Raw genomic sequence first — 137,612 nt, forward strand, 5'->3', positions numbered from 1 at the left:
CAATGGCGGAGATTTGTAACTTTTGTATTTGTATATTTAATGTATGGCTCAAAGACAAGTCTTCCACCATCCAGTGTGGGACAGAGAAACCAAAAGTCCGGCCTTAGTATGAAATCACCACTAGATGGAGTTCTAGGGTTTCCTTAGATCGAAAAGGACCAGGCAGTGCCCGACTGGGTTTGTCTTTTCTCTCAGTCCTCTCCCAGTTTGGACCCTTCGGCTGGCTCGTGAGGTCATCAAAGACCTTGATGTACACATATATTAAAGCAGTCAAAGGATTCTAGGGCTCCTGAATCTAGTTTCTGAACTTTTTGCCCAGTATCCGGAGGGGTTTGGCTTATAAATGCCTCAGTCAAGAATGGCTTGGTACCCTCAGGCGCTCAGGATCCAGGTACGTATATTTGGGTGTGGTAACAGCTAGCCTAGATTGAAAGACAGCAGGGTTTTCAGTGTCTTAGTAAAATTAAGGAGTTTTATAATGACTTTTTCCATTCTATCCAGGAGACAGACAATTACATAGTTTTGGTTGGATCTTCCCTGATCATTTTTTTTATGTAAGTGGCCTAGTAAGACCAGCAGGGTTCCACGTCGGGCTAGACACTGGAGTTAGCCAGGCTCTAACTGAGAAATTCAGCCTCATCAGCTCACACTGAAGATCAGACATGCATGCAGCAAGCCGTTGGGGGATATATATATTCTGCCAGGTCAAATCAAAGTGTGCTTGGAATCAAGGAATCATAGCTAAATCAGCCTAGTTGTGGTTGTTTGGGACAGTTCAGACATAGGCAAGAAGACATGTATCAAATGGTGCCACGTAGTGAGGAAAATGATATCTACTGCAGAAGAGGTGATGCCTTAATCTGACTTTACAAACAAAACAGAGAGAGGGACTCACCCCCTCGAAAAAAGCAAAATGTTAGCTACCTGGAGGTCTCTTGGATCAGGTGTCACAGAAGGCAGAGACAACCTGTCAGTCACATACTCAGCTTGTTACTGGAGTTCTCAGGGTCAAAGCCTGAGGCCAGCAACCCTAACCAGCTAGGCTCAGCCATCCATCTTCAACAGACCATTAAAGAAGTAAGCAATAGTGCAAAGGAGAAAATAGAGATTTATTCTACATGGCTACTAAGAATAGGAACAAAGAGGCTGGTGTAGGAGGTCCTTCTTTCTATGTGTTGCTTGTATTGGTTAATGAATAAAGAAACTGCCTTGGTCTGATAGGCCAGAACTTAGGTAGGTGGAGAAAACAGAACTGAATTCTGGGAGGAAGAAAGCAGAGTCAGGGAGAAGCCATGGATTCTCCTCCTGAGAGGGACACCGGTTAGAATCTTTCCTAGTAAGCCACTACCACGTGGCTGTATACAGATTAATAGAAATGGGTTAAATTAAGATATAAGACGTAGCAAATAAGAAACTAGAGCTAATGTATTAATGAATACAATTTCTGTGTGGTTATTTTGGGGCTAAGCTAGCAGGGCGGCCGGGATGAACAAGCAGCTTTTCCCTACAAGAGGTCCATTTAACTACACAGGGTTTTCCAGAGGAACAGAACCCATAGTTATAATGGAATTTATTTCATTGGTTTGCACAACAGAACCTGTCATCCAAAGATTGTTGTCTATGCACTGAGAACCTAGTAGCTGTTCAGCCCATGAGGCTAGTTACTTCAACAGTCCCAAGATGACACTGAGAGCCTCAAAAATCCCTGGAGAATCCTGGGATGTCAGTTAGGGATAAGTGCACTCAAGCAAGCACACTGCCTTTTCCTTGGACCTCTTTACTTCTGGGGTGCTGTGGAAAGTGCCCCCCCAGTCTGAGGAGCAGTCTTCTCCCCTCACTTAATTCTTCCTGGGAATGTTCTCCAAGATCTGTTCAGAGGTGTCGTTCAGTTGATTCCAGAGCCAAGCAAACTGGCAATCAAGATCAACCATCATAATGGCTCAGCAGGTAAGAGCACTGGCAACTTTTCCAGAGGACCAGATTCGATTCTCAGCAACCACATGATGATTTACAAAAATCTGCAGCTCCAGTTTCAGGGGATCTTCTGACCTCTGCTTGCACCAGGCACACATATGGTGTCCCTACATACATGTAGGATAAACACTCACACATAAAAATAAATAAATACTTAAATCAGAATCACATTATCCATTGTCCCCTTGAATCCATCTTTGGGGTACTGATGTAAGGTCAGAGTTTGGGGGTGTCATTTAATTATTTTTTAGGCATTTTAGAGACAGTTTTACTATCTAAACCTGGCTGCATTTCTGTGGAAGCATGAGGACCTGAGTTTGATCTCTAGCAGCAAGTAAACGCTGGCATTCTGGTGGCACACTTTTAATCCCAGGACTGGGGAGGGGTGGGACAGAATAGCCCTAGCCTAGCAGAGGTCAATGCATTCCAAGTTCATTGTTCATTGAAAAACCTGTCTCAAAAAGTAGTGTGGGGCATGATTGAGGAAGACCCTCAACATTGACCTCTGGCTGTATGTGAACATGCACCTGCACTCACACACAAAAGAAGAAAAGAATATTCCTAAAAACAAAAGCAAAGTTAACTGTTAATTTTTCTTGAAGGGATCCGCCTCCACTCTGAGCACATAGCTCTGGCAGGCCTTGCCCTTCTCCCCAATTCCCTCCACCTTGCTAAAACCTGTTAGATTACTTTCCTCCCTCCGGTCCCCCCAAGTCTATTCCCTTATTTGGGCACTTCCTCCTCCTGAGGCTGATTACCAAGGTCCAGATATTAAAGTTCTGAAGTACAGCAATTGGAAGCCCACTTTGGCTCACCTAATTTACACACCCAATTAAAATTAAATACCCTGCCCTCTGTCCCCCTGGGGCAAACAAATCTCCTTTGTTCTGAGAACTTGGTCTTGGGGGTACTGAGCCAATACTTCTTTCAGAATGCAGGAAATTAGCAGTTAACTGTTGAACTTGGGTCCAAAGAAGAACTGGCTATTCAAGGATTTAATTTTAGCCAGAACTAATAAAAATATTAACTAATTTTCAACTTCCTTCCTGATGGAAAGATTTGTGCCTAGTTCTGCTAAATATTAATGTGGGAAGTGGCAAATATCTGTCACATTAAAATGTTAATCCTGGAAACCAAGACTAAAAATTCCTTTAGATTATTGCTATGTTTTTTATGGTTATAAAATTACAATAGGTATGTCCTCAACATCTTTGTTTCTCTGTGTTCTCTGTGTTTAGATCCAATGAATTAAAAGCAAATGCTCTTGTAGAAGACCTGGGTTTGGTTCCCAGCACCTACTGTAGGTGGCTCACAACTGGCTGTAACTTCAGTGCCAGCAGATCTAACTCCCTCTTTTTGGCCACTGCAGGTAGCTACACAAACACGGTGAACACAAAGTCATACAGGCACACATGCACACATTAAAAAAAACTTTAATGATATAAACACTGCTTAACTAAATAAGGGCAGAAATGTAAAATGTTGTTACCAGTAGCTATTCCTTAAAAGGATAAATAGAATTGCCAGATGACTCAACAATTCCATTCCTAGGTGTATATACAAAAGACTATATACAAAGGTATACACAAAAGGACTAAATGCAGGAACTCAGGCAGGTAAGCATACATCAATAGTCAACATAGAGTTATTCAAAATAAGCATCTTGTGTTTGGATAAACAAAACATATATACATATATTCATATTCATCTATATAAAAGAATGAAATTCTGGTATTCACAAATCATGGATGAATTTTGGCAACTGGATTATCAAGGTTAATAAGCCAAGTGAAAATACCACACTTATATGAAAAAGAATATACAAGCCATTGGAAACAGAAAGTAGACCAGAAGTCACCAGGTGTGATGCTAGATTTTAATTATCAACTTGATACAATCACTTGGGTAGACAGTCTTAGTGAGGGATTGCCTACATCAGATTGGTTTGTCTGTGGGAAATTGTCTTGATTGTCTTAATTAATGCAGATAAACCCAGCCTGAATGCAGGCAACCATATTCTCCTTAGAAAGACAGAGAAAACTTGCTATGCAGTAAGTGTAAACATGCATCCCTCTCTGTTCTTGACCATGATGTAATATGGCTATCTATCACAGAAAAGAAACTAGAACACCAAGAGGATTAAAGGAAGGAAGGATTGGGAGTTTTTACTTAATGCTGTATGACAGAAAATCTGAGATAACTCAACTTAAAGGTACAAAGAGGTCCACTTGGCTGGTGGTTTTGGAGGATTGAGCTCAAGATTAGCTGTGTCTGCTGATTTCTAGCCTGCGGAAAGGCTGATTATCTTAGCAGAGAGTGTGAGGGGAGCAGCCTGATTCACCTCATAGAGGCAAGGAACCAAAGAGAGAGGAGAGAGTCCAGGGTACCCACATCCTTTCAGTGGTATATCCCCAATGGTCCAACTTCTTCCCACAGGCACTTCCTACAGCTTCCAGCACTTTCCAAAAGTGTTATGGCCGGGAGACTAAGCTCTCAGTACATGGACCTCTAGGGACATTCAAGATACAAACTGTGGAATGGAAAAAGAGTTTCTGTTTGGAGTTCTGCAAAGGTTTTGGAAATTGGTAATAATAAAAAGATTGCAAATGTAACTAAAGTCACTTAATTTGACACATAAATCACACACACAAACACATATGATTGTTACTAGGAAGTGTCTGTTTCTCAAAGGAAAAGAAAAACTTTTAGCAGAAGAGAAAGAACTATTAAATAAAGCCCAAACAACAACTGTCAAAGGCAACCTGACTACTGCGATCACCTTTAAAAAGGGACCTTTAAAAGTCACTTTAAAGTGGCTGCATAGTGTTCAGTTTTATTCTGAAATAAAATATGAGGAGGAGGCAGAGAGGCAGGTTCTGACAGGATTGCTTGCCTCCTTGCCTGCTATACCTAATTCTTCTGGTACATTTCTTCAACATTAAAGCGATACAAGCAATAAACTGGATGCCCCTTGAAGCAACGTTTATTATCAGTGCTATTTTATCTCATTTTGAGAAGATGACCTGCACCTGGAACTCAACATACAATGTCAATCTTCTTTGTACCAGATCAGCAGAAAGCTGTTATTCCATTTAAGATTGTGCTCCTAGTGAACTGCCCTACTGTTCAACGCAGCTTACCCCATGATAAACACCAGAGAATACCATTCAGCTTCTGGTCCCCAGTGGAGAGCAGCTTGCCTAGCCTGTTCTTGTCAAGGATGCTGTGTACTCCAGTCATGCATGTATCCACAGGTTCTGAGGCGCCCTATACCTGCAAGTCTATTACAGGTGACGACTATGTCCAGGTCAGAGTTCACGGGTAGCCCTGGCTTTGCTGGGGAGTGAAGTAAAAATGCCATTACCCATCTCTGAATACAAGGAAAATGGTAACAGAGAGATCAACCACACTATCACTCCCTGAATCGGTAAGATGTCATTGTGAGTAGGAAGCCAGAAGGTCAACACCAACATACACACCTAACAAACAAAATCCCAAACCCAAAACTTTTTTCTATGTTGTTATTTTTGGTTTTGTTTATTTGTTTGTTTGGGGAAACAAGGTCTCTTTAGTACAGGCTGGTCTTGAACTTGTAATCCTCCTGTTTCAGGCTTCTAGTACACCTGGGATGACAGGTTAGCACCGTCATGTGCAATTTCTGATCTATCTGAAGAGGGCTACTGCAGGACACGTAGACATTAAGCCAAGAGCTTGTGAAGGGGTCTTGGGGAAGTCGAAATGACAGAGGGGTTGCCAGTGGCACAGACCACAGCAGCCTGAAAACGGACAATTCACCTAAAGCGCCCAACAGCTCCCTTTTCTAGCTGTGCCAGCAAGACTTTCCTTCTAAGGGAGGTCCTTGGCCTTGTAACATTTTGTTTTAATAAGCTATTTTATTTGGACCTATATATCCTTTTCACAGTTTCCCCCACTGGTGACATCTGGCAAGTGTGTTACCACGGAGCTCGCCCCTCAACACAAAAGTTCTTTTTATAGTCACAGCCATTTCCCCTCTAGAATCTTCCAACCACTACTCTGATTCTCCATTCCTGTTAAATTGCTCTTCTGAGAAACAGAATCAGGAAACACATAATTTGGGGGGATGAGTTGCCCCTACTCTGGGAAACTCCCTGCGGACTGGAGCTGGGTATATTCACAACTCATTCCTTTTTTGATTGCCTAGTAGCACACTGTGGGAGTTTTGTTCTGTTTTACCTGTATATGTTCAGAGGCTGTGTGCGTGATAAAGTACGAAGCAGGAGGACGCCTCTACCCTTCTCCCAGTACAGTCTTCCTGACAGTCTTCAGCAAAGAGCTAAACTGGTCCTGCCCACAACCACTGGAGCCCAGCCCGGGGGCTGGGGGGTGAAGGAGACTTGGGGAGGTAAGACTGAAGCCCAGTGATACGGCACTGTGGGTGGGTTACAGTACACAGGCGGCCAGAGGACACTGTGGGGGCGGAGCGAGGGGCGGAGCCCAGTGGGGGAAGTGGGCCCTGAATCCCACTGCGCAGCCGCAGCTGTGGTGCCTGCTGGCTTTAGGCATTTCTGCCCTGTAATCCGGTGGTGTCTGCAGTGTGCGCCGTACTCCCCACTGAAGACTGAGGTGAGAGTGTCTGTTCACTGCTTCCCCCGGGCGCGCACGTCTTTCCAGCAAGCGACCTTGGGGCTAGGAGGAATGCTGGACCGACGATACCCCTTCTATTTTTTTAGCTTGCGAATTAGATCTTGTGTCCCTGAGGTTCCTCGCACCTCGCACCTCAGTAGACTTACCACATCAGGCCCAGGTCCTGCTTAAGACGAACGGTTGCATTCTGTCAGCCCACTTCTGGATAGAGAGCAGCTGTGGGTCACTGCATATTTACCAACAAAGGATAAAAGTCAAAGTTGAGCCCAGAGCTAAGTTTGTATATGGTGTCTTCTCTTCCCTGGCGCCTTCAAGCAGCTGCTGTTCACACTGCCTTTAAGGACTCTGGCTCAAAAGAAATATCAGCTTCTGTAACTATTAATGTGAAATTATCAGTTTCAGTAATCTCCAATCTCTGGAAATCTCAGTCAGAGGAATACAGAAAACTGAATTTGTGTGAATGATAGAAACTTCTAGTAGCATGACGTATAGCGAGGGATGGTCGGTATTTTGGGAGGACATAACCTAAGTGAGCACAGAAGGCAGGCACACAATGATATCACTACAGGATGACACGTTAGCTCCTAGAATGGCCACCATGGAGCCTGCCTGTAAATGATACAGTGAAAACATCAAAATAGCTGCTGGGTGTTAAGACAAAATTACATTTATCTCTAAGTATCAGAGCTCATTTCATGTGGCTTGTTGGTTAACAACCACAGCCTCCCACCAAAAACAAAACAACAGCAGCAGAAACAAAACTAAACACCTGGGAAATGTGCAGTTCCCACCCAAGGAGAGCTCTTAATGCACCTCTGTACCTGAGGGCGAAGAGCCTGTGTCAGGAGATGGCTGTGTTCCTTCCCATTTCTTCTGCTAGGAGAGTAGGAGAGTTGAGTAAGAGGAAATTCAACTCTGATGCACACTCCCACGCTCCAGCTCCATTTCCTGTAAATGTGTAAACTGGGCTGAGCAGGCAGCTAGGGTGGTGAAGCAAGGAGAGGCTTAAGAGAGTCTAGTGTGCCTAAGGCGCTGCAGTGAAAGCCCCAACTAAAGAGGCTCTGGTCTCTCACTCGGGAAATCTCAAGATGTACTTTGTTCATCTGCAGTGCTCTGGGAACCTCTGCCTAAGGTCTGCTGTTACTCCTAGGGTAAAATCTTGACTCTGCCCTATTTACTTGGTCGTTCCCCATCCAGCTCCCAGACTGCATTCCCGACCACTCACTTCAGATCACAGCCCAATTAAATAACCTTTCTTGCTGTTTCTGGAACTTTCCAAATCAGTTCCCACCAGGTCCTTACTTGATTGCCTGCCCTGCCTACCCTGCCCGCCTTCCTTCCCTGCCCTGCCTGCCTTCCTTCCCTGCCCTGCCCTGCCCTGCCCACCTGCCCTGCCTGGACTTCTCTCTTGCTCCAGGTTTTTTCATGGCTGGCTCTATTCACTGTCTCTATTCTAACACCCCTTCTGTAATGGAGCAGAAACAGGAAATGTGGATTTGTGGTGTCTACATAATGTTTACTGACTCTGAGATATGGGAAAGTCATCTGATTAGTGCTCTGCCAGAGATGAAGCTTTAGATCTGCCCTATAAACATGCAGTGTAAACTGTGGGAAGAACTCTGACCTCCATCTCTAACCCTTCTCCTAGACTTAAGGTACGCCCATTTCCACAAGGCATTATAAAGAGGTGCATGGATTTAACTTGCAAATAGCATTCATCAGAAAAGAAAATTCTTGGCACTGAATTCCCAAGAGGTCAAGGTCACTTCTGACTTTTAAAAGGTGAGACTGTACCCTGGGGAAGATTTCACCCAGCAGGGAGCTTTCCACCTGTTGACTCAGCATAACCTTTGGCGTCTTTCCAAAGCCCTTAGCCCCTAGCTCGGCACCACTATCACCAAATGAAAGTTTAAAACTGAAAAAAATCACCTCTGTTTTCTTCAAGACTATCCTTAAATAAATAAATCCATTTCCTCCCACCAGTCCTATACAAGCAGCATGTACTGTACTATGAGCATGGTAACATGGATTGGTTTTCTATTTAGTGTGACAAACATCTTTCATTCCAATACAGTATGTCTTCAGGGTGTCACTGCTGCCATCGTCACCAGCACTTTCCACTGTCTAAGAGCTGATGGCTTTGCCTGCTTGTTGACTGTTCACTGTCTCTCCAGTACCAAAGGGCATATATAAAGCTCAGTTCCTGTTTGTTTGCTCACTTCTGTGTCTCACCACCTCGTTCAGTACTGCACCAGATAGCTGCTTACAACACGTGGTTGTTGTGAATAAAGCTATGGACATGGGTAAACAAACGGGTCGAGGAAGAGACCTGCTCAGTCGTCCTCATCAACTTAGACCATGAAACCTGATGTGGACTATTCAACAGAACTGCCATATACAGGCTGCCCCTTCATGCTTCAGCATTGCCAGGGTACAAATTTCAATTTGTTTCAAACAAGTGGGTCAGTCTCAAAATCATGTGACCCAAGAGCTTCAAAACCTTGTAGGTAAGTAGTCAAGGATGATCTTGAACTCCCAATCCAGGATTACTAACATATCCTACCATACCTCAAATCCTGTTCAGATCCTTCTTTTGATTCTTTTGAGCAGATAATCAAGTGAAACTTGATCAACAGAAGAACATAATGATTCCCTGTTTAATTTTTAAGGAGCCTCTCAGTTGCCTTCCATAGAAGCTGCACCATTTTATACCTCACCAACATTGAACTAGTCTCTTTACCTGCCACCAACTCTTGCCACTCTGATTTTAACCATAGTAGTTCGTAATGATTAGCATGCCTTTCCGCATGCTTATTGAGCTCATTTGTGTAAGTTTGGGGGAAAGTAGGTAAAGTCTACCCATTTCTGAGTTGGACTGTTTGGTTTTTCACTTTTATCTGAGTGTTTTGTGTTTTCCTGGAAATAGCAGGAAGTACTGTATATTACTTACTTTGCTGTTGCCGTGATAAAATGTCATGGCCAATGGTGACTTGTAGAACAACAAGTCTATTTTGGCTTATGGTTCCAGAGAAAATAAGAATCTACCATGACAAGGAAGCATATGGCAGCAAACAGCAGGCATGATGACAGGAGCAGGGACCTGAGAGTTCACATCTTCAATCACAGAAGTGGGCAAGGCTACATAATCTCAAAGCCTACCCCCAGTGTTATACTCCTCCAGCAAGGCTGCACCTCCCCATAACCTCTCCAAATAGCATCACCAAATGGAAACCAAATATTCAAATACCAGATACTAAGGGGGTACATTTCTCATTCAAACCAATACATCCTGCTTCCAGAAAGTTGTTCTGGAGATGGTCAGCCAAGAGAATGATGACACAAGCCTCCTTGTCTTTGGAGTCCATTATGAAGAACATTTTAACCCAAAATCTTTTACTGAAGGGGAGGATGCTAGAGATTAAACTCCAGACCTTGCACATGATAAGTACATGTTGTACCACTGATCTCCACCCAAGGTCCCCTAGAATCATATATTATACCCACTATATATATACACACACGTGTGTGTGTGTGTGCCATCTTTCTTTCTTTATTACTTTTCTGAGCCAACCTGTGCCTCTAGTTGGAAGACTGAGGTACCCAACTGGCCTTATTTATAGTTGAGAAAATTGCAGTGATGCAGTGACATCCCCTTGAATTCCCCAGTGCCCTTCATCTTATCAGCCTCACTGGCTAAAAAGGAAATCTTGGTATGCAGGAAGGCTAGCTGAGGAGGCACCACTCAAATTTTTCTCTATGGTTCCTTTTCCAGGAGTTCTTCTATAGCTGCCTACATGGAAAGTTCAAGTCGTTCCAGAAAACGGAAAAAAAAAAAAAAAAAAAAAGCGCTGGTTTGGCATTGTGTGTGGTTTATACCAGAAAGCCTACTTCTCCAGAAATTGGCTCACCCTCTGAGAAGCTGTTGTTCAGATGTGTTTGTGAAGCGCACTGAGGCCTACAGTTGGTATCCTAACCTCAGCTCTATCTTCCATTCCTCCCCTAGCTTTTTCTCTTCCAGAGTCTTACAATCACCAAGAAGAGTGACAGTACCTGAAATTCCAGTCTACTATATCAAATCAGAGAACCCATCTCTTCCAACATGGCAGGTAATAACCCGTTATGGTGTGTTAGACATTTAGCCAGAAATTGTATCATTTGTTATTAAAAGTTCCAAGCAACATAGATGCATATATGAACCCTCCTGGTTTATGACATGGATCATTGTGTGTAATTATTTTCTTTTGTATTTTTTACTTTGCCCATTTCAACCTCCTCCTGAAAAAGTGGGGCATATGCCTATCCTGCCTTTGTCAAAAACCATGCATGGGACAAAAAATTCTCAAAAAAGGGGGAACTGAGGAAATTGGCTTTTTAGACCAACCTTTGATTCCATCTTTACCTTTCCCCTCCTTTTGCAGTACTGGCACCACATGCCCCAGAAGCACATGTCCCACGACTGTGTCACACCTCCAGTGCTTCTGTGTCTGCTTATTACATATATGCACACAGCAGGGACACATACCTAATTTTACAACTCACTTTTTTTACACAGTAATATGTAACGTAATTGTTTCACTTTAAACATGCAGAGTTACCTCATTTTACACGTTATAGTGTAGATTTGGGGTTTTCCTTTGCTTTTGCAATATTTATTTATTTATACATGCCAGAAAAGGACTCTGCTAAGCTTTATTTTGTCATTTTGTCCCTCGTACCTATCTTTGGATTTTTCACCCCTGGTACTACTGATATTTGAGACCAGATCTGTTGTGAGGGTGCCATCTTATAGCATTTTTTAGCACACTGTCTCTGGGCTGTACCCATTAGATGCTAGATGCACTCCATCCACCGCCAGTGATGATAATTAGAAATATCCCCATCTTTGACAGCTGTGCCTGTGACTGGTAACTTTGCCCCTAATTGAGAAACACTGATGTAGGTATTTCATTTATATTCATTCTTTTGGCAAGCCCTTCAAGTACAGTTCCTTTATAACACTGGAGCATTAGAAAGTGAAATAAAACCTAATAATTAATCCAACCCATGGAATTCAACCTTTACATTCAGATGGATGCCCTGAAATTGTTTGCTTCATGCTAACATTGTTTTCTGTTCAGGGTCCTAGACTAGAAAGTTCAAATCAAGAGTTTAACATCTTAGTGGCAGAGAAATTGTCAGTAAAGTGCCCGCCAAATGCACACGAGACCTGAGTTCAGATTTATAGCGCCCACACAAAAGCCAGGTAGAGGATCACTCATCTGTAACCCCGGCACGCAGAAAGAGGTATCCCTAGAGCTCTCTGTCCTGCCATTCTAGCCAAATAGTTCAATGAGTGACTATCTCAAAAAAATAAGGTAGAAAGCCACTGAAAAGGACACCTGACACAGACCTTTGCACAGACCTCTAGCCTATATACACATGTGCACATAGGTGTACTCATATTCCAAGACTTTTACTGTATATGTGTGTGTATGTATGTGTGCACATATGCAGGTGCACTTGTATGTGTGGCCATGAGAAGGCCAAAGGTTGATACTGGATATCTTCCTCACTCATTCTCCATCTGATTTTTAAAAGTTATTTTATTATGTATATGAGTGTGTGTCTATGTGTCTATGTACTGCATGCATGTCTTGTACCCACAGAAGTCAGAAAACGGCATTGGATTTCCTGGAACTACATTACAAATGATTGTGAATGGAACCCAGGACCTCTGGAAGTGCAGCCACTATTCCATCTTTCCAGTCCCCTCAACCTTATTTTTTAAATACAGGGTCTGTAATGGAATCTGCAGCACACTGATTCACCTAGAGTGGTTAGCCACCGAGCTCCTGGTATATATGGACATAAGCTGACACTGTTGGCTTTTTGGCTGGGTACTAGAATCCAAATTCAGATCCTCAGGCTTATTCGTGATAGAAGCAGTGTCTTCATGGCCGGCTCTTAGAATCTTCTTGTCTCAGTGTCACCGCCAAAAGATAGGTTCTACATGGTTCTGTCTCCCTCAAGAGACTGGTCCATCCTATTTTATTTAAGGGTCAGGTGTCCATGTACCTGAGAAGATGAAAGTAGAATACACCAGTCTGAAAGTTGCCATTATTGCTGCCTACCCATGTAGGCACAAGATATTAATTCCTTTTAATTTTGTTTTATTTTCTGTTATAGAGAAAGACTAAAATTTGTCATAGAGGCTATCAAAACTGAAGCAGGCTTTTAAAAGATTTTAGTTGTATGTTTTTTAAGGTAAAGGCTGACTATCTCAATCCAAAGATACAGTTCTGAGCACATGATTACCAAATCTCCAGAATCAAAAAAAGTGGGTTCTTGAGCATTTATAATTTTGAATTTTAAAGTTTGAGGTGTTTGACTATAAAGTCTATACAAATATTTCAAAGTCTGAAAAAAAGCCAAATTCCAAATCATTTCTGGTCCCAAGTATTTAAAAAATAAGAGCTACTCAATTTGTATTAGTAAGCCCAAGTTATAGCATACTCTAATAGCACTAAAATATGCATTATTTTATCATCCATTAAAAAATTGCTGATTCTCTTGGTTCAGTGCAGTTATGTTCCTATACATCACTTTTGCCCTAGCCATCATCAAGTTTTAACAGAAAGATGTGCTCTTCAAAGAAAACATTTCTTCCCTTGATACAGGGAAGAAAGTGCTCATCATCTATGCACACCAAGAACCCATGTCCCTCAATGGGTCCCTGAAGAATGTGGCTGTTGAAGAACTGAGCAAGCAAGGATGCACAGTTACTGTGTCTGACTTATATGCCATGAACTTTGAGCCGAGGGCCACAAGAAATGATATCACTGGTGAGTCCATGGGGTAAATCATCTGTCTTAAAATTTTCTGTGTTTTGTCCGGGTGATGGTGGTGCACGCCTTTAACCCCAGCACGCAGGAGGCAGAGGCAGGCGGATCTCTGTGAGTTTGAGGCCAGCCTGGTCTACAGGAGCTAGTTCCAGGACAGGTTCCAAAGCTACAGAGAAACCCTGTATTGAAAAAAACTGTTAACAATATCTAACTGCTGCCTCATGACCTCAAGTCTCAGGTCAAAGAGTCCTGATGCCAGTCTCTGTCATCTCTGTCCCCCAGCACCCAATTCTTCTGCTCCCAAGGTAGTGAGGTTTCTTTTTTGTTGTTGTTTTTGTTTGTTTGTTTTGCCCCACAGGTTTCTTTTAATGGAAAGATTAATCTATTTTTATTATCTGCATGTCGATGTGAGAGTAGTGCATAGGGATGTGGTTGTCTGCAGAGGCCAGAACTGAGCATTGGATACTCTGGAGCTAGAGTTACAGGCAGCTGTGAGCCTCTGGACATTTGTGATAGGACCCGAATCTGGGTCATCTACAAAAACAAGTATGTGTTACCTCTCCAGCCCCATTTTCTGTATTTTCAGAGATATCTGTGCTATGTAGGCAAGTATGAGGGTAGCATTAGTCTGCTTCCTCATCTCTCACAGAACACTTAACCAGCTTGAGGAGAGATTTTTTTTCTGGGCTTGTAGTTCTAGGACAGTGGCTGGATCATTGCTATAGTAGCTTGTAAGTACTTGAGCACAATGAAACTAATTCTGGGGAAACAGCTTCTTATCATTTGAACATTTCCATAAGATCAAGCTGTAGGCAAGCCAGTAGGGCATTGTCTTAATTAGCAACTGGGGTGGGGGGCAACACGTGTGGGTTGGTCCACCCCTGTGCTGCTGGTCCTGTGTTTTATAAGAAAACAAGCCAAGCAAGCTATAAGTAGGAAGCCAGTGATCAGCATCAGCTCCTGACTCTAGGTTCCTGCCGTTTGAATTCCTGTCCTGACTTCCTCCAGTGATGAACAGTGATATGGAAATATAAGTCATATAAACCCTTTCTTCCCAAAGTTGATTTGCTTTTGATGTTTCATCACAGCAGTAGTAAACCTAACTATGATAGAATTTGGTACCAGGAGTGGGGTGCCATGTTGTTTTAAAGAGGATTGTGGAAGGACTTTGGAACTCTGGGTGAAAAAAAGCCACTGAATGTTCAAAGCTTGGTGAGCTCTTGTGTCGAAGTCTGGAAGAAAAAAGTGTTGACAGAAATGCAGACAATGGAGACCTGGGTTGGGAAGTTCCAGAGGGAAGTTTGAGTGTTACTTAGACTATTGGGGCCATCATTATGTATTTACTATTTTGAATTAAGATTCCGTAGTTTTGGCCAGCTGGGGCTGAAGAGTCAGCCATGATTAACAAGAGACCAGTACCATTGAAGTAAAACTTTTATTTTACAGGATGTCTTAGTCACTGCTCTGTTGCTGTGAAGAGACACCACAGGCAACCCTTATTTTTAAAAAAAGCATTTAATTCTGGCCTTGCCTACAGTTTCAGAGGGTTAGTCCTTTATTGCCATGGCAGGGAGCATGATGGCATGCAGGCAGGCATGGTACTAGAGAAGTAGCTCAGGGCTACATTCTGATCTGTAAAGTGAGATACCAGATCTGTTGTGAGCTTGTGAAAGCTCAAAATCCACTCCCAGTGACACACTTTCTCCAACAAGGCCCATCTCTTAATCTTTCCCAGTCTACCAACTGATGACTAAGCACTCATATATATGAGTCTTTGGTGACCCAATCTCTTTCAAATCACCACACTGGAACAATTTATGCTGCTCAGCTAGAGCTGAGAAATTAGCAGTAATTAAGAAACCAACATCTTTGAGGTGAAATCTTGAAAATGTTTCCTAAGAGTCAGCATAAAGAATAATATGTATCTATATCTATCTATATCTATAATTTAATATTCTGATCAAACTAGGTCAATATCACTTCCTAGTTTTTGTAATTGTTTTTAGTTTAGTTTTCCATAAAATCTTTTAAGTCAGTATTCCATATAAAAAAAGAAATCTGCTGATATTTCTGCTAAAGTTCCATTAAGTATATAGGTGAACTTAGGAAGAATTCACCTTTTGTGATGCTGTCTCTTGCTTCCCAAGAATGATGTGACCTTTTATTTGCTCTGCATTCTCTCCCTCTCTCCCTTCCCTCCCCTTTTATTCCTTAGGTTTATTGAGGTGTTTTATCATATGGATTTTGATAGGTATATACTCAGCCAACCCTAACCTTTTTTTTCATTTTACTTTCATTTTTGTTGTTTGTTTTGAGATAGGACTTCACTGTGTAACAGCCTTGGCTGTACTGGAACTTTGTTCTGTAAACCAGATTGGCCTTGAACTCAGAGATCCACCTGCTTCTGTCTGTCAAGTGCTGGGCTCAAAGATGTACACTACCACAGTCAGCTCTAACTATCTATTCTGCGGGGCTCTTCAGACATGTGAACAACTATTAGCAAATAATAATTTCACCTCATTTTTCCAGTATTTACTACCCCTAATTTGAAGGTGCTTATTGTCTATGCACTTGGAGTTGTGTAGAGTACAACTCAGATACAGCCTGTAATATTCATCATGATCTTTCTCCTTTTTTATTTATGTGCTCGCCTATATGCATGCACATGCATACAGGTGCCTGAGGAGGCTGGAAGAGGGTATCAGAACTCCTAGAATTGGAGTTACAGGAGGTTATGACCTGGGTGCTGGAAACCAAATCCTGATCCTCTTCAAGAGTACCGAGTGCGCTCAACGACTGAGCCATCTCTCCAGCACACCCTTTTTTAATACATAGTTCAGGCTGGGGATATATCAAAATAATCAAATACTTGATAAGCATGTGCAAAGCTAGTACTATTATCTCTTAATAAACAGCAGCACAGGGACTAAGAAAATAGAAAGTAGGATATGGAATCATAATTTTTAAGCTAGTAAAATAATACATACCTCATGTCAAAAATACAGATGATAAGATGGAAAGTGTCAGCAAATACTATACCATTTAAATCCATCCACCAATTTTATTGTGTGCAGGAAGTGTCAGAACCAGTTCCCTTGGATACTGAAGGACACTGTAAGTGCAAAGAACCTAGGTGGATTTGGGCTGCATGTAATGTGGTGGCCACACCCCATCTGATAAGCTCTCCAGTACATCCTTGCCTCTTCCCTATGGTAGTTACAGCCTAAGGGTAAAACAGAATGCAAAGAAATGCTCAGCTTTTTTCAGCTATGAAAATACTGAAGGACTGATCCACTTTCCATTCAGATTCTTGCATCTCAGAGGTCTTGAGTTTGCACCCTCTAGTTTTGATCCTATACAATTGGGGTCACATCTGAGTCTTAGGCCACATTACCTGCAGGCCACTTCTGCTACTTGGGACTCATACGGCACTAAGTACCTAGCCTTTCACAAGTCTTGGCTTCCTCTCTACTAAGTCAGGAATTACAGTGATCTCATGGTTGTTAGGAAGAGAGGAAAAGCTCCTGGTAGATGGGAAGTACTTCTCCCAGCCTTCTCTATCCTTAGCCTGGTCTCAAACCTGATCAGGTCACAGCAAATCCCCAAGGCTTTCAGGAGGCCAGACCATACAGCAGTTTTTGGAAGGCTGGGACAAGCTTAACACTCACCTAGGATTGAGAAATTGACCTCTTCCTTCCTAGGTGCCCTCTCTAATCCTGAAGTCTTCAGATATGGGATAGAAATCTATGAAGCCTACAAGAAGACAGCTCTGCCCAGTGACATACTTGAGGAGCAGAGAAAGGTGAAAGAAGCTGATCTAGTGATATTTCAGGTTTGTTTTTTCCTTATATTAATGGATTAGATTCATCCTATGAACAAACACTTGAACATTACATTTGGAACTAGTGTTTTTTAACTATGTTTGCAGTTATTTGAAATACCTTTCCTGTTACAAGTCTAATTAGAATACTTTCCTACTTTGATAAAGAGATTTTTTAAAAATATTTATTTATTTATTATGTATACAATATTCTGTCTGTGTGTATGCCTGTAGGCCAGAAGAGGGCACCAGACCTCATTACAGATGGTTGTGAGCCACCATGTGGTTGCTGGGAAGTGAACTCAAGACCTTTGGAAGAGTAGGCAATGCTCTTACCCTCTGAGCCATCTCTCCAGCCCCGATAAAGAGATTCTTATAATCAGTGTTACTCACAACCCTAAGTCAGTATCAATCAAAAATGTACTCATTGGCCCAGTGGTCCCAGAAGCATCAGAATCATGGCAGTCTTTCTGCTTTCAACCTCCCAAGGCCCCTGTCCCAGATATGCCAGCTAGCTGGGAAGCAGATTTCTCTGCACAATAGTTTATCAAGGCAGTTTAGGCCAACTCTTGCATTAAATTCCTTACCATTAACAGCACAACCTTGTTTCCATCCTCTAATTAGCTACTACATACATACTAATGAGCACACACACACACACACACACACCACAGATTGGAATATATATCTGCTACAGAAGGAACTAGGCCTATAGACTGACTTCCAGAAGCACTAACTCAATCTGGCCACTCCAACCAGCACTGGACAGGGTACAGTTAACATATATTCATAATCTAGGCAGTCAGGTAAGTGTGTGATTCCAAAGAATTGTTGCACTGTTGGAAATCCAAGTCAACTCAACAGGAAGAGGGGCTAAGTATATAAGGGCTCTGCTCACTTGAGTCCTCTGAGCAAGAATAGCCATGGCAGCACTTCTGGAGTGTTTTTGCTTTCCCCAGATTTCCATCATGCAAGGACTTCACTAACCAAAAGTCTGTTTTCTTGCCTATCTTAGTTTGGGTTACTATTGCTGTGATGAAACACCATGACCAAAAGCCAGGTTGGGAAGGAAAGGGTTTATTTGGCTTACACTTCCACATTCATAGTCCACCACAGAAGGAAGCCAGGATAGGAACTCAAACAGGGTGAGAACCTGGAGGCAGATGATGATGCAGAGGCCATGGAGTATTGCTTCTTGGCTTGCTCAGTCTTTCTTACAGAATCCAGGATTACCAGCCCACAGTGGCATCACCTACAATGGGCTGAGACCTCTACATCAATTGCTAATTAAGAAAATGCCCCACAGGCTTGCCTGCAGCATGATCATATGGAAGCATTTTCTTAATTAGGCTCCCTCCTCTCAGATGACTTTAGCTGTGTCAAGTTGGCATAAAACTTCCTCACTGCCTACTCTGTGGCTAGCATAAGGAACTGTCATCAGGAGACAGTCACCAGACTAGCAACTCAACCATAGTCAGCTCTACCCTTCATCCCACTGTACCCATGTTGTGCCCTACCTTTGCCTGTTGGATGTCCTGGGAGAAGAGGTCAGTGGGACTAAAGTATGAATCCCGAGACAGAGCAGTTTCTGCTTGTTGTTCCATCCCCAGTTCCCACTATACTGGTTCAGCGTTCCAGCAATCCTAAAAGGCTGGATGGACAGGGTGCTGTGCCAAGGGTTTGCCTTCGACATTCCAGGCTTTTATGACTCCGGTTTTCTCAAGGTATGTTCTCTGGGGATAAGGATCAGTATGAATCCTTCCAGGGGGAGGAAGGTGAGGGCATCTATCAACTTATATTTCTAGTTTGCATATTTGTATAAGGTAAGTAAATATTTATTAAGCACTTAATGTATGCACAGCACACTTCATGGATGATAAGTACACCCTTTTTTAAACTCAGGGCTTTTTGATAGCGAGGGATATGCATCTACACTAATCTTCACACAGGCAAAAGAAGTATGGGGCTGGGTACTGCGCAAGCGTGAAATGGGTAATGGCATGGACGGTACTGTTTTCAGCCCCAGCCTTGGCTGGTCTTATACTAGTTTACACTTTTGGGATCCACATGCCCACACTGATTTGGGGGATAATCACACACCTCCTGTATTTTAGAAGAGGGAGTGAGAAACCTGCTAGGTACCATGCATAGCATCTGCAAATGTCTTACTGAGAGAACTTCCTACTAAGAAAATGGCTTTAAATCCTAAAAACTTCAAAACTTAAGTGTTTATGAGGAAAATGACTCAAGTAACCAAGATACTGGCCATCATTGCATGATCATCCTGTGTGAGATTCACTCACTTTCCCATCAGCCCTGAGGTCAGTATCTCAGTTCTCTTGGGGTCTCTGCAACCTAGTTTCCTCCAGAAGTCTTACATGTTAGAAGTTTGATATTCACTTATCCCTTTGCTGCCTGCTCTGTCCCCATCCCTGTTAGGGAATTAGCTATCACCTTTAGATGGGTGTGTGGGACATGGGGGGATTATATTTGTCTACCTGGAATGAACCTGACTTTAGGCTCCCTTCTAACCACCATAAACTCCTGTATAACATCAAAGGAGCACTGTTTTCTATTCTGGCAACCACATGATGCATTTACTTTCTTCCCTGCCTGCAGGGTAAATTAGCCCTCCTTTCCTTGACCACTGGAGGTACAGCTGAGATGTACACAAAAGCAGGTGTCAGTGGAGATTTCCGGTACTTCCTATGGCCACTCCAGGTAAACAGGCCCTGTGGGCCTTCTCTGCTTTCCTCACACGCTGAACTCTCCCCATCTCCACTGCACCTTACACACACATACACCATGTAAGCTTGACACTCCATTTGACTCCCAGCTAGATAGAGAAAATAATAACATTTTATCCTTATTTTTTTAAATCAGTAGTAGTTTAAAGGCTGGCTAAGAAGACAGACAAACAATTTTGATAATGCTTGACCCAAAGTAAAGCCAAACCTGGTTATCCTGTTGTATGCTTTATGAGGATTGTAATAGCCCTGAAGTAGAACCAGGTATGTGGGTATAAATGATGAGCAACACCAAGGCCTGGAGAGCCCTCCCCAGACTTACAATACTCTATGAAGCTAGCACCACCATTAGCCTTGGTTAGAGGTACTGTAGACCCCGCGATCTGAACGGCTTCACTTGGGCCTCTAACACCCTAGACAGAAGAGTGACTAAAGAACAGCCATCTACTAAGAAGGGCGATGGCAGAGTGAGTTCCAGCAGGCTAGGATATTCATATGCATGGAACTCCCCAGTGAGGGAAAGAGAACAAGAGGCAGACTTCAGCGCCAAGACTCCTAGGAGACCTGGGAAGCTAAATGGATGTGCTCTTCCATATGATGAGGAGAGATACCTGTCTAGGTGTGAGGAAGGCTGGTACCTAATAGCTGGAGTGATTGCTTTGGTGAATGTAGACATTATGGACACAAGATGCAGGTTCTGTGGTAGAACAAGTGCTGAGTGTACACAAAGCCTTGAGTTTGAGCTCCAGCTCCCCATAAGCTAGTTGTGGTAGTGCATACCCATAATCACCACTTGGGAGATGGAGGCAGGAGGACCAGAAGTTCAGGGTCATCCTCAGCTACACAAGTTTGAGGCCCACCTGAGATATAAGAGTCCTTGTCTCAAAATAATAAATAAAAATGAGGAATTGTCCCTTTTCTTTCTAGGTTCAGAATCTTACTCCCTGTTTCTATTGAGATGTTAGCATTTTTAACTGATTTGTCAGCTCTCTGTGTTAGTGAATTATCCTATTATATGTTTGCAAAAGAGTTTCTTTTATATGGATATAGTTAAGTTCACTCCTTGTCTTTGTTGTTTGCTCTCGAGTGAGTTACAGATGTGTATATGTATGTGCGAATGCACTTGCCCATGCATATGTGAATGCTACAGGTCAATTTCAAGTATCTTCCTTGATCACTTTCCACCTTATATTTTGAGATTACATCTCTCACTGTTCCTGGTGCTTGCTGATTTGGCTAGCCTGGGTGCCCAGTGAGCCCTGGGATCTGCCTGTCTTTGTCCCTCTCCCCACATATACTGGGGTTACAGATCCATGCTGATTGCTAGGGTTCAGAACTCAGGGCCTTATCCTTGCACAGCAAGCATTTAACCATCTGCACCGTCTCCCTAGCCCACTGTTACCCTTTTAAATTCAGTCACCTAAAAGTTCCTTTTGTATTTGTGACAGCTACTGTTCTCTCCCTGCCCTGCTTCCACCTAGTCCATTTGTTGAGTTCTTCTACTGATATAATTGATGTTTTAAAATTTAATTTATTTTTTAAATTACACTATTTGTTGTAGCAGAGGAGAGATGTCCATGCCACAGCATCCCATGGAGATCAGAGGACAATTTTCAGGAGTTGGTTATCTTCTTCTACCATGTAGGTCCTGAGGATCAAACTTAGGTCATCACAGACTTGGCAGCCTGTACCCTTAGCCACTGAAACATTTTACCAACCCCATAAATTATTTTTATAAAAATTTATTTTATGTGTTTTATGTATTTAGTTTTATGTGTGTTTTGCCTGCAAGCATGTGTGCACATCACATGTGTGCAGTGCCCACTGAGAACAGAAGGGAGTATTTGAACCTCTGGGACTGGAGTTACAGAGAGGTGTGAACCACATGTGGGTCCAGTAACCAAACTCTGGTTACCAACAAGAGTAGAAAGTGCTCTTAACTGTTGGGCTATTTCTCCAGCCTCCAATAGTGTATTTGAAAGAGCTGATTTCCAATAAATGAAATCATGTTATCTGAAGGAAGTAATGTAAAAACATGTATGTAGGTTTTTGTCCTCTAACTCCACCTCTAAGTAATGCTTGGATAAGGATGTAAGTTTTGAAGAGCATCATGCAGAAGACAAAGTGTGACATTTCCAGGGAGAAGTTGGGCTCTTTTCGGAAGATGATTACGATTGGTGGATTAGTGCTGCTACATTAAGGGCAATTGCAAGCTGTGAGCATCCTTCTCTGAAGGCTAGCCATTCTCATACATATCACTGACTAAAAATATGTACTTTACCCCAGTTTACAACAACATGTAGTAGAAGAAAATGTAAATAATATAAAATATTTTTAAAGTCCACTTAATCTACACCTCCAGAAAGAATTACTTGTAATTTATTTCCTAGTGGCCTAGATAGATCCTTAAATAAAAATATTTACCACTTGTTTATTATTGTTGTACATAAACGGTATACAAGAAATAGTGCTTAAAATTTGTTTCAATTAACAAGTAGGATCAACAACTTTCTACAGCAGTACATCATAGCTAAAATAACCTCTTGGTACATAGCATTCAAAGTATCAGAATTTGACAAATCCATCAAAACTGTAATGTTTAGTGATGGACTCATTAGTTAAGATCTGTCTTAAATTTCAGCTGCCAGGTCTTCTGTTTATAAGGCACTCTGTCCTGCAACTATCCAGTAATGGGTTGTTTTCAGTTACTTTGTAGCATCTATTTCATGATTTTTGAAGGCTTCTTCACATCATTTCCTCTGTTTAGTAATTTAACTGAGTGTACATAAAGAACGTGGTTATGATCAGTTCTTTCCTTTCTGTCTTCAGCATGGTATACTGCACTTCTGTGGATTTAAAGTCCTTGCCCCACAGATCAGTTTTGGTATTGACATTTCATCAGAAGAAGAAAGAAAAGTGATGGTGGAATCATGGGCCCAGCGGCTGAAGAACATCTGGAAAGAAGAGCCTATCCACTGCACACCACCTTGGTACTTCCAAGAGTAACATTTTGTGCTCTGAGTACAGCTAACAAGCAGCACAGTGAGAGACCTAAAGCATGAGCAAAGAGAGGTGGTGCGGTGTCCAGAGATATAGTTACCAGTGCCCACCAATGAGTGTCCTCAGTTACATGCAATTAAATCAGATATTTCAATAATCAGCTTGATGCACTGTATTCATTCTGCCTGGTCATTATTCACTCATTCTTCATTTCTTTAATATTTCCCTAAAATCTCTCATTATTCTCAACCTTCATATATAGTTTTCTAAACATGGAGGTAGATTTGTTTGTTGTTTCATTTTGTTTAACTTGACTGTTTCCCCCCACACACAAGAAAGATGAGCCCATTTATAGCTAATGTTTTAGTGCTAAATTTTTAAATTTTTTTTACCTCTGTCTCTTTTTTGTCTTGGGGGTTATTATGATGTTTTAATTGAGTAGCAGTCTAATTTTTTATTATTAAATATATACAGTAAGAGTTTTTTATCATTTAGTACATCAAAGCCTTTATAGTATTCTACCACTGTTCACAGAGTGTTATATGAATAACAGTTAATAGTGACCCTGAAAAGTAGGCATAAATATATGAAGACATTTCCTACCCCTCATTGTCATCACTACTGAAGATAAATTAAAAGGACTGAAAAAGTAGGTAGTCTGATCTAGACCTTAAGAGAAAAATGAAGATATTTCAAAAATTAAAAAATATAGTTTTCAATGACTATACATTAATAAAGGAATTTCTTTAAATTATTTATCTTTTTAGAAGGACAATAATGCAAGAAAAAAGAAAGGCCAAAATGCAGTGGACATGGGGAACAAGGACAGTGGGGAAAATGCTGGCTCTAAGCAAATGATGAGTATGAAATAATAATCTGGTCCAATTCAGTGTGGCGGCTGGAGAGGACAAAGAGTTTATTTTAGCTTATGGCTCCAGAGAGAGGAAAAAGAGTCTATAATGGCAAGAAAGGCCGGAATGCCTGAAGGAGATGGTTAATCACATACACATGCAGGAAGTAAAGAAAGCAAGCAGAAAGGGGACAAGACTATAAACCCTCATGGAAAGTTTGAACCTACAAAGATTCCATAACTTTCCAAACAGTACCACCAACTGGGGAGCAAGTTTTCAAATATATGAGCCCATGGGGAGATTTCACATCCAAACCACCACACCCATCAGAATACAATAAGTGGCTACCATAAAGACCATGAAGTGTGACTTCTTTTCCTTTTAAGTTTATTCAACACAAAGCAATCTCCAGCTTCACTGAGGTAGCTGGGGATGTCCATGAACAAAGCTGCCTCTAAACTGGAATTCATTTGCTGAGCCAGCCCCAGCCTCAGTTTTCTTGTCAGCCCCAGAGGGTACAGCACTCCTGTAAGTGCTTCTGTCTGTCTCCTCTCCTGTGAATCTTGAAGGTTGCTTACTCTCTAGAGTCTAGAGAACCCTGTAGTTCTCAAACTTTGGCAAACCTCTATCTAGGAAAATATTTACATTATAATTCATAACAGTAACAAAAGTATAGTTATAAAGTAGCAATGAATATATTTTACAGTTGGGGGCCATGAGAGCCATGTGGACATATGCAGTCTGTACCACTCCCTGATGCCTTGGTGATGTCCTTGGACTTTGTTGCCTCAGGACACCATGCTGATGTAAGGGACACTGAGGACCATGAGTGGTCAGTGGTCCTAAAAAAGTCAAGGACCGTGTTGATGTCTATGGTCCATTTTACCACTGAAGCTCACGTGGATGCCCATGGTTTGAGCTGCTGCCTGCAAGTCATGCTAACATTTATGTGTGCAGAAGGCCTGGCCCCATCACTCAATAGCACATCTGCACTCACACATGTTTATACATACATACATACATGCTAAATAAATAAAATAAACCCCAGTTCTGCTTCAGACTGGCCAGTCCTGAAATTATATTTTTGTGTCAAAGCCATAAATCCTAGTTTGGCCTGATTTGAGATCCCTTGAAAGATTAGGGAAACTCCTTGGACAGTAGACTAATGCAATAGAACAGAAGATCCAGAAATAAGCCCAAGCAACTACAACCACTTGATCCTGGACAAAGAAAAAGAGGGAAATTCAGCCTCTGATAGCCACATGTAGAAAAAAAAACTGTATCTTCATCTATCACCATGCAACTTAAATTGTATTAAAGACCTGAAACTATGGAACTATTAAGAGAAACTATCAAGATAAAGGCATAGAGGCTGGAGAGATGGTTCAGCAGTTTGGGGCTAGTACTGCTCTTAGGGAGGACCCAAGCTCACTTCCTAGCACCCATTTGGGCAGGTCACAGCCACCTATAAACCACTGTACCTTCTGCTCCAGGAGATCCAACACCTCTGCCCTCCACAGACACCTGCACACATACTCACACTTTAACTCTTAAAGAATTTAGACATAATAGCTTTCTGAATAAGATTCCAACAGCTCCAGAAATGACAAGATGTGGATTTCAAAAACCAGACTTGTGCCATTTATCTGATAAGGCCACTTGGTCCATGATGTGCCTTGGGCTACAAAAGAGCTCCCCAGAGCAAACAAGTGTGACTGACATTCCTAAAGACTTGGGGCTGTGCATCTGCTGCCCTCTGGTGTCTGTCTGAAGGGAGCCTCAGGTTCATCTACTATGGGCTAAAGAGGGCACAGCAGGGCTACAAAGCCCAGCTCCCCATAGGATAACTCTTACTTCCTGAGGCACCTGTACACATTTGAGTAATGGGTTTCCTTTTTGCAGCTGTATGTCCTGGCATTCAATCTTTCCTCTACCTCTGAGACAGCAACCACAACTGGGCCTTTGGTGATCAATGATATTTATTAAAAGCTAGTTCTAATCAGAGAAATGAAACCAAAACTGAAAATAAGATGATGCCCCCAAAATAATCAAAATCCACACCTCAGAAAAAAATTAATAGCTACCTGATAGTGCCTTCTAAGGAGATGCTCCAAAATTTGACCAATTGAATCCTTTTGGATAGAGCCAAAGGCAAGCCTTGTGCACAGTTCCCTATGTCAAATGACACCTAGGTAAGTGGTTCTCAACCCTTTATGAGGGTCAAACAACCCTTTTTACCAGGATTACCTAAGATAACTAGAAAACACAGATATCTACATTACAATCCATAACAGTAGCAAAATCACAGTTAGGAAGTAGAAATGAATTTTATGGTTGGGGATCACTACAACATGAGGAACCATGTTAAAAGGTTGCAGCATTAGGAAAGTTGAGAACCACTGCCCTAAGCAATTTCGTGAGAAACACTGAGTCCAACATCAGACCCTAAACAAAGTACAGCTAAAGGATAGGGAACACAGGTGGGAAAAAAAACACTGATTGATCCAGGAAGAAAATCTGTTCTATTTAGAGGATGAAATTGAAGATATTCTGGAGAATTGAGAAGCATCAGACTTTCACCACAAGAAACATCCTCCTCAAATTTTCTACCACAATAAAAAATCAGAAACTTTAGGTATTGAATTACAGGGAAAACATATTCCGTATATTTTGTCCTTACACTGAGAAGAGATTCCTTTTTAGTAACTGGTACTTAATTTTCTCTCAAGAACATTTAAAGTACTATTTACCCATGGGGGTAATTTCTAACCAATTCTTTCCTACCTTTGTTACTTCCAGAGGAAGCTGTAAGTTCAGCATGGGACTCAGGCCAGTCCAAGAATGCCGTACTTCTGTGACTCTAGCTTCTGAAGCTGCATCATAACAAAGGAAAAAGCAATAGTATCAGGGTGAGACCAGAGAATAGCTGATTTGTGCACATCTCACATTCCATATTTGTGTTAATGCAGATATGTATGTTACCTTTAAAAGTTTGTGTGTCTTCAGAAAAAAAAAGGACCAATCATCAATGAAGACAAGTAGTCCAGGTGATCCTGTCTCTCAGAATACCTCTGTTGCAGTTTCCTCAAAAATCTGCATCCAGAACAACTTCAAAGCTGCTAAACAAGATGGTCCAGTCTCATAGGCTACTCCACCCAGGACTTCAGATAATCTTTGCACTTTCCCATCACACCAAGACTGGACAACAGCTAGCTCTCCTAGGACATGACCATTACCTCAATTTTCTCAGAGCCACTTAAAGATGCCATCACCCTGAGACAACAGGAAGTAATTTTAAGAATATAACATCACATTCCCAAGAGGTGGGATGGGTGATTTGGGCTGTTCAATCGGTTATGGGTATTTATAACTATTTTTTTTTTTTGGTTTTTTTTCGAGACAGGGTTTCTCTGTGGTTTTGGAGCCTGTCCTGGAACTAGCTCTTGTAGACCAGGCTGGTCTCGAACTCACAGAGATCCGCCTGCCTCTGCCTCCCAAGTGCTGGGATTAAAGGCGTGCGCCACCACCGCCCGGCTATTTATAACTATTTATGGGGTTTGTTTGTAAGTTGTTATTTGTCATAGTCAGGGAGGAAACAAAGTAAAGAAGGCAAAATTCAGGGATCTTTTTCTAAAAATATTTTAAAGATGGGAAATATGGGAATAAGAGGATAAATGGGTAGATTATTGAATCTACTTTTAAACTAAAAAGTAACTATCTCAAATATTTTATGTTGATATGGATTTTTATATATTGATACAAACTTAAGGTTATTTTTGTTAGAACATACTGTATATATGTTTTTACTCTTAAGGTACTGTACCTTTGTAACAGCTCATTAAAAAATATAATGTAAAGTTCTAGTTCTTGAAAGCTCTTATTATAAACTATTTAGGATAATTAAAAAATGCAGGTTAGTAGTTAGTCCTCTATAATAATCAAACTTGTAGTCATGTTTTTAAGGTTAAACAGATATATTTTAGGTAGATAGGTGGTCTTCAAACACTTCAGAGATCTACAGAATATGGCATTTAAGATGTTATAATAACATAAGACTTTCCATTACAGTGAGACATGTCTACTCCTGACAGCACCAATCTACTTCCAAGATGATGATGGGTATCAAAGAACCTCCATATGGAGTTTGCTCCATTGGACAAGAAACTACCTTTACCTCAACTCCTGACGGTATGCTGTCTAAACTGGACAAGCAGGATACAAAAGAAAGGGACTGCCAAACTTTGTCAAGACAAGGTAGGACAGTCCTTCAAAATTCCTGCTTCACAGAAAAGTCAGGTATTCTAGACCCATAGGCCAAAGATGGATGCCCTGTTGTGGGATATTTGATCATACTGTGTGAAAATGTGTCTACGTTTTATTCTGATTGGTTTAATAAAGAGCTGAACAACCAAGAGATAGAAATGAGGAAATGAATCTAGGATGTGAGAGGCACCAGTGAGACACAGAGGAAGTCAGATATACAGAATGGAGGAGACCATGTGGCAGAACTTAGATGAATAGAAATAGATTAATTTAAGTTATAAGAGCTAGTTGGGAACAACACCAGGCTAAAGGCTAAGCTTTCATAATTAACAATATGTCTCCATGCCATTATTTTGGGGCAGTGGTCCAAAGAAAAATCCACAACTACTCCTTCCTTCTTTCCTTTACTTATTTTTTGTCAGATATTTTGTCACAGCAATGAAAAAAAGCATTACAACCTACGAAGAGCTCATACAGAAGCCCAGGTGACATGTGAGACTGTCTTTTCCAGCAATGTAAAAACTAGGCAAAGAACATAAAAGTTGAATAGAAAGAAAGAAACAAATATAAAAATAAGTTTGCTAGTGTGACAAAATGTTCTATAGTCTCTGTCTTAATCTCTTTTTTATTATTATAACAAAATATATGTAGCCGAGTACTTTATAAAGAAAAGTTGGTTTTTTTCTTTAGCTCTTTGTTTGGGAGGCTGAAAGTTCAATATTGGTTGGCCCATGTGTTTAACTTCCAGAAAATGCTTCCAAGTAAATGGTGTTATTATGGTGAGAACATGCGAGGAAGAGATAATATGGCAAAGCAAAAGTCAGAAAAGCTTGGGTGTCAGGCTCACTCATTTATTTGATAAGCAGGTATTTTTATTCCTACAAAAGAAGGATAGGAGTAGGTGTGAGAATTTCATGCATTACTATGTGTATAAAGCACTACAGCGCTCATTTTGTGGTGTCAGGTTTTGTTCCAGTTAAACATGCTGTTTTCTAAGACTATACTTTTTTCCCAGCCTACTGCTTTTCCTAATTCCTAGAAAATGCCAATTGAAGAATTCCTTATGTAAGTCTTCTCTAAAGACGACTGCAGCCGGGCGGTGGTGGCGCACGCCTTTAATCCCAGCACTCGGGAGGCAGAGGCAGGTGGATCTCTGTGAGTTCGAGGCCAGCCTGGTCTACAAGAGCTAGTTCCAGAACAGGAACCAAAAAAAAAAAAAAAGATGACTGCATTCATCTCTCTCTCTCTCTCTCTCTCTCTCTCTCACACACACACACATACACACACACACACACATATGTGCCCCACTATATATTTTCAGCAACACTATCCATAGCAAAGGTGCTTTGTACACCTAATCATATGCCACAACTACACAGTAAGTCCTGCCAACATCCCATTTGATAGGTGCAGAGTGCTTGTTTAGCCATGTGCAAGGATTTAGATTCCAGCCTTAGCACAGAGACAGGCAGAGGGAAGGACATACAGAGAGAGTGAGGAGGGGGCACAGAAAAGCTAAGTGGTTTGTCTTCAGAAATGAACCCAGCAATAGGCCTCTGGCCCTCATATGGTCACCTCCACCCCACTCTCACTCTTACATTGCTTGCATACTCTTATCAAAGCAGTAGGATTTGCTGAAATGGCCTGAATGTGGATCAACCTCTTCCATCAGGCAGTTGACTATTGAGGCCTGAGCAGCTTGTGATTCAAGTCTGTGTTCCAGCATGTAGCTGGGTCAGAGTACTGTGAAAGTCATACATTGTCACTCTTAATGCTTGCTGAGTATGAGGCTATGTGAACCAAGATATGTAACCTCGGTCTAACCCATTCAGTGCTAGACTCCTCTACCATGCCTACACACATCGTTTGAGGAAGCAATGCTACCACCAACAGCAAGAACCAAATGACAAACAAGACATCCAACTTAATGCTGGAGTCTATGAGATTAGAGTACCACTTTCAGTTTGTTCTCTCTTTTCCCAGGCAAGCCATCCTCCAAGCAGCAGAGTTTCTTTTATTTTCCTTTTCCCCCATGGAAATTTAAAATTGTCTCCAAATATTTTTGATGGTTACAACTTTGGATAAAAAAAGGGTTCTATTGGCATCTAGAGAATGGAGGTCAGAAACAATTAAACAACATATAAGATGCCCCATCACAACTCAGCCCACTAAGAATCACCTTACCTTTTGGGCTGATAGTTAAGGAACCTAGTACCATGGTGAACAGCCTCTGAAACAGAGAACTTAGTTTACCCATACTGCTTCAAAAGAGTAGAGCCAAACTACTAGCAATTGAAGCCGGGATGAGGATAGAAGTCTGGCAATTCAAATCCCCTTTCTCTTGTAGGCCAAATTCCTTTCTGTAAGATGACTGGATTGGACACCAGTACAGGCTACAAACTCTACATGTTCCCTACTTTGCCCCACACATTTTCTGAACAGACCAATTACATACTAACCTAGCTGTGCCTAAAGAAAAATTACATGGATGTTTTAGTCACCAACAAGGATTTAATGGGAGGGTGATCAAAAGGCATGGCAGTTGATAGGCAAGCTCAAGTAAGTTAGCAGTACAGTCAATAAGACAGCAAGAACTTGGTTTTGTTGATTTGTTAATGAGATGTATAAATTCCTTGCAAGTCATGGCAGAGCTGTTTCTTTTCCCCTAAGTGACTGATATCATGGTAAACCACACTGATTCAGCTAATGCAAGTTCCAGATAGTCCCTCTCAATTCTCTCAGAGCTTTTATCAGACAGCTGACATAAAACTGTACACGGACATTTTGCTCTCTTTCTACAGTGGATCTTGGCTTTTTCAATTGTCCTCTTCAACTTGTTCATGTAAGATTTGATGTGGGGCAGTGGGGGGGGGGGTCTTGGAAGTTCCCTAATGCTATTCGTTCTCACCTAAAAAAAATGATGGTGATGGCAACTTTCTGCCTCCTAACCACGGCTAGATTAGAACGAAAGGTTTCTTTTTAATAATAATATATATATATATATATATATATATATATATATATATATATATATATTATACAGTGTTCTGTCTGCATGTATGCCTACAGGCCAGAAGAGGGCACCAGATCTCAGATGGTTGTGAGCTACCATGCGGAAAGGTTCCTTTGGTCACCATTGACTATATGGAATGATGCCATTTTCCAAACTTTTCTGACTTTGAAGTCAATGCTGTTGATAACTGCTTAAAAGAGGATACTGAATAGCTTAGAGATGGGAAGGATATAATTAAAAGGGTGCTTAGTGGAGCTGATGGAGCAATGCCACTGTCCCTGTCTTCATTCTACCCTCTGTTTGGCATACCAAATGGTGTGCTACAATACCCAAATCATTCTAACTTGCGTTCAGTTTTCCAAAAGGAGGATCTTGGTCTATGGAGTCAAAGCAGTTTTGCAAATTATTTGTACTTCTGCAGTCTTCAGGTCCTGCCCTAGTGCTAAAAAGGGGGAAAGTGCATTCCTAAGTCTTAGGCTGACAAATAAAGCTTGCTGCCTGGCTTCCTCACTGCCTTACTGAGGCTCACACTCAATCTCTCCCTCTCCCTTTTTATTTCCCTGCCCTTGACCCACCCTTCGCCCCCCCCCAAAAAAAAAACTGTGAAGGTGAGTTCTCCTGATAATTAAATTAAACCCTTCTTCAGGCAATATCTCCAGTGATCTGATCACACAAAATATACAAAAAGAAAAATCTGAGACAATATGAAAAAAACAAATCTAAGATTAATAGGACTAGAAGAGGGAAAAGAATCCCAGCTCAAAGGCCCAGGAAATATTTTCAACAAAATCACAGAATTTTTTCCTGACCTAAAGAAGGAGATGCCTATGAAGGTATAAGAAGCATACAGAATACCAAATAAATTGGACCAGAAAAGAAAGTCCCCTCACCACATGATAATCAAAACACTAAAAATGTAGAACAAAGAAATAATATTAAAAGCTACAAGGGGGAAAAAAGCAAATAACATATAAAGGTTATCTATTAGAATTACACTCAGCTTAGGAATGGAGACTCTAAAACCCAAAAGGACATGGGCAGATGCCCTGCAGACTCTAAGAGACTGCAAATGGCAGCCCAAACTACTATACCCAACAAAACTTTGAATCATCATAAATGGGGAAAACAAGATATTTCATGAAAAAGCCAAATGAAAACAATATCTATCTATAAATCCAGCCCAACAGAAGATACTAAAAACAAACTAAAACCCAAGGAGATTAACTATACCCATGAAAAATGGAGAAAATAATCACATCAACACAATCAAAAGGAAGGCACACACACAGTACCATACATGCATGTACATACACACACAAACATACATGAATGCAACATTCTAATTTCCCTTTTTTTTTTTTTTTTTTTTGAGACAGGGTTTCTCCGTGTAGCTTTGGAGCCTACTCTGGCACTAGCTCTTGTAGACCAACTGGCCTCGAACTCACTGAGATTCGCCTGTCTCTGCCTCCCTACTGCTGAGTTAAAGGCATGCACCACCACTGCCTGGCTAATTACCCATAAAAAAAAAAACAAAAAAAAAAAAAACCAAAAAACACACTAACAGAAAAGAATGTGAAAATAGGATATATCCTTCTGCTGCATACAAGAAACACATCTCACCATCAAAGATAGTCATCACCTCAGAGCAAAGGGTTGGAAAAAGAGCTTCCAAGCAGATGGATCTAGGGAGAAAGCTGCTATATCCTTCTATAATACCAAACAAAATAGATTTCAAACCTAAATTAATCAAAAGAGACAGGGAAGGATTCTTCGTACTCATCAAAGGAAAAATCCACCAAGATGATGTTTCAAATCTTAACATCTATGCCCAAATGCAAGGACAGATATGTTTGTAAAAAAAAAAATTACTAAAGCTTAAATCACACACTGACCCTTAAAATTTGAGTGGGAGACTTCAATGCCCCAATCTCACCAACGGACAGATCATTCAAATAAAAACTAAACAGAGAAATACTGGAGCTAATAGATGTTGTAAACTAAATGAATCTAACATATATCTACAAAACATTTCACCTAAACACGAAAGAATATACACTCTTCTGAGCACCTCACGGAACTTTCTCCAAAATTGATCATATAGACATTCACAAAGCAAACCTCAACAGAAACAAGTTTGTAGCACTACATGCCTACATAAAAAAATTAAGAGCTATATCATGCTAGCAACTTAACAGCACACCTGAAAGCTCTGGAACAAAAAGAAGCAAGCACACCCAAAAGGAGTAGACAACAGGAAATAATCAAACTGAGGGCTAAAATCAATAAAATAGAAATAAGGAAAATACAAGGAATTAATGAAACAAAGAGTTATTTTTTTTTAAGAAAATCAGCAAGATAGACAAACCCTAATCCAAACTAACAAAAGGCAGAGAGAGAATATCCAAATTAACAAAATCAGAAATGAAAAGGGGGGCATAAAACAGACACCAAGGAAACCCAAAGAAACATTAGTTCATACTTTAAAAACATGTATGTAAAAAATTGGAAAACCTAAAAGAAATAGATAATTTCTCAATAGATACCACTTGCCAAAATTAGATCAAGAACAGACAAACAAATATACATATAACCTCTAAAGAAATTGACATAGTCAATAAACATCTCTCAACCAAAATGAGTCCAGGGGCGAGAAAGTTTTAGTGCAGAATTCTACCAGACTTTCAAAGAAGAGTTAATACCAATACTCCTTATATTATTACACAAAATAAGAACAGAAGGAGCACTACCAAATACATTTTATGAGGCCACAGTCACCCTGATACCCAAACCATACAAAGATTCAACAAAGAAAGAGAATTAAAACCAATTTCCCTAACAAGCATAGATGCAAAAATACTCAACAAAATATTTGAAAACCAAATTCAAGATCATCCACCATAATTAAGACATCTTCATCCATAGATACAGGAATAGTTCAACATATGAAAATCAGTCAATGTAATTCACCATATAAACAAATTGAAAGAAAAAAAAAACATGATCATTTCATTGGATGCCGAAAAAGTCTTTGACAAAATACAACACCCATTCATGATAAAAGTCTTGGAGAAATTAGGGGCATATGGGACATAAGAGATATACCTAAATATAATAAAGGTAATTTTCAGCAAACCTATAGACAACATCAAATTAAATGGAAGGAAAATCAAAGCAATGCCACTAAAATCAGGAATAAAACAAGGCTGTCTAGTCTCTCCATATCTACTCAATATAGTACTTGAAGTTCTAGCTAGAGCAATAAGACAACTGAAATTGGAAAGAAGAAAAGTATCATTATGTGCCAATGATATAATAGTAAACATAAGTGACTCCGAAAATTCTACCAGGGAACTCCTCCAGCCAGCGAAAGACTTGTATAACAAAAACTTCAAGGCTCTGAAGGAAGAAATTGAAGAAGATATCAGAAAATAGAAAGATCTCCTATGGTCGTGATTCTGTAGAATTAATGTAGTAAAAATGGCCATCCTATCAAAAGAAATCTACAGATTCAATGCAATCCCCAACAAAATTACAGCACAGTTCTTTAAAGAACTTGAAAGAGCAATATCCAGGAAAAGTCCAAAAAAAAAAAAAAACCCAGGATAGCAAAAACAATCTTGAACAATAAAAGAACTGTTTAAAGTATCAACACCCCTGATTTAAAGCTGTACTACAGAGCTATAGTAATAAAACCCACATGTTATTAGTATAAAAACAGACATGCTGATCAGTGGAACTGAATCAAAGATCCAGACACCAGACATAAATCCACACACATATGGACACCTGATTTTTGATTTAAAAAAAAAAAAACAGAAATACACAATGGGGGGGCGTATCTTCAACAAATGATGCTGGTCTAACTGGATGTCTGCAGGTAGAAGAATATAAATAGATACTTATCACCTGCAAAAACTCAACTCCAAATGGATCAAAGACCTCAATATAAAACCAGGTACATTGAACCTGATAGAAGAGAAAGTAGGGAATAGCCTTGAACATATTGGTACAGGAGAGAACTTTCTAACCAGAACATGTATAGTATATGCAGAATAACCAACAATAATATATAGAACCTCATGAAACTGAAAAGCTTCTGTAAGGCAAAGGACACCATCAATAAAACAAAGGGGTAACTTACAGAATAGAAAAAATATTTTCACCAACTATATCTGACAGACAACTAACATCCAAAAAATATTAAGAGCTCAAGAAACTAAACACTGACAAACTAAATAATCCAATTTTTAAAAATGGGGTACAGATCTAAAAATTCTCAATAGAGGAATCCCAAATAACTGAGAAATACTTAAAGAAATGGGCAACATCCTCAGCCATCAGGGAAATGCAAATCAAAACACTTTGTGATTCCATCTTATACCTGTCAGAATTGCTGTAGGTTTGCTTTCCATTCTTGTCTATTTTTCAAAGGAAGCGCAGTCTCAAAGAGTAAACTGGAGTCCCTGGAGTCCCACAACAGCATCTAGTCTTTCTTTCTATAAACTCTAGATTAGCTGGATTAAGAACCAAATAAATTGTTCCTTGGATTTTCTTTCAATCACCAGTTGTGGTTTAAATGAAAATGGTCCCCAGAAGCCCTTAAGGAGTAGCACTATTAGGAGGTGTGGCCTTGTTGGAGGAAGTAAGTCACTGAGAATGGGCTTTGATGTTTCAGAAGGTCAAGCCAGTCCCAGTGTCTCTCTTCCTGCTACCTGACAATTCAGATGTAGAACTCTTAGCTACCTCTCCAGCTCAGTGTCTGCCTGCATACTGTTATGCTTCCCACCGTGATGATAATGTAAGCCAAACCCAAATATTTTTCCTTATAAGAGCTGCCATGGTCATGACTATAGAAATTCTGTAGTCACAAATGGAGTCCACAAAAACTGAAACCTTGAAGACGTAAAACTTTTCAATTTGACAAGGGCTTGAACCAAATCTTCCTGCTTTCCTCTTTCTTCCTCTATCTTAGCTCCAAACAGGGTAAACTTATGGAAGCAAGTGACAGTAGGCAGCAAAAGCCCCAGTTTTCTGCATGCAGATTGGAAATATAAGTCTCCTAGAAGCAGAAAGTACTAGGTAGACCACCAGGAGGAAGAAAAACAAGCAGAGGAAAGCAGCACTATAAAGTTTATATTGATATCTAGGATCGTTTCAGAGCTTCATCTGTATGGAACTGACCTAAATCAGCATGCCACTGAGAACTAAAAAAAAAAAAAAAAAAAGTATTTGGGCTACTGAATAAATATGCTCATGGAAAACAAAGATCAAACCTGTGTGGCCTGACACTCATCATGTTGGTAGCTAGATAAACAAAACTAACAGCATTCCTCATAGATATTGACTAGCACCCAGCCCTACCTAACAACCAAAAGAATCCATAATGAAATCCAAAATCATTTGGCTTTCAAAGTGCCAGTAAGTCTCAACCTGCATGGAAAGGAACAAATCAAAGATTCTAACCCAGATATTAAGTATATATTACTCATCTCTGAACAGTAGTTTTGGGTCTTCTTTTCTGATATTTGTACAGAAGAGTATACTCACATGATAGACTTTAAAACAAAAACTTTACAATATATTCATTGTAGCAGTTATAAAAGTGCGACAATAAAAGATCTTTGTCCTTGTAAAATGTGACTTAAACAATAGCTTAGCAAAATGTGTGAAGATGAATGGTATAGGAGGTCCTTCTTTGTGTTGCATTGATTGGTTAATAAACTGCTTTGGGCCTGTTAGGGCAGAACTTAGGTAGGCAGAGAAAACAGAACTGAATTCTGGGAGGCAGAAAGGCAGATAGGGGAGAACCACCATGGAGCCACCAGAGTCAGACATGCTGAATCTTTCCCACGAGGTGATATATAGATTAATAGAAATGGGTTAAATCAAGATATGAGAGTGAGCCAATAAAAGGCTAGAGATAATGGGCCAAGCAGTGATTTAATTAATACAATTTCTGTGTGGTTATTTTGGGGCTAAGCTAGCCAGGCACCGGGAAGAACAAGCAGCCCCTCCCTACAACAGATAAAGCGTAAGATAAAGACAACATGAGCATAGCAAAATGTCCACAACTTTGAGCAGGGTATTTATTAACCGTACTATTTCTGAAACCAGCCTTAGGAAGTTCTCCACAATTTTATGGTCTCTCTTTTCATTCCAGTCCCGGGTTACCATAGATCTTTCTGTAATGCCCAATAAATAAAATATTAATACTATACAATTTTCCATATTTTTGGTCTGGCTTCTTTTGGTTAGCAGAGTGCTCCTGAGAGTCATCCATGTCAAATGTATTAGTGGAATCAATAAGTTTGAAAATGTTGGAATTTTAAACATAAAATTATTGAAAAATATCATGAGCCAACTGGATCCAATTGACAGTTATGGAGCATTCTACCCAGCAAAACAGAATTACCCAGTTCCCAGGTACATGTGCACCATTCATCCTGAGTCACAGCCAACTAAAATTGGAATAACACAAAATATGTTCTACTTTAATACAAAACTAAACTAGAAACCAATGAAAAGAGAATGGAAGCCTGAATAGTGGTGCACATCTTTAATCTCAGAACCCAGGAGGCAGAGGCAGGTAAATCTCTGAGTTCAAGGTCAACCAGGTTTACTTTGTGAGACCCTGTCTCAAAAGAAAAAAAAAAAACACTAAATACTAGGAAAGTAAATAATATCAATGAATTATGGGTCAGAAAAAGTCTTAATACTATTTTAATTGAGTAAATGTAGAAATTAAACATATGAAAACATCTGAGATGTGAGTAAAAAAGACTAAAGGAAGTTACAGCATTAAAATGTGTTTATTAGAAAAAGAAGTCTTAAAACAACAAACTCTACTAAGACACTAACAAATAAGGAAAAGGACAGGGACACCACAAGCAGAAGAAAATAATAAAGATAGTAGAAATCAGCTGGGCAGTGATGGTACAAGCCTATAATCCCAGCACTTGGGAGACAGGCAGCCTGCTCTACAGAGCTAGTTCCAGGACAGCCAGGGCTACACAAAGAAACCCTGACTCAAAAAGCAAAAACAAGCAAACAAAAACAAAACAAATAAAAAGATAGTAGAAGTCAATGAACCTGAAAATAGAATATGAAATACTAACTTTTTAAGAGATCAGAAGTTTTGATAAATCCCTAGAAAGACAAAGCAAATGAGAGAGAGAGAGAGAGAGAGAGAGAGAGAGAGAGAGAGAGAGAGAGAGAGAGAGAGAGAAATAGGGATTATCAATATAATAGTACCTCCTTATTCATGGGGTATATATCTCAAGTAGCCTAGTTAATGCTTCAGGTAGTAGAGAACTACTCGCTCTCTCTTTCTCTCTCAAGTTAACTTATAATTTGTGAAGTTAGGTCTAGTAAGATGTTCACAGTAATAAAACCTAACAACACACATAAAGGCACATCATCAGCTTCCCTAATTCTGAGATCTCAAGCCTAAGAATGAACCATTACCAGCAACATGAGGTCTTCAGCTTATAGACCCACACCAGACTTTTCAATCTCTCTAATTTTAATCCAGTTACCCTTTTCTTAAAAAAAAAAAAAAAAAAAAAAAAAAAAAAAAAAAAAAAAAATTCTATCCCCATCCTCCTATTTGGTTCTGCCTCTCTGGAGTGCCCAGACCAATGTATGCCATGACAGGCATCCATGTAGTCAGATGAAATGGTTTCAGTCTGTTAAGAAAAAAAAAAATCCCCTGTGCTTTACTTATATATCCCTCTTCATTGTAAATTCTTGGCAGCCACTGGCCTTACAGAATCTCCATAGCTTTCCTCATTGAGGATGTCATATTTGCAATCATATTGTGTAGGTTTTTTTTTAAAGACTGACTTCTCTTACTTAGAGATATACAAAAAACACCCCAAATTCTTTAATTCTAGAATTCATTGTAGTGCCAAGCAGTATTACATTTACCATAGCTATTGAAAAGTAACTCATTTGCTTCCAAGTTTGGGCAATTATGAAAAGCTGCTGCAAAAATTCAGATACAGGGCTGGGAGAGATGGTTCAGAGGTTGTTCTTGCAAAGGACTTGGGTTACAGTCTCAGCAGTCACACAGTGACTTAAGTCATCCATAACTCCAGTTCCAGGAGATCCGATGCCCTCCTCTGACCTGCATGGGCACCAGGCACTAAAGCAATGCACAAACATGCCATCAAAACACTCATATATATAAAATAAACCTTTAAAAATTAATTCAGATACAGGGGCTGGAGATATGAGTCAGATGCTAAAAATCACTACTGCTCTTAAGGAGGACCCGCTTCGTTCGCAGACCTACATTGGACAGCTCACCTCTAACTTCAGCTCCAGGGGACCTGTTGCCTTTCTATGGCCTCCGGGGGAATCTACACTCACGTATACATACTCAAAAAAAAAAAAAAAAAAACTGAAAAGAAAAACCAAACCACAACTTCGGTACAGGGATCTGGGGAATACAGTTCCTTCAGCAAGCATGCAAACATAATGAACCTGAAATTAATTCCCAGAACCCGTGTAAGAAACCTGACCATGGCAACATTCCTGAAGCCAATGCCGGAGATGCAAAAACACGCAGGTTTCCGGACTCACTAGTCAGCTAGCTTAGCCTACTCTACAAGCTAAAAGTGAGACCTTATCTGCTTTAAAAAAAAAAAAAAAAAAAAAAAAAAGCGCATGGTAGAGAGCTAATGAAGTGGACTTACGACTTTCACATGTGTGCAGCTTTGCGTGCGCGCACACCCTCAAATAAACAAAAAAAAAATAAAAACAACTTAGGTCCATGTGTCTGCATATTAGACTTATGTTCACGTGGGTACTACCAGTATGTGTATGCAGTAACTATAAAGATAATGTTTTGCATTCCTTCCATTTGTGAATGTTGGGAATTCTGGACATTTTATAAGTATTTTACATCAAAGCTGAGTTTCCCAAAATGTCCTATGACATTGAGTATCTTCTTAATGTTTATCTGCATGGCGAGGTATCTGTTAAAAGGGCTGTGATTTTCTTAAGGTGGTGATTGTGTATGCTTCAGTAAGACTTCTTTGTGTCTTTTGTAATCCTCTCTCGACTAATTATCTTTTGACAATAAGTGATCGTTGTATTGTCGTGCAACCGCTTAATGACACCATTAGTGACGCTGTTTTTTTCTTGAGATTTCACAATAACCATTTTAGAGGGCTACAAAAATAATCACATTTCTTTCTCGACAGCCCGCCGTGGCAGAGGAACGATACTGCCAGCTCTCGGTCGCCGAGGTCGCACACGGTTTCTGCGGGCCAGGCTGACTCCGCCCTGACAGCAGCTATGGACACCTCTTGACAGGCTCTCTCAGAATCACCCGGAAAGCAAGGCGAATCCAGGATCGTCCTGCGAAGGCGGCCAGTTCCCGCTCACGTTCACCGCCCCGGGGCGTGAGCAGAGGCGGAGACAGAGGCCGACACAGCCTAGCGCCGCCCAGTGTAAGGAGCGCCGGTCGAGGAGGACGCGCAGCCCCCGGAGCAGCCTCGGGAGCGCAGGTGTCGGGAGCGCGGGTGGGTGTCGGTGCCGCTCACCTCCCGGGGGTCGAACCGCCGTGCGGAGCCTCGGAGGAGCGCAGTGTTCGCGGCGCCAGGCCGCCGGGAGCCCGGGCGTGGCTGGGCGCCGCTGCAGCGCCGAACTCGGTCGCATCCTCGGCGGGGCCCGGCACCGTCCTGGTCCGGCAGCCACGGCGAGGCTCAACCGCTGGCGCCCACCGCCCGTCCTTCCTCACCTGGGCCGGGGTGCTCGGCCGCGGAAAACGAAAGTAACTCTGGGGTTGACGCTGCGGTAAGTCGGCGCGGAGGCGAGGCCGGGACCGCGGCTTGTTTCCTCAACAGCTGGCCCCCCGGAAGGGGCGGGGCCGCACGATTCTAGCGGGTTGGCCAGAGGGCGGGACTCGTTTCCGGAAGCGAGGTGGTGAGCGGGACCGCCAGCGCACCCGGAAGTCGGAAGGTGCGGGTCTTGCTGTCAGCCTTCCAGCGGGAGGTTGGACCCTTTTTTCCCTTTTTGAGATAGTTTTAGCTCAAGTCGCGACAGAAAGTGGACATCTGCGCCGTGGCCACGGCTATGGTGGGGCAGGACGACAGGTGTTTCTCTCTTACTATTCATTTGGTAGGGGCCATGGGTTGTTGAAGTGGTAGTGATCCAGCAAGGTTACGTGAATGCTCCTGGATCTACCAACCCTTCACAGGGTCGATTACTGTTGTACTTGGGGTAGCAGGAGGTTGCAGAGCAATCAGTAGCTCAGCGAGAGAACGGGGTCAAACGTCCATGGCTTCTCCAGACCTTTATGGATTGCTGCAGACCCTCTCTGGGTTATGAAGAAGCTAAGCCACCTCCTCTTCACCTTAAGTGTTGGACAGAGCCTCGTGAGGATGGATGGTGTGGTCCAGGGTGGCTCTTTCTTTGTCTCTTGCAGGTCATTTGATTTCTTGCATATTTATTTGGGGCAGAGTGAAGCTGCTTTGTTCAAGAAATTACGCAAAAGCGCTTCACTCTGTATCAAGCTGTTAATTCTTTCTTAACACAAGAAAACTTATTGGCAGTGTGAACGTTGAGATGTAATAACTTAGTCATGTAATTTTGTCGCCACTGGAAAGACACTGCTGAGGCTCTGCTGTATACTAAAAATGAAGACTAGTCTTGTTTAAAATGAAATTTTATTTTGTACTATTGGCAAAGCAGCAGTGGTGATTATCAACTTTAATTTTCATTTTTCTCTTTCTTTCCTGTTTTGATCCTCATACATAATGTTAAGCCTTCAGGGCTGTATTAAGAAATATGCCTAAGGTAACAACTTACAAACTAGGCATGGTACCGCTACTTATTAATTCATGATATGTTGATACCACCCGAAGAATCTGGGAATTGAATCAAAAGTGTAGTAGCTTCCCACCCTTTGGACAGTATTCTGGCAGGTGGGTCTTACAATAAAAGCATGGATAATATTGATTTTATTTGTTTGTTTTTCAAGACTGGGTTTCTCTGTGTAACCCTGACTGTCCTGGTGTTCACTCTTCTCCAGCTGAGACAGGGTCTCTATGTAGCTTTAACTGTCCTGAAGCTAACTATGTAGAAGACCAAGCTGGCTTTGAATTCCCAAAAGTTCACCTGCCTCTGCCTCCTTGATGCTTGTAGTGGGAATGACGGGCTTGCTTTTTGTCTCGCCTGGCTAGCTTAGCCCCGGAAATAACAACACACAAATTGTATTCTTTTAAACACTGCCTGGCCTGTTATCTGTAGCCTCTTATTGGCTAACTCTCACATCTTGATTAACTCATTTCTGATAATGTGTGTACCACCACGAGGTGATGGCTTACCAGAAAAAAATCTTAACCTGTGTCCATCTTGGAGAGGAGAGCTATGGTGTCTGCCCACTTCCCTTCTTTCCAGCATTCTGTTCTGTCTACTCCACCCACCTATGTTCTGACCTATCAGGCCAAGCAGTTTTCTTTGTTAATTAACCAATGAAAGCAACAGATAGATAGAAGAACACTCCTACATCAGGTGCTGGTATTAAAGGCATGTATCACTGTGCCTGGCAACAATTTGGTCTTTGAATCTGGGGTTTTCAAAAGATAAATGATTATTTGCCTTTCAAGAAAAGTAGCGTGTATCAGAGAACTGAGAGCCGAAGTCTAGAAAAGGGGTAAGGTTTGAATCCGTTCATTGCCAGTGAATCGTTTAACCTCAGCTGTTAGTTTCTTTATTTGTAAATTGAAAATAGTCCTGATAAAGGTTAATTCATGGGTCATAATGTGCTCATGTATTTGATCATACTTCGTTAAATTTTATTCCAACTTTACCTTTTGTTGGTAATTTGATTCCTTGTCCATTGCCCTGTTTATAGACAAAGCACAGGCTGTTTTAGTTAAAGAACCTTGGAGCTTGCTTCTGATCACATACCTTAGTAAAGTCAGAATTCTGTTAGGAAAGAAGTGGGACACAATACGCAATTAGCATTCTCTCATTCTCTGTCCTCCTGCACTTATACATGATTGTCATTGAAAAATTAAGAGAAAACTAAATGGGTTTAAAGAGAGTCCACCCATTAAAGGGTGTGTGTGTGTGTGTCTGTGTGTGTGTGTATTTTTTCTTCCTGAAACAGGGTGTAGTCCTGTATAGTCCTGACTGGTCTGGAATTCACTAAGAAAGCTTGAATTCAAACAGTATTATATGTATATATAATGTAGACCTATTTTGCCAGGGTTAATTTTGAAATTTCTTGGAATTTCTGATTTGTTTCAGTGGGAAATTTTCACTCCCTATGGTTCCGCATTAATATTTATCTCAAAATAGTAGCAAATCCCATTCAAAAGAACATGATATTAGTTGAAATTAATTATGGCTTTCTAAAACAGGTTAACATGCCTTAGTTAATTCTTTAAAACGTTGTTTGAATATCTGACTTTCTACCTTACATTCAGTGTTTTTGCAGTCCTTGGGTCTGCTTCAGGAAACTGCCTGCATGGCTCTCTCAAAATACACTGCTAATAAATTGGATGGGGCTCATCAGTACAGCACTTGACTGGCATGTGTGCGGCCCTGGGTTCTGTCTCCAGCACTGCCAGAAGATAGCAGCATACATAAAAACACTAAAGAAACTATTTAAAATCTACCAAAAGAGAGTTTGTGATGAGATCAGACTAGACTAATAAAGCTCAAGACTAGAGGAAACCCTGACTTGGGTCCAGGGCCACGGTCCCTACGGATAGTAGAGCCCTTGCCTAGCTCCACACCACTGGAGGCTGTACAGAGATTTCAGGAGGCCTGGCTAGGCCGAGAGATAGCCAGTGAGAACTTAAAAGGTTGAAATCATACATTTGAATTGGTGCATTTCAGGACATGACTGTAGTTTATTTGCTTTGGGCGTGTGCACGTGCGCATGTGTGTGTGTTTGTTTATTCAGTTTTTCTAGATAGGGTTTCTCTGTGTAGCTTTGTCTGTCCTGGAGCTCACTATGTAGACCAGGCTTTCCTGGAACTCAAGAAATCCGCCTGCCTCTGCTTCCTGAGTGCTGGGATTAAATATATACACCACCACCAACCACCACCTGGCAAGAATTTTATATGGTTTATCTATTTCTTTCTTTTTCTTCTTCTTTTTAAGCCTAGGGCCCAGTATTCCTAGGTGGTCTCTCATCCAAGTGCCGAGCAATCCCTTTTTGTGTGTTCTTAAATGTTCCTTTTTTCCATGTGTATAAATGGTTTGCCTACATGTATGTATGTACACCATTTGTGTCCTTAGTAACTGTGGAGACTCAAATTCCCTCCAAGTGAAGTTTCAGGTGGCTATGTATTGCCATGTGTGTGCTGAGAACCAAAACCAGGTCTCCTGCAAAAGTAGCAAACACTCTTAATCACTAAGTCATTGCTTTTTTTTTTTTTCTTTTCTGAGACAGGATCTCACTGTGTAGCCCTAACTGGTCTGGAACTCACTAAGTAAGCTTGAATTCAAATGATCTCTCCTGCCTCTGTCTGCGTGAGTTCTGTGATTAACAAGCACACCACCCACACCCATAAAACATTTTCATCCCGCATCACCTTTGAAAACTGTTAGCTGTACTTCAGACCCGGAAGGAGTCTTAACAGCTCTTCTGTGCACACAAACAGTAGCAAATGCCTTTGCTGCTCTGTGTAAAGCTACTAGAACTATCACTGTGCATAGCTTTGTCCATGGCCCAGGTTTGATTGATTCTTTCAAAACATAATTTTCTTATGAATAATTTGTGTTTTTTATAGAAAGCATAATTTTAAAAGGTAAAGAAGAACCAGGCATGGTGAGCTATAATCTAACACTCCAGAAACTGAGGCAAGAGGATCACAAATCTCAAGCCAGTCTAGGCACACAGCAAGACACTGACTTAACAAAAGTATACAGAAGAAAACAAACATTTCCCCTACAGTGTAAATAAAATGTTGGTGAATATTTTAGTATCTTTCCCTATGCCTTTTATTCTCTACTAAATTGTCATATAATTTATTTTATAAATGCTTTAAAATCTATTTAACTATATCCTTTATTCTTTAACAACTAAATAGTTCTTTAAAAAAATTTTAACAGCTTAACAATTGTTTACCTCATGTTTGATTCTGCTAGGCACTGGGGACAGTGGCCAAACAAGTTTTTTTGCTGTTGTTGTTTCTGCTTTTTGCTTTTGTTTTTGTTTTTTGCCTGTGTAAACTTCATTAGAAACAATTTTAAAACAGCTGTTTGAGAAGAGAAGTCCAAGCTCTGTAAATATCTCATAACAGGAAGTCTTAAGATGGGTCCCCCAGGAAGTGAGAGTATATGGACACCTGGCTGACCAGCAACCTCTAGTCTTTCTGACTAGGGTTTAAAATAATATGGTTGGGAGGGGCTCATGATGGTGTAACCCACAGAACTTGCAGGAGCTCATGAGCACTGGACCAAAGGTCAGGGAGCCTGCATGGGACTGACCTAGGCCCTCTGTGTGAGTGTGACAGTCATGTAGCTTAGTCTCTTAGTAAGGCTTCTAACAGTGAGAGCAGGACCTCTCCCTTGCTAGATTACGGTTACCTGGCCCTGCCTCAACCCTCAACAACTCGGTCCTGCCTCAATGTGATACACCATGCTTTGAGCAAATCCATGGAGGCCTGTTAAGAGTGGATAGGGAAGGGGTAGATGGGAAAGGGGAGGGGAGGAGAGGAGGGAGGGAAAACTGGTTGGTATGTAAAATAAATGAAAAAAAAGTTATTTAACGAAAAAATGGGGAAAGGGGCACGTCGTGAGATGGAGAAGACTAGGCAGGTCCACATGCCTTAGAGCATCTTTAGGAAATGAGGAATCAGGCCTGGAACATACGTTAATGTTTACACCTTCCGTCTTCACACTCCCGTCTTCGTTCTCATAGATTGTCCGTGGGACTTGCTGGGTAGTCTTAATTCAGTGTATAAGCCTGAACTGAGCATGTGAGTCAGAAGCACTCTGGGGCTGTGTTTTCAACCTGGAAGAGAACATTGGGGATAGCAGAGCCCTCGGAAATAGCCTGTGCTTCAGTGTGAGATGACTGTTGTAGTGCCCCCCCCCCCCCCCCCCCGCCCATTAAAGACATCATGTTGGAAATGCTTTTTGTACACTTGGAAATGTACCTGTGAATACAATACAGAGCCCTGGTGTTGACAAACATAAGCAGGGGCTAACTGTAGCCTTAGCCATTAAGCAGGCAAACATATTTTCATGTGTTACTTTCTCATAAATTCCTTGCCAGTCCCAAGATGAATGAGGAACTTGAGACTTAGGTTCCTTAAAGTCACAAGGCAAATGAATGGCTCTGCTAGCAAGCCTCCAACGCCTTCTTCACTCCTCCTCCTCCGTCTTCATGCCTTCACCTGGGCAGCTTCCTCTCCTTGCTTCTACCCCAATGCTGGTCTTCTTGTTTGGCAATGCCTGAGGTGTGGAGAAGATGATTTGCCATGCCCGTCTGGTATCAGCTGTGCTGTCATGCTGGTGTCCTCTAGGGAGCTGTACAGTATAGGAGACTCGCTTACTCAAGCACTTGCTGCAGGTCACTAGACAAGATCACAGGCAGCCCTTGCTTGTAAGATATTATCTAAAAACTTCTCACCTGAAATATCCAAAACCTTTAACACAGTGTTAGGAGGATTCCTATAGCCAGGCCTGGAAACTAGTGGCTCCTCTGTACTTCTTGATATTACTGAATTTCTTACATCTTCACCCAGAATGAGCACTCCACTGTGAACAGAAAGCTTCCTCAGGAATGACAGAACCCCAGGAAGAATCTTTTCTTTCTTGGGAGATGACTGTCGTACCTCCACTCCTTCTTGTTAAACACCACACACTGGACATGTTTTGTGCACTTCTTAGGCCCCCTGGATTTTCTCTTTCGTCACTATTTCACCTTTTAAGAAAGAACTGCAACCCATGAATACTGTTTCCGTATGTGTTGCCCTCCTTCCTTTGGAGTTTTCTGCCATCTTTTCACAGCATTTAAAGTGGAAATAAAGTTTGCTTGTGTTGAATGGACATTGTTTATAGTGAGTAACCTTGTATGAGTGGTAGCCAGGAAGATGTTGAACTCAGCAAAGTTACCACTCGCATCCTGGCACTGTGGCTCCAGGCCCCCCACCAAAGCCCTCTCCTTCAAGTCCTCATTCTGAGAATCACGGAATGCCACAATTCTGCAGAGATGGACAGATCTCTCAAGGCCTCGTTCTGAGAAACATGGAATGCCACAATTCTGCAGAGATGGACAGATCCTGAAGCCCTCGTTCTGAGAAACACGGAATGCCACTATTCAGCAGAGATGGACAGATCTCTCAAGTCCTCATTCTTTTTCCCATCTTCCTATTCAAAGTGTGTTATTCTCTTTATATTCTTCCAGCCCTAATTTTGCTAATAATTTCTTGAAACATACTTATTTACTAAAATTATTCACTATACTATTTAGCTGAGGTTCTCACTCAGTGCTAGGTATTGCCATCTGTTATATACACAGGGTCTAGCTCATAGGGAATTTTTGTTATTTATACTTCTGGAAAGGGAGTTTATATTAAAGTAATCATGGAAGAGGACAGATTCTGTCTAGCCTGTCTTGAAGTCTTTTTTTTTGGCTTTAGCCTTATAATCTGAGGATGTCATCAGACTATGGCCTCTTTGTACATAAACATTCTTAGTTTGGGGAATCCGGCCCTAAAGAAAATGGCCAGGATCCTCTTTATCTCAAAGCCCAAACTAATCAGATTATGAATTCACCGAGAATCTTTTCTAGTACCTCATTCCTAGCCCTAGACACATGTATTCATTTGCTAGCGGTTGTTCTTTATTTTCTCCAGTCCATCTTTCTGTCAAGGAGTAGTAGGAGGTCCAAGTGACAGGAAGGCCTCATTCCAGCCCTCCTGGATTGCATACCACCTCCACTCCTAACCCAGGGCCACACTGGTTCCAGTTGCCACCATGTGAGTCGTTACTTCTTGTCCAACGTGCAGTCTGGTTTTCCTTTTCTACTATACTCAACTATGAATTTCAGTGGATGCTCGAATTATGTTATCTAACATGCATGGCTCTTTGTGGCAGAGTGTTTTAAAATTTTTCTAGTGTTCCATGTTGCCAGAAATGAAAGGTCCACTGGAATAAAAATCACAGTCATCTGTAACTCTTAGCTGAACAGCTCATGTTACAGATTACAATTATCCTCAATTAAAGCAAAGGCACCCCACATACATGGTGCCTCTGTGGGCTTTTTGTCTGAGACAGGACTCACTTAATTGTTCAAGCTGGTCTAGAATTCACTATGGAATACAAGCTAGCCTCAGACCTTTAATCCTTCTCACTCAGTCTCCTAGGTAATGGGATTCCAGGCATGTACCACCATACCTGGCAACATGTGATATTTTTTTTTGTTTTTGATTTTTAAATAATGTTCGTTTAAAGTCATGTCCTGAGATGTCCTCTGTTTTCTTTATAGGGCACAGCACTAAGCAAGAACCAAAAGTTACATTAAGCATTCAAAATGGAACCAGACATGTCCTTGGACAACATCAAAATGGCATCTAGTGATCTGCTGGAGAAGACAGATCTAGACAGTGGAGGCTTTGGGAAGGTGTCCTTGTGTTTCCACAGAACTCATGGATTTGTTATCCTGAAAAAGGTGTACACAGGACCCAACCGTGCTGAGTGAGTTGGGAACAGAGATGGGTAGACCTCATGCCAACTGCCCCAGAAAATAGTTGTCACCACCTGTGTGGCTAAGCACATGGAATTTTAAATGAGCCTGACCTACCGGGAGACTTGACACACTGGCAATGTGAGGGGTGATCCTAACTCTTACTGTTAGGATGAGGACTTTGGGATTAATGAAAAGATATTAATGCCTGAGAAATGTATGGGAAAGACATCACTGAAGACAGAAATTTGGGTAGTAAGGGAAGCAGTGAAAAGAAAACAGAGCCGTGGATGAAAACACCTAACCTGAAATAGAAAAAGAAGGCCATTTCCATCATGAAAAATCCCAGCAAGCTTGTAAAAGGCAATCACTAGAGGGCTTCTCCCCTCCTAAGACTAGTTTTGAGAATTGTGCCTTTATTGTATTCTCCAGCTCAGTCTCCATCAGACCAGGTTTATGCTACACAGGTGTGTGTGTTGTGAGCACCCAACTGCCAGTTCCTAAGACAGGGTGGGAGGGAGGGGTATAAATATGAGGAGAAGCTTCTTTGCCTTCTAGGACCTGACTGCCCAGAGGAGACCGCAACAGACCTAATGGTGACAAATGTCTGCAATATGGCACACTGCAGGGACGCCGGAGCTTCTTGAGCACCTGGGTAGAAGGTTTTGCTCCTCCCTGCTCAGCTTATTGCCTTTCCTGCCCACAGATACAATGAGGCCCTCTTGGAGGAGGGGAAGATGATGCACAGACTGAGACACAGTCGAGTGGTGAAGCTGTTGGGCATCATCATAGAAGATGGGAATTACTCGCTGGTGATGGAGTACATGGAGAAGGGCAACCTGATGCATGTGCTGAAGGCCGAGGTGGGTGGCGCCTTCCAGAAGTCTGTGCTATTGTGTCAGGTGATGGCTACTCTTGGGGTGTTGTTGGTAGCTTTCTGCTTGGGAATTTTGTTCCAAGATTTGGACTCTCCTTTATTTTTTGTTTTATTTCTTTTTTTGGGGGGGGGGTGGCGATTATTGTTTTGAGGCAGGGTCTCTCTGTTATGTAGCTTTGGCTCTTCTGGAACTTGATATATAGACCAGACTGGCCTTGAACTCACAGAGATCCGCCCGCCTCTGTTTCCTAAATATTGGACTAAAGGCATGTGCCACCACATCTGGTTTAGTTTGGATTTCTAAAGTTAGTCCCTCTTCAATCTGTGCCCACTGATAGTTCTGTGTCACCACTTACGGTTCCCTCTTTACTGAACCTCCTCACCTCTCTAATCTACAGTTGACAGATAGACCTATCTTCTACCAAAGAATCTTCTGCTTCCTACACATGGTCATATAAGTGGTAACAAATTTGGGTTGATTGATGAAAATTCATATTATGTTGCAAATGATAGTGATTAAGAAAAGTACATACACTGCTGTTAACTGTAAGAGAAGGTGGAATGTTAGCAACTGTATTTTTAGACCATGTAAGAAGTTACTATAAGTTAAATCTAGAATATAAACCACAGCAATATAAAATTTAAAAATGGAAAAAAACTGAATTCATGTAAACTAGATAAGGTTTTAAAATTTCTATACCTATTAGGATCTGAGTCTTGTGCTAGTTCTCCAGGTGTCCATAGCTAATACAACATAGGCAGGTGGAAATGGTGGAAAAGACAAGTGAGCATATGATGTGATGGTGTTTGATAGGCATACAGTCACCTGCTGTGGAACATAGACAAGGAGCCCACCCCAACCTGAACGAGGTGGGAAAGGCTTCCATAGAAGGACAAGTTGAAGCAGACAACTGGAGGGTAAGCGCTCCAGGCACAGAGAATGCCATGTGTGAAGGAGATAGAGGATGCCAATTTGTAGAACTGCCAGTCACCAACTTTTGCCAGCACACAGATTGCATGTAAGGGACTGAAACATACAGCTGCCTTTGTAGCAAATATTTCCCCTCCCTCCATCTCCCTATACCTTACAACTGCCAAATCAGCCAATCTCTCAGAATTATGAACACCCATGGCAAGGGTAAAAGATAATACACATGCACTGTAGTTTGACCAGATGGTTCTCTTCTTCCACGCCAGGTAAGATCAGCCATGTGACAGAACTAGGCATTTTGATAGAGATAAGTCATCTATGATGGAAGGCATTCTGTGATATCATTCAGTGAGAAGCTGCAATGAACAGAACCCAAGAAAAGTCAAGGACCTAGAGAAGCAAGAAAAGGTTGAGCTGGGGGTCATTCATTCTCACTAGGCTTTCCTGAAATTATACCAATGAAGACAGAAACAAATCTCTGCTGGTATTTTTAATTAATCAGTTTTTGTAAACAAGGTCCATAGCAGTGCTGCTCTCAACTATTAGGCTGAAGTGATCCTTTTGCCTCAGCCTTCTCAGTATCTGGGACTATAGGTATGTACCACCACACCCAGCCTTCTGCTATCTTTTATATCGTGGTGGTCAAGCTATTGATGCTGTGGTCAGTTATAGCATAATGTGGATAAAGATGGTGTCTTAGTTTGGGATTCTATTGCTGTGAAGAGACACCATGACCACAGCAACTATTATAAAGGAGAACATTTAATTGGGGCTGGCTTACAGTTTTAGAGGTTTAGTCCATTATCCTGGCAAGAAAGCATGGTGCCATGCAGGCAGATATGGTGCTAGAGAAGGAGCTGAGAGTTCTACATCTGGATCCTCAGGCAGTAGAAAGAGACTGTGCCACACTGGGCATAGCTTGAGCATATGAGACCTCAAAGCCTGCCCCCATAGTGCCACACTTCCTCTAATAAAGCCACACCTCCTAATAGTGCCAATTCTTCTGGGCCATGCATTCAAGCACATACGTGTATGGGGTCATTCCTATTGAAACCACCACAGATGGTGTGAAGACTGTGATTTTGTATGACTTGAGAATTTTAAGTTCTACCACCTCGACCTTTTCCTGTGAACCAGCAGCAAACACACATAGACTTTTTGAAATCATTCTTTCTGCAAGCTGGTTCTTGTATTGAGAAAAACTGAAATTTTACCACTAAAAATAGAAATATGTGTTTTTTTTAAATAATGACATCGAAATATATATATATATATATTTGAGACAGGGTTTCACTGTAGCTTTGGAGCTTCTCTCCCAAATGCTGGGATATAATTTTCAAGAGTGACCTGAGATTCTACAAATATCTAAAGTGTCTGCTGCCATATCACAAAAAAGAAAAAAATGGACCTGAGCATAGTTTTAGAATCATGCATGTGACAGAGATGCTTATGTTGCTGTCAGCAATGTGAACATACTTCCTTGTACTCATTTTCTTTTAGTGTCATTTCACATTCCTATTTCCCTGACATTATTCTTATACTTGATGTAAATAATATTGTCATATCACATTGAGTATGCCATGGAAATGTTTGTGGATTTTGCTGCCCATTCTAATATTCTAAACATCATTTTAGGCATGCAGAGACAATCTTTGTAGGAGTGGTAGAAATAGAAATAATAGTAGTAGTAATAATAATAATAATAATAAATGTCATTCTTTACAAGGAGTTTGATTTCATGTTTTAAACATGAGTTTTTGTTGCATAATGCACTAGACATAAAGGATATTGTAGAGTGAATATAGTATTAAGTTCTCTCAAGATTTTCTTTTATAAATTATTTTTTTAAAAAATAGTAATTATATCATTTTCCTCTTTCCCTTTCCTCCCTTCAATACTTTCCATGTATTTCCCTCACTTCCCTCAATTGCTTTCTTTCTAAATTATGGCTTCTTTTCTTTATCTTTTCTTTTATTTTTGTATACATTCCAACCTCAGTTTCCCCTCCTTTCTCACCACCAAGTCCCTCTCCCACATCTCCCCTCTGCCACCCCATCCACTCTTCCTCCCTTTCTCTCCAGAAGACGGCAAGCCTCCCATAGGTATCAACCAAACATGGATATCAAGTTACAGTACAGACTATGTACTTCCCTCATATTAAGGTTGTACAAGGCAACCCAGTAGGAGGAAAAGGAGAACAAAAGCAAGCAAAAAAGTCAGAGATCCCCTGTTCCCTGATAGGAGTCCCACAAGAAGACAAAGCTGCCCAACTGTAATTGGGTTGATATCCCAATCCCTCCACTGGAAATCTTGCCTGGTTACAGAAGATAGCCAGTTTAGGTTCCATATCTCCCCGTGCTAGGAGTCTTAGCTAGGGCGACCCTCTTAGGTTCCTGGGGGTTTTCATTACATTAGGTTTCTAGTTTGTCCCCAAGATGCCCCCCAAATCCAGTTGTCTTTCTCAGTGCTCTCTCCCTCCATCCTTCCCCAACCTGAACCCTTCTGTTCCTATCCCCCCTCACCTATCCACCAGAGATGTCTGTTCTGTTTCCCCTTCCCAGAGATATCCATGCATCCCCCCACCTTGAGCCCTCCTTATTACTTAGCTTCTCTGGGACTGTGGATTGCAGCATGATTATCCTCTACTTTACAGCTAATAAACTACTTGTAAGTGAATACATATGATGTTTTTCTTTTTGCATCTGGGTTACTTAACTCAGGATTTTTTTTCCTAGTTACATCCATTTGCCTGCAAATTTCATGATTTTTTTTAATTAATTAATTTATTTTATTTATTTTAAATTTTTAATGATTTATTTAACTTTATGTTCATTGGTGTGAAGGTGTCAGATCTCATGGAACTGCATTTTCAGACAGTTGTGAGCTGCCATGTGGGTGCTGGGAATTGAACCTGGGTCCTCTGGAAGAGCAGTCAGTGCTCTTAACCGCTGAGCCATCTCTCCAGCGCTCATGATTTGTTTTTAAGAGCTGAGTAATATTCCACTGTGTAAATGTATCGTAGTGGCACATGCTGGTAGAGGAGGCAGGAAAATCAATGATTTCTTCTTCTTACAATATTTTTATTTGCATCCAGATTGGCACAGAAGTTTTTTACTTTTTCCACTGAACAAAATACAGCATTAGTACCCTGTCAGCCCTGGAGTAGAATCTTTCTTGAAAGGGGCTTGTTTCCCAGGGACAGCAGTGCTGCAGACCTCCTGGTGGGAGAAACCTGCTACCACAAACCTTGGGCTCACATCCCACCGTCTTGGGTGGAGTAGTCGCGCTTCTTGTTAGATTACTTCTCTATTTATTATGTTGTTTCAGATCAATGTCCCACTCTCTGTAAAAGGGAGGATAATTGTGGAGATCATCGAAGGAATGTGCTACTTACATGGCAAAGGCGTTATACACAAGGACCTGAAGCCTGAAAACATCCTTGTTGACCGTGACTTTCACATCAAGGTAATCCACAACTTATGCTTTGAGAAGGCTGAATAATTATAGTTTGAATTTTCCATTGGAAATCGATTTCTTTAGGTGATGATGGTAAAGGAGAACCTAGCTCAGTACTGAGCAGGATGGTGCCGCTGCAAGGTCGCCACGGTATGAAAGGGCAGTTGCAGGCTTGATTGGATCAGAAAATAACTAAGAATGAATTGATTTTTTTAAAAAAATTCTCATCTCTGGTTCCTGGATTTTGTTTCCCTTTTGTTAGACTTGGACATGGAAGTACCCACGGGTTGCCGTCTTTGCTCTGATGAGCTGTCTGCTCATTATTTTTCCCAGGCAATCTTGTGACTGAGACCTCGCTACCCTGGAGATAAAGAGAGGGTGGAAGTGTGTAGAAACTATTCTTAGAATTCAGAAATGGCTTAAGAGTCAGAGCAGCAGTAAATCAGCCAGATTGGCCTCAGAATCCTCCTACTTTGTGTAGCTAGGAGTGTTGTTGAAGTAGTCTAGCACATCTAAAGTCTTGGACTCAGTTCTGGCACCCCAAAATAAAGACCTCTGCGTTGACATTTTGCTCATTTCTACTTTCCCTTAAAAAGTCAATTTTCTTTTGAAAACACTTTTTGTTAAACAAAGGTGATAAAAAAAAGAACACCCGATCTTTCAAGGGCTACATTTAGCTAAGGGAAGCAGCAGCACATGGCAGCTAGAATCCAAGCTGGAGGCCTGAAAGGGCACTAGATAGCTCAGGGACAGAGTCCTGGGTGTCATCCCCAGAGCCACACCAACAAGAAACTAAAAGATCTTGAAAATATGTGGCACTGTGGAAGAACCAGGACATGCCTGTAAGATCTGCATCAGACACCATTTGTGTCTTAGTCGGCTATTAGCTCCAATGTCTTTTAAGACTGTTCATTCTTTCAGTTAACAACTTACCCCTTATATTGTGGGTAAAATCTGCGAATGTCAGGTAGGCATGTGCTCCAGCTCCTCCCCAAATGCTTCTTTGAGACAGACGGGACCTTCCCCTTGGATTCTTCTGTGACTGTCATGTTCTGTCACTTTGCCCTGACACTTTCTTCTTTGCTCCGTGCCTGACTTTGTTATCTTTCTCTGCCTTTATGTGTATTTCGATTTCTTTCTCCCTGTCCTGTTTTCTCTTAGGTTCAGGCTGCCAACTTCAAAACAAATAGCAACAGTCTCACCCTCAGGATGTCTTTGGGATGCTTGGAAGCACAGCCATGGTCCTCTGGATGCTATTGGCCACATAGAAGGTGTTAACACAGCCATAATCTTCTGGATGCTACTGGGCAAATAGAAAGTGTTAACACAGCCATGGTCCTCTGGATGCTACTGGGCACATAGAAGGTGTGATAACCAGTCTCCATCCCCCCCCCCCCAAAAAAAACCCAAAAAATATGCAAAGTAAATAAGAAATTAGCACAAACACAGCTTTGTTGTCTCGTCCCCATTCTCTTTATTTCTTTTTTTTTTTCATTGTAAAAAGTCTTTATTCTCTCATGCCCTGTCTTTTAACTTCAACTCGCTAAGAAGTACAATGTAAAGACATTTATGAAGTAGTGTGGTAGGCCCCCTAGACACATTAAAAAATATTAGAAACAGCCACAATGGATGAGCATTATCCTCAAATGTTCACAAACATTCCATATTGCTTCTGACACTCATCTTTACTTAGTAAGCCTTCCCAGATATTTTAAAGGAAGGATAAAATTACTAACATATGGTTTAGTCTCCGCAAATTTCTTACATGTGACCTTTCTCTTTTTTTCTCATTTTTTTTAATTCTTTTTTAATTAAAATTTCCAACTGCTCCCCGTTTCCCATTTCCCTCCCCCTCCTCCCACATATTGCCCTCTCCCCCCGCTCCCCTCCCCCTATCCCCACTCCACTTCTCCTCCCCCCAGTCCACTCCCCCTCCCTCTCAATACTGAAGAGCAGTCCAAATTCCCTGCTCTACAGGAAGACCAAGGTCCTCCCACTTCTATCTAGGTCCAGGAAGGTGAGCATCCAAACATAAAAATTAGATGTGAAGGGATCAGCAAGATGGCTCAGCTAGGAAAGATACTTGATGCCTAGCCTGAAGACCTGAAGAGTCAAAGCCTGATGAATGGAGAGAAAGGACTTATGCAAGTTGTCCTTTGACTTCTATATATACATCTTGCCATATGTGCCCCCTCCAAATAAATAACTAAATGTTAAAAAAAAAAAACTTTGAAATTGAAATGCCGGACTTTTATATTCTTTGAAGTTTCTATGAATGTCTGTTGAGAAGTATCTATTCTAAAGAGACCTATGGCAACCATTAGAAAATTGACTGTGCCACACATATACTGGATAGGCCCCAAATTTGATTTTATAATTATCAAGCTTTACTTGTAGCCTTCATGCAGTAAATTCTCTTGGCCCCATCTCTTTTGCAGATAGCTGATCTTGGTGTGGCTTCCTTTAAGACTTGGAGCAAGCTGACTAAAGAGGAACACAACAAGCAGAGGGAAGTGAACAGCGCGGCCAAGAAGAATGGAGGCACCCTCTACTACATGGCGCCCGAACACCTGAATGACATCAATGCAAAGGCCACAGAGAAGTCAGATGTGTACAGTTTTGGCATTGTACTTTGGGCAATATTTGCAAATAAGGAGCCCTATGAGAGTAAGACATTTGTAGGTGTGGGATTGTGGTAGAAATCAAAACTGTTCCATGAGGGTTGGTGAGGTGGCTCAGTGTGTAAAAGCATTTACCACTAACCCTGACAACCTGAGTTCAATCCAAACTCCGGGACTTGCATGGAGAAGAAGAGAACTGACATCCAAAATTGTCAGAATATCTCTTTTCTCTCCCTCTGCCTCATATGTACACTTAAAATGTAATCATTTTTAAAACTTTTACTTGAAATAGTAGCTTTCAATGAATTCTACTAAATATCTTTAATTCTTCATTTAATTGCTTTCTACAGTGTCATAAAGGCTGGACCCACATCTGATTTTTTTTCATTTCTATATTTTTAACAGACAAACACACATACAACACACACACACACAATGATGCCTGGATGTACTCAGGAAAATTTTTGTTGAATTAGTCATCCCAGTTTAGGAGAAACTCATCAGGTGGACAGACACCTTTATAATGTAGCTTAGCTTGGGAGTTGCTGTAAAACTCCAGGATTCTTCCTGGAGTACGGATGGCCTTTGAAACTACTAAGTATGCACCCTATACTTTGAAACTATTCATGAAGGAGCCTTTTCTTTACCTGTTGTGTGCAATTCAGTCAGCTGGGAATGTAAAGATGAGTAAGTTACTGTTTGTGCAGGGAAACAGCCATCGTGGGGTTTGGTAGAAAGGAATGGTTCCTTTCGGGGAATTCTTCCTGATTATCAACACCAGTAGATTAGGTATCATCGTCTCTGCTGATGCCTCTTAAATCTCAGCCTCTGACCATGACCAAGATATCCCCTAGCCTATTAGACCCAGCACGTAAACCTTGGGAAGCTCCAGAGCAACATCCCCCAGACAGTCTCCCAATTATCACCACTATCCCATAGCTCCCTGTGCTCACCACCCGTACTGAGTTGCACAGTAAACAACTTTAGCACCACCTGAGACTCACCCATATCCCCCTCTCTTACCCAATAAAACTTCAAAAACTGAATTCAGCTAGGAATAGAGCTTGGTGTTACAACACTTGTCTAGCATGTGTAGAGCCCTGGGTTCAAGCCCTAGCACTGCCTGAAAAACAAACAAACATGAATTCTATGACCATCTCCCTGTCCCACCGGCCCTTTTAGTTCAGACCCTCCTTCCTTCTGCTTCAGGATCCTTGAGCCTTCCAGATTGTAAAGCAGCCAGGATAGGTCAGTCATCTTAAACAGAAGATGGGACAGGGTGAAGAGATAGCTGGGTAGTTAAGAGTACTAGCTACTCTTCCACAGGACCCAGCTTTGATTTCTGGCACCCACATGGCTGCTCACAGCTGTCTGTAATTCCAGTCCCTGGGCATCTGACACCTTCTTCTGCCTCCATGGACATTGCATACTTGTGATGCACAGACATAGTGCAGCCAAAACACCCATGAAAACACATAAAATAAAAATCAAGGAAATAGAATTTTTTGAAGGCAGAGAGAACCATCATCTTATTTATTTAAAATCCTTCAGAGAATCCCATAGCTTTCAGGTTCTTCAGAGTAAAGTGTGAATCCCTTTATGGTTCCCCCCTCGTCTCCTCTCCACTCTCTTCTTTGTCTCTCCCTCACGTCATTGCTCCTGCCAACACTAGGCACAGGTCCCTGATGCCTGCGATTTCTGTCATTCCCATCCTGACAGTGTCCTGCTGTCCTAGCGAAGAGTCTCCCTCAGGAGTCCTTCTTCCTGGTTCTTTATTTAATATCTCCTTATTTTCTAGACTTGGGGAAATCTTCTCAAACCTTCTTCCTCCAGATGATTGTGTTACCCCTCATATTTGCTACTAGAGTAGCAGTTACCAGTGTGTATTTTAAGTCACTCTTTTTAAAGCCCAGACCATCCTGGTTTTGCCTCTGTATTGAACCCTGGGGAATGCCCTACCTTTACCCATGCATTTTGTTTGTTCTGTGCAAAAGTAGCTTTGTTTTGAATTTATCTCTCATCTGCAAAAGTTAAAGCCTCATTCTGTCATCTCTACAGTAGACTGCGTTAACTTCTTGTCACAAGGCTGATGCTCTGTGGAGTGAAACAGCCTTGGGAGAAGCATACAGCAGGTAGAAACAAAATGGCAGTATTGTCCACGTCCTGTCATCCTCTGCTTGAGAGTAAAGTAGGACCGAGAGCCCCGACTGAAACTCATCCCTCTTTGCAGATGCCATCAGTCCTGAGCAGCTCTTGATCTGCATAAAGTCTGGGAACAGGCCAAATGTGGAGGACATCATTGAGCACTGCCCACGGGAGATCATCAGCCTCATGGAGGAGTGTTGGCAAGCAGCCCCCGAAGACCGACCAACATTTCCTGGTAAGAGAGGGTTGTGTGCATATTCAGGATGCATCCCACATGGTAATACTCTTCAGTAAGGTGACATCGGTGGTTTAGTTACTTTTCCTGTTGCTGTGACAACATACAGGACAAAAGCAGCTTGAAGGAGGGGTTTATTTTGGCTTTTTTCAAGAGTACAATCTACCATGACCAGAGGTCTAGAGTCAGGAAGGAGAGAGAGGGATGTTGGCAGTCACTTTGCTTTCTTCTTGTGTTCAATGCAAGGTCCCAGCCCATGGGACCAGCCATGTCCTCATTCAGGATGAGTCTTCCCTGCTTTATGCCCTCACAGGCACACCTCAATTTGTTTCCCAGTCACCTAGAAGTGTGACCCTAAATCCAGTCCAGCTGATGATAAAAATCAGTCACCACAGTTAGGAACATGCTTTGAGTACCACATTACGTGTGACTTCAAACTGACTTGACACATTTCAAGCACCTTGTCAGGGAAAAGGCACTCCCTTCCCCACAGCACAGGCTTCTTCATTTCCTCCTCTAGTTTGGGAGTTAGCATTTTTATTGTTTTGAAGTATATATAACACTTTCCATTTTAGCCGCTGTGAGTATGCAGTCCAGGGGTGTGAAGTCCATTCCTATTTTTCAACAGCATTTGTCATTATCCATCTCCAGGTCCCCTCAGTGCAGAGCGCAACTCTGTACTCACCTCCCCTTTCTCCTTCCAGTCCTAGTACCACCATTCTGTGAAGTTTGACTGCCTTGAGTGTCTTAAAGAGCAATAATCACACGATACTTCTGTTTCATATCTGTCTTGTTTTACTGAGTATAATGTCTCTAAAGTTTATCCATGTTGTAGAACATGCCAGAATTTTCTTTTTATTGCTGAATAATATTCCATTATGTAGATAGATAGTTTTTGTTTGTGTATTTATCTGTTGGTAGACACTTGACCTTACCATTTCTAACTTCTTTCACTATTTTTCTCCCCTTGATTTGTTCTTCTTGGTGTCCTTAGAAATGTATTCTGCTATTTAGGTTGGCCCTGTAATTGAGGAAAATGAAGGCAATATGGTGCTTGGTCCACTTTTGCACCTGTCCCATCCCCTAGATTACCTAGAAGTGTGTGAAGTGGGCTAAAACAGAGGAGCGGAGATAAAATAGGAGGCAGCTGGGAGCCTACAGAGCATCATGCTAGTAATGTATGTCTGTGAGAAAACAGAACTGGAGTTCCACCCAGCGACTGTGTAGACCAGGCTGACCTCAAATTCTCAGAGATCCCTCTTCCTTCTGGCTACTGAGATTAAAGGCGTGTACCACTAAGACTGGCCTGGAGCCTAGAGCCCCACCTCTTAAAGATACCACAGCTCCGGACAGTGGTATATGGCTGAAGACCAAGCCATATAGTGGGGGTCATTCAAGATTCAAACTGTAGCATTTTCCTGCCTTTTTTTGGGTTCTTGAACTTGTTTTAGGATTCTAGTTTGATTCATGTGCAGTGTTTTTCTCTGTATGGTTTTCATGGACTGTTTTTTCGTACAGGCATTGAAGAAAAATTTAGGCCTTTTTACTTAAGTCAGTTTGAAGAATATGTAGAAGAGGATGTGGCAAGTTTAAAGGTGAGCGATACAGCAAGTGCCCAGAATAGCAGCGTACCAAGATGCAGTATCAAGCACGGAAGCAGAAACAGTGTGATTTGTTACTGAGATTTGAAGTGGGCTAGCTTGGGGAACACAGATAACAAAATAGTAATCGCAAAAGTATCATTGAAATGTGTGAAGCAAGAGAAAAATATATGTACAAAAAAAAAGACACCCAATATCAAAGAGACTGGAAATTATTACAAATGAGTCAGTCATTCTTAAGAATTTATTAAGAAGAAAACCTTCCTGGGGATATAGCTCAGTGATAGATCATGCATGAGGATTTGAGTTCTGTTGCCAGCACCACCAGACAAGCAAATAACCTCACATACAAAAAAAAAAAAAAAAAGGCACCAAATAGAAAGAGAACAACAACAACAAAAAATATCTATTGAAACATAGAAAAGAATAAAAATGCTAACCCACAAACTAATGCAAAGAGAGGAGTCGTGGAGAAGCAAGCAGACCACGGCAGAGAACAGTTGTTTGAGAACCACATCCATACTGTCAAGAAAAGTTAGTTCCTCCATCTACTTCCTTTGTGCCAAGTTCTCAGTGGCAACAACATCTAAGGCAGAAGTGGGGAGTTTAGTATCTGGAGTAAGAGTGGTACATTAAAGTTCAGTTTCCAGCCAACCCACTAAGAGGAACAGAAACCTGCATACACTACTGTGTGCGCACATGCATGCGTGCGTGCGCGTCACACACACACACACACACACACTCTCCTTAGTCATCACTGTGCTACCATAACTTACTTAGAGTCATACACCCATAGATGTGAAAAGGAAACTTCAATAAAGAAACCAAGCAAGCAAACTGATTTTCAAGGAAGTAAGTAGGTGGGTGAGTGGGAGGTGGGTAGATAGAGAAACTAGCAAGAATTTACAGACTTTGGAGGGATTCTTACACTATAAAATGTATATGATAATGAAGACATATGATAATCAAAGTAGATACTAAGGCAAAAAAGCATTACCTCACACCGGAATACTTGGTAATGACAAAAAGGTTCAGTTCACGGGAAGATAAAGACATACCCATGGTAACATGTCCTTGAATACACAAATAAAAACTGAGAGAATTCAAAGAAACATAGAAAAATCCTCAGCCATGCTTAGAGATGGTAATACATCTCACTTTAATTGATACAGCAAACAGATCCAACTAATCAGTAAGGATTTAGACTGTTTGAAACTCACTTTTAAACACACTTAACCTAATATAAATATAAATCTCTGTATCAGATAACTTCCAAATAGCTACTGCCTTAGTTTTATTTTCTTAATATGATAAAATACCCTAACAAAATCAACTTAAAGGAAAAAGGGTTTGTTTGGCTCACAGTTCCAGGAAGGTCAAGGGAGTAGGAATTTGAAGCAGGTGGTTACCTTGTAATCCACAGTCAAGAGTGGAGAGCAATGAATTCCTACACCCACCTCGTATTCTGCTTGCTTTTTCCTCTCCCTAAAATCCTCTGTCAGGGAGTAGCACCGCCCTCCGTGGGCTGATCTTAGTATTCAGAATAATCCTCCATAGATCTGTCCATAGGCCAGCCGAGGGTAGACAGTGTCCATAGACTTGTCCACAGGCCAATCTAGTGCAAGCAGTTCTCTCTTGAGACTCTTCCCAGGTGATTTTGGAGTATGTAAAACTGGCAGTTAAATTAGCCATCACACTTAACCTTGAAATACTTTTCAGAAACACAGAACATTTTTTAAATTAACATGTATAAACATTTAAAATGATTATAATATAAAGCTGGAGAGGTGGCTCAGTGATTAAAAGCCCTGACTACTCCAGAGGACTCAAATGCATAGGACCCAGAGGAATCTTACAACTCAGAGAGACAACTGCATTAAATCATAGACAGAAGCAAGATGTAGCAGCACATACTCAGGCAGAGGCAAGTAGACCTCTGAGTTTGTGACCAGCCAAGTCTATATAGCAGGACTCTCAAAAACAACCATAAAAACAAACAGCAACAAAAATACAGAGACAAATACCGAAGTCAACAAATCACCAAAGAGACGCTCAAACAGCCAGCAGCTGCATCAGAAAAGTAGCCTTACCAGGAACAAGGGAAATCAAATCATACCAGGTGATACAGAGTGTCTGCAGATGGGCAAACATGGAGAAACTCTTCAGAAAGACATGAGAGAGAGGTAAATAAATGCTGGCATAGGTTATGGATTAAAAGAAGCACATAATCTGATAAAGTTGTTAGCTTTCCTAATGTCATTGATGTATAGAACACAATACTAATGGAAAAATCCCACCGAAATTCTCTAGTGAGCTAAACAAGCTTAAGTTAGTATTGGGGAAAAAGAAGCAAACAGACATACCCACCCCAGGGAACAAATGAAGTCGCTAAAACAATGTTTTTGAACAAGAATTATCATCATAAGAAGAAATACCATGTCACTGATCAGCAAATTTCAGAACTGTATTTGGTATCTCAGAAAAACAAATTGAATCAATTTTTTTTTTATCCCTAAGATAACTGTTTTTGATTAATTGGTGAGAGTAAGTGTTGGTAAATACAGATGTCCCAATTGGTGAAGTTTCTTGGATGATAAATAACCTTTAGATTTTGTCTCCTCACATGTGTTTAGAATGTTAGGAAACTGTCCGTGTATGCACACTCAGCCTTAGGAGCCCGTCCTAGCGTACACACTCAAACATGTTATTTCAAAAGATGCTTATACTTCAGTTGACAAGTAAAAACTCAGAAACAGTGCCGATGTCTTAAGCAGATGCCCCAAATCATGACTGATCCAAACCCACACAACCAATATAAGAGACGAAAATGAAAGGTAATGACACGGAAGGCTCCTCCAGACTTGTTAGTGAGAACGAAGAGTCACAGAAAGGCACTTTGCGACTCCCTTCACATTAAATTGTGTGTGTGTGTGTGTGTGTGTAAATGTTTGCATGCATTACAGTGTGCACACCAGTGTCTAGAGGGAGAAAAGGACTGGGCATCCCACTCTGAATAAGGATTCCCCATAGAGAACAGTCTAGAAGGTTGGAGGGAATGGCACGCAGAAATGACTCCGTGTTCTGCATTGTGTGACTTTTCAAAACTCTTACTTAAATTCATTGTGTAATAAAAAAACAGCTATAAAAAGAAAATCACTTTTGCAAAAATGTTTAAAATGTATGAAACTGCTAGACATGGTTAACACACACTATTAATCCTAGCACTTAGGAAGCAGATGCAGGTGCTCTGCATATGTGTGTATCCAGTTTTCTGGCTCTGAGTGCTCCAGGACACCCTGGTCAAACATCAGTTGACCATATAATGAGGGTGGGAGAGTATTTCTTAGACTCCCTAGTCTTATCCTTTGATCTGTGTATCTGTTTTATGTAACTCTATAGCTTTGTGGTAACTATTGAAATTAGGAAATATAAGTTAACTGTGTTAATTTGACATCATTTTATCTATTGGAAAAATGTTTAATTTGTGAGAAAAGATTACTGCTTATTAAATTTATATATGAAATGTCTTGATGTTGTAAAGAGCTTGATTCTTTTCAGAATAATTTTCTGCCCATTGCTAAAGTGTCTGTGTATCTTCTCAATTATAGAAAGAGTATCCAGATCAAAGTGCAGTTTTGAAGAGAATGTATTCTCTCCAGAATGACTGTGTACCCTTGCCTCCAAGCAGGTCAAATTCAGGTAATGTCTCCATTTATTCATTTGCCATTCATTTGAGTCCCTAAAATACTTCTGAAATCCGTATGGAAACTGGAAGAAAATGTAAGCTCCAACAGCTGCCTTAAAAGAATTCATGCCTACTCTAAAATCTAGTTATGTATCTTGGAAATACTTCTTAACTATGTGCTCACCAGATTCACAGTGTCCTCATGCATGCAATCGGATGCATCTCACAGGAAGACAGTGACAGTTCAGGAGGAAGTTGGGGACCCATGTGGGTGCAGAGTCCTTGAGATCAGAGCACTCCAGAAAAGTTGGTCTCAAATTCATGGAGGGGTGCTTTTTTTTAAATTATTACAACAGAAGGGAAGACATGTGAGATACCAAGGTCATAGCCATATGATCTGAAGCAAATTACCTAACCTTTTCCAAACCTCATCTAGTCATGGATGTAATGACCTGCACTCCCACAAACAATTTGTGTGTGTGTGTGTGTATGTGTGTATACGTATATGTATATATATTTTATATAATCATATATATGATGTGTGTATGCAAAAGAGGGCATCAGCTCCCCTGGAACTGGAGTTCCAGGTTCTTGTGAGCCACCTGACTTGGGTCCTGAGCTGAGAACTGAACCTAAGTGCTCAGTGAGAACAGCAGGTTCCTTTAACTACTGAGCCATCTCTCTTGCCTTTCTGTGAGCTTTTAAAGAACAAAAGAACAATAAAATGTGCACAGGACAAAGCTGCTACTTTTTTAGATCCCACATGGTTCCAAGATGGCAGTCACCATCTCAATCCAATGCAAGTCCCCTTCTGCCTCAGCCATCCATGCAAAACTCTGTTTTGTTGCTTGTGATAATGCCCACGTTTTTCCCCTACAGACAGGGTTCCTGCTAATCATATACTAACCCTATAGGAAGGGGACTGTTATATGCTTTTCATGATTCTTATTTTCAGCATGTCACTCAAGGACAGGTTCATGAAAATGTTCAAGTTTTATTTTACTTTTCATATTGATCATTTCTTTCCTACTGCAGAACAGCCTGGTTCGCTGCACAGCTCCCAGGGACTCCACATGGGACCTGTGGAGGAGTCCTGGTTTTTTTCCTCTCCAGAACAATCACAGGAAGAGAATGAGTGCAGTGTGCAGGCTAAACTCCAAGAGGAAGCCGGTTACCATGCTTTTGGAAGATTCACAGAGAAACAGGCAAAACCGCAGCCAAAGCAGAAAGTGGCTTATAGCAGAGAGGAGGAAAGGAAACGAAGGGTCTCCCATGACCCTTTTGCACCGCAGAGACCTCATGAGAATGTTCAGAGTGGAGCGGCCAGAGGTCTTTCTGATCCCGGCCCACCCTGTTATGGAAATGCAGCACACCAGCTGTCAGGGCCAGCCAGCCAAACACGAGTGCCATTCTGGAACAATGGATTATATAATCATGGGTTTAGACCTGCAGGTACAGGAGTTTTGTTTGGGTCAAATACAAACCAAATGTACAATACTTTTAAAACTCCGGTACCTGAGACCAACCTACCAGGAAGCACACCTACCATTCCATTCATCTCCTTGCCCGTAACAGGTAAATGATTTTTAATAGTCCCTGTCTTATCCTTTCTTTTTCCCCTGAAAATGAAGCATTGTCATCAATTCTAAGTTATTGATGGTGACAAAGAGCAAGTTACTCAGAGCTTTCAAGTAGCTACAGCCTTCATTTTGAAATGGTCTCCCTCAGACCACATGGACTGTGATTGTGTTTGATCTGTGACCCATCATGGATGCCTGCAAGTGTGGATTATAGATCATAATATGTAGACAGAAGTTTCTATCCTATCTAATCCTACAGCCATTCCGTCCCAAATAAACACATATAGGCTTATATTAATTACAAACTGTTTGGCCTCTTAGCTCAGGCTTATTACTAACTAGCTCTTACAGCTTAAATTAACCCATAATTCTTATCTGTGTTTAGCCTCATGACTTGGTAGTACCGTTTCTCAGTAAGGTATTCTCATCTTGCTTCCTCTGTGTCTGACTGGTGACTGTGTCTCTGCCTTTCTTCTTCCCAGAATCCCCTTAGTCTGGTTACTCCACCTATACTTCCTGCCTGACTACTGGCCAATCAACATTTGATTAAACTAATAGGAGTGACAAATCTTTACAATTTACAAGAGCATTATCCTACAACACTTACAACTGATAAGCAACTCTCTTTATCCTGTGTGAGATACCAGCCTCTCCAATAAATGGAAAGTATTTTCTTATATTCTTTTTATCTTTATTCTTGTCTTCTGAGGCTAAGAAAGAAGTGTTAGGTATTTTTGTTTCTTGTGTAGATATAGAGTACAGTTTGTAGTAAGAAAGGTATGTTTCATCTTCCATAGCTCTCTCTGGTGAAATCCAAGCTAGTTGTAGTTTCTAATACACTGGCATGGAAGTAACTTAGTATCCATCATTATTACCAAATAATAGTCCCCATGCTACCTTATCTTACCCTGATGTCATCCATTAGCATTAACTGTACTGCAATCCTGAAATCAGCAGATGTAGAGGAAGCTTTGTGAACCACAGAACTTCCTGAACTGGCTGTGTAGCTCAGTGGTACAGAGCTGGCCTGGCATGCATGAGGCTCTGTGTTCTTTGATACAAAACAATTAGTCTTTCAAAATGACAAATTCCCCAAAGTATTCTGCCTTTTCTGTAGGTGTTCTTGTAATCTTTGTGGAAAACACATTGTTAGATTAGGTATGAAGCAAGATCTATAAGTACATATACTTATGAGTGGGATGTCCTTCTGTTTCCTTTGAGTTTGCAGCCAAAATGTTTTGTGTCACCGCTGTATTTTATTCATTCATGATTAATTCAATGAAAATTTCTCTAACACTTCCTGATTTGTGCCTGACTGCTGGAGAACTGTAACATGAACAAGCAGCCTGTGCTCCTTTCCTCAGAAAGCTTGAATCTGCATGAGTGGAAAGCAGTCATCACCAATATTTAATGTGTCGTTTTCTGGTCCTGTCTCCATATGAGTAGCCCAATCTTACTAGTTTTCTGCAAGAGTTCTCACTCTGTCTTTAAGCCCCAGTTTTGCCAAGAATAGATTCTCTTAATGATGCTGAGTTTTTGCCAGTAGTAAGGGGAATCTCAGTTCACAATGAGTCATGGAATTACTGTACCCTGAAGAGGATCTCACAGACATGATTCTTTGGCTTGCTTCTCTGCTCTGATAGACCTAACAAATGTGAGCTTTCTAACTCTTAACTTCCATATAAGAAGAGTGTGTCTACCTGTAAATGGGAAAGGAGAATAAAGTAGCACTTGGGTTGCTATTATTTTGAGTATGCTGCTGTAAACATGGATGTAGAAATCTCAGTCAGTCAGTCAGTCAGTCTTTCTCTGCAGTGTGTGGGAGAAAGTGTGTGTGTGTGTGTACACACGTGCGTGCGTGCATGTCATACCTAGAAATGAAATGACTGAATCATATGGTAATTCTTTCTTTAATTTTGAAGAAAACTCCATACTGTCTTCCACTTTGGTTATACCATTTTCATTCCCAACAACGTATGGGCGCTTTATTATTCCACATGCTTGCCAACACTGATGTCTTTTTTTTTTCCCAATGGTAGGCATCATAATGGTTTTGAAGTCAAGTAGCCACATTTTAAAGAAATGCCTATTTAGGGTGTCATAGGATAAACATATGAACATCTGTAATAAAGTCCTCCACCTTTACATGCCATGTATTTTTCTCTTGCATTCAGTTTCATATACCTAACCTATGTCTTTTTTTCTATTCAGATGAGTCCATAAGATACACTATAAGCAATAGTTCTGGTGTTCAAATTGGAAACTACAATTATATGGATCTTGGCCCGAGTTCACAACTACCAGACAACGTGTGCAAAGAAGAATCAGTTTCCAAATACCTTGCCATCTTCGGTAAAAATACTTATTAAGGACCACTGTTGGACCGAGATGTCACTATAGGAGATTGCTTGCCTAGCAATGCTTGAAGCTTTGAATTGAGTCCCCAGCATTCGAGGGGATTTTTAAAAAAGGATACAATGTCTTATGACTTAGACACTTCTTGACCATTTTTACTTGTTGAGAGGAACATAATAGAAACTTAAATTTTCTTTTAAGATTCTCTCTGAAAGTTATCCTGTATTTCCTCAATAACTTTTTTAGGTATATATTATGTGTGACTGTTTTGTCTGCTTGCACTACACTCACACCTGGTGCCCACAGAGGTCAGAAGAGAGCATCAGATGCTTTAGAGCAGGAGTTAGGATGGTTGTGAGCTATGTGGGTGCTGGAGCAGACCCAAACAAGTATAGCCAGTGCTCTTAGCTGTTGAGCCAGCCAGTGCAGTCCTTACTCGGTAATTTTTAATCCTTTGTTAGCCATTTTTTTTAACACAGTATCTTATTGGTGGTGGTGGTGTGAAGCTTATACTAGTCAATGTGTGTTGAACATGTAGGACACTAACTGTGAATATTAAACGTGACATCATTATCCATGATCCTGTTCAGACTTGGGGAAATGACTCCCTTGGCTCCACAGCAAAGGAATTCTGTAAAACACAGAAGGCCATGCCCCCATAGCACTCCGTAATAAAAGCAAGAGCTCTCATAGGTCTCCACAGCTTCCTGCCATGAGGCAGTGATACATGCCTGTAACCCTATCGCTAGGGCGGTTGAATTGGGAAGATGGTGAGTCCCAGGTCAGCCTGGCTATAGCAAAACCCTGTCCAAAAAGGAACTAAAATTCAGCTTTCTGATTAACTTTGGAGGTGGCAGTTTTGGTTTTGTGTGTGTGTGTGTGTACGTGTGTGTATTTTGTTTTGTTTCTATGAAGGGGCATGTAATAGGCAAGGCTCTGCTTGCCCTGAGGCCTCTCCATCATTGAAGTGCAGAAGCAGCCACAGATAGTCTGCACATCAATGCGTATAGGTATGGTCATCAAAACTATTCACAGAAAGCAGGAGCCAGACTTGGCCCACAGGCTGCATACTCTGCCAGGTGCTGAACCACCCCATTGGAAGAGTGACCTTTAAAATGCCCAAGAGGTGGGTTCTTGGCTTTTGAGGAACTGAAGTGACCTTTGTGGCTCTACTGACACCCAGGGCTCCTGTCCTACAGACTGGCAATTTGCAGTTACCGGAAGGCTCTTAGACTGCTGCCAGAGTTGACGGATTCTGTGCTGGGGTAGTGCTAACGGGAGCTGAGGGGGAAATGAGGTGTTTGAATTTTTTTTTCCTTAGAAATTCAGCCTTTTGAAGTAGGATAAGGACTAAAGGCTGTTATGATGACTCCCCCCCCCCTTTTTTTCCCCTTTCTTTTCTTATTTGCTTTTTCAAGACAGGGTTTCTCTGCCTTAGATGTCCTAGAACTTTGTAAGCCAAACTGGCCTTGAACTCACAGAGACCCATCTGTCTCTGCCTCCTGAGTGCTGGGATTAAAGGCGTGCGCCATCACCCCGGGCCATTTCTTATTTTCATGTATTCCCTTATTTTTTTTTGAAAGTCTAAGATGATGGAACTAGGGGTAAGAGAAAGGATATATATATATATATATATATATATATATATATATATATATATATATATATATGGGTTGGCAATTTGAAGGGAGAGAAAACCTTGAAAAGTGCATGTGCCTCATGTGCCTCATGCTCTGAGAGATAAGGGAAGACATTGTGATTAAATGAGGGTGACATTTGGTCTCAGGGTCCTTGTTAAGAGGAATGTGAACTGTATAGAGATGGGTGGCCATGCGTAAGTTGACAATATCCCAAAGAAACAAAAATTCACCCCCGTGACATCCAGGTAGTCTTAACTAGAACAGGACTGCAGGTGGGAGTTGACTAGAACATCCATGTAGCAGATTTGTTCATGAAGCCTTTAGTTATGACTCAGGAAGGTGCACATCTGTTAAGAAGAAAGGAACACTATTTTAAGTCATACAAAGACCTCATAATGGCTGCAGTTAGGCTAAGTATTGTCCAACAAGTCAATAACAGTTATTACCAGGCATGGTGGTGCACACCTATAATCCCAGGAGACAAAAGGACTACAGAGCAAGATTGCCTCAAACAAAACAAAAAGTTATCTTTTTTGCATCTCTTGGTATTTTTTTCTTTCCTGTAGCATTTCAGCGTTGCAGACACTAGAATGTTCAAATGGACTGTAGCCTAAGGCATCTTCTCTTCTCTCTTTGACAGATAACACCAGTAGTCTGACTGATAAACACCTGAACCCTGTCAGGGAAAACCTGGGACGGCAGTGGAAAAACTGTGCCCGCAAGCTAGGCTTCACGGACTCTCAGATCGATGAGATTGACCACGACTATGAACGCGACGGGCTGAAAGAAAAGGTTTACCAGATGCTCCAGAAGTGGCTGATGCGGGAAGGCACCAGGGGGGCCACAGTGGGAAAGCTGGCCTGTGCACTCCACCAGTGTTGCAGGATAGACCTGCTGAACCACTTGATACAGGCCAGCCAGAGCTAGGCCAGGGCCGGCCGTGGCAGTGGGAGCCAGACTGTTCGCCTGGTGCACAAGCCCCTTTGCCCCGTGCCCTTCAGAACTCTTTCTTGCACCTGTTGTACATTTTGGAACTGGAGAAGGAAAAGAGAAGTCTAAAGCCCACGGTGGTTCTTCAGGAAGTACAAGCATGAAGACTGTTGAATGGCCCAGAATGGAGCGGGGTGGGGGCTGTTAAAAAGAATAACCTATTGGGTTTTAAAAAGGAGAGAAGAGCTGTTGGAGGAGACAGATGGGCTTCGGCTCAGCCTGTGCCATAGTCTTCAACTGGGCTGTTTGCTCAGTTTCCTACGGTTATCTTTGGGTGAGGGAGGAAAAAACATTCAAAGAATGTAAAGCCCACTAACTTCCTCCTTCAGGCACTGAGTGCAGTAAAGTTCTGCCCAGATAGGTACCTTAGATGATAGCCATGGTCCTTCCTAAAACTATAGGATCTGTTAACTTTAGCATCCAATGCTGTGCTGTCACCTGAAGCTTTAAGAATCATGTGCAATTCTAGTGTATAAAAGTTAAAGAGGAAATGTTAAGGAGTACCAAGGAGGAGGAAAAACTGCAGGACAGAGGGAGATCACCACTATCCAGCTCTCACCACTGAGAACTGCTGATTGCAACTACTGTAAATACTAGTGTGAAATTTTACATCTTCTCGTACCATCCTGGTGCTCCATGCCGTTCTCCAGCCTGTGCACCCCTCAGAGGGAACTGGTGTGCAGGAAATGCTCATGAGGAAATGTCGTCTCTTCCTGGATATGGCCAGAACCTCAGCACTGCTCACTGTAGAACTGTTTCCTCAGTTTACCCAGAAAAATGTACTGAAAATATTTCTTCTGTGTGCCATGAGTTAAAAAGGGACAGCTTCAGAGTTCAGTCTTTGTGCCCTTAGCAAGCCCACATGCAACCCAGGAGTGAGTGGAAGACTAGAAGACTGCCTGGGCCAACTACAGCCACTGCGGGCACTTTCTGTTCAGAGGCTATGCAGCGACAGGCATCTGACTGTTAGAAAAGATTCCGGTGTCTGGTTGACAACTGTGGGTTATGATTCTGAACCTCCTGCAGCCTCAGCAGATACATGGCACTCCTGGAGTGAGCTGCAAAGCAGCTTTGTCCTTGTTTGCATTTTGGCACTAGTTGGCACTTCATCCTCCACTGTTGACCTGTCTTGTACTATGTAGAATATTTAGAAACATTCCTGGCCTCCATCTACAGAATGCCAATAGTACAAGTCAACTTCACCCACCAAATGTGACAAAAATGTCTCCAGACATGGCTACATATTTCTTGGAGGGACCCTGCTGTAACTTTATATGCCTCAGTTCTCCTGTCACACATGCGGGGTTCATGCCTTAACTGCATAGAGTATGCACATTGGAAGGGAATTGGAGCAGAGAAGGTTCCAAGCTTTCTGGAGGAACCTGGATAGTCTTTAAATGCTTTCATCCTAACCTCTATTCTAATGCTGTTTTAAGAAGACAGGATTAGAAAGTATTTTTAATGGAGTTGTGGGGGGAAATGGCAAAGGAAGCCAGAGCTGGTTTTGGAATTGCAGTAGCAATCAGGGTCCTAGTGTTAAAATCATGTCTATTAAGTGTTCTGTAAGGGAAGAATTGTGGGTCCGTTGCAGACGATAGGTACTTCAGATCTAGGCCCAGACTGTGACCACAGACTTCCAGGTCTTTTCCTGTCCAGGCTCACCAATGACATCCAGACAATTGCTTGGCACCTTGAGTTGTGGCTGAACCTGTATGAGTTGAAGGACAGTCAGCAGATGAAGCCATATACCCTCATGGGTATGCTGTCCAGTTCCTTGTACAAGAAAGGTTGTGAACCAGCTACACAGAGCTAGCATTAATAGATTAGGCCCAAAGACTTCTTTAAGCCTTTCATGTGCTCTCCTCCCCTTATCAGCTGCCTATGATGACTAATGACTTTGTAGTCAGTGGTACCTGTTCCAAACAAGTGCATGGGATGTGGGAGTCTCTCCGGGAGCCCAACATGGATTTATAGCACTTATTTAAAACCACCTTCCAAGCTATGCAGAATGTTGTGGCCTGGGGTGCAAGCCAGGCCTGATTGTCATTGTCCACATCATTGAAAAAAGCAAGATTGCGACCACCAGGACACTGAGGGCCCAGGACGACTAGCCCTGTTCTCAGAACCCAGAGTACTGTTTGGTTCTGTTTTTAATAACCTTTCTTAAAAAAAAAGTAAAATAAAATTTTATACTTTAAATATGGGGTACTGAATGGTGTTTGTGTTAATATACTGCTCATGTTGGCGTTTCTTGTCATTACATTATGCTGATAGTGAGGTCTCCCAAGCAACGCATATTTCCCCAAGAGGCCACATCACTGGAATCCACATGGCTCAACGGCCTTTCCTTCAAGTCAGCTCTTAAGTGCCACCCTGAAAAGCCACATTTACCTCTGAAGCCAAGTTCCACTTCTATACTTGGGCAGAAACCAGATGAGCAAGGGAAGCCGGACCAGGAAATGAGGGCGGAAGCTCCACAGTTACTCCCAAGCATAGGTTTTCCACTTGCTGTGTGATCCTGCCTTCCATCTGTTGTGAAATTACACGCAGGAATAAGAAAACATCTTTTTTTTTTTTTTTTTTTTTTTGGGTTTTCGAGACAGGGTTTCTCTGTAGCTTTGGTTCCTGTCCTGGAACTAGCTCTTGTAGACCAGGCTGGCCTCAAACTCCCAGTGATCCGCCTGCCTCTGCCTCCCAAGTACTGGGATTAAAGGCATGCGCCACCACCGCCCGGCTCTCAAAAACATCTTAACCATTTATCTTGATGAATTTTTTCTTTGCTTTTTAATGAGTTGTTTACAAAAAGATGTAACCTATCTAACAGGATAGATATTTTCAATCATTTTACTTTAAGTTAATGAAGGTTCACAAATGAGTAACCCACCTACTCTGTGGCTCTTGTTTTTGTGTTTGTGTGCACGTGAGCTACAATGCTCACGTGGAGGTCAGAGGCCAACTGATGCGAGTCAGCTCTCTATTCAAGTTGGGCTAAATGGCATCTTGATAGTGCAACCAACAACATAGTTTTTTATTGTTGTGTTTTGTTGTTTGCTTTTTATTCCTTCGCATCAGTTCCTTGGAGGAATCTTCCACCTCATTTTTTAGCCACACTTTCCAAACCATTGTGTTCATATTCAATACAAGTTTTAATAATATATCAACTCTTGTCCACACATCTGGATGCTCCTTTAACTGTATTAGCACTTCCTTGGCTGTTCTTTGCTGTAGTCCCAGCACTTGGAAGGCTGATGCAGGAGGATTGAGCATCCAAGCAAGGCTACCTTTATCCTGGGCTGCTCTCCGTGGTATAAGCAATTTACAAAGTTATCTAAAAGGTTGACATCCAGTTTGTGGCTAGAATCAAGCAACTTGGTCTGATAATGTTTCATAGTTCCTGATATTACCAAAAATTGAGCCAATGAACTAATTGCTTCTTTCTTTATTTCCAGGCTTTAGGGTCAAGGAAGTTGAGGAAGGAGAAGAGAGGAGGAGACCAAGTGGGCTTCGTGTTTTTCTTGCTTTAAAAGGGAGGAAATTTAAAAAAAAAAAAAAAAAAAACAGAAGAGGGAGCCCCATGGTGGTATTTTATAAGCAGCTGACTATAAAGAATGAAGAGCAAGTATTGTTGTTGTGAGAGGTATGTTGTCTTAACAGAGCATTATGAAACGAAGCAGGCTTGAGTACCCCTCCGCAGCCGTGTGGGAAAGACTTCCTAACTTCCCTTGCCATAATCTTGTTATCTATAATTTGAGAGTAAAGAGGTGGGAATGGAGGAGAGTTATATATAGATTAAAAATAAAGTGAAGCATTTTAAGGTGCCTGGCACAAAAGTGATAGTTTTGGTTTGTATATGATGTTGAAAGCTTAACCTACAATCGATCGATGGGTGATTGGATCATTAGGGATCTGATATAATCAACCGAGTAATTCATTGATGGGTTCATAGTTTGATGGCTTTATTGGAAGGCTGTAGGAGGTGGAGCTTGGCTATAAGAAACAGGTCACTGGGAACATGTTTTTGAACGATTTCTTTTGAACAACCTTCCCCACCCCACCTTCTCTTTCCCAGCCTTTGCCAAGTACCTCTGTTACCATCATGTGCTGCTCAGGCCCAAAGCTACGGGTCCAGATGACCTTGGGATGAAAGCTCTGAAACCCTGAACCTTTCCTCATTTTAAATTGCTCTCAAATGCGTGCCACGGTGGTGCAGAAAGTTAACACAATGCAGTGCAGAAACGATGAGTTCTTGAAGACTGACATAATAAATGCTGACAAGGGTAACCTAAAAGCCTGCTGCCATTTTGCTTAGCAGCAAGGGTAGAGGGATAGATAGGTGATGCAGGCCAGTAATCCCAGCATGAGGCCAGGGGATCCGGTGCTCAAGATCAACATCAGCTCATAGTTCTAGGTCAACTGAAGCAACGTGAGACCGTGAGACCGTTTCTCTACAAAAGCAGGAAACAATAGTCTCCCTGCCGAGATGTCCGGCAGGTAGCCCTGCCTCTCCATAGTTTTGGACACCACAGCAATTGCAAGCAAGGAGTGGTGCCAACTGAACTATGCACACTGAGAGCTAGGTTTGTAAGAGAGAACACGCTTCCTTTCTGGCTGGCCTAAAACAAGGGGTGTGGCCTACCAGGGGCGTAGCTTCGGGCTTGGCACTTGAAGGATGGCATCCAGTTGGGCGCACGCGCGGTTCCGCTAGGAGAAGCGACCTGGAGCTATGGCGACTGCAGCGGTACACCCTGCGTCTCTGCGACTGCGGCTGCTCCTCTCGCCCTTGAAGTCCAGGACCCGCGTGCCGCAAGCGGAGCCCGCAGCCGACTTCGGGTAATAGCGTGCTCCTAGCCGCTTGGGGCGCCGGCCGCTGGCGGGGGTGTGCCTGGTGCCTGGTGCCGAGGGCCCTTTACTTCCTCAGACCCCGTCCAGATCCCGCAGAGCCAGTGCGCAAGCACTTCTGTGGCAGTGGTTCAGTTCTAGAACCCCTAATTGCAGATGAAAGGGACCGGGAGGTTCTTTTGCTGGCATTCACGGATCCCAAACCCGATGTCGGTTAGCTAGTTGTTGGGGACAGTAACTATTCCTTGCCTCCTCAGAAATTTGCCTAACCTGCTTCAGTCACAGGGCCCACGTTTCCTGAGTCCTTTTGTTTGCTAATCTCGAACTTCAGTGTGCTGAAGAAACTGTTTGGGAACCTGTGTAAAATCAAAGACTCAGGTCCCCCTGCTAGAAGTTGTGATATGGGTGTGTAGTGATGACCAGGAAACTGCATTTTCCACTCCCCACCACGCTCCACTCCCGCCCTTGGATAAAGCAACAACAACAGTGGAGACCTGCTGTCTTGAAAATGGTGCTCTGTCTCAAGAGAATCTGAGCAGAAATTGTGGATAGAGTAGCCTCAGACTGAGCATATCCTATCATGTACACATGCAGGCATGCCCACTGCGAGTGTGCGGTTTACTGTCAGTCGGCCATTGACGCTAGGGGCTGGCATTGCCCAGATCACATAATGGGTGGATTGAGCACATAATCCAGAAGCAGAGAGAAGGGAAAATCGAACCAGTTTTTTTTAAACATTCCTAGCATGATTGTGTAGCTCTTCGGCTTTATATTTAATTCAGGTTTCTTCTCTCGTTTTAGGGTTATGTGACTTTAGCACATTTTTTTATATACAGGTGGAAAAACACGTCAGTGGCTGTGGTTGTGTAAATCACCAGCAAACAGCAGGCATTTTATCCAGTTTCCTGATTGCAGGAAAGGGATTGAGAAGAGGCTACCAGGGTGTGTTCATGTCATACTCATTGGTGACGTCATGGATGTCGAGAGTCCTAGTCACTTAGCTGCACTGTAGATCACTTGTCCTGAAAGAGCTCCATGAAGGTTTTCCGGGGTCTTGTGCTGCCATTTTAGAAATACAGTTCCATACTGGTATGGCCTGTAATCTGAGAAACAGCTCTGCTGGTTAATTCTGAAACCAGGCTGTAGTCCCCATGCCTACAACTCGAAGCAGTCCTGTGCAAACCTCTTCGCATCCAGTGTCTGGCCCACAACTAGCTGGGTTGTGTAGTGCAGATTAGCTTGTCAGTCCACTGCTTGGAACTCTGAGCCTTTTCTTATTTCATGGACTCTGTGAACTATTAAAAAGTATTCTCTGTGGGGGATTGAAGGCCAGTTATGACAATAATAATTTGCAGAATCGGACAACCCCGCCAGAGAATCAGGTCCAATCCTTCCTCTCAGGCCTGCCTCCACCCCCTGCTTCGCAATCAGACTGAATGCCACCCCAGCACTTTGCCCTGTTGAGGATTCAGCTCTGCCCTGAGGTTGAAGAGGTCATGGTGTTATGAGTTCAAATAGTTTAAGTAGCTGCATTATAAACTCCTACTGTCGGTGTGACTACAGACAAGTAACTCAGCCTCTCTGAGTTTCTGGCCTTGCAGCATTTGTATTTGAAACAAGGACTGTGAAAGGCCTGGAACAGAATAAACAATTAGCAAATACAACTAATGATATAAATAGTGAGCACATAAATAATATATATACATAAATAATAGTATATAAAAGAAGTCATCAAACTTCGTGTAATGAAGTAGCTGATGCTTGACTCACAGTCATTTGCTAGGAAGCAGGGGATAAGCAGTAAGGACTTTCAAAGTGAGCCCCTATTTATTAAGCAATCCCCACCTTCCTCTCTAAGCAAGGTGCTGAAGCCAAGATTCCGGTTGCACACTCAGATGCTCACCCTGGGCTGGATTAGCTAATCCTGTGATCAGCCAATTAGCTTTCCCAGCAACTTTCAGCCTCTCTATGGTAATGTTAGAGTAAATTCACCATGCACCTCAGAAATGAAAGACGGGGAATGTGCCCATAGAGTGCAGGCGCCTGGCAGCAAGCACTAGATTTGGTTTACCTGTTCTCCCCAGCCTCCCCACACAACCACCTCTCCCTGTCTGAGGCGAGTAGACCCCCCTCTGGGTACCATGTAGAAAATTCGCAGGTGGGAGCTAAGGACACACGAGACAGGAAGGTACACTTTGGGGACTCCTAAGCCTTAAGTTCTCTAAGAAATTGACTCAGTCTTGCTGGCCTATTGGGCTAAGTACAGTTGCCTACTTCCCATTCAGATTATGGAGCTGTGCAGCCTGGGTTCACAGATTTGGAAGGCTGCCCAGTGGTTTGCATTCAGCATTTGAGCTCTGCTGAAATAAGAGGAGAAACGAGCTCAGGTAGGCTGAACTGGCTGAACTCCACCACTCCGCCTTCAGTGGAGGCTACACACTAGCACACAGTAAGCACTGAGCTGTATCTGCCCATCTCCTGCTAGCCTTAAGCTTCAGAGGGACATGCCTTTGGTGTCCTGCAAGGTGTGACTTTGGAAGCAGTTAGTGCCCCAGAGGTAGAGTTTTTCTCAGGATTGTACTAGTCGTGGGACTTTGTAAAATTCAACACAATCTCATAAACACACCTGCTTCGTATACCATGGTTAGAAGATAGGTTGTTGGAAGTTTGGGAGGGAAGGGAAGAAAAGAAACTCTGATGGCCAAAAAGAAAGGGGTAGATTGTTCTTGAAGTTTTCTCAGGGTTTCTGTCTTTGTTCCTATCTGAGAGTTGAACAATCCAGTATTGAATGTAGTTCTGGAAGTAAACAAGTGTTAGGGCTGTCAAAAGCCTGGGCTTCAGGCCTGGTCCTCTCCACATGGACTTTGCTTTTTGCATAAGGCCTGACCACTGTCATAGAGACCTCCTGACAAGCTGGAATCGATGCTTTGGGTTTGAAATGACCCCAACTGATGTATCATGTATGCCTGTGGAAGTAAGCCACAAACCTTTCCTTATGTTTGAAATTAATAATTTATTAAGATTAATAATTTTGTTTTTAAATAATTTTCTGTCTCCTCCCCAGCCTTGGATAGTGGAATCAGGTGTTTGGCAGGATGGGCCGGTGTGATGCCCATACCGCTGGTGTGGCGGCACACTGGGTGCCTGTGTTGACACAGCAGGGACCATTTCCGCTTACTGAAGACCCCCATACCATCCAGTCCCTCTGTCCTCTCACTCTGCCTGGCTGGACACAGGCTTATGAGCATGCCACATGGTCTTCCAGCAATGCTGCCCTGCAGTGTTCTTATCTGCATTTTGTGAAATGCCTTCTTTGGCATTTCTTCACAAAAGACCCCTTCCTCTCCTCTCAGATACCTCTGCCCAACCTGACATGGCATTTCTTGTTCTCCCCACCAAAGTCACTTCCAAGCCTTTGCAGATCCTTCCATGCCGCAGTTTCTAGCCACCTGGCGTCTCCTTACTCCTGTTAGTTAGGCAGTGAGAATTCAGAAAAAGGTTTTTGTGAACCAGTGCTCCGGGGAGAGACTGATGCCCAGGGCTGCGGCAGCAGCACCATTCCCGAAAGCCACTGGCTCTGTGCGTTGAGGAAAATGGAAAAAGTGTCCAAAATACCTGCATAGCGCAAAATGGCTTTGACGAGCATGTTCTTGGTACTGCAGGGAAGGGAGCCCCCTCCCCCCAAGAGCTCTAGTGCAGAAAGAGCGGTAAAAGGGAGGAGACGGCACTTGTGTGTGCTTTACCGCTAACATGAGCCCGGTATACACTAATCAGCTGCTCAGGGGGGTGGCTTCATTTAATAAAACAAGAAACTCCGGAAGGAAATTGTATCTAGCTCAGGAGCCTCCAGCATATCCCTGATCAAATCCTCTGTGTCTTTGTTTTCTCTCCTGCTGAGCTGGGAGCGTGTGAACGCCTGCTGAATGAAACCTGTCTTTGTTAGGGCGCACGTTCTGGGCTGGGAGCGTGTGAAGTGCTGACATGACATGTTCAAGTGAGCCTTTGTTAGCAGAATGTGTTGATTTGCATCCATCTTGATTCTGAGTTGCTTAAAGCCTTCCTAAGAGTAAAACGCAGTTCTTTGAAGGAATAGAATGCTAACAAAAACAAATTGATGTCACTCGCTGCTACTTAATGCCTTTATTATTGCTCCTCTAATGTTTGTGTAGACTAGCTTATTTTGGGCTTTCTTATATCCCAATTTTGTCATGTGATTTTCAGAAATTCTATGCTAATATTATATGCACCAATATTCAGCACACACCCACGTTCTTTGTTAATTTTGTTGCTATTGTTTACGACAGGGTTTTTCTATACATGCCAGGCTGACTTTGAACTTGTGGCAATCCCTGTCCTTCTACCTCCCAAGTGCTGGGATTCCATGTGTGCCTGCAGTACTCTTTATTACTTGAACTTAGCAAATCAGACAAAAAAAAAAAACTTGTTTTTATCAAACAGTGCCACATTATGGGTGATCATTTTGACCAAGGACAGAGATGGGATGTGGAACGTAGAAGAAAAAAGGGAAGTCAGTAGTTGACTTAAGTTTACTGCCAATCCACAAGAAGAAGAGCCATTCTTCTTGGCAACTGTACTGGCATGCCCTCCACATCCTGCCTGTCACTGCCCTCTATCAAGGAAGTGGGCAAGAAGACCATAAGGCCAAGAACTGAAGCAGAGGCCATGGATGAATGCTGCTTACTGCTTCCTAGAACAGACAACCCAGGACCACCAGTTCAAGAGTGGCACTACCCACAGTGGGCCCTCCCACATCAGTCATGAATCTTTAAAAATGCCCCGTAGAGTTGCCTCTGGACCAATCTAATGGCGGCACTTTCTCAACTGAAGTTCCTAAGATGATGGTGGCTTGTGTGTCAACTTGGCAAATAAATATATAAATACATGCATACATGCAAGCATACATACATACATACATACATACATACACACATACAAAAAAAATCTAACCAGGGCAGCAGGCAAGTGGGTGCTTCACTGGCTCGAAACAGGAAGACGCTGTTCAGATTTGCAGTCTGTTATAGGGACACAACCTTGGTGGAAAGCTGAGGCACAGATCAAAGCAGTGCAGCATGCCTGAGCGGGGTACCAGTGCTCACTCATGCACGAGAACTGATGCTTTGTCGTATTAAATACACCAGTTTGACACAACTAAGTCTTCCTTCGGGGACTTCTTTCTCTTCCAGCACTGCAGTGACTTCGGCCAAGGTGGCTGTTAATGGCGTTCACCTGCATTACCAGAGAACAGGAGAAGGGGAGCATGCAGTCCTCTTGCTCCCTGGGATGCTGGGTATGTGTGGATTTGAATAGACTGTTTCTGCAGGCTGTGGATCCCCCATGATGTACTATGACGGTAGATGCCAAGCATCGATTACTCATGTCAGTGCTTGCTGAAGGCTTTTAATGAATGCTTGCTCATTCAGAGTTGAGTGATTTGGAAAAGTAAATAACTTTCTACTGTATTAATGTTTTATTCTTTTACCCATTCTTCTCACATTTAAACACACTGTAAAATCGTTTTCTGCTATTGGGGAGGACTGCAGGGGTCAAGGAGACAGAGTCCAAAGAAAGAGGGTTCCAAAGATGAAGCTGGTGACCAGCCATACCTGTTAGTTTGCCTCATATCCGAAGGTTTTCTGGAATATGAGACTTGAAGTGCTAAGCCCAGGACAGGAAGCAGGGTTGTGTGTGTTTGACTTATTTAATAAAAGAAAGGGGTTGTTAAAAGACTTTTCTTTCTTCTTGCTTCCTAGCAGGGTCTCGCTTTATAGCTCAAACTTGCCTTAGCTTCATACATACTGAGAGGTCAGGTTTGTGGCGCTATCCCCAGCCATCGTAAAGTCTTTTTCAAAATCAAGATCAGATGAACACATCACTTTCTGAAGTGTACAGAGCATATTGGAGCCCACTGAATCTCAGTCTAACTTCAGAGAACAGCAGTCCAGGTATAGAAAGTTCCAGAGGGAGTTTGCAGTGATCTCTCAAAACATTCTGAATCTATTTCTAAGGCATGTAGAGTTGCTGCTTTATTTTTTAGGTATTTATGTAATCCCAGTATATACTTACTGTGACTTGCCTCTTCCTCCTAAAGGCTGCATTCAGTCCTCCTTGCTAGGCCTCCACTGATAGAGTCCCACCTTGGGACATTTAGTGCCTTTTTTCTTAAGCTTCTGTAATCAAGGAGATATTTACTCCAATAGCTGACATACAGTTAAATCATCAGTAAAAATAATTTATCATGTTATTTATTATTATTATTGTGTTATTTCAACATTGCAGCCATTAGCTACACAAAGCACACACACCCAGTATAATTTTTCATTTCTCTAAAATATTAGCATGATTCTAAAGCTTTAAAATGGAACAGTGGGAGTCTCTCTCCTGCCTTGTCCCGCAGTACCCATGGGTCACTCTGATATCATACACTGATAATTATGCATATTCTCAAAATGTTTGTAGCACTCTTGGTATTCAAATGCAATTGTTTACTCATTTGGGAATCTATAATTTTAGACTACCCCCTCTAATACTGCCCTAATTCCTCCCCTCCTCCAGGAGAGTTCCTTTTAGATCAGGGAGAGACAAGAAGCTCCCATGAGAGACCAGTAGACAAGGGCTGGAAATCCACTGGTCTGCTTTAGAGCTCGACTGGGTGTGTTTCCAGTCTATTCTGTGGCCTGGATAGTGGGTGCTTAGAAATAATAATAAAAAAAACCCTGCACAGTAAGTACACCTGCTGCTGGAGCTCTTACTAAGTGACCTTCCACACACATAGTGGATGTGAGCACACCACACCTTGATTGGTGAGCAGGGGGCTTGCCAGACAGGGCTGAAACAGGCTCTTGGCATAGGCTCATTTGTTTTATAAACTATGATTTGATTTCCTAAGCATGCATGTTTCAGTGCTTTAATTTGCTTTCCTCTATTTTGATTGTAGCTAAAAAAAATAAAATAAACTCTAATAAATAAACACATTTATATTACCTTAATGAAAACGAAAACATCTGGACTTCTACCTGGATGCCACTGGGGTCTCCATCTTTTTTTTAGTAATTATTCTTTAGAGAAAAGAGAGAGAAAGGAAACCCGGAAACTATCAAATATGAAAGTTCATTTCAGTACAGTTTAGTTAATTCCTTCAATGGATCGGTAGGAGAGAATCACACTGAAAGGCCGTCAAATGAGCCACAAAAATACGGGTCCTGAGCCTCGCTTCCTGAAAATCACCACTAGGGGGAGCTCAGAGGCCGGTCCTAACTCCACAAGGCGTGGAAATCCGCCTCTGGGTGGAGTCCGCCCTTGCAGGGCAGCTTTCCTTGGCTAGCTTTGAAGAGAAAGAACCAGGAACTGTGTTTTGGTATCGCTTCCATTTCACTCTGGTGTGTCGGTGACACTGAGAACATTCAGAATGTAACCCGGTGGCTGTTTTCAGGAAGTGGAAGCACCGATTTTGCACCACAACTTCAGAACCTAAACAAGAAGCGCTTCACAGTGGTGGCCTGGGACCCTCGAGGATATGGACAGTCCAGACCCCCAGTTCGAGACTTCCCACTGGACTTTTTTGAAAGGGATGCAAAGGATGCTGTTGACTTGATGAAGGTGAGACGCAAAGAAGTGCTGGAGTGGGGGAAGATGACTGGACAATCTTCATGTATTCTAATGCCTGGCGTTCTTTCTTTCCGCAAAGGGAATAAATACCTAATGCAAGTCTTACATAAGGAAGCCCTAAAGGACTGAGTCGAAACAGAGCCAGCCATCTGCCGAGGCTACTACCAAGAGGCCAAGTCTGTGCTTTTCCAGACAGTTTCATGGCATACATCAGTGCACAGTTTTAATTTTTGCTATGTGTTGCTTTGCTTTGAGACGGGGTTCCACTGTGTAGTCTAAGCAGGACATGAGATCTCAATCCCTCCGCTTCAGCCCCTGCAATGCCAGGACTGCAGGCCTACAACACTTACCCACAGCAGAATACACAGCTTTATATTGATGTAACCGGAGTCCCAAGCCAGAGGCTCAACTCCATGGCTTCCAATGTGCCCGGTGTAGTCACTCACCCCTAAGAAAGCAGCAAGAGGTGGTGGTGAAGAGGCAGGAATGTGTCTTTAACAAAATTGCCATTTGGAGAAGGTGAAAAGGAAGCCTGTCCTCCCGTCTTCCAGGTACTGACATGAGTCTTAGGTTTAAGTAGAGCAGGAACTGGGAAAGAGGCTAGAAGTCTGCATAACTAAGCGGTCTTGGTCAAGGTGTGATCTGGTGTTTTCTCAGTTCTGGTTCTGCAAGGTAGCCTGAAGAATCATGATGGCCCATGCTTTTAGGTGGGGGACATCATCTCGTGGGGTGATCTGTCTGTAAGGCTCTGCCGTTCCTGGAATCCAAGCTGGCTTTAGGCTTGGGACAATGTGGGTCTGGAACAGAACACTGTAAAAGGCAACAGTAAGATGTCACCACTGCTCCTTGTTGTCTTGTTTGGGTTACCATTGCTGTAGAGAAACCCCGTGACGAAAGCAGCATGGGGAGGAAAGGGTTTTTTCAGCTTACACTTCCATATCACAGTTCATCAAAGGAAGTCAGGACAGGAACTCACACTGGCCAGGAGCCTGGAGGCAGGAACTGATGTAGAGGTCATGGTAGGGGTGCTGCTTTCTGCCTTGTTTAGCCTTTCTTTTTTTCTTTCTCTTTCTCTTGTTCTTTCTCTCTCTCTCCTTCTCCCTCTCCCTCTTTCTCTTCTTCCTTCCTTCCTTTCTTTCTTTCTTTCTTTCTTTCTTTCTTTCTTTCCCTCTTTCTCCTCTTTCTTTTCTCTCTCTTTATTTCTCCTCTTTTTTCTTTCTCTCTATTTCTCCCTTTCTCTCTCTTTCTCTCTTCTTCTCATTCTCTCTTTCTCCCCTCTCCCTCTATTCCTCTCTCCCTTTCTCTCTGTATCCCTTTCTCTCTTCCCCTCTCTTTCTCTCTCCCTCTTCCTCTCTCTCTCCCTCTTAATTGAAGCTGCCTTCCCTCTGATAACTCTAGCTTGTATCTCGTTGACATAAAACTAACCAGTGCTGGGGTTAAGACTGGTTATGTTGGTTATGCACCACCAGCCTTTAAACAGACGCTCCTTGAATGTTTAACATGCCTACAACCAGAGTTGAGCAGGAATCCAGTCCAAAGTAAAGATGATACAAAATGAAGATGGAAAAGTCCAGCTTTTACCCTGCTTTTAATTAATTACCTTGTAGACCCAGGTGAGGAATCAATGCCTTTAAGCAAACATGGTATTTTATTTGGGTGTTTGTTGGGGACAAATACCACTTACCAGAGCAGGGGCATGAGGATTAGAAGAAACAAGCAAAGAGCACAAAGACGCAACTAAAAATAATAAAACAGAAACATAGGGTAGTATCGGGAGAGAGTGAATACTGAAATTCACCTGCGTTTAATTTTCCAAACACAAAAGGGGAAAGAAGACAAAAGACTGCTTTAACAGGATACAAATGGCAAATAGGGCAGTTTGCTTCAACTTTGAGACATCAAGTCGTTAACATTCTGTTGTTTAGGCAGGAACCCACCCTAGACCAAGTGTCCAAGGAGCAGAAGTATACCTGAATATCCTGACCATTGGTCAGGCTGGAGTAAATCTATCTGTATGGACCATCTTAATGCCAAAGAGACCAAGCAACCACACCCTAGGTCAGGATGCGTAGCCACACTTGTCCACAACTCTGAATAAGCTAGAACTCTCCGACCTGCAGACATGGAGGAAATAGGCTCACAGTTTTGGGCCTCCATAGTTATTGTGATTTTTTGAGGCAGGGTCTTGCTGTGTAACCCTGGCTAGCCTCACTAGCAGCAGGGTAGCCTCTACCTGAGTGCTGGGATTAGAGGTATGATACCAATGGCATCAGACTTTACCTTCCATCCTCCAAGTTTGCTGTTTTGAAAATGTGTCAAGGAGATGCTGCTTCCTTCCCAATGAACATACACTTGTCCCTTCTCCATGATCTCACTCTCTGTGGTTTCAGCTGCGGAAATATTAGGTGAAATATTAAGCGAAAAATTGCAGAAATAATTAATTCATAATCTATAGTGCCTTATAACTTAAGTTTATTTTTAGCTTATCTATTAAAACATAAAAGTTGTACATTCCAGGGGGATAAAGTAAGGTTCCAGTACGTGTCTATTCTGCATAATGTTCAAATCAGGTTAAACATGTCTGCCACAACAGCTATTGTTGCTCAGTTGCTTTCCACCTTGTTTTCTGAAACAAGGTCACTCGTTGGCCTGAAGGTCACCAAGTAGGTTAGGTTGGATGGCCAACAAGCTTCAGGGATCCTCCTGTCTCCAGCTCAGAGCTGGGATGTGCCACAATGGCTGGCTTTCTTGGGTCCTGGGAAAGAACTCGGATCCTCATGTTTGTACTGCAAACACTTTGCCAATAGAACTATCTCCCCCAGTCTCCAACATGTATCATTTCCTCATGAGGAAAACTTCCAAACTATTTCCTTCTGTTTTTCTGAAATATAAGTTCGTTAATATTATCTGTAGCATTCTGTCATGAGTTTTAAATTCCCTGCGATTCTAAGTGGTACAGTGAAGTGTGCTGCCCATCCATCCTACCCAAACTGTAAGACATCGCCTGTCCAGTATATCCACTCTAGACTGTGTGTGTGTGTGTGTGTGTGTGCCTGTGTGTGTGTGTAGAGCTCTTGGTTCCGTCTATGTTACAAATCATCTGTGGGGGCAGCATCTTGGAATGTAACCCCAGGAGGTACAAGAGAAGCGCTGAAACAGGGCGGTGGTGGCACACGCCTTTAATCCCAGCACTCAGGGATGCAGAAATAGGCAGATCTCTGTGAGTTCGAGATCAGCCTGGTCTATAGAGTTGAGTTCCAGGACAACCAGAGCTACACAGAGAGAGAGAGAGAGCTGCTGTAATTCACTGGATGTATGCATGGTCTTATTCCATGTATCATCTAGTGGTAAACAATTAACTTTTAAGCTGCTTTTTGCTATAAAGGTGCTCAGGGACATTTGTCACTGTTGTGATTATGAGCAGTGCCATGTGTATTATATCCTGGGTCTGTCTCCCGGTGAGCGAATCCAGGAGGTAGTGTGCCAGGCTATAGAAAACGTATCTGCATTCTGCATGCTAATGTCAGATGGTTATCCAGAGTATGCACACATACGTGTGATCCACCAGCAATTATCCCAGCATTTGTCGGTTCCTTATTTTTAATCTTTTCAGATGCTCCATTTTACTTCTAGAAGCCTCTTCCATATGTTTGTCAGCTTTCTCTACCGAGTCCATTTTCAGGGTCCTGGTTGGCTCACCCAAGATGAATGCAGCTTTACCGCGACACCATGCTCCCTCTTGTCTCTAGGCAGCTCTTCCCACAGTGGCAGCTGTGGCTTCACCAGATACCCTGCCGCCTTTTATTTTATGCCCCTTTCCAATCTACAGGATTACCTGCCCTCTGAGCCTTGCTCGGGTGTATGCACACCCGGTGCTTGTCCTACCCAAATACAGCGGATATCTGCTGATTCTGCTGATTCTCTCCTTTGACGTTTTATCCAGCCAGAAGATAGGCTTCCTGCATAGGTCAAAATAATGGTGTATACTCAAGTTTTTATGACAATTACATTGTAGCAAAGCCAATTGACACTAGGTCTCCAAGTGCCAGACTTGTAGAACTCTGATGGCCACCACCCAGGTTCTTTAAAGAGAGTGGAGTGGTCACTGGGCCCCGTGTCCTGCTGTGCTGGTCACAGGTAAACAGCAGCTGTGCCATGGCTTCTCCTGTGTTGCCCACAGGTGCTGCAGTTCAAGCAGGTCTCCCTCCTGGGCTGGAGTGACGGGGGCATAACTGCACTCATTGCTGCTGCTAAGAACCCATCTTACATCCGCAAGATGGTGATCTGGGGAGCAAACGCCTACGTCACTGACGAAGACTGTAGGATTTACCAGGGTAAGTTCTGCCAGTCATAGGCATTGTCCTGACGATCCTCCTTGCTCCCCCCACCCCCATCTCTCGTTTTGATATGTATTGAGTGACAAGCCGCTCATCCACTTGCGATTCTCAGCTCTAAGGTCAAAAGAAGAATGAGCTTTCAGGAAAGTCATATAATTTAACCAACCCAGAAATGGGTAGTGTTCTATTTCCAGAAGCGAAACTCGGATGACTCAGGCCACAGCTCTGGGAAGCAGTATTTACGTTCACTACCACGGGTAGTGAGCCTGGAGGAAGGAGGAGGCGCTCTGAAGTGTTACTCAGAACCTCATTTAAAGTAATATGAAAGCCAGTTGCAGTGATGCATGCCTGAAATCTCAGCCACTTGGGAGGTTAAGGCTGGGGAATTCTGAGTTCGAAGCAAGCATGGGCAGTGTAGCATTGCCTTGTCTCAAAATGAAAGTTGTGAATGAGCGAATGCATGAATATAATGAGTCTTAGAGGAAGCACTAGGCTGAAAATTTAACCTATGTTTTGGTTACAATAATCTGTGCAGCTTTCTTGGCTAAAGTCTCATTTAAGCTTCTCCTTGACGCTTTTCGGGGCACAAGAGTGGCACCAGTGACCCTGAGCCTGTGGCTCGATGCTAGCCTGCTAACTTGCATTTGTAAAGCCGAAGCACCAATGAAAAGTTAGTTCATGAGCTAGAGGCCAAACTACATGTACATCCTAACTTAACTCTTCCTCGTTTTTCTTCTCCCAGTACTGCTGCCTTGCCTGTACCAATAGCCAGAGCAGAGGGAAGTGTTCGTTGCAATTATTAGACACCCAACCCTCTCATTGTTTAGTATCTAGCAAGTTTTCTGAATTGAGAAGACCAAGCTCTCAGAAGGAAGGAGAGATACCCCAGGGCTTGGAGCCATCACTGGGGCAAAAGAGAAGCTGCTTGGATTTCCCACCACTCCTACCTTCCACCCTGGCCCATCACAACCCTCCCTTTCTCACCGCAAGCTTTTTGTCTCTTCACTAAGCCGTAGATGACCTAACAGAAGCAGTTTATTCCCACTGGGTCCAGCATTTTCTCTCCACAGCTTTGTCTATAGTACGTCTTTTGTGAGTCTGTTGGCCTTCAGAGCCTGAAATCTTTACTTTCTAGCCCTGACAGACGTTGGCAGAGCCCTGCACATGCTACGGCCCTTCCAGGCATCCTGCCATTCACCTTGTAAGCTCCTCAGAGGCTACATCCTGTTCTGGAATCTTAGTTTGCTACCATCTTCCCATTTCTAAAGCAATCTGAAACTCTGAAAGACAGATGACAGAGAAACCGATCCTCGTCTGACCTCCACCCATCCTCACCATCCTCCCTCCTGGTTCAGAGTCTGCCTTGTCCAGAGTAGGTTGTTCCACTGCTGCCATCCATGCGTTCCCACGGCCGCTGCCACCAGATGCCTCCACTTCTTCCAAATCCTTGACTTCCCTTGCTTGGTCCTTCTCTCTGCCTCAACAGGTAAACATGATTCCTCCTCCAAAATACTCCTCACCATGCTGTATCTAGCCCCACAACTTTATTAAAGTAGGCACCCGTGTTCTTGTGCCTTCAGTGACTTGGGGTCCTTCTGCTGCTCTCTGATGAACGGTCCTCACTGCAGCAGGTATAATATTGTCAAAGACAGTGCATACTTTTGTCAGCAGCACTCACTCACTACTCTCTAGATATTTGGATCACATGCTGCGTTTGTAAGGTCTGTAGAAATACCTGCCCCACACACATTGGTCACCAGTGTCACCTCCTCTTTTCCTGGCCATTCACTGATCTTTTCAAAGAAGCAACTTCTAGTACCGACTTGTTTTTTTTTTCTTTTTTTCTTTTTCCATTCAAATATTTACACTTTCTTCCCTCCTCCCATCCCCTCCCGCTCCCCCACACCCCCTCGTCTCTCTCCCTCCCTGCTTGGGAGAAGGCAGGGAACCCTGCCCTTTGGGAAGTCCAAGGCCCTCCCCCCTACATCCAGGCCTAGGGAGCTGTGCATCCATATAGACTAGGGTCCCAAAAAGCTAGAACATGCCATAAAAACAAGTCCCAGTGTTTTTATCAATGGCTTCTCAGCCCCTATTGTCAGCCACAATCAGAGTCTGGTTTGATCACATGCTCATTCAGACCCGGTCCAGCTGGATTTGGTGAGCTTCCATTAGAACAGGCACACTGCCTCAGTTGGTGGACCAACCCCTCACGGTCCTGACTTCCTTGCTCATCTTCTCCCTCCTTCTGCCTTTCAACTGGACCTTGGGAGCTCAGTCCATTGCTCTGATGAGGGTCTCTGTCTCTATCTCCATCCGTCACCGGACAAAGATTCTATAGTGATATTCGAGATAATCATCAGTGTGATAGTGGGGCAAGGACAGTTCAGGCACCCTCTCCTCTACTGTCCAAGGACCGAGCTGGGGACATCCCCGTGGACACCTGGGATCCCCTCTAGAGCCAAGTCTTTGCCAACCCTAAAATGAATCCCTTAACGTAGGTATCTTCTTCCCCGGACTTGGTTTTGTGTAGCTGGAGACTGCTCTTTTGCTCCCTGGCTGCCCAGACGTGAATAATCACACAGAAGCTATATTAATTACAACACTGCTTGGCCAATGACTCAGGCATATTTCTAGCTAGCTCTTACATCTTGAATGAACCTATTTCTATTAATCTATGCATCATCAGGAAGCTATGGCTTACTGGTAAAACTTCTGAACATCTGTCTCCTTTAGCAGTGACGTAGCATCTCTCTTACTCCTCCTTCTTTCTCTCTATATCCCTTCCAGCCTGGTTATATTCTGCCCTACCATAGGCCAAAGCAGCTTTATTCATTAACCAATAAAACAACACATGTACAAAAGGACACCCCACATCAGTTTTGTTTTCTGTCTTCCATTGTTTCTGTTTCCTTCTGCTTTCTTTGGATTCTGATTTGTTTTATGCCCTCCAATCTCAAAGTTAAAATCTTGGTTATTGATTTGAGATGTTAACTCTTTTCTAATATATCATTTAATGTTATATATAAAGGTGATTTATTAGATTGATTTACAGGATGCAGTCTGGGCAACCCAACTAGGGCTGTCTCACACTGGAGCAGCTGAGAATCCAGGCATGCCTCCGTCAGCAAGGCTGGATGCCTTAGCAGTCCCATTCTGAAGGCCTAGGGGATTCTTAGATAGCTGCTGGTCTTCCGTGTACATTGGAATCCTGAAGATGGTGGTTTGCATATTGGTGAAGGAATGCTGCAGTGTCTTAGTTAGGGTTCCAGTTGCAGTGATAAAATACCATGACCAAAGCCAGGCAGTGGTGGCGCACACCTTTAATCCCTGCACTCGGAAGGCAGAAGTAGGTGGATCTCTGTGAGTTTGAGGCCAGCGTGGTCTACAAGAGCTAGTTCCAGGACAGGCTCCAAAGTTACAGAGTAAAACTGTCTCGAAAAAACAAACAAAAACAAAAACAAAACACAGTGACCAAAAGTCAACTAGGGAAGGAGAAGAAGAGGGTTTATTTCACCTTACAACTCTCAGGGTCACTCTGCCACTGAGGGAAGTCAGGGCAAGAACTCCAGGCAGGAACTGAGGCAGAGGCCATGGAGGAGTAATGCCTACTGGTTTGCTCCTTCCTGCTTGTTTGCTCAGCCTGCTTTCTTAGAGAACCCGGGACCCCCAAACCAGGGGTGGTTCCACCCTCAATGTGCAAGCCCACCCCTCCCACACACACATCAATCATCAATCAAGAAAATACAACACAGGCCTGCCCACAGGCCAATCAGGTGAGAGCATTTTCTCAATTGATGCTCCCTCTTTCCAAACGGCTCTCGCTTGTGCGGTATTGACTACCCAGCACATGTGACAACCTGATAGATGGACTTGCCAGCAAGAAGGAGGGCAACCAGATGAAAATAAACTTCCTTTTTCCAGGTCCTTTTTTGGGGGCTGACACCAGAGAGTGTGGTCTTCCTGCTTCGATTCATCTGATTAAGAAAATCTCTCACAGAGTCCCCACCACCTTGGGTTTTAGTTGATTCCAGATGCTGTCAAGCTGACAGCAAAAATTAGCCATCATAGCACCTACGAATTTTACCATGTTACTACGTTACATATTTCACTCATCAAAAGATATTTCAAAATATCTTTTCTAATATAATATCTCGTAGGTACTTACAAGGAAATGTTTAATTTCTAAATACTTGGGGTTTCCTAGATATCATTTGCTATTTGTATTTAATTTGCCTAGATTTGGAAAACATACTTTGTACGGTTTCACTTCTTTAAATTTAGAACATGGACTGCACTATCTTCTTCTAAAATTGAACACTGCCCCCATCTCCTTGCTGGCTTTCCTCTGTCATTCAGTTAACAGCTGCATGTAACATATAACAGATGCATGTAAGTTTTCATAGAGGGCTCAGTTCTCCTCTACCCTCCGTGTCTCACCATGATTTTGTTCCGTTGATGGCACGCAATGACTCCTGAGTTATATCCCCCGCCCCCTCCCTGTTACCCTCACTCTCCTGGTTCAGAACCTTGGGCTCATGGGGATATTCTCTCCTCCATAGCAGAAAATCCCTTGTAAGGCAAAAGTCAAGATGTTCCATCTCCCACTTTAAAATAGATAGATAAATAAATAAATAAATAAATAAATAAGTCCTCTAGTAACTTCAAAGAAGTCCACTCAGCTTAGCCAGACCCTGCCAGTCTGGCTCCACTCAGCCCTCCAGCTCCTCTCTTCCCTGTCTTTTTACACACGTCCTGCTTTATAAAGCTGCCTTTGAGATGCACCTTGTCCTCTCCCAGGCACATCCTTCTCAGTAGTCACCCCAATACCCAGCTCCCAGGGTACCACCTCTGAGAAGGTGTCCCAGAGCCCTTAAGCCCGGTGGACCCGTAATGGGATGCACATGCTCACACCATGGTACCTTGCCCTGGGTATTGCCACCCATTTACTCCCTCGCCCTAGTCACTGTAGAATAAGTTTCCCATCACAAGGGTGCTGACCTTCCTTGCTTTCTGAAACAAAACAAAAGCTCTCTCAGTCCCACGATACTCACTGTCTAGAGTGTCTCTGTTTCCTTCCCTAACCACCATTGCCTCTTCCTCATCCTGGAAAGTGACCTCTGACCCACCATTCCAGTGGAGAGAGTGCCTTCCATGTATCCAACCCTCAGGACACTTGGCTGTTCTGTGTTACTTTTGAATCCCCCCCCATGGTCATTGAAAGCAGTCTCCTGCCGTGCATGGTAGAGTTTATACCCTCCTCTTCAGCTTCCTCTGGGTGCCTTTCTGGCCACTGCATTTCATGGCCCTGGCATCTGTCTGCTTTCTATCTGGCTTTGGTATCTGGGACAGTGTCATTGAGTTTCCCAAGTACCATTCTTGCTTTCCGATCTTCTTGTTTTCCATGTGTGTGCATGTGGGGGCGGGCTTACATGCACACATGTATGTGTTGGGGTGTGGGTGCCTGTGTATGTGTCCAGGCATGTAGAGGCTAGAGGTCCACTTGGGGTGTTGTTTGTTTTCTGACTCAGGATCTGTCCTTGAACCTGGTGTTCACTGCTTAGGCAAGGCCGGCTAGCCTGTGAGCCCCGGGGATCTGCCTGTCTCTGCTTTCCCAGCACCTGGATTACAGGCATGCACCACTGCATTTAGGCTTTTGATGTGGGTTCTAGAGTCAAATTCAGATCCTCATGCATGTGTGACAAGTCTATACTGCCTCTAATCCACCCCAACCCCCGCCGCCGCCTTCAAAGCCAGCATCACCAGTGTGTTGCCCACTCTGGCCTCAAGCCCTTGGACTCCCTCCTTAGCCTCCTGAGTAGCTCAGATTACAGGCACACTCTACCAAGCTCAGCTGTGTCCTCGCTCTGTGCCCCTCCCTGTCTTCTCCTAGCTTCCAAGCCCCACACCTTGGGCTCTTCATTTAATTTTTTCATATCTGGTTGCCATACAGATACCGTGCCATGTCTAAAAACTGAACTCAGTCCTTCCCCTTGTCCTTTTCCTCTTGCTAAATGTCTTACTCTGGTAAATGATTCACTAGGGAGCACAGTACACACTGGTTTCAGACCCGAACACAGCCTATTACCTTGGCTTTACTTTCTGTAGCTTTTACTCTGCTATGTTCTGAAGTCTTCAATGGACAATTCCAGAGTAATCAATCCTTACGTTTTTAAGTTGTGGGCCATAGTGAGAAGAATGCCGGAACATTCTGTCACACCTGGTGCTGCTATATGCCATCCATATCACAAACCATGCCTTGGTCCAATGCATGCTGCCTGCCTGTTAGTCCTCAGAAACCATCAACGTCAATAGATCCACTGTCAACTTGCTGCCCTTCCTGCATTGCGTGCACACTTGTTTTACTTAAAACACTTCCTGTAATGAGGAGCGATGCTGGCAGTCCTGCTGCAGTGCACTCTACTTGCTGTGGATGGCGTTAGTTATTACTAATCTCTTTTACTGGTCCTGCTTAGCAATAAATGTCACCAGGAGAACACAGTATTTGTAAAGTTCAGTGCTCTGTGGTTTTAAGACACCAAGTGTCCTAGCTGTGTTTCTTGTGGATAAAGACAGCTGCTGGGCCACAGATGCTGTTTACAAACCCTTGACTGTAAGGCTCTTGAAGATAAAGGTTGTATCTCATCTGTCTTAGTCACTTTTCTGATGCTATGACCAAGGCAGCTTATAAAAGAAAGCATGGTTTCTTACTAAAGAAATCATGAACCATGGAGCTCGTGGTTCCAGAGGGTTGGCATCCATACCCACCATGGTGAGAAGCATGGCAGCAGTCAGGTAGGCATAGTTCTGAGTGGTAGATAAGAGCACACATGTGGTCCAAAAGCAGGAGGCAGAGAGAGCTAACTGGGGATGGTATGCACCTTTGACACCTCAAAGCCCACCCTCAGGGACACACCTCTTCCAACAAGGCCACACCTCCTGATCCTTCCTAAACAGTTCTACTAACTGGAGGCCAAGTATTCAAATATATGACATTTTAGGGACCATTCTCATTCAAACCACCACATTATCCAAGTTTATATTGGTAGGAACAGACACTTAGCAGACTTGGTGCTTACTGAATTAACTCTTAATTAGTAAATTCTCTTTCTGGGTCTAGTGTTTAACATAGATTATATGCTCTAAACGAAGTAGGGGGACAATGTCAGTGTCTTTGGGGATCCAAATTCTGCTGTGAATCAACAGACAGTTTCATTCAGTTGGTTATTCTAGGCACTTGTCTATGAAGCACAATTACTAATTCTGGATAGTGGTTATGCTTTGGAACAGAAATGGCTTCCTTTCTAAATAAATTAACAGAAGTAAATATATAAATGCAAAGAATCTTTTTGAGTACATGCTACATGCCAGGCACTGTTGTCAGCAAATTCCATGCAATTACTTACTCTTTATTCTCCATGTTAATATAATTCATATTTTCTGATTAGGAAATTAGTGCAGTAAGGTTAAGTAACTTGCCTGGTTTCACACAGCGCTAAGTCTAGGAGCTGGGACTCCTACATAATCATTCTGACTTCCAAATCTGTGCTCCCAATCACTGCTTGTAAGACCTCTGGCTTCCCCCAGTGGCAGCTGGGTCCCCTATCCCCCCCACTCCCTGCCGAGATTTCATGCTTTTTCCTCTGGGATCCTGAAGGCTTGCCGCAGACCTGGCATTCCCATAGACGCCTTTCATTCCGAAACTGTACATAAATCAGTGCATTAAAAGGGCCCTGCTGCCCCACAGCAGCCCTGTGCCTCAGTGAGGACACTACTGAATGCTAACCCACTGGGTTCTCAAAAGCTCTCGACCTTCACATCACAAGGAACTTGTTTTTTTCTAACTGATTTTTAAAGCTTCTTTTTTTTCCTTTTTTTTAAAGTCATTATAATTCACCCTTTCTGCCGTAAGTGAACTATGCTACCTGTGGGCCTACAGGAGCCCAGATTGATCCTGCTGACACCGCTATATCTATGCACTTTGTCCCAGTTCACTCTGCCTCCCTGGAACCCGGATTCTCCTGTGCTCTGGTCACATAGGCTGATGCTCCCAAGCAAAAACAGTTTGCCATCAGGCCACGCCAACATGATAATTGTATGTGTGTTAGCGTTTCTTGCATGTACTGCTGTCCCTGGATTGTTCTTCCCCTCATCACACTGCTAAGATTCTCTCTAGGTGCTGCTCGTGGCTGTGGTGCCCTGGTTCCCACCACTGGGTTGTATTCACAGTTACAGTGGGCAAATCTGCCATTTAGTTTGTGCACTCCTTGGCCCTCACGTTGCTGGAGACCCTCCTACCATCTCCAGCGGATGAGCACTAAAGAAACTGCTGGCATACTTGTCATTCTTGTATGGAAACAGTGAGCATGGACTCCAATTGGCCTTGACTCCTTTTCGCTGATGCTGCCTGACCCTGTTGTCAGGGTTTGCTTTCTCTCTTACAGACTCCCTCAAACATATTCTCTAGTTACTATGACTCTGTCAAAGCATGAGAATTGTAGGTCATGGGTCTGGGGAGAAAGGCCAGCTGGTAAAGTAGGTGCCACAAAGGCATGAGGACGTGCGTTCTGTCCACAGTACCGGTATGGAAGGTTGAGTGCAATGGCTCAGGCTTAGTGCTGGAAAAGCACAGATGGCCTCCCTAACCAACTAAGCTAGCCTGGCCTGTGAGCCTGTGTCATCAAGCAAGGTAGACAGTACCTGAGGATGAATGACCCTTGATACTGGCCTCTGGTCTTCAGATGCACATATCCACAAACACACAATCTCTTCACATACTCTCTCTCTCTCTCTCTCTCTCTCTCTCTCTCTCTCTCTCTCTCTCACACACACACACACACACACACACACATACACAGACACACAAGAAATTTTTAAAAATTTTATGTGTTAGTGTTTTGCATCCAGAGGCATCATATTCCCTGAAACTGGTATTACAGATGTTTGTAAGCTGCCACATGGATGCTGGGAATGGAACCTGGGTCTTCTGGAAGAGCAACCAGTGCTCTTAACCACTAAGCCATCTCTCCAGGTTCCAGGAAATAACTTTTTAAAAATATTTTATGAAAGACAGGCTTGTTCTTCTGCAAGATGACCCTTCACAGGGTGTGGTCTGCCAAGCATCCCAGAGTGTAATTATCTAGAAGTAATTTTAAAATTTATTGTATTTGAGGAGGTAGGAGATGTACGAAGAATTAAACAAGGAGCCTCATACATGCATTTATTTTGCCACTGAACTCCCTCCCCCAGGCTTTCTTCACATCTTGCTCTTTCCCTTTCCCACTTGCCCAACTCTTCTTTCCATTCTGAAATCTGCCCCTCTTTATTTTTTAACCGACCTCACCATACCCATCTCTGACGTCTTTTCCCTATTTACCAAGTAGTTCAACCCTTCTAGTCTCTACAGTCAACTCACCTGGGCTTCCCTCTGATTATCCAGACCAATCTTCAGAGTCAGAGGCATCTTCTTCAGAAGGCAGCAAATCTGTAAATCACAGCAATTTCTCCAATGAGTACTCCCGTTCATCGAGTGTACCTGGAGAACTGGGCACTGCCAGTACTCTACAGAAATTACCATCTGATGTCAGTGTGTGCTCCTGGTGTGTCCCTTAGCAACACATGTGCTAAAGGCTGTCATTGGCAGCATTTAATATGTTCAGGAGCACCGCGATCTTGATCAGTGTTTAAGGAAATACGGGAAAGATCAGGCTGAGCAAATGACATTTGTTGCGTTATTTTAAAGGTAGACATTAGCTATTGTTTTTTTTTTCTACCAACTAATAATCTATAATATAGCTTAGATTTAGGAGTTAGCTCTATACCCCTTTTCTTCAACAGAGCCCTGTGTAAAAAGTGAAAATGTCAGACAGCGTCATGTGAATAAAGCCTTATGTTGAGGATTTAACAGCAGTCTGCTCAATTTCTTTCAGCCTTTGCATCATTTGTTTCTCAATGTACCAGAAAAAAACTTTTCTAAGTAGTTGGCCTTTTATATCTGCATCTGTGCGTCAATCAACCAAGGCCAAAAGTCTTCAAAAATTAAATGACCTCTGCACGGAACATATACAGACTTTTTTGGTCACAGTTTCCTTAAACATTATAGTATACTGCTTGTATAACATTTAAATTACATGAGTTAAAATAAAATAATCTAGAGATGGTTTAAGTATTTGCAAATTCCTGTGTCAGTTCTGAGCACATTCTCTGTAATTTTGCATAATGGGCTCAAGCATCCACAGTCTGAACTCCACAGGAGCTCCTAGGAACAGTTCCCTTCTATGTTATATAACAAAACTTTTTCTGGGGAGATGTGACACAGTAATAACCCCAGAGAGGGATTCCATGACAGACCAAAGTATGGATACCACTAGAATCCAACTTGGTGAACCATGAGTTTCATTACAAAGAGCAGGAATGACTCAAAGACAGCTTATCACCAAAGCCCACTCCAGTATAGGTGACAGCACACAAAGGTGGGAACCCAGAGTATACTGCATAGCCCATAGGTGACTTATCAGGTTGGAGAATGCCCTTTCCAGGTGCCTCAGTTGGTCTAAATCTCTTCTGGGCAGTTCCACTGACTTCTGCTTCCAGGCAGCTGGTCTGGTCTTGGAGTCTTCTTGGCAGCTTTTCTCTGAGAATCATCTTCACAACTCAACCTTCTTGAGTCTGAAGGAGACTCTCAGCTTTTATTGCCTACTCTGGCAGGGAAGGGTCCTAGTGAATCTGGTTGGTTTCAGGAACTTCCTGAAGCTATTTTGAATTGTTTGCCTTCCTGCTTAAGGAACTTTGTGCAAGACAGAATGTTTCAATATTGAAGGAAACTGTTACACAACACTCTAGAAACTGAAAGACAACTATAATGTCATTCTTATTCTGGAGACACCTATTAGAAAAATGTTTTTCCTTTTATCTTAAAATCTTTATCAGAAAGTGTCAACTCAGGTTTGACTTCATTCAGTCACTAATGATTTATCATGTTATTCTTGTGCGAGGCCAAGCCTAGGGGCTGATGTGTAGCAAGGCATAAAACAAAAACCCATACACTGGACACACCTCCCTAGGGGAAGATGGACAGTCAAGTGTAAGGCAGAAAGCCCTGCAAAAGCAGAGCGGATGGAGAGGGGCAGTCTCAGAGGGCATGAGGTGGGTGGGGCTCTCTGACATCTTCACAGAGACCTAGAAGATGTGAATGAACCACACAGATACTGGAAAAGGTCTTCCCAGCAGATGGAACCGTGAGCGTGAGGCCCAGAGGTAGCCTGGCTTGGGTTACTTCAAGATAATGCCGTAGTCTGAGATTGGGCACATCCTTGTCCATACCTCTGTTTTTCAGGTATCCGAGATGTTTCTAAATGGAGTGAGAAGGCAAGGAAACCTCTGGAAGCACTATATGGATATGACTACTTTGCCAAAACCTGTGAGAATTGGGTGGATAGCATCAGCCAGTTTAAAGAGCTGCCAGATGGTAAGTTGCACGGACTAATGGTTCCTTTGCTAATTGCAGGGGAGGCTTGAGTGCCTCCCTTGATTTCCCAGCATTTCTCCATAATAAACAGACACAGCCATTATCCTCACACCGTTAATATGTGAACAGAGACACAGGTTACTGTACATAATATTAGCTCTTGTGTAGTAAGTATAAATGCCAGACAGGACCACTGAATAAAGGTTATTGTTGAAGCTTTCGTGGCAATTTGTTCCCTTCCCTTCAGTCCTTTGCATATGTGGCAGCATGAAACTGTCCTCTAGAAACCTGTTTCTACTTTCTAATTGAAGAATAGGTCATTAGAAGGAGAAGCACCATTAGACACTTTTTCCCCCCGGTCTGGATGGGCCCACACTCGACTCATCTTACTTCCAGGACAAAGCAGGAGGAAGTCTTTGCCATGCTTTTCAGAGCCAGAGAGAGGAAGAGACTACTCAATTCTCTTTTCAACTTCAGCGCCGAGTGATATAACCTGAGCTGTGGACAAGTGCTTTCTTTTGTGTGTCTAAATTAGTAAGATTGCCGGTAAGAATGACCATCTCTAAGCAGAACTCAGTTTGTTTTTATATAGCGATGTGTTTAGTCAGCCTTCTGTCACCGTGGCAAACACCTGCGACAATCAGCTTACTGAGAGGAAAAGTATATTGTGACTTAGTTCTGGGGGTTCTGGTCCATGGCTAGGCAGAACTACTGCCTTCAAAGCCAGGTGGTGCAGTGCCCCATGGTAGGAGAATTTGGCAAGGCAAAGTTTTACCTCAATGACAAAAAGGAAAAAAGAGAAAGAGTTGAGAGTTCACCTCTCCCGTGAGCTTCCCCTAGGCCCCACCTCTTCAAGGTCCCATGTCTCTCTCCTGCTCCATGCTGGGAAACGTGCTCTAACATGGGAGCCTTGGGGAACACTAAGATCCAAACTGTAACAAGCTTCTTGGAATCGATATTTTCCCCTCTTCTTTTTATTTTTGCAATTGCTGCATTAGAGTAGCTAAGATTTACTGTTGGAAACATTGTTACAGAATGCTTCTGTCTGAAGGGACAGTTTAATCTATTAGGTAATCCTTTCCAGCGTGACTCATCTGTAATATCAAAGCTTTCACAATGAAAGGGACTTTGGAAATGTTACATGTTTGGTTTAAGTTCAAAAGAGCAAATCCGTTCCTTACAGTGATCCCGTTGAAATGCAGTTTTCATCCATAGTAACAAGTCCTTAAAAATCTGTTTCTTTGCACATAAAACAACAGAAAAGGATGCTGTTAAACGGAATGAGTCAGTTCCCCATGAGAGAGAACACACTGAGACGCGTGGTTCGGTGCTTCCTGGGAGGAGGCAATGAAGAGATGGGAACAGTGTTAAATAGACAGTTAGAAGCACATCCTAACATAGAGAATTCAATATGGAAGTCATCTTAGAGCAGGCCTTAATAGTTGGTCTTCCTGTATTTGCTGCTCTGACAGGACTCATTCCTTGATGTCTGTGTCCTCAGGTTGACAGGCACCTGGTCCAGCATGTGTGATTGCACAGGTGTGGGGTCATCAGGGCCTGGGTTTGAGGTCTTGACTTGCTGTCAGAATGACTTTGGGTTTCTGGAGAATATACTAATACCTACCTCATAAAGTTTCGTGGGGACTAAGTGAGGTAATACATATTCAGTTATGGTAGAGTGCTATGGACAGTTATTATGAAATACTGTCATGTGATTTTTAAAAAGCTCCTAATTTATAAATGTTTTTCGGTATTGAATGAGTTAAAATGTAAGTGATACCCTGGCATGGTGGCATGTGCCTTTCATCATAGCACTTGGGAGGCACAGAGAGAGTTTGAGGCCAGCCTGAGCTACTTAGTAACTTTCAGTCCAGCCAGAAATGCGCAGCAAGATCCTGTCTCAAAATTTAAAAAAGATAAAATAAAATAAAGAAGTGTAAGTGCAGTAAGTGTTACCATCTTCTGCCACAGCAAGCAGTTGTGCAGCTGGCTTTCATCAATGCCACCCATTCCAGCTGACAGGTGTGTGCTGACAGAAGTACCTCCCCAGTCAGTTGGTCACTCTCCCTTGCTGGAGAACAATCCCTAGCTGAAGAGAAGGGCAGAGGCTTGGCGCCTGGTGGGCAGCGCCACCCACGCTGGATCACATCTACTCAGTTATATAGCACCTTCCATTTAGAACAGGCAGGGAGGGGAGGGGAGGGGAGGGGAGGAAGGAGCTAATAGCATGGCTACCAGAACCATGTGTGTAACCTCATAACAGCCACGGGCAACTGTGAGGATTGCTTCAGCTAGACTGAAGCTCTAGCTGACTGGGAGCCACCCAGGTGTGGTACTCAGGAGTGTCACTAAAGCACAAGCACGGATACAGGGTAGCTTTTCCATGAAGTCCCTGCATCCTAGGCTAGTCCCTACATTCTTAGGCTAGGCTTTCAGACATGGAGACACAACCTCAAAGGGAAAGGTTTCAAATGTCAGGCATCATCAACGTGGCTGACAGACTGCCTCTTTGCAATACAACACTTGTGGGGTTTATTTGTTTGCTTTCTTCTTCCTCATTTGATTTTGTCTACCATTTTACATAAACTATGAATTTACATCAGGAAAAACTGTATTTCCTAGTAGAGTATCAAAACAAGCAAGCAGAGCATGGAAATAGAAGAGGGAAACCTAAGAGTGGTAAAACTGGAAAGAACCCCAGATCAGACTGGCTTCCATCGACAGTGAAGCCACAATAGAGGGACATGTGTGTCAGTGGATCACTGAACACCTAAGACAGTAGACAAGGCTTACCTTGGCTTGAGTTCCGGAGGTTCCCAGACATGAGCAAGCTCTCTGATGCCTTTGCGTCTATGGTGAGGTAATGGGAGCACTTGGTGGAGCAAACTTGGTCACATCCCAAGTCAGAGAGTGGAAGGGGAGAGAGGGCAGGCTGGGTTCCACAGTCTCCTTCAGGCGCATGTCCCCAAGGATAAAGATGTCCTACAAGGCCACACCCTAAGGTTTCACCACTTCCTAATGGCACCTCTCTGGAGCCCAAGCCTTTGGTGCCTAGCAGGCATCTCTGCAGAGTTCTGCTTCTTCCCTGCAGAGAGCCTGTGCTGAGGGGATTTCCTGTGCTCTTGTCTCTCAGGTAACATCTGTCGGCACCTGCTGCCCCTGATCCAGTGCCCAACCCTCATTGTGCATGGGGAGAAGGATCCATTGGTCCCACGCTTTCATGCTGACTTCCTTCACGAGCATGTGAAAGGGTCACGGTGAGTCTTGTTACAGCTCGGCAACTCCTGGGTGCCCCAAAGCCTCTGAGAAAGTGAGAGCAGCCATAGGAAGGAAAAGAAGTGGGAGAAGTGGGGGCTCAGGGTGTGTGTTCCCCATCTGGTCAGAGAGCGGTATTTCAAGTAGCACAGGCACAGAGGAGCTGAGCTCCGAGCTCTAGGGAGCCGCAACAGAGTCTCCCTTTGGTAGTCACCCACATAGGTATAGTCATATTCTGTATTCAACTCTGAGACTTTTTTCTCTCTAAAATTATATCGTAAGCGCTACAAGTCATATCCACCTTAAATATGTGCTCGGGCCCTCCACATGCCTGATTTCGATGTCTGTTGAGAACCAGCACTACTTTGCATGCTGAGCACTTAGTTTAGGTCTCTGTCCTCAAAGTCCCTGGAGCCCAGCAGGGAAAGCTGGCACCTCCAATAACTCCACTGGCTGTGAGCGAGTCTTCTAAGCCTATCTTAGCACTGGGCTTCTCTGGGGATTTGGAAGTAAGGGGAAGGGGTGTTTCTTATTCCACAGCAAAATACAATTGCATACATATTTCTCCCTATATATGAAGCATGTGTGTGTGTTTCTTTATATTGAAAGGCCATTCTTCGTCCTCCATATTCCTTCTACAGCAGTTCAAGCATGAGTTAAACAAATGTAAGAATATGAGCAGGAATAGCAATCACTTTGGGAGGAGTGTAGTATAAGTAAAGAATAAAGGTAGAAGTTGGAATAAAATTAGGTTGTGAATAAACATAGAGGATTTTTACAAAAATTCAGAAGTTCATAGTAAATAAAGGCATATTCAAACTTGACTTTTATAAAATTATAATACTGAGCCATGGCTATGGCACAAAATTCAAATAGTTTATTTCCTTATTAATGTCCCAGATGCTTTCTATTCATCTCAGTCTTTATGTTCTCTTTTAACTTCACATCTTTAGAGTATGCAATGTGGTGTTTCTGCGTTGAATTCTGTATTTTAAACATATTTTGCATAAGATATCTAATTATACTTCACTACAAACATAAGGAAAGTAGTTCCATTTTTTAGATAGAATTCAAGCTAAGTTGATGCTAAACAGTGTTTCAAGCTATTGAGTTAGTAAATGACAAGTCCTATATTTTCCTAAAACAGAACTTTCTTGCTGTAGCACAACTGTCCCTCATGACATACCTTAGAGAGATGGCAAGACAGTCATGCTAGGTGGCCTGGTTAACTGGCTTTTGCTTCAGAAATGACAGGTTTTTGCACACTGACCCTCATGATAAATGCAAAAATTTCCCTTTAAGGAGCCAAACTCAATAAATGTCTGTCTGTAAGAAAGATTAGCCTAAAAATTCTGTTCCTATCTCCTAGCAACAGAATGCATCAATATTAGAGAAAATGTGCTCTTCCTGTACATTTGGTGGGAAATCATTTTCTTAGAACCGTATTCATTGGAACTCACGGGTTGGAAATAAAATGTTATTAGCAACGATTTTCTAAACCTGGTCTGTGTTTTCCACTCCTTTCGCTAAAAGAGCCCTTTATGTTGGGTGGGTACGTGCAAGCCCGTGGCTGGCTTCTTTGGGAGCCCACAGAGAGAAACTGGATTCCTAGAACTGCGAATCCCTGCTGTGCATCTGTACCGGGGGCCCTCTGATGCAGGGCCGCCGCATACCTTGCCAGGCACGTCTTTAACTGCGCTTAAAGGCAGAGTCTGTCCTCATGGGTTTTTACCAAGAAGCACTTACTTGTATGAGTCACACCAGGCTCTTTTCCCTCCTTGAAAGGAGACCAGCCTCCAGCTTTTCTAATCTGTCTCCTTCACTTCCATTTTCTCTCTTCATAGGAGAGGAATCACTGTCTCTTAAAAGTAAGGAGGCCTTTGCTTTAGTTTTTTAATTTTAGGCAGCTGCAGTTCTCCCACAGAAACTCTTGTAGAAAGTCCATAGCCAGAGCTGTTCTGACTGCAGCCGTAAGCTCAACAGACCCTGTCTTTGGAGTCCTCTTGCTCTGATCCTAGTTTGGGGCTCCCTTGAAGCCAGACCTCCCTCCTGGCTGAAGGGCTTTTCGCCTGTCTTGTCTGCCAGCCTCTGGGTAGACATTTCCCATTACAAAGAATGCAGCAGTCCCAGCAACCATCAGGGAAGTGTTGTCGAGCGGCAATTGGTACCCATCATATTCTAGAGTTGACGTGAAGAGGCTTAGCAGAGAGCAGTCAGGAGATCACAGGGTTAGCTCCAAACAGAAGTTTCCAGCACTTGCTAAACTCAGGCCTTTTCCCTTCAAAAGGAGCAGAGTCTAACCCTTTCCGGGAAAATCTTAAACACATTTTTGTTTAGTTTTGTTTTTTGCAGAACTTTCCTTAAGGGGAAAAAAAAAATCTTCCAATTGGAAATCTTTCAAGACAGGGTTTCTCAGTAGCTGTGGAACCAGTCCTGGAACTCACTCTGTAGACCAGGTTGGCCTCAAACTCACAGAGATTCACCTGCCTCTGCCTCCCAACTGTTAAGATTAAAGGCATGTACCACTACCACCCAGCCCAATTGGAAGTCTTATGTCAACCAATAAATTGTGTTTCCCGAAGTCGGAATATTTATTAATATGCTGTGCTCAGTTAGAACCATCCTAATGTCTTTTACAAAATATAATATGATATAAAATATAATATAGTATAATATAATATATAGTAAAACCCTAGCAGATGCTGATACAATGCCTACTGGCTGGTGCATGTGTTCTTTCTTTTGGTCCCCATAATAGTCTCAGGGGTACCATTGCTACCCCATTTTTCAGGTGAAGATTGGTAGCTCTGGGGGAGGCTATAACCACCAGTGCAGAGGCCATGCTGCCTCCGTGAAACCTTCACCCACTGATGACCCCCACAGTTTATGCCCATCTTTTTCTGCGGTGGTGGGTCCCAGCTGGATCCCTGGTGTCTCAACAGATTCAGGAAGGCTTTGTCCTCCACACAGCGCAGTGAATCGTTAGTCCTGCAGACCTGGTGGAAGTGTTCCCTCGAGGGTGGGTGGGGAGCACCACAGTGCTTTCATTTCTTTTCCATGCGTGGGACATGATTATTAGACTTAAGAAAAGAAACTTCCCCTTGACATGTCTGCCCCCAAACTAGTATAACCATTAGGGTAATGTCTGGTGGGGGGCAGTGCCTTCTGGCTTCACTAGTTGGAAGAAACTTATAGTTCTCACATCTTTGCCTTTTCCTTAGGGCTTTCTCAGAGGCATAATCAAAAAAGACAACCTTCTGTTCCCGTTATGGGCAGCCAGGTTTGCATGGCTTTGGAGGTCTGCCATTGAGGGATGAGAGAAAGGTCTGTGTAGCTTGCTGTTGTCCAGTTTCATGATGGACAAGAGCCCCTCACAAGGAACCATCTGCTCCTTTGGCTTCCAGAGAAAGAAGAAGTCCCCACAGTTCTCCTGGCTGATGTATGGGTTCAGAGCGTAGTGAGAATTTTGTCGCATTCATTTGGAGTGAAGATGCTATAACACATTCATTTTGGCCTCGTCACTGTTGGGTAGCTCTCACGGTTTCACTTGAAAGCTGACAAGGGTGAGAGGGGCTGGATCTGCAGCTGAGATGACCACTGCTTTACCCCTATTTAACAGCTTCTTCCCAAGAGAGCTAGACTTTCTAAAGGAGCCACATGCTATAGAACCCCTCCCTTACCGATAGGAACCTTCGCCCTGTAGATCCCCTTCACGACCATCCGAGACATGTGTTTAGTGACAGGCTTTCCTTCTAGATTTCCTGGAGAATCTGATTGTTTGAAAGCCACTCGTGAGGCACATGCATCCCTTTGTTGTCTGGGTAAGAACTGGGTCACCTGCAGAGCAGCTGTCTGGCCAAGTGTTTATGGCTGGCTGTTCTGGTCCTGTTCCCACGAGGATTCACAGTAGGTTCCACACAGTAAAGGGAGGATTTGCATAAAATCCTGGAAAGACTTCAAGGAGAATAATTTCATCTGTGCATACACGCATGCATCTAGTCCGTCCGTCCGTCCATCCATCCATCCATCCATCCATCCATCCCTCCATCCATCCATCCATCCACTTACCCATCCACTCATTCACCAACACACTGTCCATCCCTCATCCACTAATGTATCCACCTGGCATTTAGAGGAGTTCTCTCATGTTTTTAGTGTAAAGAATCTCATGTTTATTTTCCCAAGATCTAGACATGTTGTAGAAAAACTTTAGGTTTCACTGTATAACTAAAACAGGGATGTACAGCTGGTCTCTTCCTGTTCTTATTGGGAACCAGCGAATTGTAGAAATGGGACAGGACAGGTGACAGCATCTCTAGATGTACTTCAGGATGGCCAGATCAGGGTTTCTTGGCCTCTGAACCCAACTTAATTCAGATAAATGGTTGTAGTTTGGCATATACTTGTCCTTCTGCTACCTCAGCATCCTGGGAAACTGAGCCTTGCCTGTATCCCCAAATCTGCAACTTTTTGAGCATCCCTGTATCCCCACGCCTGTGGAGTGTAGCTGGGTCATCTTTGGGGCTCAAATAACTCACCCCTTCTAAGAACGCATTTTAAACTTAAGATATTCTGGTTATTATTAATAGCATTGACTTTACAGCTGTCTCTAAAAGATACCATAAGTATATATTTCCTTTTTGCTTGATTGTCTTGATCCTCCCACCCCTGCTACTGGCATAGCTGCCTTCAGAAGGCCCAGCATCTTCTGAGGATGGCTACTTTCCCCCAGTGTCCTCCCTATTGCCCGCTGAGTTGCTAAGAGCATCCATCATCAGTACTGCTGCTGAAAGATCAGAGACTTATAGGATGGATCATTGGAATTTCGCTTCAGTCTTGTTCTTTTGACACCCAGTTGTCATTGTAGAACACTTGAGCTTGTCTCCTAAAAGCTTTGTTCAACCTTCTATTTTTACACTTTAGAAGCAATAAGTAAGATTTTTAAAGTTGTATTTACTTTTTTTTTAAATTGCTAATCCATCCTCTGACAAAATCAGATTAAACAAAAATCTTTCCAGGACAGAGAAGTCTACAAAAGACATGAGGTGGCAGTTGCAGAGGTAGCTCTGCACATGGCTGCTGATGAACCCCGTCACCCCTGCAACATTCCTGAGGCATTTCTCCATCTGTCTGCTGACTGTAGTCAGGATTACTTGATCTGTTCTCTGAATATGACAGGATGGCTTAGAGCCTTCAATGGAGGTTGCTGCTGGCTGAGAATTCCTGTTTGGCTTGCCCACTATGCAGAAACCCATAATACTCACCTGTGCAACTCAGTGAATTCTGACTATTTCTCATTTTTGCCATCTTCTATTAAGAGTTGGGATTTCAGTCACTATCACCCCTATTATTTTTTTAACTCTTTTCCCCAATAGTCTTTTTTTTTTAAAATATTTATTTATTTATTTATTTATTTATTATGTATACAACATTCTGTGTGTGTGTATACCTGCAGGCCAGAAGAGAGCACCAGACCCCTCCACAGATGGTTGTGAGCCACCATGTGGTTGCTGGGAACTGAACTGAGGACCTTTGGAAGAGCAGGCAATGCTCTTAACCTCTGAGCCATCTCTCCAGCCCTCCCCAATAGTCTTTTAAAAACACATTTGTTGCCGGGCGGTGGTGGCGCATGCCTTTAATCCCAGCACTTGGGAGGCAGAGGCAGGCGGATCTCTGTGAGTTCGAGACCAGCCTGGTCTACAAAGGGAGTTCCAGGACAGGCTCCAAAACCACAGAGAAACCCTGTCTCGAAAAACAAACAAACAACAAAAAAAACCAAACACATTTGTTAAAAAGGGATTCTTAAAGTAATTACCAGAACAATTACTCCATGTTTTCTAGTCAAACCCTTTTGGTTACCTGATACAATCCCAAACATCATGTCACTGTTCAGTGATGGCTTTTCAGTCTATTTCTGGAGTGGTTAGAATATCCTTAAGGAGTTCATCCTGGCATTCACATTCATGGAAAGTTTACATAATTTTGCAAGATTCTCATGAAGTGATGATGAGGTGAAAGCATTTTAAATATGTATCACTGATCAAAAACTTGGTTTGTTTCTTAGGTTGCATCTGATGCCAGAAGGCAAGCATAATCTGCATTTGCGTTTTGCAAATGAATTCAACAAGTTGGCAGAAGACTTTCTACAGTGAAATTACAGGAAGTCTTTGGTTTCTGGGTGATTCTGTATTGAAGGATCATGTCCTTGTCTGTTACTAGGATGCTCTTATCTGCCTGACTTGCTTCTCTCCTCAGTTCATAGACCACCAGGCTTCCCACACTCACCATGACATAACTGAGTGCAAGCAGGGAAAATAGCATACCCGAATCAGATTGTAGCTTTAATGGCTACAAAAAATGAATACTGGCATTTGAAATGTTAGATTGTGAGTTTATATCATTGTCTTAAAAGTAAATTCTTACCATAATTTATTTTCAAATAAATTTTATGTGAAACATTTGTAGTGTTCACATTTACTGTTTTTGGACATTTTGAATTTCCAACATATTTTTATAGCCTAACAGTCAAAAGCTGGGTTTGTCTCAGTCCTTGATTCTATAAGTTCATAGGAGATCTGGAATGCTAACAATTAAAACACTAAGCAGAAGTCCCAAAGTACTATCCCCCTGATGCTTTGTCAAAAAAAAAAAATGTCAAGGAAAAAAACCACAGGTTTTATACACATGCTTTTTATTAGTATAGATAATCTTAGACAATACTGTAATCTTGAAAGGAGGTCCACACTATTACATCAACAGTGAATTTCTGACAGAGGCAAACTGAGCACCATAATTTACAAATAGAAAGACCATGCTGGAGGACAACAGAAGTTCACTAAGGGTGCACAATGTATCTGAGAAGTCCTTAAGCCTCATCCTCGCCCTCCTCCTCCTCGAACTCGCCCTGCTCATCTGCAGTGGCATCCTGATACTGCTGGTATTCAGACACCAGGTCGTTCATGTTGCTCTCTGCCTCGGTGAACTCCATCTCGTCCATGCCTTCGCCCGTGTACCAGTGCAGGAAAGCCTTACGCCGGAACATGGCAGTGAACTGCTCCGAGATGCGCTTGAACAGCTCCTGGATGGCGGTGCTGTTGCCAATGAAGGTGGCAGACATCTTGAGGCCCCGGGGAGGGATGTCACACACGGCCGTCTTGACGTTGTTGGGGATCCACTCCACGAAGTAGCTGCTGTTCTTGTTCTGCACATTGAGCATCTGCTCGTCCACCTCCTTCATGGACATGCGGCCACGGAAGATGGCAGCCACGGTCAGGTAGCGGCCATGGCGCGGGTCACAGGCAGCCATCATATTCTTGGAGTCGAACATCTGCTGAGTGAGCTCAGGCACTGTCAGGGCCCGGTACTGCTGGCTGCCCCTGCTGGTCAGGGGTGCGAAGCCTGGCATGAAGAAGTGCAGGCGTGGGAAGGGCACCATGTTCACAGCCAGCTTGCGCAGATCTGCATTCAGCTGGCCTGGGAAGCGCAGGCAGGTGGTCACCCCGCTCATGGTGGCTGACACCAGGTGGTTGAGGTCGCCATATGTGGGTGTGGTCAGCTTGAGGGTGCGGAAGCAGATGTCATACAGGGCCTCGTTGTCGATGGAATAGGTTTCATCTGTGTTCTCTACCAGCTGGTGCACGGAGAGGGTGGCATTGTAGGGCTCCACCACGGTGTCAGAGACCTTGGGTGAGGGCATGACGCTGAAGGTGTTCATGATGCGGTCTGGGTACTCCTCTCGGATCTTGCTGATGAGCAGGGTCCCCATGCCTGAGCCTGTGCCTCCCCCCAGTGAGTGGGTCAGCTGGAAGCCCTGGAGACAGTCACAGCTTTCAGACTCCTTCCTTACTACATCCAGGACAGAGTCCACCAGCTCAGCACCCTCTGTGTAGTGGCCCTTTGCCCAGTTATTTCCTGCACCACTCTGGCCTGCAAGAAGGAAAGAGAATATTAGATACTTAGGATTTCAGGGTGGTATCACTGGACTATGAAGGAAAAGGAAAAGCTGGCCTTTAAAAAAAACATTCAATAGTCTCTTAGATACACTGTTTTATGGGAAGGAAATATTGTCAGTATATCAATGACCTCAAAAACCTTGGGGATCATAATAAAGAATCAAGTTGACAAAGACACATTTTAACAATACTCAGTAGCTTCTAAAATTAAACACAGGAAACATTCTGTAGATACTCTTAATTAGGTATAATTAAAGAGACAGGGCAAGGCAGCTCTAAGCACTTGATCTACAGCTTGGTCACTGAAGTGGTTACCTGGCATCATTGGTCCTTTGAAATCACCTGCAGCCTGTAATGCCCTCTTTGAAGACTTTCATCCTCTCTACCCCGCCCCCCAGGCTGCTCCGCTCCTCATGGAGGCCTTTAGCAGCCTCTATAGGCCCACACTCCTCTGAGCTGTCAAGAGAGACCACAGACATGATCTTTTCAGCTGCATAGGTTAGGCCAGGACTTGTGGTCTGTGGACACAGGCTCAGCTGGGCACTGCACACGGAACTGTAAAGCCCATGGCTGCTAGGAAGGGGTGAGTCATCTGGCAGCTCTCATGGAGCATGACGACATACCGAACACAAAGTTGTCTGGTCTGAAGATCTGGCCGAAGGGTCCTGACCTCACTGAGTCCATGGTGCCCGGCTCCAGGTCCACCAGGATGGCCCGGGGTACATATTTGTTGCCTGTGGGGACAAGAGCTGACTTACAACTGGGCTTGGCAAGGAGATACGTGTAGCAGCAGAATTCATTACAGAAATCCCAGCACTGAGACAAAGGAAGAAAAGGAAAATGGAGATGTGAAGCATGCTTAATCACACCAGACATGCAGAGGTCTTCGGGAGCTGCAAAGTGCTTATATTTATTTATTTATTGCAGTTGGCATTTTAAATAAGTATGCAAAAAGCATTTTCTTGTTGTTTGCATGGTCCTAAGCCACTTCCTCTGCCACAGTATGGAAAGCAAGGCTGACATCCAAACCCTTACCAGCAGCTTCATTGTAGTACACATTGATTCTCTCCAGCTGCAAGTCACTGTCACCATGGTAACTGCCGGTGGGGTCGATGCCGTGCTCATCGCTTATCACCTCCCAAAACTGAAATGAAGAGAATCACATCATGTTTAGGATTCTAATCGTCACCCAAAAAGGCCTTGGTCGGACAGCACAGGCAAGACCCTAGTGAGCTGCTGGCTCTTATGTGTGCGGGCAGCAGCTGCTGCAGAGGGTCTTGGAAATGCGCAGTGCATCGGCCATATTAATGACCACAGAAGCAGGGCTGGGAGGAGCCAGAAGGAAGTAGGCACAGCAGATTCCCTGTCAGAACTGCAGAGGCAGCGGTTCTCTCACTCCAGACAGGGCTGAATGTTACTACATACAGGCTAATGGATGGAAAAGGCAGAAGGGAAGATCAGGTGCCCCGCCCCCTGCGCCTCTGGCGCCTCCTGGGATCAATGACTCCTGGCACAGACTCCATGGCAGCTTTCAACAGCCCAGTTCTTTACCACTGACCTACATATTGGCTTTCGGGTATTGACCCCGGGCTAGGAATGTTCGGGGTGGGCAACACAATCCTAAGAGGGTGCGTGGCAGCCCTGGAAAAAGCTGGCCATCCTGAGGATGCAGCCTCCATTGTGACTTGGCAGCAGGAAAGGGGGTGGGGAGGTTGGGTGGGCAATATGGCGGTGTTGAAAGAGACCACGTCCTTGCACAGGCGTCCCCCCACACCCATGTTGAATGCCCACTGCTGCCTCCAGGCTGCAGCCCGGTCTCACAGCTCCAATTCCATGCAGTCACCTGCTGTCTCACAGACGAGAAAGACGACCGCTGCATTTTATGTCAAGTCTAGAGGAGCACTTGTGAGGGCATTTGTCTAACAACCTCATCTGTTTGCCCAAAGAGACGCCTCTGTAACATCTGTCAACCCAATGACACTGCAGTTTTTCATTCATATGACAGACAAAAAAAATATACAATTACATTTGACATGAGATTCTCAAGACATATGACAGTGACCCCAGACCCAAATTTCAGACACGAAAAGAGCCAGAGGAATGTCAGCTGCACTCCGCAGAAGGGTTGGGTGCCAAAGCAATGTAATGGACCTTGATTTAAGACACGCTGTCACGCGCGTGGTGGCAGGTTGAACGGCTTTCACAACCAGACCCACCCAGTAGCCAGCGGAGGAATGCGTCACTAGTTCGGGTTCATCTGGATCCCCTCAGCTCGGCCCGACCCCTGCTCACAACCTTGGGACCCCGACCCGAGCGGGCGACCCCACCCACTCCCTCCGCAGGGGCGCGCCCACCTTAGCGCCGATCTGGTTGCCGCACTGGCCTGCCTGGATGTGCACGATCTCACGCATGGTGCTGGCTGCAGACGGGGTGGAGGCGTTGGCCCTCGGAGCAGTACGTGGATAGAGGGCTTAGGAAGGCAAAGACCTGTCGCCCTCCCCCAGCTCAGCCTTTTATACCCGGGGACCCGCCCGACCGCGCTGACGTCATGGGGGTAGTGTCGAGGGGCGGAGCGGCGGAGACTGCGGCACCGCGAGAGGGAGCCGGGGCGCGGTGCGAGGTGCAGGGGCACTTGCCCTGCATCCGGCGTCCCAGAGCTACTGCGTCTCTCGTCCGGTACTGCTGTCTTCCCCTCAGCGTCCACCTGAGCTGCTTGGCCACTGGGGAGACATTCGAGTCACAGTACCGTTCCTCTCCCACTCCGCCCACTCCCCACCACCTAGGGACTAGAGATTAGGGTCCCGCCTACCCAATAGCAGGTCAGGAATCGCCTCGCTCTTGGATGTTGAGGCCAGAACTGAAACGCATCCTCTACTGGATGTCAAAATGAGTAGGGGTGCCTATATCCTGGGCTGGGGATTAAACTCTCTCCCCATTCTCTTTTAAGTTTGGGTGGTAACTGAGGGTGAGTCAAACGCCAGACTGGGTACCGCTTGGGAGGAGGAGGGGAGGTTCTGGAGAGGTGCTGAGCGCTTCTTGAAGGACAGCGAAGGCGCACCCTTCAGGTAGATTGCTGGGGGATGGGGGTGTTCGGAACTAGATTTGTTACAGATCTGGTCTGAACTGTTGGGTCCTAAAAGCCTCTTAAATGTCGAAATTTTTCCTCCCGCGCGCGTGAGCGAGAGAGCGAGGAAGGGAAAGAAGGAATCTAATACAGCATTGAGATCAGGTGTACTCCTTCCAAACCTTAGGTCACCTGAGAGGTAATTCTGGTTGCTCTAAGTCATAGGTGAAAGCTATTGAGTTCTTGAAATACACGGTCCATTTCTGAGTTGAGATACACAATGGTTTTCATGGGTTTGGTAAGTTAGCCAAAGAATTCCACTGATAACAGGTCACAATTATCATGTTTAAAATGATTCACACTTAAAACGATGACAGCCAGGGAAATATAAAAATACTGGTACGGCCAACATTTAGGGCTCACGTTACAGCTCTCTTGGTTAGTGCTGCTCTACAACAGGCTTCTTTATTACCCTGGTTCCTTCTGTCAGAAAAGCAAGGTTTAAAACCTGACCAGCCAGAAAGCCAAGGAACCTGCATTCTTTCTGTTAGCAGAAACCCTGGGTGAGTTTCAAAGGCTTGATGCTCATGAGGGCTGGACCAACAGGAGTTATTCTTGGATGGGTCAGAAACAGTGGGCAGATAAACAGAAGCCTCCACCTTCTCCTCTTGGGAGCCAGTTTCTTCAAACATGAAATAATTATAGGTGCCTTGGAGCTGACTTTGCGAGCAGGAAATGAGAAGGTATATATGAAAGCAGGCTGAGTTTATAAAGCAAAAATGCCTGTATAAAGTCCACGGTGATGCTGTTGTAAATGTGGATCTTGTGTGTCATGTTAATATCGGATCATAGGCTGAGGTGGAAGCCGCAAGCCAGTCATTCATGAATTTGCCCAGGCTAAGTCCCATCTTCACAGGCTCTGCTTCGGGGAACCAGACCTCCAGGTTCCCACCCTAGCAGGCAGGCAGTGCTGGTGCCTCCTCAGATGGGAATGGATGTCCTACATGCTCTCCTCTCTCCCACTCACCCCCAAGCTGTTGGGTCCCCACTGATAGGTTGTCCAGCTGATACTCTTCTCAGGGATAAGGCTTGGCCTCCATCTCTTCCCCACTCTGCTCCAGCTCCACAGCTTGATTCTTCATGATCAGCTAGAACCTTCCAGAACCTCTGCAGAAATGGTCCTGCTTTGGAGAATGTCACTGGTCATGGCATTCTACAAATGTCCTGGAGACAGTTGCCTATTGGTCTATGCTGCTTCATTCATGGTGGAAGTTTAAGATCAAGAGGAGCAGAGGATATGAATCCAAAGGGATGACACTGGGGTGTAAGGTCCCCTAGCAGGCACCGACGAGGTCACCTCAGGGAGTGTGGCTTTTTGACTGTTTCTTCTCTGGGTCCTCTAGCAATTTCCCTTAGAGTCTAACTCACTAGGTGGAAATGGGGTGCTGAGATACCAGCAGCACCCAGAGTGCTCTGGACACTGAGTGGCCCAGAAGTAAGTGAACAGTGACTGTGTTGCTCAGGGCAGGCACAGGCTCCTGAAGACCATCTGCTTTGGGCATTATCCGGAGGCAGCCTGCTTCCGTCATCATCGGGTGGCCAACCCTGATGTCTGTGAGTGTACAGCCAGGGAAACACAGATTTTAAACAATGCCTGCCCTGTCTGAAATCTGAAATGACTCATCTGATCTCTCTCTCTCTCTCTCTCTCTCTCTCTCTCTCTCTCTCTCTCTCTCTCTCTCTCTCTCTCTGCCCCCTCCAGTATGAATATCCAAACTCCTAGACATTAACACAAAGCAAGGCTGCTTTGTGGAGTTCAGAGTGCAGGCATGACAGGAAGAAATTAGCTAAGCAATTCTCCCTGCCCTAGAACAGTCTCTGAAGAGCTTCCTGGAAAACAATTAGCCCTCCCTCCTTTTATTTGTTTTTCTCATTTAAAAGGAGCAGTTCTGCTAGCTATTGGGCAGGTGATATATGGTAAGGGACAACAGAGTCCTCCAATCATAGGTCATTTCCTGCTTTAGACCTGATGTTGGCATCATCCCTGCCCTGAAGTCATTGCAGAGTAGTGATGACAAAAACTTAGACCAAGGGGTGGATGACTGAGCATGAACTCAGGTCTTACCCTTTTCTCATCCTGCCCAGTTTCCCTCCTTGCCTTCCCCAGGCTCACCCAGGAAGGGTCCCAGTGAGAAACCTTTGGTGAAAAGTGCACTGTGGATACATGACATGTTAGTAGCAACTATGATGGATGCTCCGTCTGTGGGTGACAGAGATACTTGAGACATGTTTGTCAGTTCACTTATAAGGATCCTAAAAGTTTGAAAACATTAGCTTCAGCAATAACCCCAGCCAAATCTATTAACTTTGTATCAGATGACAATAATTTAGGGTAAATGTATATTAATAGTTTTCATCCACCTTCAAGGACGTGTCAGGTCCCTTTTACAAGTATGAATCTCCTTTGTAGATGGAAGAGGCTCCTCTTGGCCGGAGGTTGAAACTGTCTTAAGCTCTAACCCCATAAATATATGCAGTCCATTCGTACTTATTGGCTATAAAATTTAAAAATTTAGAGCTGGCAAGTGGCTCAGCAAGTAAAGATGTTTGCTATACAAACCTGGCCACTGAGTTCAATCCCTAGAACCCCCATAAAGGTGGACAGAGAGAAGTGATTTCACAAAATATTGTCCCTTGATTTCCACATGCATGTGAGTGTACTTGGACACATGTGCACACACACATACAAAGTATTTTAAAATTTAAGAGATCTAGTGTATCCACTCATCTCTAGATCTCTAGATGTGGTGTGTGTGTGTGTTTCACTATTGAATTTTTTGTTTGTTTTGGGGTTTTATTTGTTTGTTTTTGAGACAGGGTTTCTCTGTTATAACCCTGGCTATCCTGGAACTCACTTTGTAGAGCAGGCTGACCTCAAACCCACGGAGATCCACCTGCCTCTGTCTCCCAGGTGCTGGGATTAAAGGCGTGTGCCACCACCAACCTTCTCACTATTGATATTTGATGGCAATAGCTTCCTTTTTCCTCCACCTGTGTGTTGAGGTGTTTTTGTTCCTTCTAAATCTAATTTTAACGTTTCCCTTTGTGATTAAGTACAAATGTTATCTTCCTATTCCTTGACTTAAACCAGACACAATGTTACAAAGTTTCAGACAGATGCAAACTCCCCCCAGGGTCTGTCAATCTTCTGATCACCTGGACCACAGGGAGTCCTTTGAATGATCTGCTTCATATGGTGTGAGGGAAAGAATCACACCCACTACATCTCCTGGCTGGTGAGAGCACAGGCCACACAGGCTGAGTGAGTGAGAGCAAACCCTACAGTCCTAACCTCTTTGTACCCTCTTTCTCATCTGTGAAGTGGGAATAATCATATTACCAACCCTCTGCATCTGTAGAGTCATCGAACTGTATTTGAGGAATAAAAAATATTTGTAATAAATGCTCCCAACCAGGCATGCATCAACTTTGTTGTCATTGTCTAAACAATACAATCTGACACACACAGTAAATATAACATGATGCGTATAACGTCAGGCATTATTAGTAATCTAGAAACAGTTTGCAGTCCACAGGAGGCTGTATATAGTTTTATATAAGAGACTTGAGAGTCTAATGAACTCCCGGAGTTCATTTCCATGACGCTAAGGGACAATTGTACCTCCTTGGGGCTGTTACAAAGACTGCACAGCCCAATGTGTAACAGCGGTTACAGTCCCACCTGCCACATAGCAACTGTTAGTTACATCCGTCTGCCCTGTTGCAGCTGGCACAATCATTTCCTCTCTACCCCGCCTCTCCCTTTCTCTGCCCTCTTCTCTCCCTCCCCCACTCAGGGAGCTTGCTTTCCTTATTGTTCTTGCCACTGTGGCAAAATATCTGATGAAACAAGACAGGGAGGATTTGTCTGGGCTCCTGACTGCAGAGGGTTCAGTGTGTATTCCCTCTGCTCCATATGCTCCTTTATAAATCAGAATCAACTCTTGTCAGTGTTATAGTTTGTATTTTCCAGATCTCCCAAACGCGCTTGTGTTAAAAGCTTGCTTCCTAACTTCTGGTCCTATAAGGGGGTGGTGGAACTTTGAAGAGGTGGGGTTTGGTAGATGGAATAGGTGACCCAGAGGAAATACCCTTGAAGGGATTTGGGGACTCTGGCCCCGCCTTTTCTCAGTCTGTCAATTCTTAGCCTCTATTCACAGAACACTTTCCTTCATGGTAGGTTTCCACCCTAATGTACCCACATTCACCACGGGCCACGAAGCGATGAGTCAACCAGTCATGGACAGGGCTACTGAAACTCCAAGACGAGTGAAGCTTTCTTCCTTATGACATTTTTTTTTTTTTTTTTTAGTTTTTCAAGACAGGGTTTCTCTGTAGCTTTGGAGCCTGTACCTGGCACTAGCTCTTGGAGACCAGGCTATGACATTTTTTTCATCCCTGGCATTTTGTCTCGCTGACAGGAAGCTGACTGACACAACTACCCTCTATGAGATACTCTAGTCCAATGGTTCTCAACCTGTGGGTCATGAACCCACGGAGTCACATATCAGATATCAGACATTTGCATCACAATTCATAACAGTAGCAAAACTACAGTTATGAAGTAGCAATGAAAATAATGTTATGGTTGGGGGTCACCACAACGTGGGGAACTATATTAAAGGGTCACAGCATTAGGAAGGTTGAGAACCGCTGCTCCAGTTAACTGAAGCTTTTCCATCCTCTGTACCCCATGCTATGGTGTGCACATCTTCCTATTCCCATCTGCCTCTTGGTCCATGAGAAGGACCAGTGGACTGCAGATGTGACAAAATAGTGTCACTCATATGCAGCAAGTTGGGGCATCCTTTGAATGTTCCTGTCTACACAAGCCCCTTGAGTCTACAGGTCCCCAGAGGACACCCTACACCAGCTCTGTGGGGTACCCCAAGCCTAGGAGACCTTCTTCCTGTTATTTTGCAGCAATGGTTCCCTCATCACCTACTCCCAGAACACCACGTCTCAACCAAAATCTGTTTTGCCAGGGAATTTGGGTGGAGCTGAACATGCCACCCTTCATCCCGCTGAGCTAACGTAGAAAACACTAGTCAGTTCTTCCAGAACATTCCAGACCCCAAAATCTGTTCAGTTTTGTTTTCAAGGCAAATAACAACTCAGGAAGGTAGACATCAATATTTTCTTTTCTTCTGAAGGGAAGGATGCCAGTTGTTTGTACGGAGCCTAATAATTCTGCCTTCCCTGAGAGTGTGCAGGGCAGTTTTGCAGCAAGTTTTTACAAGCACAGGGGGAGAGTGTGGCTCAGAGATGGTTGTCCTGTGTGTTCAATCATGAAGTCCATTCCCAGACACACTGCTACATTTCAGCCTCTGATGCAGAAACGATCCTTCCTTCCCTGTCCCTACCATGGTCTGTGCTACTTTCTCGAGAGCAGTCTCTCTGGGAGGCTGAATCCAAGGAATACCCAGGGGAAACGCTTTCAAAACCCCAATGGGCATCCTTTAGTTAAAAGGGAATATTAAATTATTGTTTCAAAGGTGTTTATTGGGCTGGGAGCACTCCAGACATAAAACAAAATAAAGAACAAAAACAAACAAACAAACAAAAAAAATCTACCAGACAGGGCCTCCCTGACTGTGAAACTGGGATCTTCAGAGAAATCCCAACTCATTCCTGGTTGTTATGTCCCTTTATGTCTGAGATAAATCCCAGAAATATTTGAAGAATTTGAAAGGGTCTCCCCCTGCATCTGTCACTAGAGATGCCTTCATTGCCACATGTACAAAAGAGTCCTAAACACTAGCTTCATATGTCGGAGGCAAGATGAATTTGAAAGCTTTCTCTACAGTTGGCCCCCGTTGCTGCTCATGACACATTCATGGAATCAGTCAATCGTGGATGAAACGTATCCAAAAATAACACAAAGTGTGTCAATACTGAGCATGTGCAGACAGCTTTCTCATCATGCTAAACAACTATTTGCATAACTTTGCCATCATATCAGGAGTTATCAATAATCTAGAGACAACACACAGTGAATAGGAGGAAGTGTGTAGGTTATTTGCAAACATTTGACCATTTTATTGGCATCCAGAGGCTCTTGAGACCCATCTCCTTGGATACCAAGAAATAAGAGTGTTTCACAGTCCTAAATGTTGCTACTAATATAATACCACTGATACTTTGTGGTTAATCTAAAATGCACTGCGCATGTTAATATATATTGAACATATGTGGCCTCTCTAAAGTTTATTATCCAGGTCAGCTTTACCATTTGGCACTATAAGCACAGTGCTTACTAACAAATGTGATAAATTATTTACTCTGTGATAAGCACAGGTTTATCTGGGTCCAAAGACCGTGTTATTTCAATTCTCTTCAGTCCATGAGTAATGGGCAGGTTCTAAGATCACCCCTTTTGTTCAAACACTGCTCTAAGTCCTGCTAGGATGGGGTTTTATAGGCAGTAAGTTTTCACATCAGTTTGTCTTAAGGTTTTCTGGATAGGCTGCAGGACTGTTAGCTGCAGGTGACAAAAAAGCACCTCAGTTTGGACTGTCAGGCTCAGCACGCTTTCCTCTTGGCCTCGGGGGAGGGAGGCTGTGTCACCGTGAATGGTCAGGCATTTCCATACATTGAGAGCAGGCTTTGGTGGATAGCTGCAGAGATGAGAAGGCCCTCAGATGAATTGTGTGAAAAGAGCCTCTATGCCTCAAATGATTGTGTAGACAAGGCTGGCCCACTCTGTGATATCCTAAGGGATATCACAGGTCTAACAGTTTTAAAGACATCATCTTCAGTGCTAAGTTACTGATCCCTGGAGACTATAAAATGATTGCTTCATTTTTAGCTTTTCAGTTTGTGGTGAGTTATTACACAGGAATACAGAACTATCATGGTTGTTCTTCAGTAGCCATGGGAAAGTGTTATATAGGCCTGCAGATATATATCCCTTCCATAAAGCAGTTCATATATTCCTAGAAGCTTCCACACCCTCTTGTATCCTTTAAAACATCTCTAGATGAGTCATAACACCTAAGCAGTGTAAATGCTATTTAAGTAGCTGTTTATACCATAGAGCTCATAGAGAGTGACAAGAAAAAGTCTGTGCACACTCTTTACAGATATGGACTTTCCCCCAAATAGTTGCAACTTGAGGTTGGCTCAATCTATAGATAGGGGAAAGATGGGTATAGGGAGATGGATACGCTTCACTTCTTCCATGACGTGGAATGTTGAGAATGGTCTAAAGCCTAGGATGATCAAGAAGGTCCATGGAGAATGGAGCCAAGGAAGAGAAGGAAGCCAAATGCTCGCACCTCTAGTGCAGATGACGGCCATGGATAGCTGGACTCAACCCAGGTCATGTGGAAGAGGAGACAAGAGAGCACCACATGTGTACCACATGGGAAGTAGGCAAGTCAAGCTTTTGCGGGGGAAAGGGGTTTCTAACCTGTCACTGCATGAGAAGCCTTCCATAGAAACTCAGCTAGATGGGTAACGAGCCCTGGCCCCACTGGAGTTGTATCCAGACAACTCCATTTTGATCTAGAATATTGAGGGCTGAAGGAACCAGTGGCCAGGTCTAACAGTGTTACTATAAAGACATCAATTAGGAAGTCCCTAATTTTACCTGTGGACAGGTGGCATTTGGTGGTCGTGCAGCTCCATGCATGTCACACGTATTCTCCGTGTTTACTTCCAGATCCTGGGACTCCTGGCCTAAATACTTCAGCCCCTCCCAGGACCCTCACGAAGCAGGGCTTTGAATCTCTTCTACTCCAGGGACGCCTTAGATTCAGGACGGAAGGAATAACCCAAAGCTGCTACTCCTTTGACTGCCCCTGTCTGAAGGGCTGTCATTGGACATCTCTGACCTTACCAGCCACAAGATGGCTTCGCTATGCCAGTGCCTCAACAAAAGCTGTGCGAGTATTTTAAACCCCTCACTAACCTATTTTGCTGTTAGTACCAGTATTCTAGGTAGAACATGACCTCTATTGGGGAGCATCATTGTTTCCGGCAAAACAACAGCCAGCTACACTGCTGGTCAGTGGGAGGTCACCATATCCACAGCCAGCATGCTCAGGTCTGCGTTCAGCCGGTCTGAGGAGTGCAGGCAGATGGGCACCCCACTCATGGTGACTGACAGCAGGTAGGTGAGATCATCAGATGTGGGTGTGGTCAGCTTGAGGGTGCAGAAGCAAATGTCATCCATGTTGGGGGATACCCGATAAGGGTGCTCAGAACAGAACCAGGGACCTCTGAAAGTGCAGCCCTCTGCCTCAGCCATCTCTTACATTCTAGTCAACTTCTGATTTTTGACTTTTTACAGTTTTACAGACAGCAAGTACAGTGATACTCTGGACAGTTTACAGTTGTAAACAAAGTATGTGTGAGGAAGCATTTGTTTTTCATACCCTTAGTCATCTTCTAAAAACATTATTTCGAAGTGTATGTATGGGTCTTTGTGGAATGTATGGAGACCCAGAGAACAGTGTCAGATCCCCTGGACTGGAGCTCTGGGCTGCAATGCTTTCAATACAGTGGCTCACTGACACAGTAGGTTTCATCCGTGTTCCCCACCAGCTGGTACCCGGAAAGTGTGGTGTTGTAGAGTCTGACCTTAGTGGCTAAGACTGTGGCCGATGGTATGACATCTAAACGAGTGCCACCCTCCGTGCCCTCTGTGTAGGGGCCTTTTGACCGGTTATTTCCTGTGCTGCTCTGGCCTGCCAGAACAAAGAGAATATTAGATGCTCACATAGGATCCCGGGTTGTGCCATTCAAACTATGAAGGGCAAGGTAGGACTATTCTTGGGATTCCTTGGATAATCTTTCAGACACATTTTTGTCTCCAAAGGGAAAATTTCCATGGGCTAATGACCCTCAGAAAGGCTGAGATGCAGTGTGTTGGGGAAATGTTGATCGCAGTTACTAGGCTACGACTGAGGGGAGTAGAAGCACTGCTGTGCCGTTGCTATAGAAACAACAATGTTCTGTACATGGCAGAAAACTGGAAGGATTCTGAGTTTTTGCCACAGGGAAACGTTGAAATGAATATACTTAGCCTGGTTTTAAGCATTATACAATATATACATGTGTCAGCTATGGTGCGGCTCCTCATCTTCAACCTTTCTGGTTTTCTATCTTGATTTAAAAGTAAAAGCCACGTTTCCAAGACTTGGGAGTGTGGGGGGAGGGGATGGTTGGAATCAAGCTGAGGAGCTGAATATGGTGGCATGCCAGTAAGACCAGTACTTACATGGTAGGGCAAGAGGTTCATCCTGGGATGTAAGAGACCTTCTCAAACAAAAGAATCAACTTGAGAGAAAGGAGCTGCCTCTGAAAATAAGCACAGAGAACATTCTGTAGATACTCTCAATTAGGTAAAATTAAAGAGGCAGGGCAAGGCAGCTCTATGCACTTGATCTACAGCTTGGTCACTGAAGTGGTTACCTGGCATCATTGGTCCTTTGAAATCACCTGCAGCCTGTAATGCCCTCTTTGAAGACTTTCATCCTCTCTACCCTGCCCCCCCAGGCTGCTCCGCTCCTCATGGAGGCCTTTAGCAGCCTCTATAGGCCCACACTCCTCTGAGTTGTCAAGGGTAACCACAGACATGATCTTTTCAGCTGCATAGGTTAGGCCAGGACTTGTGGTCTGTGGACACAGGCTCAGCTGGGCACTGCACACGGAACTGTAAAGCCCATGGCTGCTAGGAAGGGGTGAGTCATCTGGCAGCTCTCATGGAGCATGACGACATACCGAACACAAAGTTGTCTGGTCTGAAGATCTGGCCGAAGGGTCCTGACCTCACTGAGTCCATGGTGCCCGGCTCCAGGTCCACCAGGATGGCCCGGGGTACATATTTGTTGCCTGTGGGGACAAGAGCTGACTTACAACTGGGCTTGGCAAGGAGATACGTGTAGCAGCAGAATTCATTACAGAAATCCCAGCACTGAGACAAAGGAAGAAAAGGAAAATGGAGACGTGAAGCATGCTTAATCACACCAGACATGCAGAGGTCTTCGGGAGCTGCAAAGTGCTTATATTTATTTATTTATTGCAGTTGGCATTTTAAATAAGTATGCAAAAAGCATTTTCTTGTTGTTTGCATGGTCCTAAGCCACTTCCTCTGCCACAGTATGGAAAGCAAGGCTGACATCCAAACCCTTACCAGCAGCTTCATTGTAGTACACATTGATTCTCTCCAGCTGCAAGTCACTGTCACCATGGTAACTGCCGGTGGGGTCGATGCCGTGCTCATCGCTTATCACCTCCCAAAACTGAAATGAAGAGAATCACATCATGTTTAGGATTCTAATCGTCACCCAAAAAGGCCTTGGTCGGACAGCACAGGCAAGACCCTAGTGAGCTGCTGGCTCTTATGTGTGCGGGCAGCAGCTGCTGCAGAGGGTCTTGGAAATGCGCAGTGCATCGGCCATATTAATGACCACAGAAGCAGGGCTGGGAGGAGCCAGAAGGAAGTAGGCACAGCAGATTCCCTGTCAGAACTGCAGAGGCAGCGGTTCTCTCACTCCAGGCAAGGGTGAATTTCTACGACCCGGAGATCGAAGGCTCCTAATACAGACCCAATATCTCTTTGAACGGCACAAGTTTATAGCTATCATATATACTGGCCTCTGATCCTAACCATGGAAGAATGGGTGAATTTAAAAAGAAGAAGCCTGAGAGGGAACAGAGCAACCATGGAAGGAGCTGGCTATTATTAGGATGCAGCTTCTAATGTGAACCTCAAACAGGAAAGGGGTGGGGGAGACATTTTTGTATCATGCCCATCCACTATACCTGATATGAACTCCCCAGAGTGTCTCGGAGTTATAGGGCTACCTAGTGCCATCACTTGCTGTCTCATAAATGAAAACAAGACTATCGTGTTATATGTCAACACACTTAGACTGTGCCTATGTGAACAGGATTTATTTAGGACCCTCATCTGCAAGATGCTACATCCAAACACAAGACCAAACAAAGAACGAAAGTCAGTTACAAAAGAGAAACACTCTAGGCTCGGTGACCTTTAAGCATCCAGGACCAAACAGATGTGGAGTTTCTTTCCTAAGAAATGACAAGCAGAGCAAGCAGAAACTGTGGGTATGCGGGAACCAGGTGGCAGACTTACGGACATAAGCATGTAGCAAAATCAGGTCACTTACATAGGGAACAGTGTTCTCTCTGATCCACAGATTCTGGGATGTTTAGGCAGACAGTGTGAGCGTGAGTGCCTGGAAGTAATGCAAAATTTAGAGGCATTTGGAAAGGATTAGCAGCCTGGCAAAGGTGTGGTGAAGCTAAAGCCAGGAGTAAGAAGCAGGTAATTGTAAGCAGTTGGCTGCTCTTGCCTTGTTTCAGCTCCCTCCCCCAATCTATTATTAAATGAGACTAGCAATGAAATGTAATTGATTGTCTTGAGGTTTGGCCATTGAGTTCTCAAGGTAGCCTCGCATCGTGTTCATGGTCCCTTTGGAGCCTGCTGTACCATGATCAATGATGCTTCCACGCTGACCAATGTTAAAGATGTTGTAACTGTACATTTCTGTAAGAGGAGACTATGGTGACTTGAGAGCCTGTTTGGAGATTCTAGCAAGGGAGTACAGCTACTCACAAACTCTCAACGGAAGTCCTGATTTGAGAAAGGTTGTTCTCTTCATAAAAGCACATAGATTTGGGAAAGACTCACATAGAGTGCTGAGGGAGGAATGGACATCCACCTAGCCACTCAGCTCAGTCAGTCTTGGTGATCAACGGGATGATAGCTTCAACAGCCAGATTGCTCTCACATCTGACTTTGGTGGTTGAATGAGATTTGGTGTTTGGTCTGCTGAGTTCTGGTCTTGTGAACAGTATTTACTTACTATGCCCCCAGTCCTCCATTTTGGAATGGTGACATGTACTCTGTGCCATTGCATATAATCTGCTGTTTATTTTATAAGAGGTTACAGATAACTGTCTCTCAAAGAGACACTGGACCTTTAAACAGTGTTGAGTCTATAAAAGACTATCAAGACTTTTGAAGTTCGACTAAATGCATTTTACATTCTAATATGGCCATGAAACCTATGAGGACCGTGGTGAGGAATGTTGTGTTTTGAATGAGAATGTCCCCTGTGGCTCTTGTGTTTGAACATGAGATCCTCAGTTGGTAGCACTATGTAGGTAGGCTTAGGGAAGTACGACCTTGTTGGAGGAAGTATGTCAATGGAGGAGGGCGCTGAAAGTCTAGAGACTTATGCCACTTCTAATTTACTCTCTGCTTTGTACTTTCTGTTCAAGATGTGAACCCTCAGCCAACTGTTCAAGCCACCATGCCTGCCTGCTGTCATGGCTCCCTGCAGTAATAATAATGGATTCTTATCACTCTGTAACTCTAAGTTCAAACAAGCCCTTCCTTCTATATGTTGCCTTGGTCATGGTGCTTTATCACAGGAAAAAAAATAATATACATAAACATAAAATAGACCAGAGGGGATGAAAATTCCTGAAAAGAAGCTGTGACTGGCGGTGAACAAAATACTCCTAGAAGGAGCCTGTGTCTGCAAAGACCGATGGATCAATTGGAATTTCAGTACTGTGAAGAAATCGGAATTTTGTAGGTGCAGAGGCTAATTACTTTATCTTGGCCTAGTTTTAGCCTCTGGGAGAGCCATTCCTTGCCCCACTCTGTATTAAACTGACACCTCATGATTATAAATAAAAATCTCTTAGAAGCTATTAACTTACCAGAACACTAGTTTCCAACACTCCAAGAGCTAAGAATATCATCAGATAACATCTTGGGTCTCCAGAGAAGCCCCCATTTCAAGGTACCCACCTCTCTGGTGTACCTACCAATCTATTTCCAACTTGTCTTGATGGATGAATTCTCTTTGTTCTATGAAACTATGAAAAAATTCATAAAACTGCCTCCACAATGGAACATGGGCTTTGGGGTAACCTAATTTGTGTTCCTGGGCCATCGTCATTTAAAACAGCTCCAGAATGCAGCTTATTCCCTTTAAGATGAGTTTTGGCTTTTATGCCAGAGCCAGAAAGGACAACTACTGAAGCTAAGTGACAACATGAAGTCCAGACTTGAGGTTGGCAAGTTACTGCTTGGGAAGGTCTGTGCCAGGAGGGTTTGAGATGCAGGTGGCATGATATGGACTCTGCTGTTTGTGTTCGGATACACAGGCACCCGAAAGGTCTGCAGGAACATACAGCAGTCATCTCTGAAAGCGTAGTCACAGGTATCCCCCAGGAAGTCAGGATCCTGCCCTGACATTTGCTAAGAACTCACATAGGCGTTCACTAGCCCTTTAGCCATCTTAGTGGTTGTGGTAACACTGTCTATCATCTTCCAAAGCGGAGCATGGGGAAGTGTGGTGATCATGGTGAACCTAAGGGATGATCTGTCCAGTGGTCCTCGACAGAAAGCAGTCCACCCGTGGCCTCCTGTATTATTAGCCTTTTTCAGTTTCTTCCAAATGCAGAACTTCCGACTCTGTACCCTCTTGAGGGTTTTGGTGGGGAAAGAAAGTTGTAACCGATTTTTATGCTTTGTTTTTGCATATAATATCATTTTGTGGACTTTTTAAATTGCCTGCCTGGTGTCTGGAAAAAAATTCAAATCAGAGGTAATAGAATAATTAATGTAAAGAAAGAAGACAGTATGCTTAAATAATTGGTAGGAATTAAATTAGGGGACGTAGAACCCTTATAAGCCATTGTTTGAGCCAACAGTTAGGCACCAGGAGCTTCCTCAAGTAGACATACAGGATTTGACTGTAACACAGCAGGTTCAGAGAATTCAGTCAGCTTTTAGTGTATCTCTTATAAATATGAATGCCCATAGGTTAGTAAAATAACCATGAAGGACAGGTACTTTTATCACCAGACCTGGCAGTATGCTGTGAATATGTTTTATTACCATTGGTTAATAAACAAGTTGCTTCAGCCTATGGCAGAACAGAAAATCCAAACAGAGGTATATATAGACAAAAGGCAGAGCCAAAGAGATGCCATGTAGCTACTGAAGGAGAGAGATGCTGGAATCTTACCGGTAGGCCACAATCTTGTAGTGATACATAGATGAATAGAAATAGATTAACTTAAGATGTAATAGCTAGCTAGAAATATGTCTAAGCCATCAGCCAAACAGTGTTGCAATTAATATAGTTTCTGAGTGATTATTTGGGTCTGGGTGGCTGGGAAATGAACGAGCAGTCTCTGTTTACAATCTGAGTTCAATCCCTGGGACCCTACATGGTAACAGAAGAGAACCAACTTCTGCAAATTGTTCTCTGACCACAACATGTGTGTCATGGCACATGCAATTTTCTCCATAAATAAATACAATTTCTAAAAGCTTTTTTAAGAGTCAGAGAAATGATTCAACAGTTAAGAACACTTATTACTCTTGCAGAGGACCAGCAGGCGATTCCTGGTGTTTACACGGTGGCTCTCAACTGTAACTCTTGTTCCGAAGGATCTGATAGCTGATTGTGGCCTCTGTGGACACTAGGCACTCACATGGTATACATACCTACATGCAGACAAATACACACATATAAAAATAAAAATAAATAAAATTTAAAAGATGTTTTTAATGAGTATGGATAGAGCTGGAGAGATGAGTCCTAGGTTAAAAGCACTTATTGCTCTTATATTGGAGTTCAGTTAAGCCCATGTCATGCAGCTTATGCAGCCTGTAATTCTAAATTCAGGGGATTTGAAACCTCTGTCCTCCTTGGACACCTTCACTCACAGGCACATAATGACACAGGGACACACAGAGATACATCATCAAAAAAATAAATAAATAAAGCAAAGAGATCTTAAAACATGGAGAGACAATTAAATATTAACATACCAGGAGAGCCAAGCAAACAAAGAGAAAGGAGGATATGTAGATATTATGTAGGGAAAAGAAAAAAAATACAAAATCTTATGAGTAGCTTTAGATAAGACAAAACAGTGAGTCCACGAAATACGAACAGCAAAACTGGCCAGGTGTGGGGGCTCATGCCTGTAATCTCAGCTCCAAAGGATTACCATGAGTTCAAAGTCAGAATGGGCTACACAATGAATTCCAAGCCAGCGTAGGCTACAGAGGCAGACCATGTCTCAAAATAAAATAGTAAAAAAACTGTTTCGTGGACTCACTGTTTTGTCTTTTTTATTTTAAAGAACTAAAAAAAAAAGTTCTCGGGAACCACAAAATGTAATAACAATCAAGAAAATCTAGTGGAGGCACTGGAAGAAAAGTCGGACAAGTCCTGAAGAAAGTAGAGTTTAAAAAAAAAAAAAGAAAGTATGGGTGGGAAAAGATGCGGGAGAGAAAAAAAAGAACAGTCTGGGAGGTCCAAGACCAGATAGAGAGGGGCACTGCAGAGAAGAACTGGGGAAAAACTGAGGGAAACATGAAACATGATCGTATAAACACATGAGGATACAAGTCTCCATGGGCGACCTAACACGTCTTACAACCTAAGGGCATGATGTAGCCACTTTGAAATGAATTTTCTCAAACCAGTTCCTTGGGAGAAAGACAGAGATTTACACATGAAACGTGGTGCAAACTAGAGGGAATAGGATGGGAGAAGCCACAAACTGAGTTGGTATCAGTCATTCCAGAGAACTCTTCAGAGATACCCCCAGTTGAGGCAAGGGAGTATGCCCTGTGCCCCCTTTCCCCTGACCAGTCCTGACCATCAGGGCCATGATTCAGGGAGGCTGTTCTCTCAACCTGAAGAGAACGCTGACAAAGCCATACCCTGATAGCCCCGGCTACCCACAGCTGGGGAAATGAAAGCTTCCTAGAAGTCTGGCAGTATCTGCAACATCTGCTTCGTTAGTTAATCGACAGACTTGTAGTTTTTAAAGTCTAAAAAAGTGCGTGTTGACTAAGAGCTCCTCCTAATGAGATATGACCTCGCTGGTGTCTGCAGAGGGTGTGTACTGCTACCCACAGCGCGGATGAGCACAACCTTGGCTGGGAGCTAAGTCTGGGTGTGGTGGAGGCAGTCCAGCACTACCTGTCTGTGGAGTGTGGATTCTCTCCGGTTAGAGCAGGGCTATTAAAATACTCATTGCTGTTCCCCAGGCAGGTGCTCCTGCTGTTTGCTGACTCCACGTCTCTGTCTCTCTCAGTTGGGTCTGAACACAAGTAGAGGAAAAGCGAGTAATTTAACGAGAAACTTCAGCAACCACCCCCCACTCTGCAGCTTTGCTTATAATAATTTCAAAGTTTTCAGAAGTGGTGAATTACAAGTATTTGTGTCTTTAATGATTTTTCGATTTCCAAAAGACCAGTAATCTAATACAAATAAAGTAATACGAAACTTAGGCTTTTACTATCATGCAAGTTACAAAAATGGAACTAAGTTCTCATTTACCAAATCTATGTCTTCATCTCATCTATATTCTGCTAATTCAATTGGAGCCTATTAAGTGGAGAGAGAGAAATAATCAATTATCTCTTTATGTGTGAAGAAATTGGCTCAGAAGGGTTAAAGGAAGGCTCCTCCCTTCCCCCAACATCATATAATACCAGAAAGAAAGGAAGAAAAAAACAAAACAAAACAAAAAAACAGTAATTGCATCTCCTGATGCAGACAGCGCTTTTTCTGGAGTTTCACATTCAAGCTGTTTCCTAGGCAACCAGCACCCAGCCTCCAGGACTGTCTGCCTGAACTCAGAGGAAGGGGGAATGCAGCCAATGTCTGCTCACCCCCTCATTTCCTGTCTTAGTGATGATGCTGCAGCCCTTTGTTGGGGTGTTAATGTGGCGAAAACAGAAAGCCCAGAAGCCTGTCCGTGGGATTCTATTTCAAATGAGCTATTTCCACTCACTGAAGGTCCAGATCCATTGAGAACCTTGCTTGTGAGAGCGCTGAGCTCATTTCTATTTTTATTCAAACCCTGGATTTTTTCTGGGGGGGGGTTGCGGCGGGGGTGTCCCTGGAGCAAGAATGAGTCCTCTTTATTCACATGAGGTGGGACCCTTTGAGACCCATGAGAAAAGAAAGCCCTCCCTTCCCCCTAGCCCTGCCCATGGGAAAAGGCTTGCCAGTTTGCTCTCCAGTTCCCAGACCAGGACAGGGACAGGACTAGCATGTCTCTGTGTCACACATCCTGTTTGGCCTCGTGCCAGGTGTTTGCTTATTGTCTACTTTCCCAGCAGACCTGGAAGATGATCACCAGGACTTAAGGAATTTGCTTCCCGGGTGAGCAGGAAGAACTAACTGCCTTCCACGCCATCCATCACCACCTTCACCTTTCTGCCCTCCTCCATGCAAAGTATTTCCTTTACCCATTACTGAGAAGCAGAGACACCCTGGCCCTGCTGACACCTCTGTGGATGCAATCCCCTCCGGCGTATGGATAAAATCCATCTGCTCTGGTAATATATGGAAGGACACATCTGTGGGCCAACCTGTTACATCTTCACTTACGGCTCCAGATATCAACCACCAGTTGCAGAGTAGTCTCAGATCGTGGTCAAGAGACAGCAGCCTCACTGTGGTCCTGGCCCACAGGGCTGGGGAACAGTGAACTTGTTCCGTGGTATATGAAGTCATTCTCTGCTGGGTTCTGGAGCTGATGGGTGAGAGTGCCCGGCAAAGACCCGGACTTGACAGGGTATGGATTCAGGCTTTGTGCTCCAGAAAGGGCAGTGCAAGAGGGAACAGAGGGGTCAGAGAACTCTCTGGCAGGCAGACAGACAAGGAAAGAGGCCATTCATAAACAATAAGATGGCATTCTTCTGGCTCCTTCCTCACCCAGGACAAAGAGTTGACAGTTTCTTCTCCCATGATGGACTCCCTCTGGTTGATCTGCCCTGACATATCCCAGGCAGTCCCTGACTCTGGACACTACGATCCAGCTAGTCCACTCTTCTTTGTCTAATTTGACCAGTCCAAAATGAGGGGAGGGGGACCTGTGCTCCACCACCAAAGACACTTAAAATACCCAATCCCTCCTGGGGAGGTGGAGATTTCAGTTTCTGGATCTCCTTCCCATTCCTGGTGAGTTTGTCTTTGGGGGTGGGGCTATGAGAATTCACTTTCACTTTTAATAAAACATGTTAGCTTGCTGTGACTGTGGCTTATTCCCTACATTTTAATTCTTTAGTCAATGAACTCAACCCGAGACCCCTAGACTGTAACATTTTGGGGGGGATTCATCTGTAATTTGAAGACTGCTGACTCATTAAGGTCAGTATGAACAAACCCACACTAAGAAAGGATAAAAAGGGGTTGTAGGGAGAGGGCTGCTTGTTGGTCCTGGCCGCCCACTTAGCTTAGCCCCGAAATAACCACACAGAAATTGTATTAATTAAAACACTGCCTGGACCATTTGCTCTAGCCTCTTATTGACTAATTCTCACATCTTGATTTAACACATTTCTATTAATCTGTATATTGCTATGTGGCGGTGGCTTACAGGGAAAGATTCAGCACGTCTGACTCCGGCAGCAGGTCCATGGTGGCTCCCTGACTCTGTTTTCTTCCTCCCAGCATTCAGTTCTGTTTTCCCTGCCTACCTAAATTCTGCCCTATCAAAAGGCCAAGGCAGTTTCTTTATTCATTAACCAATGAAAGCAACACACAAACAGAAAGACCTCCGACACCAGAAGGGTGTGGTGGTTTGAATGAGAAGGCCTCCCTTAGGCTCATATGTTTGAATGCTCGGTCCTCAATTACTGGAACTATTTGGAAAGGATTAGGAGGTGTGGCCTTGTTGGAAGAGATGTGTCACTAGAAGTGGGCTCTGAGATTTTAAAAGCCCATGCCAGACCCAGTCTCATTCTTTCTCTCTCTGCCTACAACTTGTAGATCAGAAGTGGGTTCCCAGCTACTGCCAGTGCCGGGCCTACCTGTCATTGTTCTTCCTGCCGTGGTGTTCATGGGCTCACCTTCTGAAACCGTGACCAAGTCACTAAATAAATACTTTCTTTATAAGTTGCCTTGGTCATGGCATCTCTTCACAGCAATAGAACACTGACTAAGACAAAGGGTGTGGTAGTTAAGTTTTCCTGAACCCTTCCCAGCCTTGAATGGGGGACCCCCAAGTTTAGTAAATGTAATTACTAGACTGGCAATTTTGTTTCTCCTTTTTCTCTGATCGGGAGATTCCTATTTAGAATTTATCCTAATGCTGATCAGAGAGCAAGAGAATTTTTTTTGGTTGTTTTGACCAAAATTTCACAATGACAGACACACCTGGAGCTGAAATGAAAGATCTCTTAGAGTTAATTATTGATAGCTAGCTTCTGGGAAAGTCAATGATCTTTACCAGCGAGATTAAATCTTTCACCTTTACCCCATTAATGTATCTTCTCAAACTTGGAGATTCTGTCTTATCTTTCCTCTTGTTTCCTATCTCACCTAAATCAAAGAAAAGGGCCTTTAACAAGTAGTTAAGAATGTGTGAAAGTTCTTTAGAGAGGAAGAGGATTGTTTTCTGAGAAAAATGAGAGGAGAGCCTTCAGTCTTGAAGGCTGCTCTTGCAGAGGAGCCTAGTTCAATTCCCAGCAGCCACAAGGCAGTTCACAATCACTGTAATTCCAGTTGAAGGGGAGCAGGTGCCTTCTCATTTCCACAGGTCCCTATATATATGCACGACACACACACACACACACACACTTATAAAAAAATTAAACATTTTTTTTAATGGTGGGAGAGAAATCCTGAGCTACTTTCTTTAGGGAGATATGTGAAGTTACTCTCAGCCTATGACAGATAAGCCTTTTTTTTTTTTGCTTTTAAAGCTTCTATCTTTCCATCCTTCTTCTGTCCCTCTGCAAATTAAAAAGACAGAAATCCCACTATTGTTTTCACCTGAAATTTGAGTTATGGTTAATTTCTCTTTCTACCTCACTAGAAGCCATTTGGAAGGGACCTCACACTGTGATTCTAGCCACTCCATAACCCAATATGGACTTCCTTGTTGTGGACTATTAGTTGAAGATGTGTTACACTCATTTATGCTGTAGTACATTTGTTTAGTGATGCAAAGCTGTGTTGCGTTCTTTTATGTGGCATTTGTTTAATTTAACTCTGTGAACCTGTGTTTAAAACACTTGATTGGTCTAATAAAGAGCTGAACAGCCAATAGCAGGGCAGGACAGAGAAATAGGTGAGGCTTCCCAGGCAGAGAGAATACCTAAGAGAAGAAGAAATGAGAAGGAGGATGGGATAAGAAGGAAAGAAAGGACTATAGAATAGAGACAGGTAAAAGCCTAGAGGCAAAAGGTAGACAGGATAATTTAAGTTAATAAAAGCTGACTAGAAACAAGACAAGCTAAGGCCAGACATTCACAAGTAGAATAGGTTTCTGTGCATTTATTTGGGACCTGTGTGACAGGCCCCCAAAGTGTAAGAAAAAAAAAAAAAAAAAACAACTACATTTTGGCTCCCAGTGTTGGGTACCAAACGTTTTGCATTCAATACAATGGTTTCACCTTAAAGATTACTGTCCCAATCAACAATTGCAATTCAATTGTTGCCAGCAGTGGTTCAGCTGCATGGGCGACAGCCTGGAGGGAATTCTGTTCCCTCAGGTGCAGGCTCTATCACAGCCACTAAAGGGAACTTTGTCTAAATCTCTATCCTTCTATGGAACTCAGGATTCAAAGGTTGAGATGAAATCCTGCTATTCATCCTCTCTGAGCTAGCAGATTGAGATCATTGAATTGCGTTCGCTGTTGCTTTTCTTTGCTATTACCTGAAAGTAATTTCTCCTGCTATATATCCATGCAAACTTAACTTTGATGGAGGAGTTTTTTTTTAAAAAAAAAATTAGTAATGTATTTTTGTTTTAAATGTTATTAATCAAAAAGTTGCAATTTTAAAAAATGCACCAAAATTAACCATACCCAATGGAAGCTTATTTTAAAAATAAAGGGGGTGACTGTCCACATGAGATTCCCACAGAGGTTCAAGCCCTGATTGGGGATGGACTCACTTTATCACGAAACTGAGAACCACTGGCAGGAAGTAACGAACTGGCTTTTTTTGCCATCTTGGCCAATATCCTCATCAAAAAGGAGGTAACTGTGTGACTTGACCGCAGTCTTGGTGAGCAGCATCAAAATAGTGGCATCCACAAAAGTTACCATTGAGCCCTCAGGGGATCCTGTACTGTAGACATCCCAATCCCCTTCTTAAGGATTCCTAGTGGGATTGTGGAATTGGGAGACCTGGAGTAAACAACGAAACCAGGTCTATTGCCACACAATAAGGTTAATACATTTCCTGTATAAGAGTAAGGAACTAATATCAGACCTCCCAGGTGGGCTTTTTAGATTATGACACATTGTTTCACATGATATTATTTCCTGCTTTCTAAGAGGGATGTTACTAAAAGCTTTAAAAGGGAGGGAGGAGGTTACACATCAGAAGGATTTACACTTTTCCAAGCCGTTCGCATCTAAAACTGTCCAGCTAACGTAGAGAACTGATACTTTAAGACAGCTACGCCAATAAAGCAATGGCCAGACATTGGAGAAACACGGATCCCAGCAAGGACCTGAAGAATAAATTGCCAGAGCTAGATAAACTACTTCCACAGGTAGATGTGACAGCTAGAAGCAGATTCAGCCTGCTTGAGCACGAGGCTGGAGATGCAGGCACCACTGGGTCTTAACGCCTGCCATTTCTCTTTGTATCTGCAGGCCTGCTTTTCTCTAACTGAGATGAAAAGTCCTTTTACTTCTCCCCCCGTCAGACTCTCTTGCTCCACACTTGATGGTTTTTGTTTCTGCCCCAGTGCACCCTGTTTCACCATTCAATTACAGTGACATAGAGAAGCTCAGGGAACAACAGCACAAAACCAAAACCAAAAACAGTGACGCCAACACTTTCTAATTCTTTTTAGACATTTGCATTTTTGGTGTGTGCATGTATGTGTGTGTGTGTGCATGTGCGTGTGTGTGTCCAGATTACAGGACTTAAATCTAATTTACACAAGTAAATTACAGAGATGCTCTCCCAGTCTAGATAGCCCTCTTTCATAGAGTAGAAAACAAACCTGAACCAAAACCCGTAAACAATTATAGGAAGAGACCAGGGCTCAGTGACCAGGTTGCAAGGCAGTACCAATATTCATAGGTCACCAGAGGTGGTCTTGTTGGATACCAATGTACATTTCTTGGATATGGTAATGGAACTCTAGGTGTGTAAGATGATGTCTTTATCCTTAGGAAAAGTTGGCAGGAATATTTGGAGTCAATTGCTAAGATATCTGTAATATGATTTCAGATAACTCAGCACCACACACATACACAGAGACACCAACAATCAAAGAAAGATGTAACATCTGATATTACAAGAACATGCACAATGGATAATTGTGTGTTCTTTGGATTTATGTGTCTTAGGGTTTCTAGTGCTGTGCAGAGACACCATGACCACGGCTACTCTTATAAAGGAAAACATTTATTTGGGGTGACTTGCTTGCAGTTCAGAAGTTCAGTCCAATTATCAACATGGCAGGGAACATGGCAGTGTGCAGGCAGACATATAGTGCTGGCTACATCTTGATCAGAAGGCAATAGGAAGTAGACTGTGAAACTGAGAGAAGCTTAAGCAAAAAACAAAAAACAAAACAAAACAAAACCAAAAGACCTCAAAGCCTACCCCCACAGTGACACACTTCCTTCAACAAGGCCACAACTATTTCAATAAGGCCATACCTTTTAATAATGCCACTCCTTATGAGTTTATGGGGGCCAGTTACTTTTAAACTACCACAGAGAGTACCATAGCCACATGTTGGGGTGACATCTGTCAGGGCCCAGCCTCAACGGGGTTTGCATAATCCAGGGTGGGGGCATGCGGATTAGAAAAATTAGGTTGGAGGAACAGAGATATGAAAGAAATACAGGCCGGGCGGTGGTGGCGCACGCCTTTAATCCCAGCACTTGGGAGGCAGAGGCAGGCGGATCTCTGTGAGTTCGAGACCAGCCTGGTCTACAAGAGCTAGTTCCAGGATAGGCTCCAAAACCACAGAGAAACCCTGTCTCGAAAAACAAACAAACAAACAAACAAACAAAAAAAAAGAAATACAAAGACATAGGATAGTACTGGGAGAGCTATCCAATGAATACTGAATACACTCACATTTATTTTCCGTAAGCTTATATACCCCAATCCAGAAAGGGGGAAAGAAGGCAAAAAACTGCTTTAATATGATACAAAGAACAAACAGAACAATTACTTGCTTTAATCCCTGAGACATCAAGCCACTATTTCCTGAGTTAAGCATGCTGATGTTTTAGGCAGGACTTGCAATGACTACACCTTAGACCAACTATCTTATATGCAGTCACTTTCTGGGTCAAACCTCCTGTCTTATCCTTAAAGGAGCAGGGACAAGTCTGAATTCTCTGACCTTTGGTCAAGTTGGAGCAGACCCAGCTCAATGGGCCATTTTAATATCCAAAACACCAAGTTATGACACCGTAGGTCAGGATATCTTGTTTGTAGCTACTCCTTAAGTCAGACTTCTTACCAATAACTTTGAAAGACCAAGAGTCGGCTTAAGCTCCCTAACCTTCAGTCAAGGTGGAACAGACAAGAGGATTTCCTTTTTTCTTCTTCTTTCCAAGAAGGGTTAGTGATTAGCTCTAGGCCTGAAGTATAAGTCAGATCTCCTCATACTGACCAAGAGTTTTAGCTAGAATGCACGGTATGGTTAGGGCTATCGTGCCGGCTTCCTCAGAAATATACAAAGCAGAAAGGGTGAGATATGGTAAGAAAACACTACCCCCAAATCTACACTTTAGCCAGGTAAGGGTAGCACACACCTTTAATTACAGCATTTGGGAGGCAGAAGCAGGCGGATCTCTATGAGTGTAAGGCCAGGCTGGTCTACAAAGTGAGTTCCAGGACAGCCAGAGCAACACAGCCAGAGCAACACAGAAATTCTATCTTAAAAAGAAAAAAAAAAAAAAAACCAAACAAAACAAACAAATTCACTCATTAAAAAGATTTTCTATAAAGCAGTCTGGTAAGGCCTATTTTTATCTTGTATTTTCTTGTTCTCCACTTTTTAATGCTTAATTGTTTTTCTCATTAGAAGGAACATTTTTATCTGATGAACCCTCTTGTGGCAGGAAGCAGAAGCATGTGCTGGGTTGAGATTACACCACCACGTGGACA

The 137,612-nt window shown here is 43.1% G+C and overlaps 5 protein-coding genes and 1 pseudogene across 12 annotated transcripts; 4 read left to right on the forward strand and 2 right to left on the reverse strand.

Annotated features, from left to right (window-relative positions):
- The first annotated feature begins 6,499 nt into the window (after positions 1-6,499).
- Nqo2 (N-ribosyldihydronicotinamide:quinone reductase 2) lies at positions 6,500-23,129 on the forward strand. 4 transcript variants are annotated; one of them, XM_057787803.1, is made up of 8 exons: positions 6,500-6,579; positions 8,249-8,382; positions 10,604-10,706; positions 13,257-13,421; positions 17,123-17,253; positions 18,852-18,965; positions 19,861-19,962; positions 22,818-23,129. In XM_057787803.1, the coding sequence occupies exons 3-8, from the start codon at positions 10,700-10,702 to the stop codon at positions 22,992-22,994; spliced, it is 696 nt and encodes a 231-aa protein (XP_057643786.1). In that variant the 5' UTR covers positions 6,500-6,579; positions 8,249-8,382; positions 10,604-10,699; the 3' UTR covers positions 22,995-23,129. The 4 variants fall into 4 exon arrangements, with proteins under 4 accessions (XP_057643786.1, XP_057643787.1, XP_057643788.1 ...); XM_057787804.1 differs by having other exon boundaries at positions 10,619-10,706; XM_057787805.1 differs by lacking the exon at positions 8,249-8,382.
- Positions 23,130-40,525: 17,396 nt separating this feature from the next.
- On the forward strand, positions 40,526-72,531 carry Ripk1 (receptor interacting serine/threonine kinase 1). 4 transcript variants are annotated; one of them, XM_057787563.1, is made up of 12 exons: positions 40,791-40,916; positions 41,887-42,046; positions 48,577-48,785; positions 49,481-49,637; positions 53,910-54,047; positions 56,477-56,705; positions 58,890-59,039; positions 60,558-60,634; positions 64,249-64,339; positions 65,361-65,900; positions 68,117-68,257; positions 70,541-72,531. In XM_057787563.1, exons 3-12 carry the CDS (start codon positions 48,622-48,624, stop codon positions 70,825-70,827), a joined length of 1,974 nt encoding a protein of 657 aa, XP_057643546.1. In that variant the 5' UTR covers positions 40,791-40,916; positions 41,887-42,046; positions 48,577-48,621; the 3' UTR covers positions 70,828-72,531. The 4 variants fall into 4 exon arrangements, with proteins under 4 accessions (XP_057643548.1, XP_057643545.1, XP_057643546.1 ...); XM_057787565.1 differs by lacking the exons at positions 40,791-40,916; positions 41,887-42,046 and adding an exon at positions 40,526-40,642; XM_057787562.1 differs by lacking the exon at positions 41,887-42,046 and having other exon boundaries at positions 40,784-40,916.
- On the forward strand, positions 71,591-73,001 carry LOC130885532 (proteasome subunit beta type-3-like; annotated as a pseudogene).
- A 2,560-nt stretch (positions 73,002-75,561) lies between these two features.
- Positions 75,562-108,869, forward strand: Bphl (biphenyl hydrolase like). Of its 2 annotated transcripts, XM_057787021.1 has the most exons (7): positions 75,562-75,720; positions 80,934-81,037; positions 83,180-83,346; positions 87,536-87,689; positions 99,025-99,156; positions 102,290-102,413; positions 108,476-108,869. In XM_057787021.1, the coding sequence occupies exons 1-7, from the start codon at positions 75,614-75,616 to the stop codon at positions 108,561-108,563; spliced, it is 876 nt and encodes a 291-aa protein (XP_057643004.1). In that variant the 5' UTR covers positions 75,562-75,613; the 3' UTR covers positions 108,564-108,869. The 2 variants fall into 2 exon arrangements, with proteins under 2 accessions (XP_057643004.1, XP_057643005.1); XM_057787022.1 differs by lacking the exon at positions 83,180-83,346 and having other exon boundaries at positions 75,591-75,720.
- Positions 108,870-109,085: 216 nt separating this feature from the next.
- Tubb2a (tubulin beta 2A class IIa) lies at positions 109,086-112,872 on the reverse strand. Its single transcript, XM_057787020.1, has 4 exons — positions 112,718-112,872; positions 111,399-111,507; positions 110,987-111,097; positions 109,086-110,337 (listed from the first exon to the last, which is right to left on the reverse strand). Exons 1-4 carry the CDS (start codon positions 112,772-112,774, stop codon positions 109,277-109,279), a joined length of 1,338 nt encoding a protein of 445 aa, XP_057643003.1. The 5' UTR covers positions 112,775-112,872; the 3' UTR covers positions 109,086-109,276.
- Positions 112,873-122,710: 9,838 nt separating this feature from the next.
- On the reverse strand, positions 122,711-126,838 carry LOC130885533 (tubulin beta-4B chain-like). The gene is made up of 4 exons (XM_057787068.1): positions 126,746-126,838; positions 123,626-123,734; positions 123,214-123,324; positions 122,711-122,790 (listed from the first exon to the last, which is right to left on the reverse strand). Exons 1-4 carry the CDS (start codon positions 126,836-126,838, stop codon positions 122,753-122,755), a joined length of 351 nt encoding a protein of 116 aa, XP_057643051.1. The 3' UTR covers positions 122,711-122,752.
- Between the last annotated feature and the right edge of the window lie 10,774 nt (positions 126,839-137,612).

This window comes from Chionomys nivalis, chromosome 13, assembly GCF_950005125.1.
Source record: "Chionomys nivalis chromosome 13, mChiNiv1.1, whole genome shotgun sequence".
NCBI classification, from domain to species: domain Eukaryota; kingdom Metazoa; phylum Chordata; class Mammalia; order Rodentia; family Cricetidae; genus Chionomys; species Chionomys nivalis.

Excerpts from the sequence above, each read along its gene's own strand:
- Nqo2 (XM_057787803.1), top strand. Across the intron at positions 13,422-17,122 it reads CACAAGAAATGATATCACTG|GTGCCCTCTCTAATCCTGAA; the intron begins GTGAGTCCATGG and ends CTTCCTTCCTAG. Across the intron at positions 17,254-18,851 it reads CTGATCTAGTGATATTTCAG|TTCCCACTATACTGGTTCAG; the intron begins GTTTGTTTTTTC and ends TTCCATCCCCAG.
- Ripk1 (XM_057787565.1), top strand. The coding sequence starts at position 48,622 with ATGGAACCAGACATGTCCTTGGACAACATCAAAATGGCATCTAGTGAT. Across the intron at positions 48,786-49,480 it reads ACAGGACCCAACCGTGCTGA|ATACAATGAGGCCCTCTTGG; the intron begins GTGAGTTGGGAA and ends TCCTGCCCACAG. Across the intron at positions 54,048-56,476 it reads ACCGTGACTTTCACATCAAG|ATAGCTGATCTTGGTGTGGC; the intron begins GTAATCCACAAC and ends TCTCTTTTGCAG.
- Bphl (XM_057787021.1), top strand. The coding sequence starts at position 75,614 with ATGGCGACTGCAGCGGTACACCCTGCGTCTCTGCGACTGCGGCTGCTC. Across the intron at positions 75,721-80,933 it reads GAGCCCGCAGCCGACTTCGG|CACTGCAGTGACTTCGGCCA; the intron begins GTAATAGCGTGC and ends TTTCTCTTCCAG. Across the intron at positions 87,690-99,024 it reads AGACTGTAGGATTTACCAGG|GTATCCGAGATGTTTCTAAA; the intron begins GTAAGTTCTGCC and ends TCTGTTTTTCAG.
- Tubb2a (XM_057787020.1), bottom strand. The coding sequence starts at position 112,774 with ATGCGTGAGATCGTGCACATCCAGGCAGGCCAGTGCGGCAACCAGATC. Across the intron at positions 111,508-112,717 it reads GCAACCAGATCGGCGCTAAG|TTTTGGGAGGTGATAAGCGA; the intron begins GTGGGCGCGCCC and ends TCTTCATTTCAG. Across the intron at positions 111,098-111,398 it reads GTACTACAATGAAGCTGCTG|GCAACAAATATGTACCCCGG; the intron begins GTAAGGGTTTGG and ends TTGTCCCCACAG.
- LOC130885533 (XM_057787068.1), bottom strand. The coding sequence starts at position 126,838 with ATGATCACCACACTTCCCCATGCTCCGCTTTGGAAGATGATAGACAGT. Across the intron at positions 123,735-126,745 it reads AAGGGCTAGTGAACGCCTAT|TTTTGGGAGGTGATAAGCGA; the intron begins GTGAGTTCTTAG and ends TCTTCATTTCAG. Across the intron at positions 123,325-123,625 it reads GTACTACAATGAAGCTGCTG|GCAACAAATATGTACCCCGG; the intron begins GTAAGGGTTTGG and ends TTGTCCCCACAG.